The sequence below is a fragment of the Solanum verrucosum genome, unplaced genomic scaffold, assembly GCF_900185275.1.
Source record: "Solanum verrucosum unplaced genomic scaffold, falcon-dt-bn FXZP01000117.1, whole genome shotgun sequence".
Taxonomy (NCBI): domain Eukaryota; kingdom Viridiplantae; phylum Streptophyta; class Magnoliopsida; order Solanales; family Solanaceae; genus Solanum; species Solanum verrucosum.
The window spans coordinates 2,289,300-2,433,478 of NW_026020014.1; the positions used below are offsets into that span (position 1 = coordinate 2,289,300).

Sequence of the window (144,179 nt, forward strand, 5' to 3'; positions counted from 1 at the left end):
CAAATGCCTAATTTCTAATTATATATGGCCAAATGCCCACCAAATTCATGATTTATTTTTCGTTCTTTCTAATACTCGAATATTAAAATCATCAAAAAATATAATCAATTTTATTTTCAATATTTCTTTCAAACGTATAATCTAAATAGAAGAAATTATAAGATACATAAAAGTCTTTTTCAAAATTTAAGTTTTAAAATTCTAAATCAAAAGTTACATAAAACATTATCTATATTTTTAAAAAAAGTAAATATGAAAAAATATGTATAAAAATAGCTTGTTAGCAGACCTTAATAAAATAATGTTGATATTCATTTGGTGAGTAGGTATAAATATAATGGTATTCAATTTTTTTTAATCAACTTATGAAGTTTTTTTAAGCTTTCAAGATTCTTAAATGCATAAAGTAGTATTAAAAAGAAAATAATATGTTCAATCTATTTGAGTATTTATAGAAGGCTAACGGACAAGATATATATGCTTCATTAACGCTTAATTTTTTCCTTCCAATGACAATAGAAATATTAAATATCTTAATGAGTATGGAGCAATGAAAAAACATTTAAGTCTCACAAAATATAACTATTCTAACAATTCCTATAATCATGCTTAAATACCATGAAGGCATGAACGAAGGAAACTCATATGCATGAAATTCAATTTTTTTTTCTCAATTGAATTTTATATCGAACTATGATTCTTTTAGATATTTAATTAGTTGAAATGTGAGTGTCATAGATTTGTGGTGATTTTTTTTTTTCTTTTTCTTGTGTATATATTTTTTTATTTCTAATAATTAATATTCTTAAGCACTTTTAGTCTTTTAGTGAAATGTACTATATTGAATTAAGGAAATTATTTGCAGACAAACGATAAAATCTATAGGCAGACATTTCAAGTATTTTTCTTTTGGATATTTTTTGTGATTATATCATCTAATTTTTAAGAATTTAATTGAGAATTTTCATTCATTAAAATATACATAAAAATTAAATTACTTCTACAATTATATATTATAATAAAGCTAAAAATGCATAACAACTTAATTTCCTTTTGTGTCACTACATGATATTTTTGATTTATACTATACTAAAGCAAAAAATGTATAACACTGAGCGGTCATTTAGGGGTGTAGCTGGTGTGGAGAAAAGACCAATTCAAATTGAATGGATTCAACTGAACTTCCTTTTGTGTCACTGTATGATATTTTTGATTTATTTGAAGAATTTTATTCCTTAGATCGAATATGATAAACGTCAAACCTCAATGTTTGATTATTACACAAAGAGATCAATGAATATTGGAATGAAATTCTAAAAGTAAATATTATGAATAAAATATATAAAGAAGACAAAATATATCAAAAGATGGGAAGGTAGGCATACAAGTATCTTAAGATAGGCATACAAGTATCAATACATTTATTTTGGTGAAGATAAATACAATTAGATATAACATTTTATCTTTTCAAGAATGAAAAGATGTAGTAAACAAAACTAAAAAGAGTAATAATATAAGTGAGAAAATAGACAAGAAATGTAGAGAGACAACAAAGAATTTTTTTGTTGTTCCAAGTATATTCAAGTATTTTCTAATTCTTCAAGTGCATAACACATCCCCAAGACCTCTATTTATATTGTTATAAGAGGCATACAAAAAGATAGCAATAAACATGATATTAATTATTGAGAATGTGGGGAAGATTAAAGGGTGTGGAAGATAAATGAGGAGATGGTGGAGGTGTGAGTATTATTACACATAATGGTGATATTATATCTTGAAGTTATGGACATCCACATTAATCAACAAAACATTAATTATAAACAAATAATAATTATATTAAAAATGAGGAGAAAAATTAAAAAATGTCCAAAAAAAGGAGAAGAAAAAAAATAGAAATGGAGGCCATAGAGAGGTATCACATCACCTCATCTATGTTTCTCCTTTATATATATATATATATATATATATACTAGTTATGGAGACGTGCTTCGCACGTGAGTCCTCTGAACACATTATTACGATTTGAGTTATATATGTCAAAATCACATTGTAATGAGTATCACAAACTATTCAAAAAAAAAAACAATTTAAAATAGATGAACTATCAATCTATTCAAATAACATCTTTATTGTATGTCAAATGATTAGACAATCGATGAATCTACAAGATTTGGACAACACAACTTGATTGGGTAACTAAAATTAATACAGAGTTAAATTTTTATGATATTAGGTCCAAACATGCTATATATTAATATGAACAAAAATTAATATACAAAAATGATTAAATGATTCCGATTTGATTGCAGAAGGAAATTTCTACATACCATATACTCGATAGTTATCCTCTATTATATCATCCAATGACTTTTGAACTTTTAAAAATATATACAGGCAATGATTCATATAAGGGATATAAATGTTTGATATATATATAATGAATAGAACATGCAAAAGAGAACAACACTAAAACCCAATTATGTAGTCGGGGAAATAACTAAAACACTTACATAATATAATTTAGCTACATATATATCAAACATTTATATCCCTTATATGAATTTTTTTGTACATGATGTATTTAACACCTTGAGTTTTAAGGGAGACATGTAATGTCATACACCCCAAATTATGTGACAGTCTTGGCTAATCGAGAGTCAATTCGATTAATTTTACGAAGATAAGTTGGATCAAATTAACTCAATATTATAAAATAAAAAATACATATATTCAAAAAATTATACAAAAAGTATTGTAAATTGTAATTTTTAAAATATTAATTAAAATTTATATTTAAATTTCAAGAAATGAAAAATATCACACAAATTGAGACGGAGAAACTAACAATTTTGTATTTGATGTTGTAATACTCTTCTATTCTTCGTACCAAATTATTGCTAAAGCTCTTGTGAATCTTCTTCTGCAATCAAATAGGTTTTACAATTGTAATAAGAAGAAAACATGAATAATCATGAAATATGAAAAAACTAACGAAAATTATAAACCCAATATACATAAAATATGAGCTGTAGAGGAAAAATTCATTTATAAACTAATAGAGAAATAGTAACAGTTACTGGAAACTTTCACACTTCTTCCATAAAGTTTGTAACAATTGATTGTGGGTTCAGTTTTGTTTTGTTAGAAACTTTTAGTATTCTTCACTAAGGTGCTATTAAAATATATTTTTAACCGATGCAGTTCTTAAGTTGCAAGTCTTTTTGGGCATTTATACAAATAAGATAAAACAAAATAATAGGAAGAAGAATGAAAAAAAAGGATAAACTAAATAAATAACAATCCTAGCTTTTAAGAGTGTGTATTTATATTTTTGTCCATAAATATATAAGAATAGCGTTAATAGAATATAATAGTATTTATTTATAATTAATGTGTGCATTTTTGTTCATCAATATTATGACATTATAAGGACACTTTGGTAATTCAACTTCTGACTTGGAGGCTTCCCACTTATAATATAATATGATATATGATTCATTTGCATTGCGTGTCATTTGGCACCATTGTTAAACAAGAAAAAGAAAAGAAAGTGAACACCACACACCATTGTATGCTAGTTCGAGATATAATATTTTGATAAATAGTTGGTAAGTGACTTAGTTGGTTGATGCATGAATCCTCACTTTGATTTCCCACCACCCCCTATTTTAAAAAATAAAATAAAATCTAAGACGACACTTTTTTAAAAAAATGGGTAAGAAACTGATTCTTAAAAAGAACATTCGGTATATATATAGAAAAAAAGAAAAGAAATATATTCATATTTATACCAGATTGAAGCATAATTAAAATCACTTTCTTGAAACTACAGACGGTACACATAATTAAAGGCACCTGGAAGATTGTGTGTTTTCGATAATGATGAGTACACGTTGAGTTCTAGCTGCAGTTTTCTTGTAATGTAGTGCCTTTTAAATAGTCAAGTCTATAAATCCATTATCCATTGTGCGTGTAGAACTCAAAATCGTCAATTTATTCAACAATCTTCAGATTTTGGCTTAGCAATTGTGTTATATATATTCACACATCAATATTACAGATTTACATTTAGACCTTATTTTGTGGACGCAACAATATAATTTCCTCTCTCATCATCAACGCAGGCAGGGCATGTCCCAATAACAAAAGAAATTGCTATTCAATATGGTGAAGGGGAAGATGCTATAAACCATTATAGATCTCACAAACAAACTTATATATAAGTACATACAAGAGTACGTAACACTGTCATAATCCCATTTATATGTATGTTTCAAAGAGAACGTAACTGTAGACAAAAAGTTCCATTTGCAAGCTATATGACATTAAAATTTCTTCACATATATATGGATGGCATTCTTGAAACAAAAGTGTTACATACATTACAGCGAATGCTCACGGGGATGAACCAATTGAACTATGTGCTTCAATGTCCACATGCTTAATTCCAGGAACTATTTTCTGGATTTCCTTCTCTAGCCGATCAACTTCAGCCCCTAGTGCCGTCACAACTTCTTCACCTGCCAAGATATATATAGCACTAATAAATTATTCATGTATTTTGATTCTCTGTCAACAAGAAAAAGAATTGAACTTATTCATACCATAATGTGACATGACTTCCATGATCACTGCATCATCCTTGTGCTTTACAGCCCTTCGAAGCTATAAACTGTATATCAGAAAACTAATATACTAATCTTGTGATTTCATAGGAGATAAATCTGCTAATCAGTTACCTGTTTAGCTAGCCCACTGTTTGCGTCCAGCTCTGTTGAGATAATTTTGTACCAGCTTCACGCCGTTGAAGTCTGCAATATAAAGACACTAAATATTAACACATGTACTAAGAAACAAGCTGAATATGGATGCACCAGATTCAATCACCTATCTCAGCCTTAAACCTAAAGAAGCCAGGTCCAATCATCATGAACAGAATCAACAACCTGCAGTGTCAAGAATATTTTTCGGATACTTTAGTTAATTAATCAACCAGATTAGTAAAGAAGAGCGGTCCAGAAAGATCATTTTTCAAAAACTTCATAACTTTTTTCAAGTCTTTGTCATCAATTGCTCTACCAATTAAAGCATGTCGGTTCCTCTGAATTAAAAATACAGCAACCTGCAATTCATATTCCATTTGATGATGAGACTGAGTTTTAACTATATATTACATCTGAACAAGAGAATAGGTTCACATACCATTCCGAGAAGGTTGCCCACAATAATGGGATCATAAATTGGATTTCCTGTGATATTCACTGCAACTAATGATGCACCCGCAATGACCAGGCCTGCAACTGAAGCACCATCCTACAAATTGAATGCCAAATCATGCATCACTAATAACAACACGTACATTAAGTAGATAGCTAGCTAGGAAGTCCAAATAAAAAAAGACCATGTCTATCACCTCAGTCATGACAGCTACAGCTGTAGGATCATGACCACACTAAATATACTCTCTCACTTTCATTCCTTCTGAAACAGCACCTTTTCTCACAGATTGTATGGCCACTACAAGAGAAACACCTAAATAGATCCAGAACTCGAAATGAGACAAATAACACTATAGACTATTTGAGAAATCGTACTCTCTATAATTAAAGAGCCACCAATGACGACAGCTGCATATTCTAGATGTTCAGGGGACTGAAACAAATACAGAGAGAAAAATGTGATTCTTTTTAGGGACAACAGACAATGAAGTGCTTTATTTTATTGATGATAAATTACCTGAGAAGTCCATAGATTTTGAAATCCATTAACAATTGTAGCACCAGAACCAAGACAAAAGATGCCAACAGCAGATATTAACGACCATACAAACGTTCCCTAAAGTAACCATATCTGAAAATAAACAAATAAATAAAAGATTCACAAAATCATCTTTAATGAGATGTATTTCACCAGAAAAAATGGTGTGAATCCTATTTATTATTGTTGTTAAGCCCTAGTAAGATAATAATAATAATGCAGTGTGTATTAGAGGAATTAAGTGTGGTAAAATGATGTTGAGACTTTTGACTTACGGATGGGTAGAATCTGGTGCACGTTTAGAGCTATTTAAACCATAGGCAAGAAGGGCCTACAGTAGGTGTAGAAATGTTTGATCAATGGCATTAGAATTAATGTACAAAAGATGAATGAGTTAAAAGAAGGAACCTGATTTGCAATATCGGCAAGTGAATGTAGAGCTTCAGCGAGAATAACGTGACTGGATCGGAGCTGACAAGCCAAACCCCAAGCTTTAGGGAAAGAAGAAGAAAATTGCACCTTAAAGCTGTTGTGACGGCTCTCTGGCTATTAGGAAATAGGAATAATGGAAAGGTGAGGCAAAAGTGGAGGAATATAGGACAAGTGTGGAGTAATTATATATATATATATATATATATATATATAGGACATGCATGGGCGTTACCTATGATCATCAATCGTCCTACCGCCTTTGTCTTGTTAAATGACTTAGTGAATAGACCTGCAAAATGAAAATACATTACGACGGGAGGGAGGGAGTAGTGTATTTATTTATAGGTGGTTGGTTGGGTCTCAGTTCCCACTCACCACGGGGGAAAAGGAGGTGTTTTCTGGAAAGCCAAGAATTGATCAATGCGAGTGAAGAGGAGGAAGCTGCTCTCCTGCCTCCAATCAAATAATGTGAATTATTATGCTGCTCTTTGTCATTGTTATGGGAGAAGAGAGTCTTCGTCGATAACAACAACAACAACAATGGCGAAGCAAAGAAAGAAAACAAGCCATGGTATGGAAGATCAATAAACAAAAAAGAGTTAATAACTAGTATCATGTATATCATAGATAGAGTCAATGGAGGAAAGGGACAAAGCACATTCTTTCACGGTGGGTGAGCTATTCTTTCGCTCTTTTTACTACACCAACACAAGAATGCCGTTCCCTATTTCCTAGTATAAATATGACTTTTCACTTCAACCAACTCTAATTCTTGCTCCTCCTCTTTCCATTATTGAGATGATACATGAGGCAATAAACTGACTAAGAGAAATTTATTTACTTCCATTCCAGTGAATTCGAACAATGATCATTGGCATGCCAAAATATGAAATTCAACTAATTTTAATACTTTATACTCAGCAATACACTCTTAAGATAACTGAGAATTGTATGGCTTCTTGGTTAGAAAAATAAACCAAACCATACCATAGCCAAGCGTCATATCGTTTGAAAATGTCTAATTGATGAATCTAACTACAGAGATATGTAACTAACAAAAACGTATATATCGGATATATTTAGTGTCACAGAGATATTACATTCACAAATTCAGATACATATAAGAGATAAATCTCTAGGGAAAAGGATTGTGAGAGTAGCAAGTTGCTCATCGACCCCAAAAATGTAGAGCTGCCAGCCAAAAAGAAAAATTATCCTCTACGGTACACCCCAATTTAAGAGGCGAACCTAAATTTGCTATGCTACATACAACTACTGCTCCATGTTAGAGCATTTTATAAACTACAAAGTATAGCAATACATCCAGCCAATCTGGGAGTGCACATCCTTCCTTCACCTCAAATGCAAGATTAACATGGACTTTCTTGGTGAGTCGATCCCATTATAATTAATCAACAGCTCGATTAATGATGAACACGAAATCGACCTTCTTTCCTGGTTCGCAACTGCCTATCTGATTCTTGGCTTCCACCTGACCTTCCAGAATTCACTGCCCGATCATTCCGGGTAACAATTTTTATGGGGTGGGCTTCTGTATTGAAAACCCACTCATCAAGGGGGATAACTGACGAGGGAGAGAAAAGAAGATACAGATATTTAAGAGTCTCGGCAAGAAAGAAGCTTTGCATCATATTGTCTTTGACACCAGTGTTTACCTGGGGAAAACCGGCAAAAATGTGTTAAAACAATGATATATGAAATTAGAACCAAAGTTATTGATACCCTTTGAAAAACAGGAAAAGCAATCACCCTAATGATTGCAAGCACAAAACCCTGAGTTCAAGAGGTTCTCAATGACTTTTGACTGCTGACCATGAGCAGCAATAGAATTGGAAAAAAACAGAGCAGTAATAGAAATTGAAAAAAAACAGAGCAGTAATAGAGATTGAAAAACAGAACAGCAATAGAGATTGAAAAACAGAGTAGCAACAGAAATTGAAAAAAAAAAAAAAAAAGCAGCAATAAAAATATAGAAAAAAACACAGCAGCAACCAAAAATAGAAAAAAAACAGTAGCAGAGCAGTCGTAGCCTCGCAGAGAAGAAGAGAACTTACAGCAGTGGCAGCCTCGCAGCAATAAAAATATAGAAAAAAACACAGCAGCAACCAAAAATAGAAAAAAAAACAATCACAGAGCAGCCGCAGCCTCGCAGAGAAGAAGAGAACTTGCAGCAGTCCAAAGAAAATATTTGAAGTCGCGAAAGGAGGTATTGTGAAGTTGCGAAAGAAGATTTCAGAAATTAAAAAAAAAACCTTCAATTTTTTTCTAAGAAACCCTAATTAGCGCCTTTTTCAAATTAAGCGCGCCTTATCTCGCTTTTTCTTTTCTTGCGCTTATCGCTTCAACTGTAGAAGCGATTGCTTTTTGAATGTCGCCTCGCTTCCGGGAAGAAAAGCGCAGGGGCTGCGCTTCGCCTCGCCTTGCACTTTAAGCTCGCTTTTCCTCGCTTTTTATAACACTTATTGATCTACAAGGAATGGAGTCAAGTTCTAGCTGTGCCTGGACAAATTTAGCTTCAAATAGGAGAAAATGCAACGAAAATACTGAGATCATCTATAAAATATGGTAGCTTTGAATTTGAGCTTCAAGTGGGAGAAGATAAAGATCAGAGGCAGCAAGAAAACAAAAAGGGGTTCTCAGCTAGCTCATGTTGCTCTTTGCTTACAATTTACAATTGTGGATGGTGGACTGGCAAACGTAGACCTTTTCAAAGGTTACTTACTTCGTTCTTCATTAATATTATAGTTGCTCAAAAAATCAAATTTGAAGCCTGCATGTGATTAAAGTACAGTAGAAGTCGGATAATTTGTAAAAAAACACCAAGTTCAGAAGCGAGCTGGTGTTTACAAAAGAAAAGTATCAACTAGGAGCACCAGGTTTTCTATCAAACAATACAACATACCCAATAATCCCACAAGTGGGTTTACTATCAAACAATAGCATAAAAAATCACATGCACATATGTTCATCTCAATCATCAATATTAAAATCTAGGGAGAATCAAGACTTCAAATGGTCTTGGAAGCAAATCTGGAGAGTCAAAGTGCCACAAAAAGTGGCATGCTTCACCTGGCTGCTAGCCAATGAAGCAGTTCTGACATTGGACAATGTGGCCAAGAGAGGTATATCTCTATGCAACAGATGCTCCTTATGTGGTAAGGATACAGAGACAGTAAAACACCTCTTTCTACACTGCAATTTCACTGACCAACTGTGGCAGATTTTCCTTAATCTCAGAGGCATTTCCCGGAGTATGCCTAGCAAGATTGATGAGACTCTTTTCAGTTGGGAGGAGGCTGGAGTTGGGGCTACAAACAGAGAAAGATGGAGGATGATCCCTGCTTGTATATGGTGGACTATATGGAGAGAGAGAAATGATAGATGTTTTGAAAATAGGGACAACAACCTGCAGGAAGTCAAGCTTAAATGTATTTTGTTGTTCTGTTTTTGGTGTATAAATGTCTACTCCAATGAGACTGAGTCAATCATAGATGTTTTAGGGTCCATCTAGTTCCTGGTTTAGCATTGGAAAGACTAATCTTTTTCTTCTTTTTTGTAAAGTACTGACTGAAATACAAATGTTACTAATGTCAAAAATCATCAATATTAAAATCCAATAAAAAGAATGTAACTAATGAGGGGAGACGAGTTTTTGCAAAGACAACGAGAAATAGCAGCAGTTTCTTAATGTCCAGAAACAGAATAAAAAATGCAGTTTTTGAAGGCATTTAAAGGAAGAAGTAATGGAGGACTAGATACTAGCTCAAGTTAAAATTTAAAAGAATTGAGTTTGTGCTTACATCTTTAAGTCCAACATATCCAGACTCTACCCTTGAGTTCTTTTCAAATGCTTGAAATATGTTCCAACCCCACTCTTGGTATGTCTTGTTTCCTGTTAAACGCCAGAGGTAAAACAGTGACTCAACTGTCTCTGGCCTTAATATGTTCCATGATGTGCCCACACTCATATCCTGAAGAGTATTAAACAGGAAGAACAATTAAAGTAAACACTAATCAGTTATCACCATAAGCAAACAACAAAAACAAATATCATCCTGAACTAAACTGAAAACACTGACTTGGCCATCATTAAAAAAATAGTTCTCTCCTGCCAATTTTGTAGGTGTTGACTGGTAAAAGTTATAGCAAGTCCAAGCAAGCTGCAAGAGAACGTTAGGATATTCAGCAAAATAGAAAGCAATACTAGAACTTTCTGACAAAAAGAAACAGCACTGCAGTCATTAAAAGCTCCTATAGATTGAGCCCACCGATACTCTGGGCATTCCTATGATGTGAAAGGCAAGTTAAATCATAGAAAGCAAGCACACTTAAGAGTCGCTAACGTTTTGGTCTTATCTCGTACTTACCCTTCAGCACCCCCAGATAAATTTAACAGTCAATGAAAGTGAACATCCGATGGTATGCGAGCATTGCCCAGAGCCCACCATAGCTAATGCTCAAAGTTGAACTAAAACGTAAAACTTTTTCAACAGAGATCACCTCTCAAATCAATTAATCAGTTACTAAACCTCAAACACAAACTACTTCTTTTGAGAATGGTGACTTGTATATTACTACAAAAGAAATAAACAGCACTAGGGCCGTGCCAAGCCATATTTACAAGAAATCAAACCCAAACTAGTAAGAGTTGACTATGTGAATCCTCTGTATCCATTCCAATAATAAATAAGGGTTCACTAAACCTAGATGTGCTCTAGGTGATGCTCTGTAAGTTAACAATACCTCCTCAGCCAGTGATAAGAACTTCTGAGCCTCATCAGGGCTATAACCAGATGATCCTAAAGCTAACATTCCAGGAGCAAAGCATGCAAGTTCATCCATCTGCACAAAATCCAACGGGTAAATAAAACTATAAAACAGAGTCAAGAACTTAACACATCTCGGTCTCCCCAAATATATGCAAAAGCATGTACATCACCTTGTCATTTATGGAACTTCCCATCTTCTCACCAAGATATGCAAAAGACGAAGGGGTCGTCCTCCGGACCAAGCTTACAAGACCTTTCATTGATGTCTCCCACATTTTCCTGTTTGCAGAATTAGTGGAAGAATTATATTGAGGAACACAGAGGAATGAAAACTTTGTAGAAGAAATATAAGAAAGTTAAACAAAATCATATGAACAAGTATCAAATAATAAAATAAAATCATTTCATATTTCAAAACATATCAAGTCTCAAAAAGGCTGATATTTTTTTTATAAAGGTCTCAGAAAGGCTAATATGCATCAAACATTATTCTTTTCCGCATCAGAGGTCCCTCTTTGTTCTAGCTAAGCACTTATAATAGCACAATCTTCTCACTATAACCAATTTCATCTTCTGCATCCTAGCACCAGAAAAAGATAGGATTCAAGGAAAGACCAACCACCTAAAAACAAATTTCAGTAGTAACTAGTACTCAAAGCTCTTCAGATTAGACACTTAAAGTTCAAACTCCCGTAAAATTTACTTAAAACTTCCAATTAAACGAAGAGTCTAAGGAGCATAACAGAGTTTAATACTCCAGCTACCTCACTTTGACTACTGTAATGTGCTTGGAAAGGAACTTAATAAAAAGTTTTTGAAGCTTGCAACCAGTAAATAAATACATGTGAAAAAAAAGTATAAATCTGTAAAAGATCAAAACATTAATGTAAAGTAGCAAGATAAATTTTCTAAGCACTGTTACAATAGGTGAAGCCAAGCTCTTCAAGCGGTAGCTTTGACACTAAGTGAAAAGATCAGTTTTAGGAGAGTGATATAAAACTAGTACTCCCTCCGTTTCAATTTGGTTGTCTGGTTTTGACTTGGCATGACATTTAAGAAAGTAAAGAAGACTTTTGAATCTTGTGGTTTTAAACTAAAGATATGTAGCATATATCAAAATGTTCTTTAATCTTGTGGTCTTTAAACATGTCATGTGGAAAGTTGGAATTAAAGAGTTGTTGAAAGAGGCCTTCTTTTTTTTTTTTTTTTGGAAATTGGTAACTTAAAGAGGCATTCTTTTCAAAGCGGACTAAAAAGGAAAGTAAGACAAACAAATTGAAACGAAGGGAGCAGTAACTTTAATAACTAAAGTTATAATGATACGTATTTTGAGGCCATAGCTGGATAAAGCATTCTAATCCCCGGTTATCTAATGTGCTTCCATAAAATCTTGTAGAGTGATGGAAAAAACATTAATCATTTGTTCAGGTCTGACTGAAATATCATCAAAAGTCCCTGCTAACTTCAATTTAGGTGTATTTGCTGCTGTACTCAAGTCCGATATCATGTAATCACAACAATTATGTGGACTACTTGGAGAGAAAGAAATAAGAGAACTTTAATATAGAGAAGGACTATGTACATCTAAGGAATAGCTTTATATCCCTGATTTCCTTTTGGTGCACCCATGAGATCCCTGTAGGTATAGAAAACTGGATGCCGTTTCATATCTTTTTGTCAGATTTTCTGCTATTTGGTATACTCCTGGTATGCAGATGTTTAATGCCATTGTATTATAAAATTTTATTACTTGATCAACAAAAAAAACAAAGAAATCATGCATTCACTGAGACATCATATTTCATTTCTTTCAGTTTTAAATCCTCGTTACAAATTTTCTTGGGTTCCTTGCTCTTGGCTTTCCTACTTGAAAATCTATAAATGCTCCAAATATGTTAACATTGTCAAAGAATATTTATATGCATTTGCACAACGCATGATCAAAGATTTGATTTCAAACTGATGTTAAGTATTAAAACAGTAATATATGCACTTACACCTACAGGAACCATAAAGTGAAATACCGGATGGACTGAATTGAAAGCTTTAAAAGGACAACAATATCTGAAGTGAAAATAGACAGAAGTAAACTTAAGCTGCTTACCTATAATGACTCACAGCAGCAGTTCTGTTTCCTTGTATCCAGACCTTGAGTAAATATTCATAAAAGCTGAAACAAAAAAATTATTATATTACCTTTTTATGAAAAGAAAACATGGAGGATCTAAATGCCAATTCACAAATGTATAACGAAGGCTCTCCCCCATTTTATTTTTTTCTTTTGGGGAAAAATACTCCTACTCAATCAGGTTTTCACAGGGATCATTCTGGAATGGACAAACAAAGGTCATTTACCTGTCACCCATAGCGCCAAATGTTATAGCTGAGTATGATGTTGTGCCTTTATGTGGATTAATGTATATTGGAAGCAAACCATCATCTGGAAAAGTTTTGTTAAGTTCTAAGATGACATTCTCCACCTGAAACAGGAATATACACCTTTCATCACTGTTGATTATATAATTAAATAATAAAAGTGTGTTTTCTAACAGCTTAAGCTTTTAGATGATATGGTCACACACTTCAATATTGTACCATAACAGGCGGAGATCTAAGATCGAATCTCACCGTCACCCATTAGCAAAAAGAAATTCAACATGCTTGGACTATGGAAAAAAAAGAGCCAAGCCCGCACATGAAGGGTCATGTTGAGAATATAATTAAATAATAACAGTGTGCTCTTTCTAAAAGCTTTTAGATGAGATGGTCACATAAATTCAACAAAAACCACGAGGAGAGTGTCCAACAATCTGTAGCTTAATCAGTTAACGTGGTAGCAATTTTCTATCATAGTTCTTTGAGAACATGAATTAATTTGTATTTTAAGAAATTTTCTCAAGCATACCTTTTGTTGATATTTTCGGTCTCCTGTCCTCTGTGAAAGAGCAATAAACTCAAGCTGCTCAGTACCAGAATCCGCCAGGATACTATCACCCTGAGAGCAAAGAGCGAAATAATTTCAAAAAAAAAAAAACTAACAAACCACCCTCTGGAAAAATACATGTTTCCACAACTATAAGCAATATGTGACATCTGCCAACAGAAAGATCACTATAAGATCAGTCAATGTGCTTTGCACAAAGGGCAAGAATAGAAGTTCTTGAAAAGAAAGAGGAGAGGTGATGCAGGGAGAGAGTGGAAATACGAAGAGAAGCATACTAAATGTTCTTTGAGCATATAACAAGGGAACTTCAAGAGACTCCTTCGTTCAGGCACCTCCCAATAGATAGATACTCTTCTCCTATGACGGGTTCCTTCCACAATCTTCACGGAACATAAGAATCCGGAAAACCAAATCTTATAGCTTGCCACACAGTATTAATCACGCCCACCCTCAAATCTATTTTTGGGGATAACTAATCCCTCCATCCTCTTGCCAGAAGATATTGTTGTAATATCACAAGGGGAACTTAGGTGCAATATATTAAAGTTCAAACTTACCCCTGTCCACCCAGGGTTATGTGGATTCCCATGAGCCAAGTTGATAATGTTGTAAGGGATGCCAGATTCGGTATTCCATGCAGGCAACAATCTGTCAGCAATGTCTTGAGCCTTATCAAGGAAAAGCTTATCACCAGATAGATCATATGTACTAAGAAGCCCACCTACAACCCTGAGTGGTTGAAAAACATAATTAACCAACCGAGAATCAAAGTTCCATATTATTGAAGCTGCGAAAGGATAAGGACAACTACTTAAAAACTCATAGTAAACCTTATAAAGCAACCTTATGGTTGTCTCAAAAACACTTGCATCATAGTTCTTGTTGAAATCCAAGGAGTTTGCAACCCATCTGTCATCAGAAAATTATTAGCCACTGTTAGCCATGTGGAATAGTTCAACACAACATAACCAGTGTGTTACGTCGAACAATTCATTGGAAACAATTACATATGGAAGTTTATATACCTTACATACTGCCTAATATGCAAAACAATTCAATAAATTAAAGCACGTATGCTTAAGGAAAATGGAAGTGATGAAATTAGCTCTTCAAGATTTGGCAAAGGTCAAGATGCCAGGCATCAAATCCATAAATAAAAGGAAAAACAAGCAAAACGAGGGAAAGGGGATGGAATGGGAAGGTAAATGGAAAATTGAGAACTCTTGACCAATTGCAGATGCATTTTTACTTTAAAATAGTGACAACACACAGTACCTTGCTTTTGACAATCTTCACTATATTTTAGTTCAACATTAACAATTTTCACTTTTTTGGTGTTTGCCAAAACACCAAATAAAACCTGCCTTTTAATTATTAAATTAGGCCTTCTTAAGAAAAAAACAAAACGCAACGCCTTTGTCGCCTTGCCTCGCCTCGCCTCGCCTCGTCGCCACTCGCCTTTTTTATCTTGCCTTGCCTTGCCAGGAATAGGCGACAAGGCCTCACCTTGCCTTGCCTCTCACCAAAGGTGATAAGGTGCTCGCCTTTCACAACACTGTTCTGGTCTGATGATAAAACAACCCTCATGATAAGCACGAATACCTTATTCGTTTTCATTCCGGAAAATGGAGCGATGCTCAACGAAAGTATGCAACGGTAGCTCATGAAATGTTAACTATCGTTAAATGTGTTTTAAAATTTCAGGATGATCTATACAACCAGAAGTTTTTGATAAAAACAGACGCTCAATCAGTCAAGTATATGTTTGACAAAGACTTTAAACATGATGCGTCAAAATTAATGTTTGCAAGGTGGCAAGCACAATTGGCACCTTTTGATTTTGAGATTCTTTATAAGAAAGGAAGTGATAATTAGTAATACACAGAAAATTATCCTGCTTGTATGTACAGCGGGGCGGTCGCAGTAGAAGATGGTACCATTTTGGACAAGTAGCTGATAGTCACAATTGTACAACCAAGAACAATGTCAAAATTACAATATTCTTAAATCTGATATCCAGAGGTGATACTGGTTCCAAACTATATAGGAAAAGAAAGATGATTCTAGAGGAGACATGATAACAAACTCACTTTCTAGCTCTCTGAAACTGCTCATCCAAGCCCATGATATATAGTGTGTCAAGAGAATCTATCAAAGTTGCTCCAAGACCACCAAAACTGTCAACACCATTCTTTGTTTGCGGCTGGCATTAAATATTTTCAGCATATTAGTTAAGTAATTTTACAGAAGTGCAGTAAAGAAGTAGTGTAAGAAGTACGAAGCACATAGTAGAAACCAACTGCAGAATCAAGGCAAGTTTCCACTCCTAAATATATTCAATTATGAACATAATAATAAGGATATGTCCAACAGATTTCATGCAATCATTTCCTTTCTGATTTTCAATAAATTATAGTTCATGATCAAGAAGAGAAAAAGAGAGAGTAAACTATGATTGCATACAAGGCGATACTATTTCCTTCCATAGGTAAATATTTTTTTTGGTTAAATCATATCACCAAAGAAAGTGCTGATTATGCAAATTACAAAAGTCAGTTGCATCTTAGACTTCAAGGGAAGTAAGAGAAGTATCTATTTTCATATACATATAGTTCTTTTACGAACAATAATTCATACACATATAATTAAAAAAAGTAGCAGCAAAGCCGGGTAGAAAAAAATGTTTATCAATGTCCAAGTCTATCTTTTCATGAACAGCTAGATGACTTTATCGATAACAGACAGGTGCAGCATAAAGCAGACCTCTTTTGAGAGATATAACTTCACAGTTGGGTGAGAAGTATGTGGGAAGAAAAATGGGTGATATTTGATTGCATTATTTTGGGACCAGATGCATGGGGAGCATGAGGGGTAAGTACTTTGGGACCTCACATTCAAGAGAAATCTACAAACCAGAGACGGAAGAGTATCAAAGGTTGCTGGAGCTACTTTACATTTTTTTTTGAGAATTGGTAAACATTGAATTCTTCAGCATTAAGGATATGCTGGGGACCTTTAAAAAAATTCAGAAAAGAACAAAAAGCATAATAGTTACAAGGATCCTAAGAGTTCTAAAAGTTGATCTGAATCCTCTAATCCTATCTCTTTACACCAAAAATATAGAGATACAATGCAATTCCATTTAACATTGTGAATGGAATTGGATATATCTTCAAAATTCCTACTATTCCTCTCCTTCCACACTGTCCACCAAATGCAATGTGGAATCAAATTCCACCAGGTCTTCTGTCTCTTGCTACCTCCTCTCCTGATCCAACAACTAAGTAAATCAGTTGTATGTTCGGGCATAGTCCATTTCACTTCTAAATAGTTGAGAAACATGGACCATATTTCTGCTGTGAAAGTACAATGTAAGAATAGGTGACTGTTAGTTTCCCCCGTCTTTCCACATAAAGAGCACCACGGAAGTATGATCTTTCTTTTCTTCCTCAAGACTTCATGTGTCAAGCATGCCTTTCTAATGACCAGCCAAGTAAAGCATTTAACTTTTGTTGGTGCTGCAGTCCTCCAGATATTTTTCTGTGAACTCTGGTATCTGCTACTTTGCGAGTTGCAGTCCTTTTTATATCCCCTGCCAACTGTGAAGATCCCATCCTTACTGTGTGACCATCTAACAACATCATTGTCAGTATTGGTGCCTGCAAAATCCCCCACTTTCTCCAACAATTTGGCTACTCTCTCTGTTTCCCAATCATTTAGATGTCTTCTGAAATAGAGATTCCAACCTTGTACTGTCCAGCAATCACTGATCATTGCCTCAGAATTGGTGCACAAAATAAATAGATCAGGAAACAGGTCTTTTAGGGGGGTTTGTTTGATCCATACATCCCACCAGAATCTAGTTCTCCTTCCATCCCCCACCTTGATATGTAAATTTGCTTCTAACTTGGGCCATAAGTTTCTAATAGGTCTCCAAACCCCCGCTCCATAAGCATCCGTGCTTATGTTACTACACTAGAATCCATCCTCCCCATAATTACATTTAATCAAATCTTTCCACAAAGCTTGCCTCTCCTCAGTGTATCTCCACAACCATTTCATCAAAAGACTGTTGTTATGCTTCCTCAAATCTCTAATGCCCAAGCCACCTTTATCTTTTCTATGCAAAACTGTCGCCCACTTGACCAAATTGTATCCTTTATTCTCTTTGCAACCATGCCAAAGGAAATCTCTCCTAAGTTTGTCCAATTTCTTAACCACTTTTGCCGGTATAGTAAAAAGAGACATAACATATGTTGGGAGAGAGTCTAGAACAGACTTGATAAGAATGTGTCTGCCACCAAAAGAAATGTATTGAGCCTTCCATCTAGCTAGTCTCTTTTCAGTCTTCTCGACTATGTTGTCCCATATCTTCAAGTCTTTGTGTGTATTACCTAAAGGCATACCCAAATAAGTTGTGGGCAATTTCCCCACTCCGCAGCCCAAAATGTCAGCTAGACTTTGGAAGTTTGTCACATCCTTAATAGGATATAAACTGCTCTTTCCCCGGTTAACTTTCAAACCTGTACAAACTTCAAAAAACAACAAAATTAATTTGATGAATCTAAACTGCTCCTCCCGTGGCTCACAGAAAATCACGGTGTCATCTGTATAAACTAGATGGCAAATCTCTTTAATATCACCATTGTTTCCACTAATCTGGAAACCTCTGATCCACCTGTTTTGAGTAGCAGTCCTTATCAAGCTATCAAATCCCTCCATTACCAGGATAAATAAAAAGGGTGAAAGAGGATCACCTTGTCTGATTCCCCTTCGTCAGAAAAAACCCACCGGTTCTCCATTTACAAGAATGGAGAATCTCACAGTGCTTATGCAAAATTTTATCCAGGCCACCCATCTTTCTCCAAAACCCATTTGTCTCAAGGTGTTTAGTAGGAAACCCCAATTTACATGATCGTATGCTTTTTCAATGTCCAGCTTGCACATTACCCCTGGAGTGTTTCCTTTCAATTTGGAGTCCACACACTCACTTGCAATAAGAGTTGCATCCATTATTTGTCTTCCTTTAATGAATGTCATTTGGTTTTTGTTGACAAGCTTATCAATCACTCTTTTCAGCCTTTCTGCCAGTAGTTTTGCTATCACCTTGTAAACTCAAGTAATCAGACTTATTGGTCTGAAGTCTTTAAGTTCAGCAGCACCGGCTTTCTTGGGGATGAGTGCTACAAAAGTAGCATTAAAGCTCTTCTCAGTAATCTGTCTAGCCTGGAATTCTTGTATAGCCTTTATAATATTCTCTTTTAGGATCTCCCAGAAAGACAAGTAAAAGGACATGGGGAAACCATCAGGTCCAGGTGCTTTCTCCATAGCACAAAGCTTTAAGCAGCCTAAGATCTCTTCCTCCTCAAAAGGACCCTCTAGTTCTATCTGCTCCTCCACACTAATGGTTGTGATCCCTTGTAATTGTAGCTCAGGCCACCACTCCTCTGGTTCTGTGTACAAATTTTGGTAGAAGCTTTTGATGGTCTCTTTAATGAGAGAGGGATCATTAGTATTGCATCCATCCACCAGTAGAGACTCAATGAAATTATACCTCTTCTAAGAAGTTGCTACTCTGTGAAAAAACTTAGTATTTTTATCCCCCTGCTTTAGCCACTGGATTCTTGATCTTTGCCTCCATCTTATTTCTTCATTCTTAGCTACTTGCTCCTAAGTGCTAGCCAAATTTGTTTTTTGCTGGATCTCCTCCTCTGTGAGCACTCTTTGTTCCTGTACAGCTTCCCATTTGGCAGCTCCTCCATAATCTCCTCCTTTTGTGCTTTACAATTTTTTCTATTATTCTTACTCCATTCCTTCATCTTTCCTTTCAAAAGTTTCAGCTTTTCTGCCAAAACAAAACCTGGGGTTCCAGTTACTACAAAAGATTGCCACCATAATTTCACCTCTTCCTTGAATCCTTCCACTCTCATCCACCAATTTTCGAATTTGAAGTAGGACTTCTTGAAATTCAGATTCCCACATGTCAGTAGAATTGGGTTGTGGTCAGATCCCAACTTTGGCATTGTGGATTGCTTGATAAAAGTGAACTGCTCCTCCCATTGTGAGCTATAGAGAAATCTATCAATTCTGGAAGCTGTTTGGTGCCCTTCCCCTCTTCTCCAAGTGTAAGACCCTCCAAATAAAGGAGGGTCTACTAATTCCAATTCCTCAATGCATTCAGAAAATTCAGTCATAGCACCATTAATCCTAGAGCAATTGGATCTTTCTACCGGGTATCTAATAACATTGAAGTCCCCCCTACTACCCAAGGACCTTCACACAGACTTCTCATAGCACCCAACTCACCCCACAGTTCTCTCCTCTCTATTTTCTTGCACTTAGCATAAACTGCTGTCAAAAACCAGGAAAATTCTTGATTTTGGTTTGAAAATTTACAAGAAATGCATTGTGATCCTGCTTCCAGCAGAACCCCCTCCCATATTCTTTTATCCCACATAATTAAAATACCTCCACTAGAGTATCAAAGGTTGCTGGAGCTACTTTACATTCAAATCAGGTTCAACCTTTTTTACTCATGAAGGTGGGCATTTGAGAAGCAATGGTATGTTCATGGTCAAATCTCTCCATCAGAGCTTGCTTGTGAAAGAGGAGACACTTTCCACATCTTTCAATTTGGATTCATGGGGCGCCTAGAAAGGTGTTTTTCTTAATACAGATTGCAGTAAGGAGAGCGATTCTAACAGCCGAAATTTGAGGAAGAGAAATATCACTTCTGTTAGTTGGTGTTATATGTGCAAGTGCTCAGGTGAAGAAGTTGATCATCTCTTGGTGCATTGTTGTTTTTTTTTTTGAGAAAGTTAACATTTTATGGACAACAATACACCAATGGTGTATTTCAATAGTAATTACATTAGGAGTATACAGTAAGCAAAACCAAGAGATCTATCATTTATACCCCTCCTAAACTATCTAAAATGTGAGTAATAGCCTCCACCTCTTTGGGGAGGACATGATTACACCAAAAATAAGGGGTTGTAAGACAGTTCAACTTCAAACTCTGGAAAGGGATGCTCTTGTTTTCGAAGCATCTCTGGTTCCTTTCCTTCCAAATTGTCCACCAGATGCAAGCAGGGACAATCTTCCATCTCTCCTTGTGACCTGATGTATTCCCTTCTCTATTCCAGCATGCTAGAAAATCTGAGGTGTGTCTTGGCATGGACCAGCTGATTCCCCTTAAATTCAAAAAGACCTGCCACAATTTCTCTGTGACTCTGCAATGGAGGAAGAGATGGTTTATTGTCTCTGTTTCTATTTCACAAAAAAAAAAACACTTGGAGCATAAATGTCTTCCCCTTTTCATTATATTGTCCTGAGTTAGTACTGCTTCCCTAGCTACCAACCAGGTGAAACAAGCCACCTTGTGAGGTACATATTAATTTTCCATATCATCTTCCAAGGCCATGGTAACAACATTTCAGCTGGCCTGGTCTATAAGTTGATTTTATTGTGAACTTCCCATTGTTGGCCCTCAACCATTGTAAACTGTCCTCCTTTGTGTCAAGGTTATTTGCCTGCTCCAAAGACTTGTAAAAATCTACTAATTTGTCTATTTCTCAGTCATTCAACCTTCTCCTAAAAGATAGACTTGTAAAAATCTACTAATTTGTCTATTTCTCAGTCATTCAACCTTCTCCTAAAAGATAGGTTCCATCATTGGTTGTCTTTGACTTCTGCTACTGTTGCTTCCTTCTGTTGGTTCAAATTATAAATCTCAGGATGCAACTGTTTCAGAGAGTTTTGTCCAACCCACACATCATTCCAAAAGAATGTCTTCCTTCCATTTCCTATATCAATTTTTGAATGTCTCCATATTTTAGGCCACAAATTCCTGATTGTTCTCCATAAACCAACCCCATAAGGGCTTCTAACTTCCTTTGTAGTCCATGAGTCCTCCATTGCATATCTGGAGATTATAACATCTTTCCACAAACCTTGTTCTACAGAAGCAAATCTCCACAACCACTTCAAAAGGAGACTCTGGTTTTGAACTTTGAGACTCTTTGTGCCCATTCCCCCCTTTTTTTTTAATTACCACTTCCCATTTCACCAGGTGATATTTCTTTCCCCCTCTCCATTTCCTTGCCATAAAAAGTTTCTCCTAATGGATTCTAACTTCTTTAAAACACTCCCTGGCATAAGGTAGGGAATAAAGACATCATGTAGGTTGGCATAGCATCAAGCACACTATTACTTAGTGTCAATCTTCCACCCAAGTATAGGTATTGACTTCTCCAATTTACTAGCTTTTTTTCACACTTTTCCACCATTGCATTCCATATGTTCTTTGATTTACTGTTTGCACCTAGAGGCATCCCTAAGTAAGTGGTAGGCATTTCTCCCACTTTACCTCCTAAGATGCCAGCCAATCTGTTGATTTCTGGGACTTCATTCACTGGGTAGACAAAACTTTTGCTCCAGTTTATATGTAGTCCAAAAACAGCTTCAAACAATATAAATATGATTCTTAGATGCTTTGGTTGATCTTCCTCTGCACCACAAAACACTAGTGTCATCAACATACTGCAAATGGGAGATAGATAAACCCCTGGTGTCACTATCATTCGTCTAGAAACCTCTGATCATGTTGTTTGATTGTGTTGTTTTCAACATGTCACTTAGTCCTCCCATAGCTAGGATAAAAAGGAAGAGGGAGAGGGGATCCCCTTGCCTTAATCCTCTTTCAGAGGGAAAGAAACCAGATGGGGTACTATTTATTAGAACTGAGAATTTGACTGTTCTCACACAATACTTCAAACAATTTATCCACCTATTTCCAAAGCCTATCCTCCCTAGTGTGTACCACATAAAGTCCCAGTTGAGGTGATCATAGGCCTTTTCTATGTCCAACTTACATAGAATCCCAGGAATTTTAGTTATTTTCCTCACATCTACACATTCATTGGCTATAAGTATGGCATCCATGATCTGCCTGCCCTTAATGAATGCCAATTGATGTGTATCCACCAGCTTTGACATCACTTTCTTGAGTCTTTCTGTTAGGATCTTGGATATGATCTTGTAGACACTGCTAATCAGGTTGATGGGCCTGAAGTCCTTCAATTTTGTTGCCCCCATCTTTTTTGGGATCAAAGCTATAAATGTAGCATTGAAATTTTTTTCAAAATAGCCTTGACTATGGAAGTTCTGAATGGCTGCTATCACCTCTACCTTCACCACATCCCAACAATGTATGAAAAAAGCCATGGTAAAACCATCTGGAACAGGAGCCTTGTCTCCTGCACAATAAAAAATGCATTCTTTAATTTCTTGTTCTCCAAATTGACTTTGAAGAAAGAGGTTGTCTTCTTCATTGAGCACAACTTGTTCTCTGGGGCTGAATTGGGACCTCCACTGTTCATTTGGTAGAAACCTTTGATCTCCTCCCTAATTATTGTTGAGTCTGTGACATTAGTTCCATTAATCAGAAGAATGTCAATGTTGTTGTATCTCTTGCGACTGTTTGCTGTTCTGTGGAAAAACTTTTGTGTTTTTGTCACCCTCTTTCAACCATATATCCCTGGAACTTTGCCTCCAGGCTACTTTTTCTCTTTTTGCCACTTCCTCAAACTCTACTGACAGGACAACCTGCAAATATGATTCATCTTCAGACAAGCACCTTTGTTCCTGGATTATATCTAACTCATAAAGCTGACTTAAGATGTTCTGTTTCTGTACCATGCCAATCTCTTGTTCTCCAAGTAAAGCTGCCACCTATGAGTGGTGGATCTACTAATTCCGTGTCCTCAATGAAATCTGAAAAATCTTCCATGGCTTTGGTGATTCTGTTACAATTCTTCTTCTCAGAAGGGAACCTCACAACATTGAAATCCCCTGCAATCACCCAAGGGCCATTAAATAGACTCCTTACTGCTCCTAGTCACCCCCAAAACCTCTTCCCTTTCCTCTCTGTTGTTTGGAGCATAGACACCTGAAAGGTGCCAGCTGAAATTTTGTGTTTTCCCCTAAATCTTATAGTAATACAGCAAGCCCCTACCTCACAAACTTCTCCCTCCCATATGTTGTTGTCCCATAGAATGATAATCTCCTCTTTGGTACCTCTGCTTCCAATTGTGTGTGATTTACCCCTCTATTCGCCCATAGTTCTTTAATTGTCTCCCTTATATCACCTCTTAATTTAGATTCCTGAAAACAATAGACATCTGCCCTCCATTTGTGTACCATGTTCTTGATCATCAGCCTTTTCCCAGGATCATTGAGGCCTCTCACATTCCATGACACTATGTTAATGAAATTGTTGCTTGGTTCCAGGTTTTTAAGCTCCTCTGAAATCTTTTCTTTTGGAGTCATTGGCACTATTGCCCCTGATATCTCATCTATTACTTGTCTTTTGCCATCGATTTTCATTTACAATTACAAAGCCGCCTCCTCACAGCCTTGAAAGTGGACTCCAAATTCCTTACTCAGTTCAATTATATTATGTGGGTTAACATGGGAATCGCTTTCTCAGATTCTGTTGTGCCTTCACCCACTGTTGAGTTTAGAGGTAAAATATCCTCTACTGTGTCATCCTTCTCTTCCTTCTCTTCCAACTGTAAATTCTCCCTTGCTTGTGTAGCGAAGTTCTCCTTGTCGTCCATCTGGATTATAGACATCACATCATCATCACTTTGCTCTTCGGCCAGGTTGAGACCATTGTAAGCCTCTTCGATGGTTCCTGGGTTGTTTACTAACTCATCTTCCAAATCCATTGACAATAGATTATTAACTTCTATCTCAATTTGGGCTTGGGTCTGAAGTTTTTGTTACATTAGGCCCAACCCTGTTGTTGTAATTTCTGCTGAATGGGTCCAGGCCCAACCTTTCTTTGTCCTTTGTTTGATTTTTAAGTGGAAAGTCACGTGTTAGGGTTAGTGTTTCAAAAAAAATTGAACAACCCACGTGTTCCTCTGTTTGTAACGTTGTTTCCAGTACGGATAAAGACTTTTCAGAGCCCAGTATTATCCGTTGGTTTGAAGACTTGGCCACTGGATTAGTTCCGGCGATCTCCTTCTTTTCTCCGGCATAAAATCTCACCGGCGCCTCATTCCAGATTTGGATGAAGTACCTAGTTCCTTCGAAATCGATTCTCACTTCCTTCGGGATGCTATTTCCCAAACCCTTCACTAGAATTCTTGCCCATTATAAATGATTCCGAAGTTGTCTCCTCCTCCGTACTTATCCACCCTCCGCAAAAATCCCCTACTGCCTTAAAAATCTTTTCTGACCACAAGTGTAGAGGCAAACCTACCAGTCTGATCCATGTTTGTTTGATGACTGCTTTATATTGGACATCACCTACCGTTGGAGTCCACCATTGGAGTTGCAGGGTCTGTTTCTTCCAAAACCATCTACCGCTTAGAGCATGTTCTGTCTCTTTCATAGAGGCGAACTCGAAGAGGAAACAATTTTTACCCATGTCGTAAATGTTCAGACCATGGGCTTGATTCCAGTTCAAGTTAGCCCATCTGCGAATCTCCGAGAGAGTCGGGATTTCAGACCCATTGGTTAAAACCTGACCATAGAGGCTCCTTCTCAAAGGTACATTGAGCGATAGCTTAGATTCAGCCTCAACGCGGATTACATCTCCCTCTTGCTTTGTGGTCGCAGCATTTATCCCTCTGGAAGTCCATTTACTTTTCCTGATTGTTTCAGCATAAGGGATCCCCTTATCAATCAATGTGGAAATTCTATTAGTTGTCTTTGTAGCTTTGTCATAAATGAACCTCTCTATTTTATTAGCCACATCCCACCAACCTACATTGAATGTTGTTTCTGGGACAACTAATACTGCTCTATTTCTGCCTTGTACACTGATTATACTTATATATCTCCCCCCCATTGTTGAAGTTTCTTGCACAGAATAGCTGCGTAGATAGTTCCTGTCGTTTCCATCTGCATACACTATTGCCTTTGCCCTTTGAAGCTTCTTTGAGAGTCCTACACAGCCATTCCATTGTTCTCTGGCTAAAACTTGCCATGCTCATCCTCTTACTTCCATGTTTAGTCCAGTCGTACTAGCTTTCTCCTTGAGAGGAACTTCTCGAGATGTCAAAAGATTTGAATCCCATCGTAAAATAGATTATGTCACTTTACACGGTAGAGATCGAAGAGAGAGAAAGAAAAGGGTGTTAGTTTACACGTAAGGTGGTAACCAGGGTGAAGAAAGAAATCTTTTCCGGTGCCGAGGCCACCGGAAGGGGTGGTTCTACCCTCCTAGTAAGTAGGAGAGAGAACTATCTTGGTCTTCGTGCATTGTGAAGTCGCATCGAACTTGTGGAGGGTGGTCTTGAATTATTTTGGTGTGCAATGGGTTATGTCAAGTATTGTTAGAAATGTGCTACACAGTTGGGCTGGAAGACAAAAGGCATGGAATATTGCTCCACTAGACCTCATATAGGTCGTATGGAGAGAGAAATAGGAGAGCTTTTGAGGGAATCAAAAATGATTTTGCACAGTTAAAGAATAGCCTTTTTTACTCTGATTGCTTTTCGGTGTACCCTATTCTTTCCTACTTGTATAGAGGATTGGGTGGTTTTGTAGAGAATCATGTTTTGATGAAGTTTCTCTACTTTTGGTATACCTGTTGTATGCAGGAATTTTTTTGCCCACTATTAAAAACAGTATTTAACCTTGCCAAAAAAAAAATGTTAATAAGTAAAGGTCATTTTGGTAAGTTGTACATACTCATATTGCGTGTAAAAAGTCTTCCCTGATTTCATAAATTCTGTGTTCAGCAGTCACATAAAATGGGATGGAATGAGTAAAAACATAATAAATACAAAAAACTAAATCTGTATGATAGTAGGAACGGTAGAGAATCGCTACTGTTAGAAGGCCTCAAATTATCAAAGGTTGAAGTGTAAGGAGCCCAAATAGAGCAACGCATATCATGATAATTCATATTTTTGAGGTGTAGTTGTTGCTTTCGTAAACTAACCTACAGAATATTGTAATTGAAAAACTAGGAGTCACACAAATATCTAGTCAACAAAAGGTATAGCACTTTGGAAGCTCAAATAACAGAGAAAAGAAGGAATGGAAAACATCAATCAACAGCTATAGTTTTGAAGAATTTCCTTTCTCAGACCCGCACATAGCGAGAGCATAGTGCACCGGCTACCTTATTTTATGCCTCCACCAATGATCTGATTATGAAATCACAACATGCAACAAAACAAAGGCAATATTAACAACTTAAAAAACAACTTATTAGAAGTAACATCCAAACCTGTAGTTCATCATGGCCCCATGCATATTTTTCATAAGAGCTCCAAGCATGAAGCATAGCATCTTTTACTTTCTCTCTTCGCTGAGCATCGAGGATATTATCTGGTGAGTCCATATTCTTCACTGCCTGACCACCTTCACCACTATATTTCTTTTTTTCAACTGACATGTCTGCACCATTCTTCAATTCTTCCAGCTAAAAAGTATCCAGAATAAATACAAACAAGTTGAGTGTATAAAATCAAAAGCTTGAAGGCTTCACTGCAAATAATAGAAGATAGACAGACTGAGAAGCAAGCATACATGAAAATAACACTGGCATAACTGGTTATATATTTTTGATAGTGAAATGTAATTAGTTATCTTCAGTCTTTGTATCTTTTTCCAGAAAAAGTAAGCCGAACCATCAAACTTTTAGACAAAACAAGGAGCAGAAGAAAAGAAGTACATAGCACATAGATATTTTTGTGAAGTTGCATCGAACAGAGACACACATATGTGTGTTATGTGAGTGTGTTATTCTGGAACATCATTTTAAGCCGTTGGTGTTGGTAGTCTTAAGTCTTCTTGCATACTGCTCCAGTCCTCCTCAAAGCCAAAGGGAAAGCCACTCCCCATGCCTCGTCTAGACCCTTTTTCCACCTAATGTCATACTTCCCTTTTAATGCTAAGGGAATAGCACAAAAGGCACAGATTTGTGGTGCACCATAGGTGAGTTGTAATAGCTCGACTCAAACTCACATCCATCATATCTTGCTTGGTCAGTACTTCATCTGCAAATCTTTTCATCCTGCTTAGAGCTCAGTCAATGTATCACCTTCTTTAGACTAATTTACTTGATTTCCGTTTCTGTTTTCTGGATCCTAACTCTATTTTTTCTGCTTTTATTCATTTCCTATAATATCTAAACTTGGTAGGATGGTCCTAAGCTTTAGTCACAATATTTTAAATTCCAAGCCAATTCAGAGGTAGTACAACGACTATCTTCACTAAGCTAACCAAATTAAGTGTTGGGCACTGGAAGTACAGCCCTGAACGAACTTAAGCAAATTGAGGAATTAAGTTCAGTGAAAAGGTGGTAGATGGAAACTCTTCGCTAAGAAAACCAAATTCAGGCATCATAATCAAACTGGTCATATAAATCCCTCTAGGCATTAATATTTTCCTACATTAACACAGATGTTAAATCTATCATGAAAGTTTATCCGACTATTCCATTATAAGTAGTTAACCAGATTCTCAACCACATTCAATTTGAAGAAGGAAGCAAAGGAGGTAGCTCGTGTAATTGCAGCTTGTACTGGCATGTATTAACAGACGCTCTATGATACCAATTCCCAACAAGGCAAGGAAAAGGAAGGCAGCCACAAAAGAACCAAAATAGTAGGCTGATTATTTAACTTTAAAATCCCACAGCTACAGAAAACTCAACTAAAAAAGTTAAAACTACTTACCAGATTCCGCAGGTGTATCACTTCTTCATTCAACTTAGAGATCTCTTCCTGAAAAAGAAAAAAAAGGTTCTGGTCACTTCACCGAAAGAATTTTTTTCAGAATGTTCAAGAAAAAGAGTAGACATATTGTGACTCATATCCTGACAGCTGATCACTTGGTCCCCCAACAGAGTGGGAAAATGGCAATCAAGAGAACTTCTGAAATATCCAGGCAATAAGTCGACCAATACAACAGAATGCCGGTAGAGGCTAACTTCTTCTTTGGTTCCTTTTAGCAGATTTTTAAAGTAATAAAAGATAACATTCAGACAGGTTAAAACAAGCAAATAAATAGTTTACAAAAGAAGAATGGAAAAGGGAAAAAAAAATAGGCCCACTGAACTGAACTCCAGCAGCTCATTTAGAAACTTGAAATTCCCTAAATCACATTTATCCACACTGATCTTCAATAATCAAGCAAAGATCTCTATTTCTGTTTTCCAAGGAATGTGAAAACTAATCAGACCAGAAGAGACAAAAAGTTCACACCGTACGTTGTGTGCCTCTAAAATCTGGCAACTTAACATCCAGAGTACATGAAAATGAGGCAGAAATGAGAAACCTAGTGATGAATTCCATTTTAACCACCACCTCAATCAAACCATCAACAGAATCTGAAAGACCACTTTAACTAAAACACACATGAGAACTTTCCTAAGATGAACTTAAACCCAAGCGTGAAGGATGGATACTTGATTGGATAAAGGGACTTGCTAAAGACTTGTCGTACCTGCTGCGTCTTTTCCGTATTAACAACAACAACCAATCTCAATCTCAAAAATCCCAAACAGTATCAACAGTGAGGGGGGAAGGGAAAATAAATACTTAAAACAGACAAAAGAAGACGTCAAAAAGGGGAACATAATAGATGTTTTGATGAGGGCATCGACTCCCATTCATTGCTATGATATTTTAAACCTTTTTAGTTGGCATAATATAATTCTTAACACTTGGTACTTGGATGCCATCAATTGGATCATAGGAAGATAAAAAAAATCTGCAAGTACATAATTGTATCATAACTAAAGATGGGTTATTTAGAGATTCTTGAACCAAAATTAAAGATAATGAGAAAATTCGAAAATAAAATAAGAGGAACCTCGTGATCACGGAGTAAAGTTTGTCGATCCCAAAAGAAGAAGGTTGCAAAAACGAAAACAATGAAGAGCAAGGCAAGGCGCTTAGGTCGTTTCAAATAGTAAGCCGGATTTATGTAACGCCATACAGTGGAAGACGATCTACTCCTCGCCATTCCACAGTAAATCAAAGTGCAGATCGATCGATGCAGACCGAATCGATTGGGTTTTGGGGGAGAAGACGAACGAACGAACGAACAACAAGACCAAGTCACTGGACTTCTACGGAATAAATAGAACACCAAAAACTCACCTAATCACTACAACAATACGTTAAAGGGTCCTTTGTAACCCGCATTAGAAGAAATAGTCCATATATTGTAAAGTATTATTTAGTACCATGTTTGGTAGAAATTTGTGTCTATGTATAACTAATTCATGGATTAGTAATACCTCTTACATGGTATTATAGGATGTATTATTAATACCTTTCATTTTGAGGTATTAGTAATACATATGATATAATACCATGGGATAAGTCTATGTAAAGATAAAAATATTCCTCAAATCATTTTAATTTATTTTATTTATTTTCTTGATTTTATGATTTATATTTGCACCAGTAAATTTATTTAAATAAATTAGCATACAAATTATTTAGAGAGAGTTGTTTGTTACTAAATAAATCTAATACAAATTTGAAATGTGAGTTGTTTATTTGTGTATGACGTTTGTGATTTTACATATATATATATATATTTCTAATTATTTGTATTTTGAACAATTTAAAAAATGCATACACATTATAACTACCACTCGCAATTTTTATGTGTAAATGTAGATGGTTTATTCAATTTTGCCATTGTTGAACGTTTTTCCGATTTTAAAAGTAGATGGTTTATCTTTTTTAAATTGAAAAATGATTTTGTGAGTGATTAATTTATTAAGATGACAATTATTTATCATCAAATAATTCAAGTGAAAAAATAGCAAATATCACAACAAAATTGTTCTTGTCATAGCTAGTTAGAATGTTATAAAAAAAATATTGTCCGACAATTATCTACATTGACCCAATTACATAATAAATCAAGGATATAATTGGAAAGAATTTTTTTATAGAATTTTAATCCAAACACAAGATGAGGTTGGAAAAAATGAACCAAACACTTGATAAAAATAAACACTACATTACTAATCTCTGCATGCATTACTAATCCCTGCGTTATTAATTTTTGTACCAAACAACCCCTAATAAGGTAATGGCATGTTTGGCCAAGTTCTTTTTTCTAATTAAAAGAGATTATATATTTTATACAGTCAAAAAAAATTACTTAAACACATGTCATGTATGTATTTAGCGGAATAGTGAGAGTTTAAAAAAATCAACATACATAATGAGAGTTTGAATTTTATTTTGTATTTGTTTGCTTGGAGTTATATTTATTCATTCGGTATTACTTCATTATGATACAGAAAAATTATACAAAGCGAACAAATACAAACCGATACATAGTATACCACTAGTTTTAAAAATAAACTATTGACTAGTTCGGCATGGGTGGAGCTAGTAGGCCCACATATAGGGTGTGTTTGTTATGAGGGAAAATATTTTTCAATTTTTCCATGTTTGGTTGGCCTATATGTTTTGGAAAATATTTTTCAAATCAACTCATTTTCCTCAGATTTAAGGAAAATGACTTCTCTTCAAAACTTAAGAAAAACATTTTTCAAAACTCTACTTCATCCTTCAATAATTTTTTCTTACCCTACCTTGTACCCCATCCTACCCATCCAACAACAAAAATTAATTTTTTTTATTTTTTATTTTAATTTTTTAATTTGAAATATATTTTTACCCCTATCCCAAACCAAGCCCAGCCTCCCCACCCCCCTCCCCGCAAATAAAAAAAAGAAATAAAAAAATTTAAAAAATATTTTTGAAAATTGTTTCAAATTTAAAAAAAAAAATTACTTCACCAAACCCCTACCCCCTTCCCTCACAATTAAAAAATTGTTTTGGAAAAATATTTTAAATTTTTAAATATTCATTTTTTTAATCCACCACATACCCTGACACTCTCCCCAGTCAACTTTTTTTTTAAAAAATGTTTTTGAAAAATATTTCAAATTTAAAATTTTCATTTTTTACGCCAAGCCTCCCCCCACCTCCTCCCACGCACACCAAGGCCAACCCCGTCAATTATTTTTAAAAAAAATATTTTAAAAAAATATTTCAAATTTTAATAAAAAGAAATCATTTTTTACGCAATCCTTCATCCCGACCCCATCCCTACTCACGCCACTCATGTCAAAAAAATAAATTGGAAAATATTTCAAATTTAAAAAAAAAAAATCATTTTTTACGATACCCCCCCCCCCCCCCCGGCCATCCTCATTAAAAAATGTTTTTGGAAATCAAACTTTTCATCTTTTACACCCCCTCCCCGGTGCATCCCCACCCAGGCTATTCCTATCAATTTTTATTTTATTTTTAAAAAATGTTTTTGAAAATATTTCAAATTTAAGAATTTTCATTTTTATGCCACCTCCACCTTTCCCCCCTACCGCCGCCCCCATCAATTTATTTTTTAAAAAAAAAAATTGTTTTTGAATTATTTTTTTTGTGTCAGGACCTGCATCAGATCTCAGGGTCGAATTCTGAAACGATAATCAGGGTCTTGTCCTAGTTCGAGTGTCAAGGTCAGGTCCTAGATCAATTATTGGGGTTAATTTTTGAATCTGAAATAATTTTTCAAAAGAGTATTTTCTAGTCTCAAACCAAAAATAAAAGATAGTTTCTGGAAAATATTTTTCATTGACCAACCAAACATTAAAAAATATTTTCCAGAAAATATTTTCTACTCACTAACTAAATATGAGAAAGTAAGTTAGAAATTTTGTTTTCCAAGAAAATATTTTCTAGGAAAACATTTTCTTTCATACCAAACACACCTATAGAGTCAAGTCAAACTCAAAGGATTCTATTTATTACTAAACTCATTAAATATGTATAATTATTAAATTTAGAACTCAATTATTATCATTTAAAAAAAATCAAAACCCTTCAAGAAATCCTAGCGTCGTCTTTGACGTTTGATAATTAGTCAAACTATTGTCACGATTGATAACTTGTGCTAAAAGTATTGTACTTTCATAAACAAAATCTTAGCTTAATTACCCAATATACAAATGAAAATACAAACTTAAAAATTGAATCGGAAGTGTATTACTGAAATATTTTATTAGAAATTGTGGATTCATGAGTTAATTTAAATACTTTAATAAAATATGGTGACAAATTTAAGGAGCTAGCCACGTATTAGGCCTAATTAATTTGTCTATTATACTCCATCATTATACCTTTGGCTAGGGGTGTACATGACCTGGTTCGTTCATTTTTAAAAAAATATCAAATCAAACTATTTGTGTCAAATATTTAAATTTATAAATCAAATCAAACTTATAAAATTAGTTTTTTTTTTAGTTTTCAAATACCAAATCAAACCATTTGTATCGAATTTTTAAATCAAACCAAACTATAAACCTCAAATCTTTTCGGGTTTTTGGATTTTTTCAGTAAAGTATTCATACAAACATATAGAGCTGTCAAAAAGGGCCGGCCCAGCCCTACCCGACCCAAGCCTCGCGGGGTCAAGGAATTTGAAGGGCTAGGGTGGGGGGCCTTCATTCAGAAGGGCCTGAAAATGCTCAACCCAACCCAACCCTAGAAGGACTGAGGGCTGGGGCGGGCTAGCCCTTTTTTTCATTTTTTTTCTTTTTAAACTTATTATTCTATAACATCAAGAAAATTTTCAAATCAAATATGGCAAACAATAGTGTTGTTTTAATAACACTAACAAAAAGTCTAATGTAATTAACATGTATCTCGCATATCAGATACGTGAGCGAGAAAAGTGAGTGAAAAGCAAAATTGGAGGGAGGCGAGGGCGCGAGATTTATTTATGTATCCTAGATACATTCGAATCTACTTGGATAGAATAGATTAACCTAATTTTGAGTCCATAGATGCTGAGATACATGTATCTGGACGTACCAAAATCTGGTAAGATTCATAATACTACAACATAGCGTGTATTTAAGTAATTAGATTATATACTAGTGAGATTTTTGTAAGTTACCCTTAAATAAAAAGTTTTGGCCCATGGGCCGACCCTGATCAAGCCTCCAGGGTCAAGGGTTATTATGGATCTTTTCGACTTTTTCTCTCTAATTTTGCTTGTGCTTCCACCCAGGCTTTTCATTCTGTTTTACAGAGACCCAAGGAAATTATATATAATAATAAATGTAGAAAGGTGGGGGTGAGGTACTTTCCCCGGCATACGGAAAGAAAATCCAGGATGACGGCTTTCAAAAGACAGGTTATGGACGGGGAGAGGGCGACTTAAAAGGAGTCTCGACCTACAGGGAGGCCGGACTTATAAGCCCTAGTTTTAAATGGGCTTGAAAAATTCTATCCCAACATTACCCCAATAACGAGTTGGGTTGGGCCGGCCTCATGGGCTAAGCCCATTTTGACGGCTCTAGAAACATATAATTAATTGGACAAATTATTTAACTACACTCTTTTACTTACCTTAATATCCATTTATCCCTACTTATTTCAAAAAATTTAAAAATCCCTTATTTCTCCCAATTAATAAAATCTGTAAAATCCCACCTTTTTTATAGCCAATACTCACGTTTCCCATTACAAATTTCACTCATTTTTTTCACCCAGCACACACATTTCCCATTAACAATTAAACTCTTCCATTCCATCCCTAAAATCTCTCCACTTCTTAACAAATTTCAAATCAATTTGATTTTCAGTAAGAGTATCCTCAACTATACCGATTTCTAAGTTTCTCCATTGTTGTCTTCTTCGTACTTTTTACTGATACATATGGAACAGGGTCTATCTGATAGTGTTGGTGTTTCTGGTGATGAAAAATTGGCTAAGAACAAATCTAAGCGATTGCATGACCCATTAGCAATGAAGGACAAGATTGTTGTCAAACCAAAAAAAAGGTTGGAGAAACCCTCCCAAAAAAAGGAAGAAAAGTGACATATGTTGTTTCCAGACCCACACTTCCTAAGGTATGTGTTTAAACAAACTTTTATATTTTTATAGTTTTGTTATGGTGTTGGTTGTGTTTGGACTGAAATTGTTAAAATTCAATTACACTGAAGATACATTACTTATCAATTCAATGTTTTCATAGTATGTTAGAACAATATCGATTTGTAATCGGTTAATTAGTGTTTTGCTGATACATTAATACCCTAGTTTTACATTGATGCATGTGGTTTGTGAAATCGAATTAAGAGTCATTTAACAATGAAGACAAATTCACTAATTTTATCATTCATGTATCTTCAATCATGTTAATTTCAAATTCAATAAAAACATCATGTGTTGTACAGTTTTGAAGGTGTATCAGTTCATGATTTTGTTTGTTAATGCATATGATGTATCTGATACATTCATATAATTCCTTAAAAAATGAATGCCTGATACATATATGTATTGAAATTCATGTACAATATACTGTTAGCGTTCTTTATAGTTTGTTCCTTAAAATAATTCAAGTATTTGGTTGGTTGGGCTGATGTTAATTACTCATGTATCTTATGCATTTCAAGGTGTATGAGTTCATGATTTTGTTTGTTCATGTATATGATGTATCTGATACATTCATATAATTCCTTAAAAAATAGTATATTATTAGTGTCATTTACAGTTTGTTCTTGAAAATAATTCATGTATTTTGTTGGTTGGGCTGATGTTAATTACTCATGTATTTTATGTATTTGACGACGTGTTTGATATGATATCATTATAAAACTATAATGTATTTACTGAATTTACAGATTATCTTCAATGTATCATTCTCTCTTAATTACATCATTTGTTTGAGATTAGACAAGTACAATTATATATATATATATATATATTTTTGTATAAACAGGGCATGAATTATGTTATCAAAAAAATACCAGCACATCCATTGAGATTTGGAGCAACGTTGAATTTTGATTTTGTGAATGAAATAAAAAAGTCCACAAATGAAGAAGGCGTTGAAATGTTCAAGAATACAATCTTTGGACCATATTTGAACATTCCGAAATGTAATTTCCAGGGCCAGATTACTAAGTGCTTGTTGTTGTTAGAGGTGCAACATGATAACAAAGATGTATTGCATGTTTGACATGCTAACGGGACTGTATTGCAGTTTGGTATAAAAGGAATTTACCATTGTAACTGGCCTTAAATGCAAAGGAAATGTGGCAAATTTTTCATATCCAAAATCCACTCTGAGCCGATTACTACAAAGGTATTTCCCTGATTCAACTGCAGGTATAACCAAGAGTCGCTTGATACAATGTTTTATAATGGATAATTGGAATACCACACAGGACACCGTTCAGATGGCAATCTTATACTTCATTCGATAAGCTAATTACATCACTCAGGCAAGACTTCAACCAAAGCAAACAAATGTATCGCTTATTTGGTATGCCTTATGCACTCAATGTATGGACTTATGAATATGCATCTAGTTTAAATCCAGTTATTGTTGTTAAAGTAGCGAATGGTATTCCCAGGATTTGTAATTGGACTGCCGTGGCTTTAAAGCCAAAATATGAAAATTATATGTCCAACATTTTCTCCGAGGTAACATTACTTTTAAATTTGCAATTATCTGTTTTTCAATAAGCTTTCTAATTTTTTTTGTAAATAACAATTTTTGTATGATAGTATAACATTCAACCATTTTAAAATACAGAATGCATGTTCAAACATTGTACCAACACAAGATGAAGTTGAGGCCCTTGATTTACCCGATATTCAAGATGCTCATACTCCTGAACCATCCACAACAGCAGTGCTGCCAAACAAAGTGCAAACAAGGAATTCCACTTCAGGTTTTGAGGATTTCTCAACAAGCCCTCCTGATCATTTATTGAGAAAATCATCACGTGTGTCTGGTACATCATCTCCACCACCACCAAAAGGAGAAAGAAAATTGATACACCTAAAATAAAGGTGTCGGAACCTGAATTGTCAGAGCAGTTAAGGCCACAATTAAACCAGTCATTCTCAATGTCGGATGAAGTACCTACCCACCTGCTAATGTATCTTTTGCCCATGTATCTCCACAAGTCCAAAAAGATAAGTCTGTATATCCCAATATTGAAGAACTGAAACAACATATGAAGGAATACGTAAGTAATGATATTAATTTATATTTTTTTGCTTATTCATAAATATAAAATTGAATGTTAATTTTTTTTGAATAGATTGACAGTAAATTTGAGTATCTTGTGAATTTGATAAAGGCAAACCACTCTAAGATGATGAATTCAAGGAATAGGGAGGACGACAAACAACCAAAGGTATTGTGTTGTATATCTGTTTTGTTTGTGTGTTTTAACTTTCATAGCTCATTTTGTTAAAAAATTAATTCATGAAGAATTTGGGCAGCAAGTCTACGTCGTGCATTGTTGAAGTTTTCGATAAAAAAGGCAATGATGAATATCAAACAAGTACCTCCAAGTTTGATCAACAACCAACCTCACTGATACAGATGGATTTTGCCATTAATGACCAAGACATTGATGTATCTGATTTTGATGTTGAAGATCAGGTTTATTTTACTTTATTCATTGCGGATATCTAATTAAACAATTTATTAGTAACATATTTTGTTTGAAAAAAACTTGTTTAAAAAAATACAAATTGAAGATACATTGAAGAATCATCAAGAAATGAAGGAAGTTTCAGAACTTCAATCATCAGATGCAAATGTTCATCATACTCCAGAAGCAACTGAGCATAAGAAGGTACTATTGTCATCGTAAATTGATTATTAGTATACATCAACTTTGTAGTGATACATCAAAATGTGCCATTATAATACATTGCAGTTTACTTGTGTGATTATGATACATACAATTTTTGTGTGTATGATACTTTACATTTTTAATTATGTGTGTCTATGATACATTCCATTACAAGATACATATCAGTGTGATTATGATTCATTGCAGTTTATTTGTGTGATTTGTTTACATCAAAAATTTTGTGTGTACGATACTTTACATTTTTAATTATATGTTTATATGATACATTCCATTGCAAGATACATATCAGTGTACCTAAATAAAATTGATTGTCTACTATATATAATATGTCTTGATACATTAACAGTTATTTGTATATGCTACATATGTTTTTTAATGTATCTTAAATTGTACAATATGTTGTTATTCAGGATGATCCAACAACACAAATGCCTCAACAGTTCTTCGAAGAAACAATGAACGAAGATGATTCATATAAAGTTCAACGTAACACTAATCAGTCTATGCCAGATACTGCTACATTTGATACATCGATTTTATGCTTTATGTATCATTTATATATCATATGATTTATCAAATTTTATTTAATTATCAATTTGAATCATATAGGATTCTACTCTGGTATAATATCATCTGAAACTCGAGAAGTCATGCATACACTTATTGTTAATCTAAGAAGATTGCATATTCTTGTTAAACCAGTTAGTGCGGCAAATCCACAAGAGCTAACCAACAACCAAAGTTTGCTTTCGGACAGTCAATTACCTACTGATATTTCAATCACAGAGATTGTTGTCCGAAGCGATACAAATACTCCTCTTGCACGTATCAGGATGCCTTCAAAAATTTGCAAATCTCCTTATTTGACTTCATCTGGGTCAAGTGAAAAAGTAAAAGATGTCAAAGAGGATGTAATTCTCGTTCAAATTTTTCATTTGAAGGTTGTGAGATCACAAACCAAGCCCCGTCATATCTGATTGATGAATTTATTGAGTGGGTTACTACATGTCTTCTCAAAACACATGTCAAAAAGTAAGTTTTATACGTTTTACTACATTTGTTCAATTTTGAAATTACAAATCTTGTTGTACTTTTAAATAACATCTTTTCTTTACACTTTATAAAACAGGAAACCAACAGAGGATAGGTACAGAGCAAAAGCCTCTTCATTGGGTTTTGAAATGATGGATTATGTTGTTGCATATCCGTCCAATAAAAATTGGTTCTATGCCATGTCACAGCCTAAAAATTATTGGATTGATCAGGTAAATATGACATGTATATGTAAATTTCATGTTGCTGCTACATTAAATGAAAATGTATCATATATAGTTATATTGATGTATATGATAAACTTATTTAATAGGTGTTATATAAATATTAATTCAATATCTAACATTTTATTTTCATTATTTTTCTTTTTAAATGTATAATTATGTTTATAATGTTTTGTGTAGCACATCGATGTTGTTTTTAACTACCTTCGTAAAAAATCAAAACTTCACAGCATGAATCAATACAGATACACAACAGTTAATTGTTTGTTCAGTTCACATATCAACAATACCCATGAAAGGTATTATAACAATATGGCTGATGATGATATTAGTACCCAGGAACACATTGATCGTGCGGTAGCTGTATCTGTACATGAGAGGTTAATAACCAACGTCATGAAAGGATTTTCAATACCAGCTTCATTATCATGGCATCTTATGGACGATGTTTACATTCTGGTTAATTGTGATGGACAGTTCCATTGGATGTTAGCTGTTGTTGAATTTAATCGGAGGTTGATACGCGTGTATGACTCTTCTATAGGCATAAGGAAACAAGTACATTATGAGGAGATAAAAAAGTTGTCAAGGATGCTACCTTCTTATCTTCTTGACAGTGGTTTCTTTGAAAAAACTGAGCGGACAATCTGGCCAGAACTTGATGCATATAAGGACAAACAAACTGGTACACTTTTGGAATCACATATTCCTTTCAATATTGAATACGTTCAAGGCATCATGCAACAAGAAGATGATAGCATATAAGTATTTAAATTCTTGACTACAATTATATGTGTACGTTTTTTTTACAAATTTTTATTCTGCATTTTGTTGTAGGGACTGCGGGTTATATGTAGCTACATTTGCAGAGTTTTTGAGTGACCAACTTGTTATACCACCTGATACTGATGGCCATCTAGCAAATTATCTTCGCAATCGATATGCAGCATTGTTGTGGAGATACAGCTGCAACAAGTTCAAGGGTGGATACATAAGTGAGAATGACGATCCACCAAAGCCTAAGGGTCAATTCACAACACCAACTGAACAAGATTTCGTTAACATAGATTAGTACTTAATAGGGATTGCATGAACAATTTTTCATGTTGTTTTGTTTTGAAGACAAATTCACTTTTTTTATGTGTTTCTCTAAAAACTTAGTACAATATTTTGTTATTTATTAAAATTATGTGTTTTCACTATATTGCTTTAGATACATTTGTTGCTTTATAACGTTAAGCCCCACAATCATCACTGTTTGACTTTAAGTAATCTGATAGTTTATTTACGAAATGATGTATATGATACATAAGTCGTAATGTATATTATGCATGAATTTTATTCACATATATCAAGTACATTTATGTATAAGCCACTTGAATTATACGAATGTGTATGATACATCATGTTAATCAACAAACATAACACAACAAACTATTAAATTGAACTGCAACACTGCTAAGGTAAAATATATCAAAATTATAACTATATCAAATACAGTTTTAAGAGTTTTAATGTGTGCTTCATTAATAGTCTTCAGTGTACATGATACAACATAATGTGATATATATGATACATATACTACACGTTTGCAAAAGTAAATTTTGGGACACTTAATTTTGTTTAAATCATTATCATGGTATTGAACCAATATTTCATTCATTTACACAATAATTTTTCTCACAGTTTATACATTCAGTGCAAGAATAATTTTATATTTAATATAAGATTGACACACTGTTATGAACAAATGCATTTAGTTGAACAACAAAATAAATTGTTTAAACAATACACTTTATTTAATCCAAATACTAAAGAGAAAAATACATATAATTGTAATTTATTAACCACGAACACGAATATCTTATTTTAAAATATTATTTCAATTCTCTTTTGGGAAGAAAGTACAAGTCCTCTTGTTGTGACCTTCTTGTCCACATCGCCCGCAAGAATGTTTGTTCACTATTATCTTCTCATCCGCATTTTTCTTTCTTCAATTCCTTGGTCGTCCAGCCAATCTTCTGCACCTAGGTGGCAAGACAATTTCATCTAAAACATAGTCTGGAATGGTCTAATCCTTCTTATCTGGCATTGGAACCATTGCAACCTCGTAGGTTTTTTCTAATGCATCCGGCTTGTAGTAATCAGAGCAATATGAATGCATATCCGTAACATTCTTGTGTTTCAAATCTGCAATTGCGTGTTCGCAAGGTATCTCATCATGTTGAAATCTTCCACACGTACATATTTTCCGCTCAAGGCATACAATGTATCTTCTTCCGGCTTCATAAACTGAAAAAATATATTCAGACGATGGAACAACCTGAAAATAATTAGAATTTACTAATATATTACATAATATAACTTACATATCATTTCTCAAACAATGCAAATCAGTGAAATCATCAGAGCTTTTGATACATCAAACAGAAAGATAGGGATATTGATAAATATCTTCATCTTTGAACTCTTAGATGCATTTACAATCAATACCTCCTCAAATCTTCGGCCCAATGTGTCCTTTGTATATGACGCTATTTCTCTATTTTTACAGTTTCAACTACCAAATAGAAGTCTAGCTTCCTCCAAGAAGTCTATTATAGTTAACCGACATGCATCAACAAGACAACCATTTATACACTCTGCGATGTTCGAAGTCATCATTCTACCTTTGTTTACTATTAAATGAACTATTGACCACTTCTCAGACCTAGCATCCTTAAGGTAATTCTTCACCCTATGATCAACTTTCACCACTTTAGCCATTAATTTATCAAAATCTTCATTTCTGTATGCCTTTGCCATTGAGTAAAATATATCACTTAGTGTGGTTTTACTCTTTTTGAAGTTTGAATATACATTCTTCCAAAGATGTCATATGCATGCACAATGAGGTACATTTGGGAACATAATGCTTACACTTTCATAATACTTTCATTTCTATCTGATACAATACACATGTTTTTACGCTCGCCAACTGCATTTTTGAATTGTTCGAAGAACTATGTCCACGAACAGTCATTTTCAGTGTCTACAACACCATATGCCAACGACAATATGCAGCCTATTTACAAAGCAACACACATTTAACTATACGATACATAACTGTTACACTAAGATACAGTGATTATACACTGAAACAAATTTCAAAATTACATCAGTATTACAATAGTCATACCTGTACCATCGAGTGTGCTCGCTGATAGAAAAGTACCTTTATAATCCCCGCCAAGATGTGCAACATCCACTACAACTGCTGGTCTGCAATAGTCCAACTCTCTTATCAATGGCCTCAGTGCTATGAAAAGATACATGAATTGATTATTTTACATCTTTTGCATTCTTATATATGAATTTGGATACACATTATTTAGCATCCATATGTATTTTGGCATTTGCTTATATCCTTCTGATGGTTTACCCTTTAACATTTTCAGTGCACGTTCCTTAGCACGCCATGTTTGCTGGTATGATATTTCAACCCCATATATTGCTCGAATATCTTCAATTACATCTTGCGGCGTATGAATTCGTTTATGATTAAACAACTTGGGGGCAGTCACACCACTAATAAATCCAACTGTTGCTTGTACTTTTGTAAGTATCCTATCCCACATCGGACACGTATGTTCACTGTTAAAGTACCTCACTTTGAATACATCAGATTTCTTTCTGCACGAAGACCTTAAAGTCCACCCACATTCATCACTGAAGCAAACTAACACATAGTTGTACAAATTTTTTCATTAGATTAAGTCATATAACAAAAGCACTGTTAAAGTTTTCCACAACTAATGTATCTGTCATAATAAAGCACACAACAATTTGAATACAAATTTATTATGCATCACATAATAAAGTTTATCAATACACACCTAAATCAATTGTCAATAATAACAATCATAATACTTACCAATTTGTTTAAATCATCAAACACCAACGAACTTATCAATACAATACATATACTAATTAGACTAATGTATCAAACGCAATAGAAACTAGAATTGTACTAATTATATGCATAAACTGAAGAAAAACAAATCAAATTAGAGCTAAAATAGTCCAATACCTTTTTTTATCCGATCTTTTCACTCTAAAATTGAAGTTGTTCTTTATTTTATATTTCACCATTACATCGATGAGTGTTCCTTTATCCTTATACAACTGGCCCGTCTTCACATTAGTACTATTGGAATCAATTATGTAATTTGTAGCATTCAATTCTGGAATATAATCTAAATCACAAATTCTCGATTTGACCGGAGCAAAAGCTTCAATATCTCTTTTTGTACCTTCCACGCATATGATTTCCCCGGATGACCAATCAAAGTTATGTATCTCCCCAACCATTTTCTCAGTTGTATCAATACGTAACGGATACATTCCGATTCCACGCTCATTTCTTCTTACTTCCAAATAAAGTTTCACACCCATGTCGTTCCTGATTTTCAATGGACATGTGTTTCCGTCTACGATATATCAAATTTTAATATCTTTTCTAACACTGTTGATCTCCAACTCTACTAAAATCAACGCTTTCAAATTCATAAATTAAATTGATTCTCCAACGACAATTCCATCAACCTTGTAACCTTCATAATTAACATCGCTTACCCAAATTCCAGAATGCCGTAACAAAATTGTGATATTCATCGTCTAAAGTTTTTTTTTGGAGTTCTTAGAATGTAGATCCACTTTATCACGATAAATTTGGTTAGCTAAAGGAGCTCTAATTTGAAATTTGAATTTATCAATCAATTACGTAATGGAATTGAAGGTTTACAATCTTTCAGGCGTGAATTATGGGATTTATAGTTATTAAATCAAATCTACATTATTATTTCCTTCTGAAACGCAACAACTATTAATTGGAATTAGAGCCGTCAAAAAGGGATTAACCCATGGGGCTGGCCCGACCCAACCCGTTATTGGGGTAGGGTTGGGATAGTATTTTACAAGCCCGTTTAAAATCGAGGCTTATAAGCCCAACCCTTTTAGGCCCTTAGCCCTTGAGGCTTGATCGGGGCCGGGCCGGGGTCGGCCCATGGGCCAAATTATTTAATTTTAATTAAAATAAATATTAAAAAAATAAGAATAAAAAACTAGAAAACCTAAGTAAGTGTTTGTGGAGTTTTTCTAAGGAGCTTACCTCATGAATTTCTTTATTATTTAGTTTTGAATATAAGACTTGGATAGTAAACACTATTTATATTATATGTGATAGAATGTTTTATGGCTTGAACAATTAATTAGTTTCTTGATTACATTTAAAAAAATATTTTAAGTAATTATATATTGCTAACTATAGTTTTAATCAGAAGTGTTCTTTAGTTTACTAGTTTGTTTTTCAGATATTATTTTTTTTCTTTAAATATTTATTGCTAGATTTTATTTAGAACTATTGAAACAATGTTACTGTTTATGACATTGATTTGACATAAAAAAAAAGGGCCAGCCCGCCCCAGCTCTTGACCCTTTTGGGGTTGGGCCGGGTTGACCATTTTACAGCCCTTTGAAATGAAGGGCCGGCCCGCCCCAGCCTATCAAATTCTTTGGCCCGCGAGGCATGGTTGGGGTAGGGCTGGGCTGGCACATTTTGACAGCTCTAACTAGAATGTATCAAACTGTATGTATCCCGTCCACAATGTTATGTATCCCGCAAACAACATTTTTAAGGGATTTTTGGTAAAAAGAAAACTAGAAGGGATATGATGTTATTTAGTACTTATAATATGTGGTTCCTATAATTTATGCTAATTAATTTGTGCTCCAAATATTTCTTTAGTCCAATCAAAATACAACAATATGAGGTGTTCTTTAGAAAATAACAAAAAATATGAGATGAGTGATGAAACTAAAATATTCAATAAAAAATAATAATGAAATCGTATAAAATAAATATTGCAAATTGATAAGTCATAATGAAAATGATCATAATTTAAAAGTACTAAATCATGCTAAAATAAGTCTAATAAGTATTAATTACAAGATTAAACATTAAAGAAAAATTAAAATTTGGTTATGTATTTTAAATGTCTTAACCAATGTAAAACTAAAGAACAAATATTCAACATTATTGTCATTCTTAGTATTGAATTAATTTTTTTTTATTAGCATTAGTATTGATTTGATTTTGAGTTGAGCTTTATTAGAGCTGCTAATATCTAAGAAATTATAACCTTTATTGGACCATTTAAAATTAAGTCTCTAAAAATTTGAAAAATTATGTTAAAAGATAAAAATTATGAAAACATATAAGTAATATTTAGAAATTATATCATACTTTTATGTATAAAATAAAATTTAAAAATTATATATATATAATGTGGGGTTGGTTTGATCTCGGATTGACTTTTTTTATGTTAAAACCAAATCAACCCAAATATAATCGGATTTTTTTTATCAATACCAAACCAAACCATTAGTCGAATTATTTTATTTCATTTAATTTGATTTTCGGTTCGATTTTATATGGGCCTACCTTTGGCATAACTTTTTAGTTTCCAAAGAAAGATCCGTAAAGAATGAAGAATAAATGCTTACCAAGCATGTGTTGTCGGACTTTTCCATTTAAGACCAAGAATCCCACCTTACCTAGGACTAAGGATACGAAGCCATTCCTCTATGTCTTCCTATATTTGTTAATTATCTTTTCCTTGATTGAAATATCATAACTTGGAGCATTTTCTTATAGTAACAAATATTCTTAGAATAGTAAGAAAGAAGGTAAAAATAAGTTTAATTTTGGAAGTTGGAAGACAGTCCTTCAATTACAATGAATTGAAATGTGGTCTAGTTTGAAAATTTTACAAAGCCTAAGTTAGAAACAAGACTGAAGTGAATTCGAGAAAGTAAAACTATAAATTTAATTGCTTAATGCTCGTAAATTAGGCATCTCCATATTCATATTCATGTATTTTGAATTGTCAACTTAGAAATCAGTTCAAGTGTAAACTATATATCTGTACTTGATAAACATCTCCTTGCGACTCTTATTTCTTTGCTAAGTCACTTTCAAGTTTCAAAAATCAAACAGACGAATAACAAGTAAAAAGGGATAATTATTTATTATTATAAAAATATATTATCAATGTCGGAAGGGGAAAAAAATGAATTGAAGAGTAAAGCATTTCTTCAGTTACTTGCAACCCTAAAATTGAATCTAAAAGCACACTCTCCACTAGGTAATTTGTTCCCTAAATGAGGCTGGACCAAAATAAATTGCATGGAAAGAAAGAAAAAAGAGAAGAATAACAAACAATCAAACAAAACTTGCATTAATTTACACTATAACATTTCTATATTTGGCAGAATTTTAGGTAAAACTATGAGCTCACAACAACTTTAGTTTAGTTCTCCACATCTCTCCAATGACCTTCCTTGGTGATGGATCATCTGGTCCTTTGTCTCTTTGTCCTGATGTGAAGTACAGCCATCCGTTCCAGAATCCAACAAGAGTTGTTTTAACACGGTAAGGAAGTTTGCCTAAAACTTTCCATGTCTGCATTGGATCAAAAACAAGCTCGTAAGAACTATCTTAAATTACCTCCACTTTTGACCTGACACAATTATAAAGTGGATTCTATGTGAGAAAGAAATGTGGAATTGGAAGCCACATTCAGGCATATCTTTGATGAGCTACAAGTCTATCCCGAGGAAAGAAAGGGCTAAAGTATGATTTTTAACTGCTACACCACATTTTGAACAGATGCCCTCCAATAGACCTATAGAAGACTGGTGGGGTAGGTAGCAACAAGATCCTAATAAGACATTCTAGATCCTTTGTGTACCTTTTGTAAAGAGTGAACATAAATTCAAATTGAACGGATAAGCCTAAGCAAATCACGCAGTTTGATGTGTCTACTAAGCTAAAAACTGATGAAAGCGCCAGGCTACAAGTCAGCACTAAATCTAAGACAAAGTGAACACCATTAGTTTGTTGAAGATTAGAAACAATACCTGTGTATCGAATTGAAATTGGAGTATTTCTCCAACGAGGGTCATCTTTTTGGTATTTGGGTGCTTCTCAGTAGTTCCTCCAACAATCACAAGAGACCTGTTGACAATAGCCCACGCAAACTCTATATGGGAATCTGGCTTTGGCATGGGAGGCAACACTTTCCATGTCATATCATCATCTAACATGTAAACATCATCATATACAACCTGTAAAGTCAGGCTCCATAGTCATATTAAGCCAAAACGACATTAAAGTAAAATAATGTCTTCTTTCTTTAAGTAAAAGTATGCCAAAAAAGCAAAAATGACCTTCCATTTGGCAAATTTCATCTAATGGTACTATCTGTTGACACCCAAAATGAGAAAAAAACATGCTGGCCAATTTTTTTTCACACACAATAAAATCAAATCCCATAAAAGGAGTTATTAATGTCCAAAGCTTAATTGGAACACAACGTTTTAAAATTCAATAACCAATATACGACTTACAGAGTGGTTGAAGAGGAACAAGAGATACTTTGAAGGTCAAGAAAAATTATTCTTCTTTTATAAATATAAGATGCCTACAGAACTTATAGTTTTGGTGCACGAGTACCATGATATAAAATTAGTCTCACTATTTTGATTTTTAGGAAATTTTGGGTATATAACTGGAACAGCAATGTCACATTCCCTTGTTTGTATTTTTATAGTACATCCTTGGTACTTTGCTTAATGAAATTTTCTCAACGTATACAAAACCGCCAAGTCACAGTTCAATTACCTCATTTCTACGTGAGCATTTGAAAATGGGTGATCCAGGTTTAGCCATAAAATCACCCTCTTGACCACCAAGGACATAAAGTCGGTCATCAAACACAACACAGGCCCTGCATGAAAGTTCAAGGAAGATCCAGTTACTTATCTCCACGTGAGAAATAAAAATCCTATTCCTATTCCTCTTCTAACAGACCCCAGCACAGATATTTTTCTCCTCTATTCCTCTATTCCCCTCCTCTGCCTTAACGATTCGCAGACATCTATTCCTGCTCAAAGCACAAAAAGGGTATCTCACAAGCATCTAACAAAAACCAGACAAGAACAGGTTGGTTTACTTTGAGAGAGGCTTTTGTGTGTTGGAGTTCCTGGAAAGTAGGGAAGTCCATCAAAAAAATCTGGTCTTTGGTTCCCGCTTGTATTTTGTGGTGTTTATAGATAGAAAGGAACAAAAGATGTTTTGATGGCATCCCACTCCCATTTCCTCTCTTAAGGCTAGTTGTTTGATTAGTCTTTTTAGTTGGGTAAACCACTCCTCTGTAATTACTGTTGAATCTTTCCTAGAATTTATTAGCTCCATAGATGTATGTTGATAGTTGTGATAGCCTTTTTGCCTTCCTGGGAGCTGATAATCTCTTTGTAATGCTCGCATCTTCTTGATGCTTTTTGCTAATGATATCCTTCTTATTTCATCAAAAAAAAAGAAAAGACAAGAACAGCTAGATACACGAAAGAGTTCTCCAGAATACCAGACTAGTTTATACCAATTCCAACAAAGAAGCATCATTTAGTTAAAACTGAAAGGATAAGCTGGAGAACAAAAACAACACAAACTATCAACATCACAATGGGCACAATATCTCCCTCAATAGAAAAGAAAATGTGGCATTTAACTTCCCTCCTTATCCCATGTTATCCCACAAGTAACTGCACTGTTGTGAATTTCAAACCAACTAAGCAGAGAAAGTATCACTAAACTGCCAAAGTTCTCATCACCTTACAAAGATTAGTATAGTAGGAAAAACTCATTCTCATTATGGATTTAGAGCTCCTAGAACCCAGTTACTATTCATTAGCTGCTCTATGCTGAAAAATTGTATTATCCAAAGTATTGTTGTTTTCAGGTGTAACATTCATTCTCTCTAAGAAGAACCCTTCACACTGCCCATCAAGATTTCCCTTTCCCTCCTTTTCCTTCTGAGGGTGCCTTGTGTAATCGACTGCATATATTATATTATGCTTAAGATAATATTTGCATGAAATCGGCCAAATACCTGTGAGGTCCACCACGAGGAATAGGTATCTCAGTCCGCCACTCCGTTTCTAAAGCTTTGCCATCTTTAACAGCAATACTCCAATGCTCTAATCCTGGGGTATGCCGATTCTCTTTGCTCCCACCCATTACATGAAGCCTGCCTCTCCAGAGCTGTGTTGCAGGCGCATACCTGAGAATCAAGCTCATTAACAAGGATATTACAATTTTACATAAAACTTAAACATAATACAGTAGTCCTATCTAGTATGTTCAGTCACTGCGCCTTCTAGAAGTAGCAGAAACTCCACCGTGACTTAGAATTCAAACTTAACATGAAGCTTTGGAAAGATCAAGAAAAATAAGGACTTTGAGGAACCAGGCAATAGTTTCTTTCCACTGTGCATTGTCAAGCAAAAGTAGTGGTAATAAGAAGAATAGCTGTTTACAGAAATCAAATATAATGTAGGCAAACGGTAGTTTCTGAACCAGGCCTCTCTTACATACGAGCAATTTTCTGAACAACCATCTGAGGTAGTTATAATCTTACATTCATACAGAATTTAACATAGTAACGGCAATTAGTACCAAGTGTTCCAAAAGAAATGGTTTAAAGTAGCAATGGCACCAGTCATGCAATACATACAACAAGTCATCTGAAAATCAATTTCCTGATTTTAAAACTTAAAACCAAAATCTAGGTTCCCAGTTTGATGATTCTTCCAGACAACAAACAAGTTGGTAGAGAAGATAATATTTACCGGTTGGGATAAGTAGAAAAAAACAATGAAGCATCCATTAGTGGTAGTAATTATACAAGTGGTACCTTGGGACTGGTAAAGGAGGCAAGTCCTGCCATTGCTTGGTTTTGGTGTCAAGAACAAAATTGCGGGCAGTAGGACCCCGGCACTGGGGACCGTATTGTCCAGTAACAACATAAATGTATCTCCCATCCGTTACCATACCCAAGTGTGAATGAGCCATTTCTTTGGGCATATCAAATGTTCCTCCCCATGAGTTGGCGGTGAAATTGTAAATATCGACATGCGAGTGAACCTGATAGAAAAATAAAAATCAAAGGGCGTTGCCTGATATGAAAGAGGAAAAAAAAAAAGGAGAGATGGAGAAAGGAATAACTGACATGATCAATGGTTCCATAACCAGCAAAGACGAAAAGAAGGTCGTTGATCTGTAGAGCAGCGCCATCGAGACGAGGCACAGGTGATGTTGCCATCTTCTCCCAGTTCAATAGTGGGGCAGGCAAATCGGCAAAGGTAGCTGATAAAATCCTCTGTGGAGCGGCATCTCCTTTTTTGTTAGTTAGCGGTAGCGTGTTATTAGGAAAGAAGAGAAGATTGGATGGTGGGAGTGGCCAATTGAAGGAGGACGAGGAAGAAGATGAAGCCCAGAGCAGATCTACAAGGAGAAAGGTTCCCAAGAGAGACACACAAAGAAAGACCAACTTGGTGGTGCTGCTACTAGTGCCTTTCCCTATTCTCATCTCATTCTCCAGATCTGTCGCTGCAATCTCTACTTTATTTTACTCCTCCAATTGCCACTCGAATTTCAATTCTATGGTTGCTACCAAATAAGGAATATGAAATTTTTAATTTTTTTTTACTTTTGTGGTACATTATTTTAGTCATATGTATTTCTTTTAACAAAAGAAATTCAAAATATCTAGTCTACAATAATTTGGTAGAACATAAATCATAATTATATGATGAGTAACTTAAATCCATCTTCGCTTGTGTGGTTAGGCTTTTGTCAAAATGATGAAGCAAAAGTTCCTATTGACCCTATGCAAAAGGTATCGTTTTTCACCACAAAAAGAGAAATAGCCAAACTAAAAGATAATTGACACTTTTCGTCTTGTCATTTCCGTACATGGATTGCATATTAGAAATACAAGTATACTCACAACGGCCCAAACATTTCATCTAACCATTCTCTCTATTACAACATGTCATATAAAGTTTAAACAACACATAGTAACCTAACTACTATACAGGAAATGAAACACAAACTATTTTCAGATACCTCTCCACAATAAACATTCTTAACCTAACATCACATACCATCTTAAGTATGCTGAACATAACCTATCATACTGGTATAGCATCAACTTTTGACGCATCTTCACATCTTAACACAATGCCCTCAAGGCTAGCAGGAAATATGCATTTCAGCCACTGGCACCCTGTTGTAAATGGCTCAGGAGGTGGGACAATCATAAGAACGTTCTCATTCCTCTGAACCACTCCAATCACACTCACTGTGCTTCCTTCTTTTATATACCTATCAGAAAGACCAAATACACATCTTAATTAGCATCTCCAACCACCTAGTCAGACATTTGCAGGATACAGCATACAAAATTCAGCAAATGGTACTAAGACATTTAGGTAACTCTTCTGCAACTGTTGCCAGAACGTAAAGAAATAGTTTAGGTCAGCAAGCTACAGTGGCATCAAACTTTAGTAAAATATTCTTAAATCCTATATGATGTACTGGCAGTGCACTAGTAAGAACAAGCAGAGAATGAGAGGGGGGAAATCCTACCCTTCCTTCAGTCGCATTATACGATCATCACTTGAAAGGCTTCTTTCTCTCAACCACCTGATAAATTCTGGAGATAACTCACTATTTAAAGGATCCACATCAACAACTACTGACTCATCTACATAAGGAGTCACCTTTGCACCATAGCCAGTCTTAACCAATGCTCTTAACCCTGACTGAAAATCAGAGATATAAAAGTCGACCACATGCCTCTGCAAAACAGTACAGACAATGAGTTCAAGTCAGCAAAGTAAAATCTCAAAAATATTTTAAAATTTCATACATCATCCAAACAATGAGATATCTATAACCCAAGGTCCTAAGACTGAATCCAGCATCATCATGAGAAGCTTCAACTTTGGATTAGGATCCAGCAGATCATCCCTTTCAATATGTAACAATTACAGGTATTTGAGGAACCTAAACAGGATAACAAGATTAGGGTATCTGTCTAGCAACTCACCTCTGAAGACCTGAGGCCCCATGTAAAACGCCGGTGAGTAGGATTTGCAGCTTTTGAATCCCATCCTCGATACTCGTATAAACTTGTAGAAGTATAGACACACCTAGGAACTTTTTGGAAGGATGACTCAAGAGGCACATTTCCACAAGTCACCACCTTAACGTAAATAGAGTGTTATGATAATTATAGTACGGACAGATGTCAATCAACAACAGGAAAAGTAAGTGTTGAACAGAAGAATCTCAATGTTCATATGTTAAAATATAACTTTGGACTAAATAGCAATAATAATTTTATTCCATAAAGAGACAACCAATATCCCGCGGTTCTAAACTAGCAACTTCACATAATATAAGAGTTTCACCTATTCCAAAAATTTGTTCAAGAATTATAGTCGATCACAGAACAGGCCATTGCAGAGCTGATAAGAAATGATGGAACCAAAATCAATTATCTACTAGGATGATAGATATAGAAGATTAGAAATGCACACACTTGAAAGTTGAAATACAGTTATGACAACTTAAGAATGACTATGACTTGTATGATGAGGGATGACGGATACTTGGAGAATACCTGCTACTTATTGTTAGAGTGGGTTAGAGTCCTACATTGGTTAGGGAATGGACTGGTGGTCTGATTATATGGACTTGGGCAATCTTCCCCTCATAAGCTAACTTTTGGGTTTGAGTTAGGTTCATGTGTCATATCTTTTCACTTATAACAAATTAGTTGGTGCAAAAGGCATTAGATTTGATGCAAAAAAGTGATGGACTTAAAAAAAAAAAAAAGGCAACAAGGGAAGCTTAGATGGGGGTTAGCTGGCAAAGCTTGTATTCCAGGTAGATGTAGGCTACAAACTAGTCCTGTTAACAAGAAGCTAACGAAGCAAAGCTGCTGGAAAAAACTAGTTCCGGTTATGGATACAATAATGGTGCAACTACACTAAACTTCGACACCATGCACCAGATCCCAAGGATGATATTCTATCCATTTGCTTACAAATAGCACGCATGAGTGAGAAGGGTGCACACTGCCATGCTGTTTTCTGATTAGATTTTTTTCATGCAAATGAGAGCTTGAGCATCAACAATAATACATCAAACTTTCATATAACAACAAATGGTTGAATACAAAGTCACCCACAAAAAAGGAAATAGGTCCTTAATGCTATATCTTCCTATTTCAAACTTTGTAGCATCAAATGAATTGTTAGTGTTAAATTAGGTCTTAGGCCTAACTCACACCCCAAAAGCTAGCTCAAATGGAGGAGGATTGCCCAAACCTTATAAGGAATCCACCCATCTCATTAACCATCATTAACCACCAATGTGGGACTTTTTGTCATTCTTTAACACCCCACCTCACGCCCAGTGCTTAGCATCTGGTGCGTGGGCAATTTTTGATTTTGGGGCCCCCAACATCAGGTGAGATGGGCCCTGCTCTGATACCATGTTAAATTAGGTCTTAGGCCTAACTCACATCCCAAAAGTTGCTTGACTTATCTTCATCACCAGACTGCACTCTCTTTTTCCCAATGTTAATGCAATGACACTGCATCAACCTTATTTTTGGCGTGGAGGCCATCAAAAATTGTTGGGATCGAAAGCGATTAGGGCGTCATGCGGAAGCTTATAATTTGCAAATCATATGACGATAAATTAGATGACAAATAAAACTATACTAAAAGACATAATATTATAATATGATAGGACCAATTGACCTACCTAATTTAAAACTAATAAAAAGAAAATATCAAAACTGTTGAGAGAAAAAATCTCCCCATAAACAAAACTCTCTAAACGACTACATTGTGGATTCTATTGTGTTATGCTATGAGAATAGGGATCTTCAATTTATAGATCTCTAATTTTTTCCTCTAAAGAAATAATAAACCAAATATAGAAGAAAATTATATTTTCCTTTCAGAAAAAGTTTAAGCATTTATGGTAATACTTTGACTTTTCTTTAAGGAAAAAAATAAAGTTCAAATAAGAAAAGAAAATCAGGGCAAAACCCTAACAAATCTCCCCTTTTGGTTGGATTTTTCTTGACAAAACTTGATCCACCTTCTTCACATGCATGATAATCTTCGTTTTTCACATAGTCTTCATTACTGCTGCTTGTCATGGTTAAAAATAAATTTAAAATATAAGGGTTAAAAATAGTTTTAAAATATTTTATCTTTATTTTCAAAGATGCAGCAACATGAATGTTGAAAATATGGTTTAAATCTATTCTCCACATGTAGCTAGACAAAAATCATCATTATCATCAAATTTGTTGCAAATTGATTTGAAACCGTGTTGACCCTGTCTTCAACCTCGTTCCATTGGATCATTGAACCATGTGCTCTGATACCATGTTAAATTGGGTCTTAGGCTTAACTCACACCCCAAAAGCTAGCTCAAAGGGAGAAGGATTGCCCAAGCCTTATAAGGAGTTCACCCATCTCATTCACCACCAATGTGAGACTTTTGTCATTCTTTTAACACCCCACCTCATGCTCAGTGCTTAGCATTTGGTGCATGGACAATTTTGATTTTGGGAGCCCCAACATCGGGTGAGACGGGCCCTGCTCTGATACCATGTTAAATTAGGTCTTAGGCCTAACTCACACCTCAAAAGTTAGCTCAAAGGAAGGAGGATTGCCAAGCCTTATAAGGAGTCCACCCATCTTATTAACCATCAATGTGAGACTTTTTGTCATTCTTTAACAGTTAGTAAGGAAAACCATTGGTTCAACGGTTACACCAGTGCCAACATTAAGCAATCCATCAACTGTAACATAAAGTCGATCCTTTGCATTTAACGATATTCCAGAGATAAGTGATGCTTATTTTAATTGATACCTACAATTTTGTTTCCCGTAACTCTTCCTGATATTTTGGATTCATGAAAAGACCAGAACAACTCAATAATCCTAGAGACCAAAAGCCATTCAACAATTTAACTAGCATGTGCCACATAAATTACCCACAAAGAAAGAGGCTACAAATCCTTTTTTTTTTGTGTGCTTAACTGATCTATCCTTGTAAAGCTTGCATCTTCTTGATGCCTTGAAATGAATCTACTTACTTCATCAAAAAAAAAAAAAAATTACCCACAAAGAAAACCAACTCCAACACCATGATCCGAGCAGCATACCACCTGATTGCAACGCTCACCAGCTTTCACCCATGTCCTCGCTAATAACCCTCACCACTTGAGACTCTTCCATAGTGCACAATTACCATAGCATACATTATATCAGCCACTAAAATAACAGCTGCTGCCCGTGAGCAACCCATATGCAAATACCAAATAAACTCTTTCCAGAAGAGGAAAAGAAAATAACTACCGAAAGTGCTGCTAACACCATCACGCAGCAGTCATGTGCTACTTCTCACATACCAACAAAACCCATCTATACTCTCCAAGTTGTAGTTCTCCTAACTTCAACAGGCCACGCTATTGCAGCCATCATGTCCCTCAAAAAGGAAGGAAATGGCCAAATCTAATTGCACCAGAGTAACAACCACATTGATTTGAATATGAAGAAAAAGCATTTGGGAAGGTGAATAGGGTGAAGTTGCCTTTTGAAGAACGCATATCAAGTGTTATCTCTCAATAGATTTTCTTATCTATTTGGGTGCAGCACACCATATAGGTAACTAAACTGCAGAAGAGATGGCCTAGAGTAAAGGACCCACCACCTTCAAATCACCAAGGGCACAAATGGAAAGGAACATGATTGACTCCTAAGAGGGAGGGTTTGGGTGGATGGTGTTACCATATCAAAAAGAAAATTAAGTAACTGGACTAGTTGAGGACTTCTACTGGAAACTTCATAAAGATCATTCAGACTGAAACTGGGAATTTGTAAGTGGTAGAAATGGATTTGCATCTTGCAAGATAAATATGAAAACAAGTTCCAGGAAGAAAATTTAAGTGTCCAAAAGAAAAATCTATAATAAGGTAATTCAAAATGATAGCACAACTAAGAGATTAATCAAAATAACTCTAACAAGAAAGAACATAAAAATATTCAAACATGGTCACCAAATTAGGACCACAACCACTGGGAACTACAACAACTACACCTCAGAGCCCCAAACAAGTCGTGACCACCAATAAAAATACTCACTAAAAATCATGATTCTTCAATTAAGCGCATCTCAAGCAACCACGGGAAATACAATGTGGAAGAAATACTTCTTAAAGCCTTCTAAATATTAGAGCCAAGCTTTAAAGATAGCCTTGTTACCTACTAACTACCAATATGACAACAATATAAAAGGCCAAAAATATCTAGAATCTTAAACAGACCACTAATATACACTTTATGCATTAAATCCTATATTTTAAGAAGCGGAAGGCGTAAACAACAGCAAGACTATAAAAGTTAAAGTTTAAAACAATGAAAGACTTTTGGGGCACATTTCTTCGGAATGAAGCACACAATTTACAAAAAAAATGGGATTCTTCAAATGCATGATTGTAGTATGACATCAGATTACATTTAAAATTACTAATTTCAGCATCCAGTAAACAATGACATCGTTATTAATCCAATAACTCATACAAGAAGAAGAATGAATCATTATTTAACCCAAAAAACAAAAAAAATAAAAAATCAAGATACCATCTCAAAAAAGAAAAAGTAAATCAAGAAGGACAGATAAACAGAAGTAGTAGAAGTTGAGTAATTACAAACTTGAGAAGAAGAAGAGGATGACGACAAAGAAACCCTTAAGCGATCGTGGAAAGGAGTCTTAGCATTCAGTTAGCAAATGTACCTGTCTTTTCTCTCTTCCTCTTTTTAAAACAAAAAAACAAAAAAAACTGTTGAAGTTACACTCAACTAATCAAATCTGTCTTGCTAGTTGCTTGGATCACATTGCACCTTATGGTGTGAAGCATACGCTTCTTACACGGACATCACTTTGTCCATGAAACCTATCCTTAACATCGCAGCATTTCATTTAGTTAAAAGCAACGAAACCATGGCTACATAAAATGATGGTATTTCATTTACCCCTCAATTTTAAAATGAGAAGCGAGATATCTTCTTAGACTTTCGATAGGGACAAAACACCCCATTGTTCATGCATCTTTTGGATAGTTTGAGAATATTCTGATGAGGGTTGAATAAAAAGACAAAAAGCCCTCACAATGAAGGGGAATTTATTTTTGATGAAGCAAAATAAAATTGACTTGACAAAGCACAAAATTTATTTATATAATGAATAAAAGATAAACAAAAAGGCTGTTGTCTAGTGGAAAATATATTTCATGAAACAAAGACCAAAAAGAGAAAATTATTATCATAAAAGCAATTCTTTGTTTATTTTTCCTGCATTGTCTACTTTGTAATATCAATCAACTATGCTTCAATCTGTATGTAAACCAAAGAAAGAGAGAAGGGTTGGCAATTGCAATTCCTTTTTTGTGCAACTTGATAGTTGGCTCCAATTACTCAAAAGAATTGCATTTTGTGATTCTAAATGTAAGTGGGATGAGATTTTAATCTTCCGTTCTGTGTGCGACGACACAGAGGAGAAAAGCGAATGCAGTGAGATGGGAGTAATTAGTTTCTTTTTGGAAAAAAAATGCAAACATCATGTTTATTTTCTCTCCCCGAATACTATTGATTGATAGAGATCATTTATAGAAGAATTCAACTTTAAAATCAATTTATAAAAACTAGATGGATTTGTAATGCCATAAATGACCTATTGTGTCGTTAGTTACAATCTACTAAGAAGAAGCTTTACTAATTTTACTTAATCACTCAGTAAAGCATCCCCGAACTCGACAGAAGATGCATAGAGTGGAAGTGGCCTATACCTATCAACGGTTTGTACCATCTTGTTCCTCTCACAAAATTTTCACGGGGTGAATTGAAACTAACCTGGAATGATTGCAAGATCCTAATGTAACAAATTAAGATATGAACTAGGTTTATTATTATATAGCTATCATCAAAGCTAAGAATAGACATATACGACAAGTGGACATCTCTAATTGGCATACTATAAGTTTTTAAGGAGAAACAAAATTAAAAGAACCCATAATCAATGGCTCTAATTCCCAATCAAGCACCAGACTGCGCAAAGTTAAATGGTAAGAAGTAAGATATCATCATATTAGGGAGAAAATACATACCCCAGAAACCTTGACATATTCGCCATTTTTGGCTGTTCTTAGTTCAGAATCTGGATAGCGGGTAATAAAACCAACTATAGCACTTCCACCCCAGCAAGAGTTCCATACGAACAATGCAGCAACAATGCCAAATAGAACCACAACAACAATCACCAGAATAGCATTGTGCACAGCTGCAAGAATAAATCCCCCGGCAATAAAACCCATGACAAATAACAAAATCATTGCCCACAGGATAGGTTTAGGGAAGCTCCTCTTGAAGGAATACACATCATTTTGACTGAGAGTGGTGACGGCCTGGCTGTTAACAAGAGAAGGGCCATGAATCTTGGCTGAACCAATTGAATCCAACGGACCTGAGACCTTTCTTGGGGCCCCAGAGGAATTCAGAGGCCCAGAAGTAATAAGACCTGTTGCAGGGAGAAGTGGTGGTTGAGGACCTGAGTTTTGGCGGCCAGTTGGTGTCACTCCTCCAGATTGAGGACCGGATGACTTTTTTATAGGCTCACCATGTTTGCTAAGTGGGCCAGAATTTGATTTCTTTGTAGAAACTGAAGCAGGCATCCCTGAGGATGATATGGGACCTGAGGTTGAGTAGGTAGTCCTAGCAGCAGCATTAGAATTGATAGGTCCTGAATGTGATGTATATAGTCCAGTTCTGGAAGGTGCACTTGTTATGGGTCCGGATTTCCTGGATTTGGAGCCATCGACAGGGATATCAAACATTTTCCCAAGCTCTCCTGACTTCTTAATGTCACCGCCAGTATAAGGCATGGGAGCAGAAGTGATTGTTGGTGTTCTTTCTTTGGGCTGCTCTGGGCGGCCAGAGACGTAAAGGCCATTGCTGAGCTGGTGAGATGGGAATCTAGAACCCATTAAATCGTTTTCCCAAGTCTGGCAGTGAGTTTAAATTTCCATTCATTTAGTAGTCATGCACAAATAACAATGTGATATGCAGGAAAAAGGAGAATTAAAGTAGAAAAAAGAGTTGAAATGTAAGGATTAGGATACAAGAGCTCAAAGTGAGAGCATGAAATAGGTAGGAGGAGTAAGAAAAAGAGATAAGGGTGGGTGAGGAAGAAGAAGAAGTTGGGATTGGGGAGGAAAACAAGTACCTGAGTGAGCGAGAAAAGGAGTTGCAGACCGTACTAGTCGGTCATCACTGAAAGCATAAGCATCACCATAGCCATCAACATCTCCTTCCTTGTCGTCGTCGGCAAATTCAGTAGTAAATAATGAGACTTCAACCACGGCGTACACCTAAAGTAATGGAGCGTAACACCGACGGGATACACTATTTTCACCTAAATAAATTCAGCCCTTCTCTTTTTTACCCTTTTTCTTTTTCTTTTTCTAAATATAAATATATAAATAAATACTCGTATTTATTCATCAATGTACAACTGACCAATTAATTTACCACAATCATTAAAACAAATGCCCACATTCAAAATCACTCACCTCTTTTTCTACCTACAATACAATGCAGTCTCTTGCAATTTTCTTAACATCAATTTCATAACTATGATTAAATGTTTCCTCCACTTACCCTCATTATTCATTTTTCAACTTATATTTAATAAAGATAATTTGGTAAAGTTATCCCTATTATTTTCTATTTCTTAATGCCCTGTGTCAAGTGGAAATTATTGTTGCACACAAGAATAATAAACAAAAAATATATATTTTTATTTAATTTTAATTTAAGTGTGACTTTCGTAAATCACACATAATTATAAAAGATCATAAATTTTAAATTCGCGAATCTCAATAAAATCTAGCATTAGAATATATCGTGACATATTCATTTTTTTTCGTGTATTAAAATTGTATCTTAGTGTGTTAATAATGATCTTCACAAAGTAGCCTGACATAATTGCAAAAAACAAAATAAAACTGAAAAGGAAAGAGAAAGTAACCTATGAACAAAGTGACAAAAAGAACTAGCTCATCACCAAATTGGAACCAAACAAAAATGTATATTTCAAAAAAACAAACACATACAATCTATTTGCTTGTGTTTTCAATTTGAGTGATATTCAAATATAGGTAGATTAAATATCAAAACTGATGAGTGTACAAAACATTCGTAATTAGTTTGATACTAGATTAAAACAAATTAATTTTAGAAAAAACTACCTAACCATAAATACATTACTATCATATATACTATATTTACCTCTAGTTTAAAATAATTATACATATTACTACTTTTAATACTTATATCATATATTTTAAAAGATTTAATAAGATACACAAATCTCTTAAATATGGTATTGAATAATTATCTTAAATTTAAACTCCTTAATTAATGGTCATTAACAAGTTAAATTTTTTCTATTCACATCTGCCCCCGGCCATTCCCCACCCCCATGTCCAGCAGGACAGTTTCTTTCTTCTTCTTCTTCTCCCTCTTTAATTTATTCCTTTATTCTCTCAATACATATTTGCATGTTCAAATCAGTATTTTACATATATGTTTGTTTTTATTGTTTTATTATTCTCATGTATCTTGGTTTTGTATTTGAGTTAAAATTCATAATGTTCTTAAATTCAGTTTTAAAAAGTTTTACAAATTAGGTTTTATATTTTTTGATTTTGTTGTTTCTCAAACACTTTAATGAAGGACCATTCTCAAAATCGGATGATTCTTATTAAAGGTACTACACATTAACAATATTATACTAAATCAGACAACTTTTATTTGTTTAATTTTACTCATGAATTTCTCATTGCAGGGACTGACTCTTCATCCATCCACATTCAAGGTGAGAATAGATATAAATATAGGAACGACTCAATCAAGATTGGAAGAATTACATCAAGTTTTAATTAACAGAACAAATACACCATTAGATAGGCAACAATGTTGGATACAAATCACGTGTACATGTGTCTAGTTAAAAGTTAATGAATCTACCTTTAAATTATATGTATCTATGAGGAAAAAAATCAAATGCTAAAAAGGGAAGAATTTTGAAAATATTACTAATTTTTTTTATAGTTATTAAATTTTAATTTAGTGTAGGGACAAAATAAAAATGTTTATTCCATATTACTGAATATAAAATTTATATTTTGTAAATGATAAATTTTAAATGATTCATATATATTCACATATTTTCACATTTGTTGTGAGTTTTTAAAAGAACTCGAAATAGTTTAAAATAATATATTTTGAAGTTAGAAGATCTTGTTAACTTGATAATACTTTCGTGACATATATAATACTTTAATTTAAATACAAATACCTACCCAAATACATACATACATACACATATATATGTATGTATGTATGTATAGATTTGCATTAATGGAAATATTTATCTCATAAAAATTAAACTAATACAAACTTCAACTGGCGTTATTACAAGTCATATGAACTTTTCTTCGTCTAAAATATCAAAATATTAAGAAATAGTAAATAAGTAGAACAAAAGGGCAATGTTTATATAGTAATAACTATTTTGAAGCAAATTTCCTGACAATCTAAATCACATAAGTAGCATTGATAAATAAAGTCTTTTTTTTGTCTTGAGCATCAAAAAAACAAATCGTTACAATTCTGACTCTTGAGAAGTTAAATAATTTTGGAAAAAGATATTCGATAGCATATATCTACATCACAAGAGAAACTGTTAACAAAATAAATGAATTTAGACTACATCATGTTAACTTTATTTATTGGAACATTACATACTAATGTATATATTAAGCAAACAAATAATTATTATATCATCAAAATTATTTTCCTAAAGTAATCGAGGTTATGGAATATACCCTCTTAGGACAGAGCGATTTACTTCATCAGAATAGACAATAGTGATACCTCATATTCCGCTAAACTTCGAACTCACTCAATGACAATAAATCACACGAAATTTTTGAAAATGGAAGAAGAAGAAAAGTAGAAGATTAAAAAAATTTGTGGCTGAAAAATGAGAGGAACCCCTCTATTTATAGTTAACAAATGGTAGTATGAACAAGTGTTTTTTGTGTCTTATTTGAAAAGTCATGACCTTTTGCAAAAGGTCACAACCCTTTGGAAAAGCCACAACTTATTGAAAAAGTCACAACTCTTTAGAAAGTCACAAATCATCGAAAAATCACAACCTTTTGAAAAAAGTCACAACTTTATCGGAAAAGACATAACTTATCGAAAAAAACCACAACCTAAGTTAGGGATATTATAATAATTTTTAACATTCAAGTTAGAAGTTCATGTTTTTAAGGTAATATAGATATAAATATAGATTATATTAATTTCATCTTTCAAGCAGACAAATCAAACACGAGTACTTGATGAAGTGGGTTATTTTATCATCAATCAAGTCTACAATTTTGAAGAAATTGAGGGGGGGGAGCATATTTGGCAACCACTTGTACATCAATAGATATTTTTTGGACATATGGGCAGTCACAAAGATTGTCATTTGTCACACTTGACGCATTCCTCATGTTTAGCTTTTCATCAGTAAGACTTGTAGTGTTGTGTTTAATTGTCTCCATATTACAATGAAGTCTGCCCATGATTCAATATTACAATTAAGGACCTTAGCTTCTAAATCCACTAGCTGAAATATGTATGTATGTTTAACATAAATATCAAATTTCAATTAAAATTGTATAAGGCGCTACCTCTAGGTCAATTCATCAATAAGAATGAAAGAATAATTTCAAACGATGAATTATGAAAATACCTAGAAAAGTCAATGTTTAGCGTGTTGTTTGTGTACAAGGTGACGAAAGGGTAAGAGAAAATCATGCCTCTGAAGCAGACGTGATAGATGAGATTAACGGAACTGGTTTGGATGTACTTAGCACAGTAATTGTCCAATCCCCTCTTCACAACACTCTTGGCATAATCCATAGACATCATTAGGTAATTTTGAGAGACAATAATCCTTGTTCGGACAAATGCTACAAAACCCTCAAATTCTTATGTAAATCCCCCATCTTACCATAACCTTATCAGATGATACATAATAATCTTCTACTTTTGACATTTACAACTTAAAGTTTGTGAGAGTCATATAACTCCACACTTAGTTAAAATAGAATTATTATCTCCTAAGTTGTTAAAACAAATTCCAGTTACTTAACTTATCACTTTTACATTTACTCTTTTTTTTTTTTGGTGGGTGGGGGATACAACGAGGTTAAAAACTCTATTATTCCAATGAAGGTTTGCACAATTCTCCAATTAAGCTACACTTTATGTATCTTTTACATTCAAATTGCTTTTTAAATTGTGTTACTTATTATTTCTTTCTTTAAAAAAAATGTAATTCTCTATAATTGGTGACGAGTTAATAATCTTTCTAATATAGATTCATACCATGATATAGAAATAATTGGTTTCAAATGTTTTTTCATACCGTATAACTTATTGGATTGTTGCGAGCAATACAAATGAGGGGCGTTTTGAAAAAAAGCAGTCAGTTACCAAGTCATCTTATTGAAAAAGAGCATTTTCAATACTCAAAAAGATTCGATGGTAAAAGCCCATAACTTAACTATGATAAGAAAGAGTGAAATAAATGGGTTGAGCCCAATTGAGGTTGATAATCCAAAGTGGATGTAGAGCCTTAACCCTAACCCTAAGGCGGCAGCCTCGTTTTTCTCTCTCTCTCTCTCTCTCTTTCACTATATATACATTGTTCTGCGCTTTCATTGAATCTATCTCCCACTGCCCGCTTCACCGGCCAACCCTAAATCATAATCCCTCCGCCTCCATTCACGCTTGTAAATGGTTTACTATTAGATTTGGGTATGATGATCAAAGGAATTATACAGTTATCCCTGTCTGATTTATTCAGTGCTGAAAGTTTTCCTTTCATTTCTGACCCATGCCCATACTTCCTTTTTTTTTTTTTTTTTGTCAAGTTTTTACATTTTGTGAAGAAATTATTGCCTATGATGACATCTATATAGCCACGGAGATGCTAGTTTTATGACTAGTTTCAATGTTGATTATGGCATTGACTAGGACGGTCTGAGGCTTACTGCGTATTTGTTTTTATTTTTTGCCATTATTTGATTTCGGAGAGGCAGATGATGTGTTTTTCGGAGATGAATACTCATAATTCAATTTTTGAGTATTATGATCCTCATCTGAATAGGAAGATCTGATGCTTCTTCTCCAGTTGTATGTTTGTTTTCATCCAACTAGTTTCATGACTTGTTCATGCTTCCTTTTGACCTTTTCCCTTTTTTAGAGACATCTAACATGACTTTTTGTCTAGTATTTCCATGACCTTTTTCAAAGTCCTTTTTAAGTTATGGATGATGAGATAAGCTATTCACAGTTATCCCTGTCTGATACATTATGATGAATGCTTGTGATCTGACATGTGCATAAATCTCTCCATGAGGTGTTGATTATGAAATCATTGTTTAATTCAGGGCTTAATTCTTCTCTATGAAATTAAAAAAAATAACAAATAGCCATTATATCAGATACATAGTGGTTAATTATTGCTTTAATCATATCAAGTCATGCTAAATACTTCTGCTTGCAGATTTACAAAACTACGTCATTTCACGTTTGAAATGGAGTACTATTTAATTGTTACATTTCTGGATCTGTTTGGCCATAGATTTCTCAAGTAAAAAAAATGGTGGAAAATTTGGCAAATAGTTTTTGTTGTACAATTTGCCATTATTTGATAAATATTTTTGGCAAATAATCCAAATTTTCAAATACCGGAAAAAACTAGTATTTAGCCCAATTTTTATTATTTTGGGAGCTTTAAAGAATTCAAATCCTAGATCATTTTTACGTTTACAATGATGAAAATATGATTGTTGATAAAAATGATGATTATTCGGTTTAGGGTAATAAAGTCATGTGCGTCGTCTACTTTACGATGTATGGAAAGTTGCTTGATGCACTCATTTTGAACTATCACATTGCTTCACTGTCATGTACACTACTCGTTATTTGTTGCAATGAAGATTCAATTGACACTTCTCGTTATGTTCACATTTCTACCTTGCTATGTAATACAAATCTTTGATTTGTTTCTAAATTTATGAATATAAATCATATTATTGAACAAATGTCAAACACATGGTGAATTGTAAATCCAAATAATATTTGCCATTAATATTTGAGAATTTATGGCCAAATGTTAGCCTCTTCGGAGTTGCATTTCAGTGTACAACTTTTTTATTAAATCTTTGTAAATGAAACAAATCAGAAAGTGTTTTTCATAATTTCTGGTATATTTCCCTCAGGGAACTTTACAAACATCAAATTCATGACAGCTTTGAATAATATACAAAGAGATCAAATCCAAATCTAGAGGGGAGTAGGGAAAATATATTATAAGTAGCTAAGTTTTAATTAGTATAACAAATCGACAAGCATTGCTTAGTGTTTAGCCAGACGCAGTCCTCATGAGTCGTGTGAAATGATAAACCGGAAGCCTGCATATAAAATGAGTTAAATTAACATCACATAATCCATATCAGCTTTAAAAGTATTTGCCGCAACTTCACATTTCTGAGTAGAGCCTAATAATCCTGAATGTTATCCTGTTGGCAACATGTTTATGCGGCAAAAATAAGCTCACAATGTTTCCAAAATAATGCACAAAATACATCAATACCTCATTTTTTAAACAGAAATTGAAACTTTGGTCATAAAAGTATCTCATTTTTGGGTGAACCCTAAACATAAGAAAGAAAGAAAGTGCATACATGCACCAATTATTATAACATAAAAAGAAATCCTCTAGCATAGCCACCACTGCTATAACATAATCTCAACCATTTGCTATCTCCAAACACTATCAAATCAATGGCTACGCAAAATTTCTTCCATTTTTTCCGATGGTTAATTTTCTTTTTCTCTACTCTACTTTTAATTTTTGCTCAAAATCAAAATGTGTTATATCTGGTAAGACTGAAATTCTCTCTGACTCAAATGGTGTATTTTCTACTTGATCCCGACGATTCTTTCTCTGTCGTCGCCGCCGCCGTCAATATCTCCGGCACATCTGTCGTTTGTCCTTTTCAATCTTTCTCCACCACCTCACTCCGCTTTCATCTCTCTTTCCAACAATCTCATTAAATTCGATCTCCCTCATCTAAATACAAATCTGAATTTGCTTTGAAATCTCTGTTTTCCGGTTAAAAGAAAGGAGAACGAACGAACTGAAAACATATACTAATAAAATAAATAGATAAAAAGAAAATTAACATTTTAAATTAAACAAAATGCTAAACAAGTAAATATTGTTTCTCCTCTCAGCGAGTGAAATATACTCTATGTGCCACGTAGGATTATAAGGGTGTAATAAATTCACTCTTGACAAGAATGATATCTTTACAAAGTTTCAATATCTTTTTTTTAAAAAAAAGTGTTAAAGTTTGTTTGGTAAACTGTGAAAAACTTATACCCTTCGGGGTGGCCCAGTGGTTTGAGTTTGGGACTTCCATGTTGGAGGTCTCAAGTTCGAAACCCCTTGCCAGCAAAAGCAAGGGATTTGCCTTCTGGGTTGAGCTCGTCGCACCAGGCTTGCCTAGTGTGGGTTACCTCTCCTATGTGGTTTGCGAGCTATTGCATAGGAGCGGGAGTTTTACCCTGTGCGCACCTAAAGGGTAGCAGCTACGGGTTTCCCTTGTCATAAAAAAAAAAAAAAAAAAAAAACTGTGAAAAACTTATCATAATCAACAAAGTAACAATCCACACTAAAGAGCACCAAACAATCAATACCACCTTCTAGGAAGGGTGTAAAGGATAGAGAGGCCTCAATAAAATCAAGTAAACTAATTACTAGTTAATTTATATATGTATCCTCGACATCTATGAGCTTTGCTAGACAACTTAAGAAGGTCTAATCTCTCTACAATTTGTGGGGAAAATACATCATTACCCTCTTTAACTTTAACTAGGATAGCTAGTAAGGGGACAAGACAAAGCACTCCACCTACTAGAAGATAGGGATGTCAAAAGAATATGAAAAATCGATCGAATCTATCCGAACTTATTTATGCTATTTTTTTTATAAAATCAGTGGACTTTTATTTAAATGTATAAATGTCCCGAATAATTGGGATGGTCTTTTTTATTTATGAAAAAATCAAAAAATTCCCAAACCAAACCGAATAACCTTACATATGTGTAAATATATTTTATATATTAACAAAATTTTAAATTTAATATAAATATATTTTATAACATTTATCAATATTAATATAACTTAGGTCCTAGGCTTCTAGTGACTAGACGACTTTAGGTCTTTGCTCTTTAATTAGCCTTTACTTAATTAGGTTTAAAATTAAAAGATACTGTAATAGATGCTCTATAAAACAATACAACAAAACCTATCCAAACACTCCTATTAAATATTTAAGATCAAACAATACGGCAACAAGGTTTTACATTCTTGTCTTTTTGGTGAAGAATTAAAGTGCTTCTTAAAGAACATAATTGTCAAAGAAATATATTACTAAAAGTATATTTTGAGGTAATATTATAAAAGTAAAAAAAATGAAAATTAACTAAACCGTACCGATACAGAAGAGAAACCAATATGATTTGGATGATTTTAAAAAGTCTAATTTTGGTTATACATTATAAAATACCCAAAAAATTGAGATGGTATAATTTTTAAAAAATAATCGACCGAACCGTACCATTGACACCCCTACTAGAAGGTACACACTCTTACATACTAACTTTCTATCTTAATTTGTGTCCTCCACACTTTTCTATTTAAGGTCAGTAAATTATATATAAATTCAAATTTACCAAACCATCAAAACGATACATCTATAGATAATATAAGTTCATTTTAAAAATAATTTGATACACTTCTAAAAATTAGACACACACAAATTACCACTATAATATCACTCTTTCAGTTTTAATGTTTGTCTTAGTTGGATTAACTTGAATTTTGAGGTCTTGAACAAAAGTAGTCTCTTATAGAAAGTGTCATTGTTTTTGAAACAGACTAAAAAGAAAACAAAGTAAAAAAAGCCCTTCTCAAGTAAATTGGCCAAACACTAACTCAATAACCGAAACTCTTTTTGGCATGCAGCACTTTCCAAAATAAACCAATTCTGAAAGTTTCACCTAAAACAGATGTTTGGGTGGTTTAAAAATTATAAAAAGCATCTGCACCCCTCCAAAAAGCCCTGTTTGGGTTAGTACACTCTACTGGCTTCAATATCTTTTGGCAGCACAACCATATCCTTCCGCTTAAACTATAGCTATATATAATCCAGTGAGGGTGAGGTAATTGCTGCATTGGATACAAAAATCAAAACTATTCAAATAGTACCAATAATACAAGTAAAACACGAAAACATTTTTAAAATATAGAATAGAACTCAAGAAATGAGGATGTGCAATTATGATATGCCATCTGTTTTCTCACAACTATGTAACATCTATGTTTTTTTGATGAAGTATGTAACATTATGTGAGATATATTAGTTTCAAAATAACAGTAAATAACTCTTAGTGTAATGACATAACACTTGCAATATTATCTTGGTTGTACCCCTTCTCTAATTTACAAAACACTTCGTCTAAACATAACATTTCCTATATTGGGATTCCAAATCACTTAAAAACTTTTAGGGAACTAGTATCAAACCTCTCGATAATAACCTTCCCTATATTTTTTTGGAATTTTATAGCAACCGACTCAAAGCACTATCCCGTTTTGATGGAGTTGCACCAAGAATCAATCCTCAACCCGTTTTTATTTTGCCTTGGAGATGGATGTTTTGATGCGACATAGTCTAGGTGAGGAGCCATGATGTATGTTATTTGCGGATGACTTAATCTTGTTTGACGAGACTCGTGATGGAGTTAATGCTAAGTTGGAGATTCGAGGACAGACCTGAAGTCTAGAGGGTACAAGTTGAGTAGGCTCAAGACCGGATACCTTAAGTGCAAGTTCAGTGATGTGACACATGAGACTAATGTGAAAGTGAGTCATGATATATGTGGCATCTAAAAGAGAGGCGATTTTAAGTCTCTTGGGTCGATTATCCAGGGAAATGGAGAGATTGATGAGGATGTCACTGTATTAATGCAGGGTGAATGAAATGGAGGCTCGCTTCCGGAGTCTTATGCGATAAGAACGTACCACCTTCACTTAAAAGCAAGTTCTACAAAGTGGTAATTAAACCAACTGTGTTGTATTGGGGAGAGTGTTGACCAGTCAAGAACTTTTAGATTCAAAAGATGAAAGTGACAAATAGATGGATGTGTATGTGGGTATGCTAGGAGAGATATGATTAAAAATGAGGATATCCAAGACAAGGAGGGAGTGACTTCAGTGGAAGACAAGATGCGAAAAGCGAGTTTGAGATGGTTCGGGCATTGTGATGAGAAGATGCATGTATGCCTAGTGCGGAGGTGCGGAGGTGCGGAGGTGCGGAGGTGCGGAGGTGTAAGAGGTTGGTTGTGGATGAATTCAGGAGAGCTAGAGATAGACCAAAGAAGTATTAGAGAGAGGTAATTAGATAGGACATGGTGTAGTTGCAACTCACTCAGGACATGACCTTAGATACAAAAGTGTGGATGACATAAATTTGGGTAGAAAGTTAATAAGTAGGAGTGCTTTGTCTTGTTGCTCTTATTAGTAGTCGTAGGACTACTCTTGTAGTTTCTTGTTTTTCGATTTCTGTTACTATCTATTATCTGATGTAGTTCATTTGTTGTAGTATTGCTCTATTTTTGACTAACCAACACTCTACCATATAAAACAATGTCAATCCAACCACCACTCTATAGAATTTACCTTTTGTCCATGGAAGTTTCTTTGGAAGACTAATGCTCCTACGAAGGTTATGCATTTCACCTGGTTGGTAGCTAGAAAGACAAATTTGACTCGAGAAAGATTGAGAAGAAGAGGATTTCATTTACGTTCCACATGTTTGTTATGTGAGTCTAACACATAGATTAATAGCCATTTGTTTCTTCATTGTTCTTTAACTTATCAATTGTGAATGCCAGTAAACACTGTGGATCTTCTCAAGAGCTGAAATAGTTTGAGAGGTATAGTTAGACAGAAGAAATGACGGAAATTGGTTTCTGCCTTTATATGGTTGACAGTTTCGAAAGAGAGAAACTTGACCTCCACACTCTCCTATCAAGTGTTATGTCCTTGGTAAGCTGAGATTGCTTCATGTCCTGCCTAATCACTTCTCCCTGAGACTTTTTAGCCCTACCTCTCCCTCTCCTCATGGCCACCACAGTCAACTCTCACGCCTCTTCACTTGGGCCTCTGTGTATCTCTTCTTTACATGTTCGAACCATCTCAACTTCCCTTCCCACATCTTGTCCACCACGGGGCCACACCCTCCATGGATAATGCCAAAAACTATGAAAGACTTGTTGTTGAGTTGTAAGAGTGAGAAGAAAGAGAAGAACGTGGTTCCACTTACATTAATGTGGGTAGTTTGGAGAGAGATTTTGAAGGAGTAAAGTTGAGTTTCTTTCAGATGAGGAGTAGTCGTCGTTCCCTTATTTTCTTTTGGTGCACACAAAAAGTTCCTTTTGGTTCTTCATAGATGATTGAATGGAGTTTGTAGAGAATCATTTCTTTATAGATTCTTTACCTTTTGGTATACCCTTGCAAATACGACCTGTTTGATCTTGTTTATGAATGAAAGATTTTATTTGATAGAAAAAGAGATATAATTTTTAAGTTAACAAATAATAGGTCCAAGTTCCAACATTTTGACCAAATATTTTTCGATACATACTATGGTGATTAAAAACTTTTTCATTGAAAGATTAGTAATGCATTCATCACTTAAAAGTTTATAATGCATTTTTGCAAGGTGATTTACATGATGAAGTTTATATGCAATTGCCTGAGGGATTTCCTAGTCAGGGGGAGTCAGTTGTGTGTAGACTAGTAAAGTCCCTATATGGTCTTAAGCAAGCAAGTAGGCAATGGAATTTGAAGCTATGTGAGACACTTTTTCATTCAGGTTTTATTCAAAGTAGTTTGGATCATTCTTTATTCATCAAGAGACAAGGTTCAGATATAGTGGTGATATTGGTTTATGTGGATGACATGCTGGTCACAGGAAGTAACATGGCTCTCATTGAACAAACAAAAGCTTCTTTACACAAGGCTTTTAAGATCAAAGACATTGGTGAGTTGAAATTCTTTCTTGGAATGGAGTTACGCAGATCAAAAAAAGGGTTTCTGATTTATCAGAGAAAATATACACTAGAAATCATCTCACACTTGGAGCTAGGAAGTGCTAAACCAGCTTGGACACCACTTGAGGCAAACATGAGACTTACAACACAAGAATTGGATGACTCAATAGGAAGAGCAGATGATGAGTTTTTTTGAAAACATAGAACAATATCAAAGCTTGGTAGGAAAAATGCTATATCTCACATTAACTAGACCAGATATAGCTTTTTCAGTTCAAACACTTAGTCAGTTCCTACATCAGCCAAAAAAATCACACTGGGAGGCGGCAATCAGGGCGATGAGATATGTTAAAAGAGAACCAGGACTTGAGATCTTGTTGAGCAGCCATAAAACAAACAAGTTGAGTGTTTTTTGTGATGCAGACTGGGCATCATGCCCTAACACAAGGAGTCTCAGGTTTTTTAGTCAAGCATGGTGATTCCTTGATATCATGGAAATCCAAGAAGCAAAATGTGGTCTCCAGAAGCTTAGCAAAGGCAGAGTATAGGAGTATGGCAAATGCAGTGTCAGTGGTAGTATGGGTGATTGTATTGATGAAAGAGTTGGGGAGTGAAATAACTGATCCAGTCATGATCTTTAGTGATAACAAAGCAGCATTACAGATAGCAGCCAATCCAGTGTTTCATGAGAGGACAAAACACATAGAAATTGATTGTCATTTCATAAGGGAGAAAATACAAGAAGGTATGGTGAGGTCAGTGCATGTGACCTCTAAGGAACAACTTGCAGATATATTTTTTTTGACAAAGGTAACAGTTTTGTGTATTAATATTTAGCATTAAAGGCTGGGATCCCAAACTTACATCATGGAGCTACATACAATAGCGTGTACTTAAAACAAAACTAAACTAGATCCTACTTCATCTTACAAAGGACCTAGGATATCTCTAACCGCTATAGGATCATCTACATACTCCGAACTACACCAATAGCAAAAAGTGATTATGCAGTTCATTTTAATTCTGTGTAAAGGACTACTAGTTCTCTCAAAGCATCTCATATTTCTCTCCTTCCATATGGTCCACCAAATCACTGCTGGGACAATCCTCCATCTGCTTTGGTCTGTACTGCCACTGCCTTCATTGTTCCAGCTTTCTATAGCCTGACTTGCCCTTTGTGGCATGGTCCAGTTTGTGCCCCTGAAGCTGAATATTTGGTTGGCAAGCTAGGTGTGTTGAATGTTTTTGCACCCACTAGCTTGAGGGGGAGTAATGAAATAGGGATAACTTGATGATGATGATGTGTAAGAAGGGTATTTGAGTAATTAGCAAGCTGAGTTTGTTAGTATAGTTAGTAAGAAATACAGTTAGAAAATGTCAAGTTCACTGGTGTATATATATGCATCAGATTCATTGTATTGAGTCAGTTTTTTCTATTCCAATAATAAGATCAAACACATTTCTTCTTTCTTCTTCACTGTCTATCCTTCAATGGAGGTTGTGTAAATTTGACAATTAGGGCATATTTGTATTCCATTAGCCAAAAGTTTTCCATCTTTTAAGGGTCAAAATTTACTATTATTAAAGTCGAGACCCGGTTAGAACAATGGAAGGTGACTTGGAACACTTTCCAGTCATGATGGGGTTTGCACCAATGATCAACCTTTAATTTGTTACTATTTGCCTAAGTAATGGACGAATTGAGACGACACATTCAAAGGCAGGTGCCGTAATGTATGCTATTCACATATGACATAGTACAAATTGATGAGAAACAAGTTGGAGTTAACGATAAGTTGGAAGTTTAGCGACATGCTCTAGAGTCAAAAGGTTTCAGGTTAAGCAGAACTAAAATAGAGCACCTGAAGTTCAAGTTCAGTGACGTGATGCATTAGACAGAGGTGGAAGTGAAGAACGATACCCGATTCATACCATGAAAAGAAGCTTCAAGTATCTTGAGTCCATAATCTAGGGAGATGGGGAGATTGATGATGATGTCGCACATCGTATTGGAGCAGGGTGGGTGAAATAAAGGCTCGCATCCGAGGTGTTGTGCGATAAGAATGTATCGCCAAGGCTTAGTGGTAAAAAAAAATTGGTACATAGGTATTGAAAACACTAGGGATGTGCTGCAACTATATTTGTAGAGAAAAATCACCACAACCAAACAAAAGCCTAGAACTAATTCATGGTGTCCTATCAAATCCAATAAAGAAAATTCCTCCTCTAAAAAACATTCTTTATACTATAAGTGGAACAAAAGTAAGCACTTTATCTTAATATCCTGCTACTTCTTACTTTTCATCTCTTCTTGAGAAGAGGGTCTAACTGAAACAGTCCCTACCTTGTGGGATTATACTGGGTATGTTGTTGATTGTTGCTATTATAGGTAAAAAGTTGTTATAGAGGTAAAATATAACATAAAAGATAGGTTCCTAGAAAAAATTGGCTTTTATAGTGAAGTGTTGTTATATAAGGATGATGTTATAGAGAGGTCTGTTCTCTAATCTAATATGAGTTAAATTACTTCGACTTCACATTCTTATAACAATTTGAACTAAAACATTGAAACTGATAATTAAACAAGCTCAGCATCACTTCAGAATTTTTCTTTTTCAGATTAGCCTTCTGTCCCCGTTCCTGATACTGTGAAAGGGTGGAGTAGCATAATTGTGTGCAACCAAACATGTCAATATGACCAAAATTAATGTGCAACTTCAGCGTATAAATATCAGATGTCATTGTAGCTAGAGTACCTACCTAGATTGCCATGAATCTCAATAGAGCCCCAACATTCTTAGCTCTGTAACGTGATTAGGATCAAGTTCTGGGACATCTTTCGTTAACCTTTCCCGATCTTCTACCACATATTCCTGTCAATACAACAATAAAAGTGTAAGCAAATTAAACATGTGGGTGGGTGGTGGGGGTCCTTTGGTTTTGCAATATATGAACATTTGATCTCCATATAAAATTCCATATCAATTAAACAACATTTGGTTTCTGATGTAAAATCTATACAACATTTAGTACCGGAAACCAAATATTATATCAGTACATATATTATATGAGCTATGCAGCATGCAGAATTTGAAACCAGAAATCAAACAAATGTATACAAATTTCGGTTTAACTTACACAAGAATCTATGAATATAGAATGTAGGATATGAAAACCTGTATAAGCATACATGGATATGAGCATCTAACTACATTAACAATCCATGTATCTATATTCATCGCATTCCTACTTTATTATTCACCCCATCAATCCTTGCATAGTTATTCACCGTATAATTAATCTCGGACCATAATTCTCGTATAACTAGGCCATAAACCAAACAACCCCATTACTATTAAAGGTGAAAGGGACGGGGCATAAACAAAATAATGCCAAAGTCCATGATGCATAAGCATGTCTGTGTCTTAGCAGTAGATGCAACACCTTCGTGAGTTCTTTTTTGGCAAGGACATGATAATGGCGTTCACTGATTCTCTGTCCACAAATTATTGCTATGAAGAAACCATAAAGCAAACCCACCAGTACAATTGCCAAAACTGCAATCAAAGAAGACATATTAGTTGGCAAGTTAATGAGGGTAAAGGCTCACAAATCATTTTGAAGGGCACAATAAATCACAGGAACACATCTAATCCACCAAACATTATTAGAATGGCTGCATTAGACCGCACACATTTTCCTTTGTCGGTCTTCTCTTCTTGATAAACATCCCATACTATCAATTGGATCTCAAATGATTAAGAAAAATAAGAGAGCATTATATCTTGATTGCTTACGATCACTTAAAGATACAGGAGGTACTGCACCCAACCATAGAACAGTAACATTACTGTAAAACTTTCCATAGATTCAACTCTAGTGAATAAGAAAGAAATACGAGAACCATAAGACCTACATCTCAGAATTGTTTTTTCCTCTTGTTCCTGTATTCTCTTGAACTAGTTGACCAAAACATTTCATCTCATGATCACCTCACATAATGGTTAAATTTTAAAATATTGTATATTGCAATCAATGTATCCAAGTGTCTCCATACCATTAAGGAAGGGCATAGGAGATATATGTTTACCTTTTTCATGTATATATCCATTAGTAAAGGAAAGAATTTCTATGTTAGGGTTTTCTTGACAGATAACCATCATTAATGGCAAATCATCATGGAAAAAAACAAGACCTCACTAAAAACAGAGACAATGATGATATCCCTAAATGCATCTACAAGTTCCACATTTTAATCATATGAAGATAACAGTTTATTTAGAAGTAAATAAGAAAATGTATAAACAGGTCTTTGTGATAAAAGGTCTAAAATAAAGGAAACTTGAAACTAGAGGATTGACTAAGTAGACATGTTGTATTCATCACCTAACTTTTCTCAAGGAGCCAACAACTTTGATATAGTACTAAGGATCATAACTTCCACCATGCATTTGAATAATGCATTTAGTATGGTAGTCGGTAGACATGGTCTCTTTGCCCCACTTGCTTCAACTACAAAAAGGGACAAGTAAAGATGATAACTCATGAGTACACTTTCAACCAGTTTGAGCTCCACTAAGGTTCAAGTGGTCCTTCCTTATTTTGAGCAAATCAACCACAACATACCCAGTGAGATTCTCGTCGGGTCTGGGGAGGGTGGGTGTACGCAGACCTTACCCCTACCTTGTGTGAGGTAGAGAGGTTGTTTTCGATAGACCCTCGACTCAAGAAAAGCGTTTTCAAAAGAACAGATTTAACAAATACAAGAATAAAAGCTACGATGAAAATAATGCAGAAAAGAAAACTACTGACAACAAAAATACTAAAGATAACCCCAAGTAAAAGAAACAACAACAATAATATCATTGGAGAATAAGATAATAATAGACTAATAATAATGTACTTATAAGTAGAAGAGGGAGCACAATGTGCTCTAAGCTAGAACCATGCTCACCCACCGGAAAGGGCAAAATTGCTTGACTACCTACTCTAACCCTCGACCCTATCCTCAGCCTCCCTGCTTTCCTATCTAGGACACGTCTTCCATGAGCAAAGATGTGTCATGTCTAATCATTTGAACATCTAACTAATTGTTACATATCAGGTTGTTTTAAGTGAACATAAACAATAAGTTTTTGTCAATGCATGAAATAAGAACAACACCTCCATCACAAACAAGTAGGATCAGGTATGAAGCCTCTATACTCATTTCCAATTTTCAATAGTTTGTCTTTTAAGACAAATTAGGGATTCCTTGAACCTGGAGATTTTTCTACATCTGACACTTATCCTTACAATGGTATATATATATCTAATCAAATCAAAAGATCCCTTACTGGGCACCAGCTGAAAGGAGATTGTGCTCTCTGCTATTTCTGTCTAACCTCTCGGCCTTTGAATATGGTGAGCGTTCCTAATACATAGAAAACTTACTGCAAGTCCAAGGAGTGTAAAAAGCACACCTTGCATAAGGTCACACAATACAAGAAGGGGAAAGACAGCTTGGCTGCTCGGGGTAAGCATCGTTATAACAGGAAGCAGTCTGGTTATGGTGGTCAGACAAAGCCCATCTTCCACCAAAAAATGCTAAGACCACAAAGAAGATCGTGATGAGGTTGCAATGCCAAGGCTGCAAACATGTTTCACAGCACCCAAGCAAGAGGTGCAAGCATTTTGTAATTGGTGAGGACAAGAAAGGAAAGGGAACCTCTCTTTTCTAGATTGCCTGTGAAGTCACCAAGAACTTCCCTTTTTTTGCCTTCTCTTATGTTGCAATGTTGAACTTTGGTTATTTTGGATGTTGGTTTTTTTATGTTACATTGTCTTGCAATAGATGGTTTTCCGTTATGATAGTTATATGAAGATCCTATCCAAAAAAAAAAATTTTGCAAAGACTATACCAAATATAACTAAGAATGTGGAAACTTATGCACGGGATGGAGACCTTGAGCTGGGAACAAAACTAAGAACAGTCCATCAAATTAAACAGCTCAATAATCTGCTGAAGGACTTATTGTGGAATTAATATTTTTTTTGAGATAAGGGTAACTGACTTATAGTGGAATTAATTTGATTCCAACAAAATGGCATTACCTATATGGCTCCCTAATTTCCTCTGTGATTTGTTCTTCATGAAGTCCACAATGAAATTATGTATTAAACTGTTGAAAAGGCAACACTTCTCTTTTCATTGTGCAATAGGTGATTAGTATTTTTATATCCAATTTGTTGCCATCATGTTGATTATTTTTTTTATCAAAGTGGTGTCACAATTTCACATAGTTTTGATAATTAACATCTCAAATGATAATCATAAAAAAGTTAACATCTCAAATGATAGCAGGTGGGGACAACAGTTCATGACTTCTGATCAACAAGGTTATTAACAAGACAGCAACTAGGCATCACCTATCAAATTCACCACTGTAGAAGTATTCTCATTGATCAGTTCATGGTAAACCTTTCCTCTCTCCTGGAGGCAGGAATCCGTTTTATATATCTTTGTGTTGAATGCGGCAAAGTAAGGCCAGCTTTCTTGAAAGCAAAACAAAGAACTAAAACTAACAACTGAAAAGCTGCCAGCACCTTTTCCTATCGACCGACATTGTAATTCCACCCTATTCCCCAAAACTGAATTATTGTTCTTCCCCCAGTGTATTCTTTCCAAAAATACATTCAATAGTATCTGTTGGGTTTTAAAAGGTGTGAATGGAAAATGAAGAGTTGCGACTTTTATGAAGAGTTGTGACTTTGATGAAAAGTTGCGACTATTATGAAGAGTTGTGACTTTTATCAAAAGTTGTGACTTTTATGAAAGGTGGTGACCTTTCCGAAAGATTGTGACTTTTCAAAGGTTTGTGACCTTTCCGGTAAGGCACAATAAGAACCTTGTCACACTACCCTCTGCTTTCTATAAATTGATGGATTTCCTCTCATTTTAAAAGAACCAATTTCTGGACTTACTAAATCTAGTATTTTAAGTGTACTTTACTGCCGTTGAGTGGCTCGCTGACATCAGCGTTTTGGGTATCAATACACTGGTGATTGAGATCATTCTATCCTGGGAGGACATATTCCAAATCAAACCTCGGATACTAGAGGGGAATAATTTCCTTAAGGGGACACTGTGCATTCAGTGAGCTTGATCTTCTTTCTGTTTTTCTAGATTCTGGTATATGTTACAGATTTTAGATTTGTGAATTAATTTATGTTCTTCTGTTCTTCACTGGTTCATTAAACTTTGGTAACTTCGTGTTTCTGCAAAGTTTGTTGGAATCAGTAAGATTCTTTAAACACAGATTGACAACAATCTTCTTTAAGAAATTCTAATCTGTTTCTGATTCTAGTTTCTCTACTAGTTTTAATTTTCTAGTTGTGAAAATGTTCTTAAACTTTATTGTGTCTTACCAAGTTCTTCAAAGTTTTGTTCTACGTATCTTAGGAATACAAGATGAACAACAATCTTAAGGAAATTATTATACTGTTGGTATTTCTTGTATTCTACTGATTGAGAGAAACAGATCATGGAAGTAGAAGATTAATGCATTACTTCTCCAGAATTCGGTGCTTTGTTTAGCAAGGTCGAAGTGAGAATGTATAGAAAAGGTGGTGGTATTCCGGTTAAAGATTACACCAGGTAACCTTCTTATTATTTTGTCTAAGGAGGAAAATAGATTCTAAGAGTTAACAACTTTGATTTTTTATCATGTGTATCTTTGGAAAAAGATCTGCAAACCATATATTGTGGAATGAATTTTGCTTGGCAAATAGTGTTGCCTTTAAAATTCTTTAGTTTGCAAAATGAGAGATGCATATTTTTATTTGATAAAATAGTATGTCAAAATGTTATAGTTGGAAGGCTATTGAAAATAAAAACATTTCTATGTGATAAAGAATATGTTTAATTTTGCTTGGAGATGAAAAAAACTTTTGTAGTTTTGTACTCCATGTGAAATTTGATTGTGTCTGATTTTTGTAGACTAAAAACTTCTGTAGTTTCTACTCTGGATAAATCAGACTATGCAATTGGTTTGAAAAACATGAAAGCTTCACATAATAAGTCAATGTGGTACTTTTGACTTTCTATAAACTTCACTGTTATATAAAAACAAATTGTACAAAAAAAAAATTGTCTTTATTGTTAGTATTCTAAATACAAAGTGGTATGTCTATTTGTGATAGAGGGAAAAATACCAGTGACTTAGAGTTTGTGATTTTGTGCCTCTATGGAATGAACTTTGACACTATGTAAAGATTGTCAAAGAGAATTGAAGCAATATAATTCTTTTTTGAGAATAATATTTCCAAAAGAGGTTTCATACTGCCAATGACATTTTGATAGTTTGGGAAAATATGTGGAAAAACTATTTTCAAATACTTGAAAAATATTTTTGAGATCACATTTAAAGTATGGGGGTTCTTTGCTTATGATAAAGATAAAATTAGACTTGGTGTCTAATTTAATTTTGGAGCAAAAAATATGAAATTCAATGATACTTTTGTATTATGTTAGACCCACAAAATTCTTGGAGTATATTCGGTATTGTGGTTGTTGAGTTTCTCTATTACTAGTATATGATGTGACTAGTATGAAACTACCAAATTATATATATATACTTGTTCAAAATAATTGTGTTCTTTTATGAAAAAGTGTCACTTAAAATGTTGTGATTTTTCATAAAAAGATATGTCTATTATAATAAAAGTATTTGCATAGACATGAATATTGGTGAATAGTTATTCGTTATGTTTTGTAAAAGAAACATTTGGACTATATTGCCTTTATTGGACCTGATTAAACTTTGTTCATGGGTAGTTCTATAACAATCAAATTGAAAGTTACGGAAAGGTCCTGCTGAAAAGGACATTTGACAAGGTGATGACTTTAAACAATGTTTGTGTCATACAAAATTGTAAGAAATAGGAACAAATATCTGTGAGAAAAAGGTACCTTGCGGAGAGCTTTTCAAACTCAATATTTTTATTTGTTCTTACTTGCTTTAGTCAAACTGTTTGTGACATGAACACTTGGGACATGTCAATTACAAAACCTTGTAAGGAAAACTGATCAACTTAGAAGTTTTGTCTAACTTTGAGTGCAATAAATAAAAAATGTCAAGTTTGTGTGAAATCTAAGTATGCTGAGCATTCTTATAAATCTGTTGAAAGAAATTATAATCCCTTAGAATTGATTTACACTGACATTTGTGATATGAAGTCAACACCATCTCGTGGTGGAAAAAAGTATTTTGTAACTTTCATTGACAATTGCATTAGAAACGACTATGTCTATTTGCTGAATGGTAAGGATGAAGCAATAGAAACGTCTAGACAATATAATATTGAAGTTGAAAATCAGTTGGGAAAAAGATAAGAAGTGATAGGGATGGAGAGTATAAATCTCATTTTTCAGAAATATGTTTGAAAAGTGGAATTATCCATCAAATTGCTGCCCTATTCACCTCAATCTAATGGGAAAAAAAAACTGAACTTTGAAGGAAATGATCAATACATTACTTATAAGTTCTGGTTTACCACAAAACTTGTGTGGAGGACCTATCCTTACTGCAAAAGGGAACAACAAAAAGTTTTGCCTTTTCATAAAGAAAGCAATAAATTTTTTTTGTTTTTCCAGGACACATTCTATTCCATATGAGAAATGGAAATGAAGGAAATCCAACTTGAAATATTTCAAAGTGTGGGGGTGTCTAGCCAAAGTCCAAATTCCTATTCCTAAAAGGATTAAAATAGGACCTAAGACAGTGGACTGTAATATTAGACTTGAGTAGTCTAGTGAAAGGTCTAAACGACCTTGGAAAGAACAAAAGAAGAATGTACTTAATAAAGAGATTTCGAGGTGTAGTAAATGTCAAAGGACATCTACTTTCCTTTAATATGATTTTGTAACATTTCTTGTGTCTTCTGTAGACTCATCCTTTTGGACAAATGGTGTTAATAGTGAGATTGGTTCAATCTTGAGCAATCCTATTGGAAGTTGGTTGATCTTCCCCCAGGAAATAAACTTTTGGGTTAAAAGTGAATCCTCAAGGTTCAAGTCCCACACCATGCAAAGCGAAGCCCGGTATTTAAGTGGAGAAGGGTAGAGGGGCGGGCCCATTATCCACCGAGTTTAGAAGGATGTGATTAGTTCAAAGGGCGGGTCACAGACGAATTTCTCGGTTATCAAAAAAAAAAGTGAATCCTCAAAAGGAAAATGAAAGTTGATGGAACTGTTGACAGATATAAAGCAAGACAAAAACAAGGTCTTGATCTATTCGACACATACTCGCCAGTAACTAGAATTACATTCATTTGGATGTTAATTGTGTTAGATGTGGTATATAACCTCCAAATTCATCAAATGAATGTGAAAACAACTCTCTTAAATGGAGAATTGGAGGAAGAAATTTACATGGAACAACCCGAGGGTTTTGTGGTTCCTGGTAAAGAAAAGAAAGTGTGCGAACTTGTTAAGTCACTTTATGGACTAAAACAAGCGCCCAAACAATGACATAAGATATTTGACCAAACTATGTTGGTAAATGGATGTAAAAATGATGGAAGTGAAAAATGTGTTTACATTAAAATCACTAGGTCATTGTTTGTTTGTATAATTGGTGATATGTTGATCATTAATAGAGACACTAATGACATAAATGCTACTAAACGTATGCTAGAAAGCAAGTTCAGAATGAAAAATCTTGGAGTTGTTGATGCGATCTTAGGTATAAGAATCCTTAGAACTCCATAATGTTTAGCATATTCGCGTTCTCATTGCATTGAAACGGTACTTGACTAGTTCAAATATTTGGATTTCAATATTGTCAAGTCTCCAATAAATGTGAGCTTTGCATTTCAAAAGAGTGAAGGCAAAAGTGACGCACAATTGGATTGTGCTAGAGTATTGGGAAGTATGATGTATATCACGAAGTGTACGCGATCAGATATAGAATTGGCTATTAATGAACTAAGTCGGTTCACGAGTGATCCCAATTGAACTCATTATATGACAATGAAAAGAGTTTTGGAGTATTTAAGAAATACATAAAACTATGTCTTGCATTATAACAATATCCAGCAGTATTGAAAGGATATAGTGATGCGAATTGGATCACCGGACAAATTAAGTGAAATCCACGAGTGGATATGTATTTACTCTTGGTAGAGGAGCAGTCTCTTGGAAATATTCCAAAAAATAAAAAAAACATGTATCGTTAGCTCTACAGTGATCTCTGAGCTAGGTGCTCTAGATAAGGTCGGTGAATAAGGTGAAAGACTCCGGAATTTCTTGATAGATATTTTTTTTTAGCCCAAACCATTGGCATTAGTATGCATACACTTTGATAGTCAAGATGCAATAGGTAGGGCATGGAGAATGATGTATAACGGAAAGTCTCGTCATATAGGACATAAACAAGATACCGTTAGAAAGCTACTCTCTAGTGGAATTATCAGAATTGACTATGTAAAGTCAAAGGATAATGTGTCGGATACACTTACAAAAAGGCCTAACTAGAGAGAAAGTTTAAAGATCATCTAAGGGAATGGGTTTACGGCTTAGGACAAGTCATCATGGCGGTAACTCTATCTAGCAGACTGGAGATCCCAAGAGCTAGATTCAAGGAGAAAAACAAAGTTGTGACTGACGGTTCGGCATTGTCAACAAACTCAATCCATTCTCATGATGAAGGCAATGCTCAGGAACAAAGATACAACATTAAGGCTTGTTAATGAGTTACTAAATCTTAATGTTTTTAATGATTTGCTAAGTTTGGCAGATTTGACCAAATAGTGTATCTACGCGATAACACGGTTAGAAATCACCTATGTGGGTGTAAAGTGTAAGCCGCTTCAAAGAGAATTATTGTCAAAAGCCTATTCTCTATACACTCACGAAACCAGAAGGTGTTCATAGTTGAAACAAACACAATCGTAAGAACCATAAACGGTAAAGGGTTAATTGTGTGACATATGGTTGTCTAGGTATACACCAAAGCTCGACGATTCAAAGATATCGCATCTACCGATTGACCGAGTATATCCGACATATGTTCACTATGGAAAGTCCAAGGGGAAACCTACTTATCCAGATGCAATTAATTCTTGCTTGTAAAGTACACATACTTGTCAGTTTCTTTGTCTTGGAGTCATTCCCCATTCATGCGGGGGATTGTTGGATTTTAAAAGGTGTGAATAGAAAATGAAGAGTTGCGACTTTTATGAAGAGTTGTGACTTTGATGAAAAGTTGCGACTATTATGAAGAGTTGTGACTTTTATCAAAAGTTGTGACTTTTATGAAAGGTGGTGACCTTTTCGAAAGATTGTGACTTTTCAAAGGTTTGTGACCTTTCCGGTAAGGCACAATAAGAACCTTGTCACACTACCCTCTGCTTTCTATAAATTGATGGATTTCCTCTTATTTTAAAAGAACCAATTTCTGGACTTACTAAATCTAGTATTCTAAGTGTACTTTATTGCCGTTGAGTGGTTCGCTGACATCAGCGTTTTGGGTATCAATACACTGGTGATTGAGATCATTCTATCCTGGGAGGACATATTCCAAATCAAACCTCGGATATTAGAGGGGAATAATTTCCTTAAGGGGACACTGTGCATTCAGTGAGCTTGATCTTCTTTCTGTTTTTCTAGATTCTGGTATGTGTTACAGATTTTAGATTTGTGAATTAATTTATGTTCTTCTGTTCTTCACTGGTTCATTAAACTTTGGTAACTTCGTGTTTCTACAAAGTTTGTTGAAATCAGTAAGATTCTTTAAACACAGATTGACAACAATCTTCTTTAAGAAATTCTAATTTGTTTCTGATTCTAGTTTCTCTACTAGTTTTAATTTTCTAGTTGTGAAAATGTTCTTAAACTTTATTGTGTCTTACCAAGTTCTTCAAAGTTTTGTTCTAAGTATCTTAGGAATACAAGATGAACAATAGTATCTAAAGATGTTTAGTCAGTTTATTCTCCTAAACACAAATCAAGGCATTTACAACTTTTTCCAGAAAGAAGAAACTGAAATTGAAACAAATTCTCCCACAACCAAACGGTTTCTAAACCAAGCAAACCTAGGACGAATCTAAGAAGCCGTTTGATGGCACATAAATCTTCACATCAACAAGGACTATACAGCTAAAGTTTTTATAAAGGTCAATGATCAAAACTTCATATATTATTACATTTTTTGACAAAATGACGATGTAACCAAAAGGTGATTTGTAAACCAACAAGCATAGCATTAAATGGTCCACAAGTTCTAACGAAGGTTAATCTGATGGATCAAGTCAGAAAATACCTGCCATTGTATAAAAGCCATATGGATGCTCTCGGTAGCCAAACATTTCCCTTAGCTCCTCTCCATAGAATTTGTATACAAGTATACCTAAGAATGCTACAATCTGTGATAATTGTTCATTCAACAATCAGCAGGGACAGTTACTGGAAACAATTGATATGCATGGAAACAGTTATATCATTATACAATATCAATAAGTTGCAATCATACAGAAAAAAAACTCCAAGAGTTATATATATCTCATTGGCTCCTAGGTTTAGCTTTCCTGCCTAGGTTTTGTACATTCTATGCTCAACGCAGATTCACTTCCAAGCTTCTTGGCATAAATAACTTTGGAAACTCTTTGACGTTATAATAGGAAAGACTAGAAGAAGGGCATGCCTGGTCCACGATAAAGATGAAAGAATTGCACAATGCTTTTTGCCCAACCAAGAGGTCTAACCTTATGGAAGATCTCTGAAAGGAAAAGCACGGTCTAGCTCTAACAATAAACTGTATAAGGGCATGGGAAGAACTAAGGGGGTGCAAAAGGGTTCATCTGAAGTCCAAACCCCATACAAGGTCAAACTTATTTTTTTAATTTATATAGTAGATGATGAATCCCCTGGATTTTTCATGCATTTACTTATTTCACTTTTTAATCTCTTAGTAAATCATGACTTCGCCACTGAATAAGCGGGCATATATTTCTTAACAAAATGGACAACTTTGTAAAAATGACTTCATAGGAATTGGAGGGCCAAGTGACCTAGTATTACACAATGTATTTGCCAAATTAGCTATGTTTCATTTACCTACATTAGAGAGGCTTGAAATATTGAACAGATGAGAGAAACCAGAAAAAAAAATGTAAGAAATTTCAAGGTCTTTAACCTTTTAAACCTACTTATAACAAACAAACTTCACCTATGCAGCAAAACTGATCCAATATCAAACCTGGATAAAAGCAGGACTGCAGTCGGTTGACCAACATAAAAGACAGTCTAACTGTAATGCATCTTATAAGTTTGATGGATGCAAAGAATCATATAACTGATCCTAGCTAATTTGGATTGAAGCATAATCGAGTGATTGCAGGTGAAGAATCTTTCGAATCTTGGGCACACTATTTCTCCATGAAATGAATCCCATGCCCTTTTAAATGAAATTTTGTTAACATACCATAATAGCTAAAGGAAAAGGCTATGGTGATAGACCCCAAAGAAGATACTCTTGCTCACACCTTAGCCGAAAACCATTAATAAAGAATTAATTCTAAACAAAATGCTAGTACATGCCATTATTTTACTTTATCAAAAAAAAAAAAAAAAACCAGTAGATGTCAGGCCTCTGCTTTTCTTTACATTAATGAAATTGTCCAGTCTGGAAAATCTTTAGTAACCACAATTAAATAAGAACAACAATGAAATGGCTCTAGGCTTCACAAACTTAACTCATTAACACTCCCAAAGCTCCGTTTTGAAGCAAAAAAAGAAAAAGGTGCAAACATTCAAGATAATCTTGTGCTTGGCAGTAAGTGTGAAGCTCTTCTAATTTGAGAAACTTATGGGGGCTCTTGTTGACGGCCCTCAATGTCTTCTTGTTCATTACGGTAAAACCACCATCACAAGCATAGTAATTTACTGATGGCAGTACAGAAGAAACATATCCTGTCGGCATTGCAAATCTAGCTTTGGACTATTTTGAGAATTATCTAGCTTTGGACTATTGAATTAAGGTTTTAAACAAGTGGTAAATAAATATAAAGCAAGAAGAGCATAAACGAGAAGTACAGCTATATCCAACTTCTGTACCATAAACTATACACCACCTTTTAACTACAATACTGGTAGGAACATAAGGCAGAATGGAAAATCTGGCGAAAAGAAATTATGTCCATACCAACTGGACAACGAGAAAAATGAATGCATGGTCTCTTGCCACAAGGAACTGAAATTTTAATCTCAACCACCAGCGATCAGGTGGGACATTTGCCCGTAATATGAACTTTGCCCTGCATTCGGTACAGTGAGCAAAAGCAAATCCCTCCTAGAAAATGGAGCCACAAACACATTAACAACATTACAAAACCAAGAAGATGACAACATGTCTTATACAAAGTACAACCATTAATGAAAATTTCAATGTATGTTATCTCTTTATCTTCAAAGAACGGTTGTTAATGCCAAAAACTTCCAAACTCAATGAACTAATGAGATGTCAATTGATAGCTAATAATATTGATCCCAAATTACTGCGATGAGAAAGCAAGTAAGCAACCTGATTAAAAAAAAAATACATCACCCAAAGACTCAAAATAGTTCAATAAAGGATAGTTTCGAATTCTAACTATCTCCACAGATACATGGAGGGAATCTTAAATATGAGGGAATAATTTATAAGACAGAAGAAAAGGAAAAAGAAATAGAGTATAGCAACCTAAAAATAAAAATAAAGAAAATAACACTCTCATTGCATCTGGTAAAACTGAAAGGATCTCACAAACATGGAATTAACACTTCATGAGATTGTTTATCACTTCCTTCAATGGTATAAGGGCTAACAAGCATAAAGTACCTTGTTTAGGTTCAAGGGTTACATAGATAAATATAAACAGCAGATGCGCTATGAGCACAGGGTATTTTATGACATACTAGTTCTTCATAATGGATAACTTTGTATATGCTTTCCAGATACTCTGACTTCCAATGTAAAGTACTCTATGCATTTCTTGGTGATCTTTTGATGTAAACTAATTATACAGCAGTCTGAGTTTGATGAGAATAAAATTTAAGTTCTCAAACAGAATCTAATTTTCTGGCTACTTCTAGGACATGCCACTGACCATTTGTAGATAACATGTATATAAGTTAATTCACCTTAGTTGATCTCCAGTTATCGAGACATGATCTATGGACATACTTTTGTGTTCCTTTACAATGGCAGGGTGCAATCAGATCTTCTCCTGAAAAAAAATTACCAAATTCCAGCTGTTAGTGCAGTAACAAAGAATAATTCCGAGGATATATGTAATTCCAATCATGTAGCTGAAAAAAACAAATTCTCATCATTATCTTCCTTAATGGTTTACACAAAACTAAGTGCATAATCAACACCTTCATTGTCCAAGCATATGCGACACTGGAACAGTTCAGCATGTGACAAAGATTGAATTTCGTAGACTCCAACACTTGGCAGGTCACCAGCAGTCTCCAAACAATCCTCAGTAATTTCAGTTGAATGTGAAGTGTCCTCAGATTCCTCAACAACCGCAATCTGCGATAAGATGGGCTCTGTTTCTGATCTATCCACTACCAGGCTATCATTTGACACTATTCGCATCGCGAGAAATCTTGACTCCAGATTATGCTGTAAATCTCATCACTGGGGCGATTGTCCCTACAGACCATTTCAGTAGAGACAGGAAAAACTGCAAACAGTAAAATAACTGAGAAGATCAGGAATTTGAAGCCCACTTATAAAGCAACTGCTTAGGTTTGACTGCTCAGGAACAGCAGCTGATTGAATAATATGCACAGCACCAACAACACTCTATTACATGTGGATGCTACGATCACTGCTAAAATACCATCTAGTTATTGCTGGAAATGCTTCATGGGCATTATATTTGTGCGAGATGATCTGTTCTCCTAAAATACATTGTCATCATTGAAATAAGCATTACAAAACCATTACGATACAAATGACCTTGTAGCAGCATAAATTTTGACTATATTATAATTTATAAGCCTATTAAAGAACCCTGTGATGATGAAGGAAATCTCTCTCAGAAAGGTACACCGCATCTGATAAGAGTACATACATTTTCAGCAAGAATTTCATTTTTCTATAAACTTTTTGACCACCAGAGTGTTTCATATGTAGAATTATGCAAGGCCAGCCTATGTGATGATATGACTTTGTCTAGATGAATATAGATATCTTGTGACAGACATTATATTGCGTCAATGGAATTCATTCTTTGCTTGTAAGAAGAGATATATCAATGACGGAAGAGAACAATTTTTAATTTACAACAAATTCATTTATTTTTTCACCTTATTCTCTGAGGGTGAACATATCTTAGAGGGTAATTTGTGAATTTGTTGTACAAGACTCAGGGCAAAGTACAAAAGAAGCAAAGATGATGCGAGTAGTCTAAGCACACTCAATGCCTCAAAACAACAGCTGAGTGGTAGCAGGTGACTAGTGTCTTTCCGGATAAATGGCACATCAACTACAGGAAAAGGTAACAACCCAATGTGGTGAATTGCTTGACCTCGTCATGGTGATATTAACTCTTTGTAACCATTATGTGCAGTGATTAATAGCAGGCCAGTTTAATGGTGAGAGTAAGAAATGACGAGGGACATTGTGAAAAAATCGGTATAAGCTAATTAAATTAAAAAAACTGTTAAGTAGCAAACCAAAAGGCCTAGGTAGGGGTTGAGATAATAGAACAAGCAATAAGTTATCCAGAAATTGAGTCCAACTCCGAAGGAATCAAATGGAATCTTGTATTAAGCAGTTTTAAGCTAAGAAACAAAATGAATCCAAACTAAAGAACAAAGCTCGGTGGTGTAGAGGGATAAGACTAACCTGATATATGTTCAGGAGTAGTTGTTGATCGGGAGATGCTTCGACGAAGACATTGGCCAAGTTAACAATGGAAATGAAGCGAATAACAATCTGATAATAGCCGGAGGGCGGCGGCGGAGCTTGGAACTTTTGCCGGCACAAGGAGATCGGCACCAAAAGGGGCCTGGAATTTGGAATTGGAACTCGCAAACGACAGGACACGACGGGACTTTTCCAATTATTGTTTTTTCATTATTAGTTTTTTAAAGTTAAATTATATTATATTAATTTGATATCATATATATTATCATATATATATATATATAAAAGAGAACCTTAGGCTTACCTACGTAGCGCCACCACAAATCAGAATTCACTTTTAATTTGTTTATTTTCAAAACTATCCTTCCGCTTTCATAAAAAGTTGTGATTTTTATAAAAAGTTGTGACTTTAATAAAAGGTTGTGACCTTTCTGAAGGATTGCAATTTTTCCAAATAGTTGTAACATTTCCGATAAGGCACAATAAATATTTGTTCACACTACCATTTGTTGTCTATAAATAGAGGGATTTCCTCTCATTTTAAAACAACGAAAATTTTAAACCTCTTCTTCCTCTTCACAATTAAATATAAATATTTGTGTACTTTACTCATGTTGAGTGATTTAGTGACACCATTGGTTATGTTACAGATCCTGATATGTATTTTTACAGTCATTAATTTATGTTTTTGTTATTAAGGATAAATGATAAGATGTAATAATTTTCATTTTCCTTTACATTATTAATCTTTTATGTATGATAATTAGTGTTTTAGTTTTAGTAACTGATAGGTTTTAAGTATTATTTTATATATTTTGTGATATTAAATTTCCGCACGAAGCGCAAGTAATTTTACTAGTATATAAATATAAGAGAACCTTAGGTCCGCCTACGTGGCGCCACCACAAATCAGATTTCCCTGTTAATTTATTTATTTCCAAAACTAGTCTTCCCCTTTCATGAAAAAATGTGACTTTTATGAAAAGTTGTGACTTTAATGAACAGTTGCGATTTTTATGAAAAGTTGCGACTTTTATGAAAAGTTGCGACTTTAAGGAAGAGTTGCGACTTTAACGAAGAGTTGCGACTTTAACGAAGAGTTGCGACTTTTATGAAAAGTTGTGACTTTTATGAAAGGTTGTGACCTTTCTAATAAGGCACAATAAACATTTGTTCATACTACCCTTTGTTGTCTATAAATAGAAAGATTTCCTCTCATTTTAAAATAACGAAAACTCTGAACCTCTTCTATTTCTTCTTCCTTTTGTTCACAATTAAATATTTGTGTACTCTGCTCATGTTGAGTGGGTCACGGATAACATTGCTTATGTTACAGATCCTAGTATATATTTTTACAATCATTAATTTATGCTTATGTTATTAAGGATAAATGATAAGATGTAATAATTTCCATCTTCCTTTACATTATTAATATTTGTTACTGTAATCTTATATGTAAGATAATATAGTGTTTTAGTTTTAATGTTTGATAGATTTTAAGTATTATTTTATAAATTCTGTGACATTAAATTCCCGCGCGAAGCGCGGGTAATTTTATTAGTTTTAAATAAAAAATTTAGATATTTAAAAATTATTTTAAAAATACTATAAATTACATTTTTTTGCATATCAATATGATAAAAAAATACATTGTAAAATGTTAGTTAGAGTTCTTATAGTTTGACTCTAAAAAAAGATATCATGACAATTAAAAATAGACGAGGAGTATAAAGTATAAATGTTACATCGTGTTTTTTTTTTTTGGTTTTGTTTTTTTAATAAATACGACCATATATGTGTACCACTAATATATTTGCTTTATTTGTTATCATAAAATAGCCTTTTAAAAAACATAATTAATGCATGATTTTTTTGAGCTTTTGTACGACGCTCATTTTTGCAAATTGATCGCTATTTAAGAGTTTTTTAAAATTAAATTTGATAAAATTTTACATGAATTAATGTTAATGTTTAATAGGAAACTAACTCTTTTTTTACTAGATATAGGACCCCGTGCCAGCACGGGGCCCAAATATATATATATATATATATTTTTTAATTTATGTCATATTATGGAATTTGAAAAGTTATTGAAATTTTTATCTGATTTTAAAAATATTTTAAATTTTTAGCTATTGTGATTTGTAGTACTTTTTTTTTACATAATTTAGAAAAAAATATTTATTACTCTGTTTGTTCTAATTTATGTGGCACACGCAGAATTTTAAATATTAAGCATTTTTTATATGTCTCTTTAATATATTAAGTTGTTAATTATTGTATTTTATTTTATATTTTGAACCTAAATTTTTAATAATATATGTTATTTGCCATGTCCCAATTTATGTGACATTAATTGACAGATTTGTTGGAGTCGAGAGATTTATTTTGTTAATTATTGTAATTTATATTTTTTTTTTCCGTCAATTTCAAACAATATACGTTGTTAATTGATAGAATACTTTTAATGTAATTTTTTAAAAAAAATATGTGTGACTCTCCATGTCCCAATTTATGTGGCACATGTAAAGTTTTGACAATTAACCAAAATTTTAATACATTTAAAAAAATATTTTTAAGTCGTTAAATTTTAAGTAATAAGTAATTTAAATTGTTGTATTATTTATTACAATTTATAATACTTTTAAAGTAGTTAAAATATTGTACAATTTATTATGATTTATAACACTTTTTTTTTTAAATTTATGTCATATTATGGAATTTGAGAAGTTATTGAAATTTTTATATGATTTTAAAAATATTTTAAATTGTTAGCTATTGTGATTTGTAGTACTTTTTTTAACATAATTTTGAAAATAATATTTATTAATCTATTTGTTCTAATTTATGTGGCACATGCAGAATTTCAAATATTAACCCTTTTTTATATGTCTCTTTAATATATTAAGTTGTTAATTATTGTATTTTATAGTACATTTTGAACCTAATTTTTTAATAATATATGTTATTTGCCATGTCCCAATTTATGTGGCATTAATTGATAGATTTGTTGGAGTCGAGATATTTATTTTGTTAATTATTGTAATTTATAATTTGTTTTTCGTCAATTTGGTTGACTATTTTTTTTTATTAATTATTGTAATTTATTGTTTCTTTTTCGTCAATTTCAAACAATATATGTTTATCATATAATCAATTTTATGTGGTACCAATAGAATTTAGAGAGTCAATTAAATTTTGTATATAAGTTTTAAATAATTAAGCTGTTAATTATTGTAATGTATAGTATTACTTATAGTATTTTTAAATATATTTAAATATTATATGTTAGGTTTTTTATCCTAATTTATATGGCATTGATAGAATTTAAAGTGTCAAATAATTGTTAATTATTGTAATAGATAATATGGAGTATTTAAGTCATTTATAGTATAGTATAATTAATATATAATATGTAGTATTTAAGTGTTATATTATGGAATTTGAGAAGTTATTGAAATTTTTATATGATTTTAAAAATATTTTAAATTGTTAGCTATTGTGATTTGTAGTGTTTTTTTTTTATATAATTTTGAAAATAATATTTATTACTGTATTTGTTCTAATTTATGTGTCACATGCAGAATTTCAAATATTAACCATTTTTTATATGTCTCTTTAATATATTAAGTTGTTAATTATTGTATTTTATAGTACATTTTGAACCTAATTTTGTAATAATATATGTTATTTGCCATGTCCCAATTTATGTGGCATTAATTGATAGATTTGTTGGAGTCAAGAGATTTATTTTGTTAATTATTGTAATTTATAGTTTCTTTTTCGTCAATTTCAAACAATATATGTTGTTAAATTGATAGGTTTTTTGGAGTGGAATATTTTTTTTATTAATTATTGTAATTTATTGTTTCTTTTTTGTCAATTTCAAACAATATATGTTTATTATATAATCTATTTTATGTGGTACCAATAGAATTTAGAGACTCAATTAAATTTTTTATATAAGTTTTAAATAATTAAGCTGTTAATTATTGTAATGTATAGTATTGCTTATATTATTTTTAAATATATTTAAATATTATATGTTAGGTTTTTTATCCTAATTTATATGGCATTGATAGAATTTAAAGTGTCAAATAATTGTTAATTATTGTAATAGATAATATGGAGTATTTAAGTCATTTATAGTATAGTAATTAATATATAATATGTAGTATTTAAGTGTTATATTATGGAATTTGAGAAGTTATTGAAATTTTTATATGATTTTAAAAATATTTTAAATTCATAACTATATATTTCAATGTACAAGATTTTGATAAAATAAAATCTTTAAAGTTAAATTATAATGTTTTTGAAATTTAAATTATTAAAACATATATAATGATTTTATAGAAAAAATAATATCATATAAAATTAAATGAAAAGGATAATAAATTCAACTTTTACCATGATAAGGTTGAAAAATATTATTTAAGTGGAAGGAGATGGGGCCCACTTTTGGTAGTAAATCCTAGACTCTTCTTATTTAAGTGTTATATTATGGAATTTGAGAAGTTATTGAAATTTTTATATGATTTTAAAAATATTTTAAATTCATAACTATATATTTCAATGTACAAGATTTTGATAAAATAAAATCTTTAAAGTTAAATTATAATGTTTTTGAAATTTAAATTATTAAAACATATATAATGATTTTATAGAAAAAATAATATCATATAAAATTAAATGAAAAGGATAATAAATTCAACTTTTACCATGATAAGGTTGAAAAATATTATTTAAGTGGAGGGAGATGGGGCCCACTTTTGGTAGTAAATCCTAGACTCTTCTAATATATAGTAATTTGAAATATTAAGGAGAAAAAAATGTATATAATTTTTGGCAATTATCAAATGATTTCATAAGTTGAAGTTTGATATTTACATACATAGTGATATTATTAATAATTCAATAGGAAGAATTTATTCCCATAAATAAGCAATTTCTTTATATTCATTTATAATCTCATTTGTTTCTTCTTCAAAGATTTTTGAGTATTTTCTTACCTCTTACAGTATTTCACTTATATTTTTTGGACATGAAACAAAATTTGGTTGATTGTGTCTATGGACTCGATAGAAAAAATAATAATTTATTGAACCTTGTGATTTTTTATTTTCTTTTTTAGTATTGTCTCATTTACTGACTATTATTTACATTTAAATATAGTAATTGTGATTTAATCACTCTATTTATATTTCGTTTATGCAATATTTCTTCTTCGAATCAAACCAAAACAAAAATATAACACTCCAATAAATATATCAACATTATTACTTCAAAATACGTGATGGAATGATAGTCTTGGGAAGAATCTTACGAAATAATAAATGAATTGAAACATCTAATGCTCATATTTTTTTGGCAACAAAATCTTAGAATGTACTTCATTTATAAGATTATAATATAAATCATAGAATATCAAGTAATGTCATGATCATGATTGTAATTTATTCTACAATTATAATAATAAAAAATCAGAAGAGTAACAAAAACAAAAGACATTAATTTTTTGTATTAGAATATAAATGAATGATTTAATGATATATTCATTTTGTACATAATATTATAATAAAAACTGAAAAAATGACAAACAATAAGAAAAAATAAATTAGGATTCCTGGAAAAAAAAAGTTTCATATAAAGTGTTGTATCAATTCTTCTATTAGCTTTGTATTGTATAGAAGTTTATTCTTGTATAATATTAAGAAATGAATTAATAAGGTAAATTGTCAAAAAATAATCAAGGAAAGAAAAAAAGTTATTGATAAAAGTGACGTGTCATTTCACTCTTTTTTGTCGATTTAGAAGCTACTATTTAATAGGTGTTTGATCATTAAAATTAAATATTGTATACTTTATTTGTCATTTTTAAGATAAAATTGAATATGAGAGTTTTGAGCTAAAATCAGTCATACAATATCAAACTTTAGATACATCATTATTTTATAAGAAAACATTTTCCTTTATACCAAACACACCCTAAATTTGGACATAAATAAGGAAAATTGTACTTAAGAGAGAGAAAAAAAAAGATACTTAAAAATACATGAACACTGCGGCCTGTTTAGAGTATAACCATTAGTTGGTAATATCCAGATGGAGAGAAACTTTAAACTTGAAACATGGATGTATGAGAATAACAAAATTACGATAGAATATGGAGGTTTAGGGAAAATGTGTTTGACACATATATTTATTTTAGCGGTTAGTTCTTTAATTTTTAGCTGTTAGATTTTTTTTTAAAAGTTAATAAAAGTATATTTATTGCAAAATTTGAAATAGTTAAATGATGTTTTTTGTTCATAATTATAGCATAAGGATGTATTCTAAATTTGAGTTATACTTGAGGGATGATTTTAGTCCATCTTGAATATGGACTTGTGGTTGTTTAATTTTTTTAAGGATTATTTAATTGTTTGAATATAATTTTTCTAATAGAAGAAACGTGAAATATAGTTTATGTCCCTAATTTTAAAAAAATAGGAAATAGAGTGCTACGTCTTTTCTTTTCTGGGTTGGAAGAAAAAAAAGAGAATTCAACTACTCAAACATTTTTTTTTTGGAAGCTTGCATAAATATACTACATTAAAAAAATATTTATTAAACAATTTATTTACACACTTTAATACACTTATAATACATTTTGACAATATATTATCAAACAAATGAAATATATTTTTAAGCACTCATAATACACTTTTATTGCATACATAATTTATTTTTAATAGATAGTAAATTTCTTATAGTATTCTATGTATATTATTATAAATGATATTAAATAAAAAGTAAAGCTAAAATTAATAAATATTATTCAACTAAGTAATTTTTCCTTTTTTTTTTTTTTTTTTATTCTGGCGTTTAGACTTTAGAGTGCATCGAAAAATCAAAGTTTATAGATAATCGAGTTTAGGGGGGTAATTATTAGAATTAGTAAAAATTTAGGTTTGTATATGCTGAATAATAAAAATATTATTGAGATGAGATAATTATTAATTAATAATAATAAAAAGAAGAAAGGAGTAATGCCTAATGAAAATTGCAGTTCAAGAGGGTTGGCGACCATGGAAGGAGTAGTGGCAGCTCAAGATCAGCAACAGCAACAGCCACCCAGGGTGGTGGAGGGTCTGAACCCCGCTGTTCAACAGCAACTGAACCTCGAATCCGTTAAAACTCGAGCCGTTAGTTTGTTCAAGGCCATTTCTCGCATCCTCGAAGACTTCGACGCCATCGCGCGCACCAATGCTGTCCCCAAATGGTTCTCTTTCTCTTTAATTCATTTCTTCTATTTTAAATGTGTAGCAGCAAATACAAATACATTGGAGTAGTTAAGTTAACTAATACTAGTATCCACGATAAGATTTTGCGAGACAAGCTGTATTAGCCCCCAAAATGAAGGTTAGTGAGACTAGACGATATTGTTCTATCCCGCAGAACTAAGAGTTTAGAGTCAATTTTGTTAATAACCCTCAATTTGTTTTACCAAGCACCTCCTCTCTGGTTGGGATACACTATGATTTTATTGGGTAATTTTGGCTAATACAACTATCAAATGCAGGAAGTTAACTAGTTTGTCATTTAGGGATTGTTTATTGACTGATAGATTGTTATTGACGACACCAAAATGCATTTTGTGGGTTCTCCAGCCAAATGAGTTTCCGTTACTGTGTCTTCACAGGCTGGGATCCCCCTGCTAAACTTTTAATGTATCCATCTTTATTCTTTGTCAATTTAGGCTGTGGGATTTTTTTCTCATTAGGTAGGTTAGGATGTTGTGTATTTGGAGATGTAATTACTGAATTAAGTATATGTAACAAGTTTGGGATTGCATGCTACAAAATACTAGTTCAACTTTGATGCCTCAATAGTGCAGTTAATATCCTTGCATGAGCCTAGACTCACCAGGCAAGATTACCTTTTGGTTCGATGAACATTGCTACATTGGGCATCACATTCTCAACCACAAATCATCTTCAGACAATTCCCTGGACACATCTTGGTTAGTAGGAGGTTATGCAGTCTCTTCACCAACTTTCTTATACAGTTTGGGCTTGGATCTGCATATCCTTGTCCCGAAGTTTAGAGTAGTAATAAAGATCTGTGTGAAAAAGAGAAGCGCCTTATTGATGCATGTGGATTATCACAGTTGAACTCAATATTCTCATTATCTCCCTTAACAAATGAGTGTAGACCTTCACTCTCTAGCATTTATATATTATTCAACCCCCCTTATAATAAAAAATCCAACCTAAGATATACTTGCACATTGGTTTTGTAGAAGGGAATGATATATAAGAAGATCGACTTACACATTTAATATTGATTTCTTTTTGGTATTTTATTATACTGCTGATTTTTTTCTTTTTCATATTTTTTTTTGTAAAATGAAATCCGAATCTTCAGCATCATACATAATACCCTTTTCACAAGAAATCTGATCTGCCTCACTCTTTTTTTTTTCTTTCTATAGACACCATTTAACTTATTTGGATCTCATTGGGAGTTGAGATGAAGTGTTTTACAGTTGATACTTGATGATTATTCTTAAGAGTACTGAAAAAAAAGATGGTATATCTTTATGAGGAATATATACTCAGGCATGGTTTTCCAACTCATTCCTCATATATGTTAACATTTAGTTTTAATAATTCTTTTTGCCAGGCAAGATGTTTTGGGGCAATTTTCTATGGTGAATCTTGAGCTTTATAACATTGTTGAAGATATTAAGAAGGTTTCCAAGGCTTTTGTTGTTCACCCCAAGAATGTAAATGCTGAGAATGCTGCAAGTATGGACTTCTTCACTCACGCTTGGTAAATTTGTGAAGTTGGACTGTTATTATCCTTTCTTAATTACACATGCGAACCACTGACATTTATCGTTGCATATAAGCAAGTATATAGGTAGTGTATAGGAAAGTGAATCACCGAGAAGGTTGGTGTCTTTTTTTTTGAGGAACACCGAGAAGGTTGGTGTCTTAATTCTTCTCTCCTCTCGGATGCTACCTAAGGGTATATACATATTTAGTTCGACTGTTAAGTTGCTCTTTATCTAACAGTTTTACTTCTTGCTGACTTGCTGAGGTTAGCTTGATATACATGTATGCATAACTAGATAGCACGACAGTCAGTTACTATTGCTTGCAATTCTATTTTCATGTGGTGAAATTGTTTGAGCATAATCAATCAATCAATCAACCACGCCCAATCCCAAATTAGTTATGGTATTGTTTAAGCATCAAATCTTTGCCAAATTTCTGATAAGGTTAATGAAAGAAATAAGCATGCATTTTTTGGGCTGTGGGGTATAATTGTGTTGACAGAAAATCCGAAAGATACTTTCTGTTAGTTGTTACTTACAAATACTTTTCGATGCAGTTCTACCTGTTATGCTGTCATCAAAGCTGCTGCCAGAGATGGAAGTCGAAGATAATGCCAAAAGGGAGCAATTATTACACAGCATGCAAAACCTATCGGTAGCATCCCAAATTGAGAAGTTGAAGGTGGAAAGCTCTGCAGATGCTATTTCTTCTGTTTCTGTATCCGTGTGGCATTCTAATATTCCTATAACACACAGGGTAGAATTGATATGATTGGAGCAGCATGTGAAAGTGCTGAGAAAGTCATAGCTGATACCCGCAAGGCCTACTTTGGAACCAGACAAGGGCCAACACTGCTTCCAACTATTGACAAGGCACAAGCAGCAAAAATTCAGGAACAAGAAAATTTACTTCGCACTGCAGTAAATCATGGCGAAGGTGATAATTTTTATGTTCTGAGTTTTTTCCCAGAAACATCTTTTCTCCTTCTCATAGTTCGTTGAATTTTTTGCATGCACAAGACATTGAGGCTAAAGATACTTGGACCCCAATGGTCCCTATGTTGATATTTAATTTAAACTAAAAGAAAGAGAGAAGGATTCTTGCAAACTATCAGATCCATCGAATGCCTTGTTAATCAGAAAATTGCACATATTTTCTGATGACGAAGAAGGTGCAATTGCAAGTCAGATGCTTCAATGTGCTTCTGCTATGCATCACAATATATATGTACAATAAACCTGACACGTGTCTAGTGTGTGTAGCATCTCTTTGGTGGTGTTTGGCGGTACGCTCGTTTATGATTTGTTTTAACATGTATGCTCACAGATTTCATGAAAATGGTACTTATGCAGGGTTACGTGTACCTGGAGACCAAAGACATATTACTTCTGCACTTCCTGGTCATTTGGTAGATGTGCTTACGGTGGCTGATGGCCCCCAGTCTTTCACTGATTCATCCGGTAGCCTATCATCTATTGTTGTCCTACTGTTTCCACTTTATTTCATGAACATCTGACTAGAGAAATTGATGCTGTGTTCAAGTAGGGACTTATCTGAAGAATACTCCTCCCTTTCCATCGAGCAATGCTAATAGTCAGGGAGCTTTGTTACAGGTCAGATTTCTTATAATTTGCCTTGTAAATATGCCTTTTGCTTAAGGGATGAAGATCAATTTGAAACACATGATTTTACTTCCACCCTCCGGCCTCCTGTAATTTTGTTATTCAAAGGAGTTATGAACAAAGGGACAAGTAGTTATCTTCTTAAGGAGTGAATATGAATTTGAAACACATGAATTTTGCTTCCACCACCCATAATTTTGTTACTAAAAGGAGTTATGAATAAAGGGTCAAGTAGTTATCACACAATTATGCTATGCTATCTTTATCATTTAAAAAATTATGCTATGGTATCTTTCTGTTTCGAAAAAAGGCGCGTTGACAAAGATAAGAGGTATGCCGTGTGACCAGGGGGTCACAGGTTTAGCCATGTGTAGGTCTCTCGCAAAAATGTGAAGTAAGGTCTGCGCCTTCTCTAGTCCCAGGTCATAGAGGGAGCCTAGTGAATTGGGCTACCTTTTTGTTGTCTTCTGTATGGTTCTACTATCTCTTTTCCTGTTCTCGGGGAGGGAATTTATTTTTTTGCATGCCTTTTCATTCCCGGTTCACTCTAGGTTTACAGACCTCTTTTTAGGTCAGGCAACCTGATTATTTTCACAAGTATGTTCCATAGCACCAAATGGATACCAAAAACTGCACATCTTAGAATGGGTTTAGATCAATTAGTTACTGAAGGAGTTTACTAGGTCCACTATAGTATTTAATAATCATATACATGTTCTATGTTACACCAAATACACTACCCTGATTGTAATTAATATCAAATACTGCATGTTCATTGTATACTTACATCCTTGGTTACACATCAACGTCTCGTGCAAGTGTAACGCCTTTTTTTTTTGTTGGGGTGAAAGAGGTGTGAGAATTATTTCCCTCATTTATTTGAATTTATTGGAGGATGGGAGATTAAGTAGAGTTTCCTATAAAATACTTATGTAAGAGTTCGGAAAGGAGATGCAAATCTCCTTCTATTCATGGCGCTAATCAGCATTATGGAAACAATAAATGATTAATCTGCTGGAAGTATACTGATCATATCCTTTTTCCTTTCTTTCTCCTTAACTAAACACTACATTAAATCAATGTTCCCCAAGTTATTTTAATGTATTGAGTCCATATTGTCTTTGAAGTTCTTCAGTTCTAATATGTATGTATTGCTCTTGGAGTAGGCTTCTGGAGCACTTCGGGCTGCAGCTTCTCCTTCTGGGACCACTTCCTTTGATACTACAACAGCATCACCCTTGCAACATGTCAACTCACCTAGGTCTAGTGCTAACATGATGAATACACCATCTCCTCAGCAACAGACCCATCAGCAACAGCAGCAACAACAGCAGCAGCAGCAGCAGCAGTTGCAGCAGCATCAGCTCCAACAGAGGCAGAAAATGATGCAGTTACCTCAGCATCAGCAGCAAATTCTTGCGCAACAGCAGCTTAGGCAAGCCTCAATGCCTGGACTGGGGCAGGTACAGTTTGTACAAAAATCTTGATTGGTTTAAGGTATCTCTTTGTGAATTTGCACGAGGTATAGTGTGCTTAGTATGGGCTACTTTACCATTCCCCTTTGCACATAAAGAACAGGCATATATCTTCTTTTGTTTCCTCCAATTGTCAGCTATGAGAATTGAATCCCTAGCAGTTCTCCTCACAAAAAGGCCACTTTTTTTGGCCTTTAATAACGAACTAGTTCCATTAGGGAATTCACTGACTCCTTTATGACAACCCATAAATAGATTTAGCGGTGAGAGGGCTGATGAATCACCATCCAACTGCGAACACCTCTCATCTTGCAAAATTACAAAAGTTGAAGGCAAAAATTGTTTACCTCATTCAACTCTGAGTCATTATGATTCATTTGAAGGTCCAGAAAACAGTTCTCTCATGCCTCGGCCACATCCCATGTTGACTTTAACAAATTGGGAGAAGTCCTCCTAGTTGTGTGGTATCCCCATCCTAGGTGATCTTTGGTAAGGACTGGTGACTTGTCATCCCCATTTCCTTTCCATGTGTACTCCTCTGACCATGCTCCAGTGGAATCTTTATCAACCCTTGACCTCCAATTAGGGATGTTCATGGTTCGGTTTGGGTCAGTATTGGTTAAAACCAAAACCAAATACATATCCATCGGTTTGGTTGTTGTTGATTTGGTTCGGTTCGGTTTTAAAGATACCTAATGATATTTCTCTCTTCAATTTTTTCCCCTTACAATTAAGAAGGATTTCCCCATCCTTTTTCATATTATAATTAGTTATTACCCTTTTTATTGTGCTGGCTATAATTTTCTTGGATTATGGACAAAACTTTAATCAACTGGATAAAATTTGAGCAAGATACAAAAAAAAAAAAAAATTCTAGGTAAATCTCATAATTGTTTCTTTGAATAAATGAGTCAAGATTCGTGGATTTCTTTTAAGAAATGGACTTGGGGTTTAAAGTTCATTAGCCTATTAGAGATAAATAATTTTATTTTTGTAATGAAAAAGTATACAAAGTATTTAAAATTATTTATAAAAAATAATATATTGTATACATACATAAAAATAGTGTATATAGTTTGTCGGTTTGGTTCGGTTTTTTCTTCTGATTTGTTTCTAGTAAAACTACATCAAATAATATCGGTTTTTCATAAGTTAACACGAAACGAAACCAAATCCAATCATTTTGGTTCTGTTTTCGGTTTGCATTGGTTATTAACCAAACCGTGAACACCCCTACCTCCAATCCATTTGCCCAATAAGGTTCTATTGAAAACTTTTAAATCCCCTCACCCAGGGCCATCTTCCTGTAAATGAAATATCTGTTTGTCCCAACAAATATGAAATTTTTCACCTTCCTTACCATGGAATGCCCCTCTGCAGCTGCCCAATATATGCAATTCTAATGAGAACATAGAATAAGTAGGTACCTTGGAAAGTAGATAAGTTGGAAAGTTACTTATTAAGTTTGGAAAGAAAAAAGAACTAATCTGCCACCTTTTGACAGGTATGTTCTCCACTGATATTTTTTTTAATCTTTGTGATGTCTTCCATTCAAAATACTTTATTGCTAACTATGGGTAATCAGTGATTTTTTTTTGAAATATTCGTTGTTTCGACAATAATGGAGTATTTGCATCTCAAAATCCAAATAATATTCATTACCGGAAGTGGTTCTTTTGATCATTCATCTAAAGAGGATTCTGGGTTTCTTTTATCCAAAGCGAATGCTTAGCCTATTTTGTGTTCTTTTTACAGTCAAAGACTAACATAAAATAACAAAGAAAATAGATTCATAAATTGGATACCTTGTATGAATTCCACATGTTGGCACTGTTTTGATATGCTTAATGGTAAACCTTAGTATGTGAGGACAGGTTTCTAGTTTTAGAGCCAAGCACCTGATCAACCTATAGGATTCCCAACTTCTCCAATAGGAAGGAATTTTATCTCATTTCTCCATCTACCAAGGAGAATTAAGTCCATTTTACCAATTAAAAAAGAAAATTGGGACCATTTCCCCGTTCATTGAAGAGCAAAAAGTGCACTGCTTGCACTGATCTCTTTAAACTTGTTATGGTTCATCTGTCCTTATTTAGCATTCAGACAATTCATGAGGAGGAAGAAGCTCAGAGTAGTTAGTAACACATGTACACTGGCTGTTTGTATATACACCATGCATAAATATCTAATTCAAATTCTTTTCAAAGGGCACTGTTTGTTTATTTTCTTACCTAGATAATTGTTTACTCCAGGATTGCGCATATTTTCCAAAGAGTAAGAACTTGTTAATCTTTTAAACAAAATGAGGACAATTATTGATTTTCTGCTACTTTTTTGGGTTTCATATTTGGTGTTGAAACAGCTTTGTAGATGACACAGAATCTTTACTTGACACAATTGATACCTTGTAAGATAAAAGAGTTGATTTTCTGAATTGTAAATATGGCTGCAGCACAGCCTTTATGCTGTGATATTAATACAACGTTACAGTTATCAAAATAAATAAATATTGATTTTCAGCACTTTCAATATGCTTACCTTACCATGAATGACTTCTTCAAACATGAACATAATTATTATTCTATTTGGTGTATAATATATTAGTTTCTGATTGGAGAGTAAGTAATAACTAATGAACCTGCTTTTATCAAACGGTGACCAATAAACCTGTTTATTAGCTGCACGGTCAGCCTCAGATGCAGTTCTCTCAGCCACTGGGAGCACAGCAGTTTCAAGGTAGGCAGCTACCATCTGGTGCCCTTCATCATGGTATGGGTCAAAGTCAGCTCAACCAAGGAAATCAGCTGAATCGACATTTAAACCAGTTTTCTAGTCCTATGAATACTGCACTATTCAATTCTGCCCAAAGCACACCTAGCTCTCAGATGGTGAGTATTTCAGTTTTTATGTTATTTCCTTCTTCATTTCAGCCTATCCACAATGACTTACTCATTTTGCCCGAGAATTTTAAGTTCAAAATCTCTAGTTCTGCTGTTTTCTGCCTCTATAAATTAATTTGGGATATTCTGGTTTTCTTACCGTGGCAAGTCGCATCTGAAGAATGCAAGTTGTTTATCACATGCATTGAACTGATATTTCACATACTGAAGAAAACCCTGAGGGGTAGCTCAGCTGGTAAAGGCCTGGGACAAAGTCCTTTAGGTCGCCGGTTCGAGCCCCAGCAGGGCCACTGGAGGCATTACAAACCGGCCGCGTCTCCAGGGCCCCGTGGAACTAACCGTGGTGGACCCGCCTTGAAACAGCGGGACCCGGTGGGTACAGCTAGTCGGGTTCGCAAAGCGACGCCCGGAAACCACGGTAAAAAAAAAAAAAAAAAAAAAAAAAAACATACTGAAGATTTCTGGGATCTTTGAAGCTGATGGTTCTAACTAAATGTTTGTTGCATCGTATGTACTGAACCAGTTAGAACCAAAAGTTCTAGAAAATTTTCATCTCTATTTGGTTCCAACTCATAGTTTGTCAATTAGTTTATTTTCCCCTGAAGGTACTCAATGTTGTATAGCACAGGATATGAAGTCATAGATCACTTGGCGTGCTGTGTATGTAGTCCTCCCCTATGACATAGACATAACTACCTTGGTTTACATGTTAATGCAATGCTCATCTGGTCACAAAAATGGTCGTTTCTGTGTCAACAACAACATAACCTAGTGTAAACCCATAAGTGGGGTCTGGAGAGGGTGGTGTGTAAGCAGTCGTACCCTTACCTTGGGAAGGTAGAGAGACTGTTTCCGATAGACCCTAAGCTAAAATAAAGCATATCTGGTCTTTTCTGTGTCAAGCTTCATTATGTCTTTTGATTATTAGCTGTTTATTGTTTTATTATATGTTATATTTACAAATTTCCTTATTACTTGTTCTGCCATTGAAATATGCGCATCATAATTTCTAAATTTATCGAGCATTCTTTGCTTGAACTTAAAATTCCAAATGTCCAGTCTGCTTCGAATTATGTTAAACTTATTCTATATGGCAGATTTCAAATATGTCAGCAATGATGCCATCACAAACTCTTCTGCCACGAATGCAGGTGTGTCAAATTGTATTTCCTATTGTTGTTGTCATGCATGCTGGAGTTACTATTCGGTCAATAATTATAATTCACGCAAGGTGAACTGAGTGCCTTCTCTGGAGTGGAGAGAGTGATCCGATGTCTTTATTTAGCTACAAAGGGAGGGAGTTCATTTTGTTCTGTTTGACAGTTGATTGAAATTTTCTATTTTATTGGCATTATACACATCAAATATTTTCTGTTTTGAGATCTGTCTTGACTGTGAATTTGGTTTAAATTGATGGGAGGCTATAGCTATATGTGTGAACATGCGGACACAACTTACATGTGGTCCTTGAACATGTGGACACAACTTACATGTAGTCCTTGAACATGTGGACATACACGCTTAAACATAATTAGTAACCAAGGAATTTGGTTCAACTTACATTTCTTGAAGTTTACTAATTATGTTTAAGCGTGTATGTCCACATGTTCAAGGACATTTTTACGTCCAATATGAAAATTCTGTTTTTTTCAAAAGTCATTTGCATGGGAATAACCTAATTTTGCAAGTTTTCATTTATATTATGTTGCCAATTGTTTTATGGCCTCATATGACTGCTTTCAGTTTGGAATGTCTGGTGGAACTCGGAATCTTGCTGCTGCAAACCTGAGTGATCAAAGTAAAAGCACCTCCCTATACTTATCTTTTATATAGTTCTGTCCATAAGGATTTTTCTTCATTTCTTAGCCCGAAGAGAGAATGCCGTAAACCAAATAAAAGTGCGCCTTGTTTCTAGTTGCAAAACATTTGTTCCTAAACAGAGATGGTGCTTTCTCTGCAGTGTTCAATATGGGAGGAAACAATCCTGGTATGATGTCAATCCAACAACAGCAGCAGCATGGCACATTTGGAAACATGTCACAAAATACACAGAATCTGCTGCAGGGTATGATGCCTCTTCAGAACGCACCTCAGACGCACCCTTCCTTTCAGCAACAAAGACCACAAGGCCAACAGTGAAGTGTCTAAGATTAGAAGGAAGAGGAAGGATATGTATACCAAACCTCAACATTTCCTAACTTTGTTTGATCTTGAAAAAAGTACGCAAAGGCCAGATTCTTGCAGGAAATTTTTGTTGGAACATTACATTTGTTAAAAGAAGATTGTAAAATTACGTGCCTTGTACATTATTCAGTACTAAATGTAATCAGAAGATGATGCCATCAGCATTTGTTTGCTATTCCACATCTTTTTTTTTTTACAGATTCTTTTATATGCTCTAGTTGGTGTCTCAATTTGAGACTATAAGAAGGGATCCAAATGAAAGAGTAACATAGGGTGTTTCTTAAAATGCATATACTGAGGATCATGGGTCCGTTGACTCCTGCAGGGTCTCTCATGTAGTGAGTCTTTTTCTGGTTGAAAAAGAAGTGCAGCATCTGTGAAGGAACCATCTCAACCTGCGTGTGGGACAGAGCAGGCAAAAACAATAATTTTAGGTTTTAAAGGAAAGTACATGGTAAATGTGGGTGGGGAAAAAGAAGTAAGAGGAGGTTGCTTACAAGTGTAAAAGGCAGGAGGAGCATCTATGATAATGATGATGAGGTTGGAGTTGGAGTTGGTGATGTAGTGAAAATGGGGTGACGAGGATGTCTGGATGAGGGGAAGAGGGTGGTGAGAATGGTGGGGAAGGAGATGAAGAGAAATAGTAATGGTGATGTGCAGGCCCGACACTCACCGGAAGTGGGGATCGGGGAGTTGGGGGTGACGACGACGGACTTGCATAACCAGTGACCATTCTGAGTTATCTAGCTTCCTTCCCCCATCCCCATGAGTGAGATAGATGATGTTAACATTTAAAGAGATGGAGCTCTGAATTTTGTAGGTAAACCAAACGGTCATTCATCTATCTATCTATCTGTACGTTTCAACAACCAATCTATGTATAACAATTCTTCTGTGTATACAAGGCTAAACGTCCATTCTATTGGATGCCAATAGGAAAGCATACAATATTGTAACTGCATTTTGTGGCCGGTAGGTACTCTGTTTCAGCGTCCTAAAATGAAACGAGGAGGCAATCTATATGACTATGATTTGTAGATTAGCTTTGATATTCAAGAATAGGCTATATGACTGAGTAGTATAGTTGACCCATTGTATATTAGTATTTTTTTGGGCCGGGACTCTATAAATAAAAGGAATTGAGCTAATCCAACAAACAAAACCTAGATATATAAAATCAAATCAAAATCGCCCTAAATATGGCGTTTTCTATTTAAGATGAATGAAAATATAGCTTTCCAAATGTAAAGTCGATTGATTCCGGTAAATAGTTACTTAAGTAGAAACATCGGTAGAGTGAAAAGGCAGAAAGAAGTTAAAAAGCGAAAATGAAAGGGGGGAAAGGGCATATATGTTGTTGCTTGTTCACTCTACAAACCACCATTGTTTGATTAGCTATCAATCAAACAGGTCATGTCAAACCAAGAGAAGAACAACCATCTCCCTCTCTCTTCTGCTTTTGCCAAGCTTCCAGATCATCTCCTTATTGAAATTTTCATTCGCCTCCGTATCTCTGACTGGGGAACTCTCTCTTGTGTTAACAAGCAATGGGCTCATCTCTTTCGCCAAGACTTGCTCTGGAATGCTGCTCTTCTCACCACTTTTCCTCTCGCTGCTCCTCCCCACCTTAACAGAAACACATGGCCAGGCCCTATTCCTCAAGGCTTGACCAAAAGGTACCTCTTTTACACTATTTTTTGCCTTTATATGTATATCCAAAACACAATATAGAAGATCAATTTAAGCTTCAAACCTACACCTGTGCACTGAACTCTCAAGTAAATTTGATAAATCAATCTTTGACTTACGAATGACATTTTCAGGAGATATACTGCATTGTATGTCAGCAAACACATCTTTTCACTTGGTGAAAATTTGGATGACGAGATTGTTGGTCACGTTTATTTATTTCTCAAAGAGCAGCTTGAAATTTCAAAAATGCCCCCTTTGTCTGGAGTACTTCATGGAACCATCATAGGTGCCTGCCTTTCTGCTATTCCTCTTTTCTCTGGTTGTTTCTTATATAATAACAAATCCTAATAGATACTTCAGATGTGATCAGTATGACAAACTTGGCCTGCCTTTCTTATTTCCTCAAGTTTTAGCACTTCCATGTACAAATTAATGTTCACTGTTGTTTTATTTCTCATTCATAACATGATACGTAATTGCAAAAAATGTTATATTTGGTAAGATGAACTAGGTAGAAAATCAGCGTAATCTTTTTCTGGCAATGGAAACATGAAGAACCATTGTGCTAAAGAATAAAAGCAAAAAGAGTTAGCCTTAAAGATACACCAATGTCTTTAGTTCCAACAGGCAGGACTATGCACTAACCCTACTAGGTATAATTTTCCAGGTTTTCACTTTTCATGACTCAATAAAAGGTTAATATATCAATCAAAATTTTGAAGTACAAAATAAATTGTTTCTGAAACATGGTGGGTTACACCACTAATTCTAAAGGGTGGGCAAAGGTAATTGGAGAATGAAGATACAAAAGATTCCTATTTCTTTTGGCGAGAGGCTGTTGCGTTTACCACCATGAGGACTAGGGTGTTTGTTACTTACAGAATGTTGCAAGATCCAACTAGCTGCATTTACTCTGCTATTTGATTCTGTATATAATAGTGAGTGGAGCCCTTAGCTGATAATTGCAGGAAATCTTGTTATAGTCTAATCAAGACTCAAGTAGATCCTTCTCTTAGGGAGTGGAGCACTCTTCTTTGTTTTGTTCCTTTTTAATAAAAGCTTGGTATGTGTTCTGAGCGAGCCTTCATGTGAGGTGAACGGTACCTATGAAGTGGAATCCATGCTAAGAGTAACTAGACTTCTTAGAAGAAGATGCCATTTGTTTGATGAGAAATAAAAAGGAATATCGAAAATTCGAGTGGCTGAAGCTGAAACAACTACTTTCTATGTTCCTTACTGTAGTCTTGGTCCATAGTTTAAGACTCCGTTCCTTACACACAGCTGATGTGACTCTGTATTGATGCCTTTCCCTTTGTAGTTTGTATGGTATACGGTTAGGTGACTTTGTAACCTCAACCGACTTTTTTTGCTTATTGTTGTATAGGCATAGCAACTTCAGATGGTTGGTCTCTTTAAAGTGTGTCTTGGTAAGTTTCTTTGGATTTCCTTGAGTTTTGACATGGAAACCTGCCCAACCATTAATGACTCTGCTGGTAGAGGTTTAAAGCCGCTTTTTTGTTGAGCTCGAAACTTTATAATGCGAGATTTTATATTTTGCTTGATATCATTTGACTTCATTTTCTCTTTTTAAGAGTGGGGAGTTGGGAAAGAGATACAACATTGGATGTCCTCTCTAAGATGGGTATGTAGAACTAAAAACCATGAAAAAATTTACATAAGCTCCTGACAAACACCAAACAAATGTATAATATGCTACATTTGGAATTTGGAGGATCCACTACAACCATTCAGTCTGTTCCACAAGACCCTTCCAGAAATGAATACTGAAAGATATAAGGCAGAGAAGGGATAATTGGAAGAAAAATATGATTGTGCTCGATTCTTGTGGGAAAAAAAAATATGATTGTGCTAGATTCTTGTGGAACTAGTGAGACTGGAAGAAACTATGTACACAGAGCCCAGGAGGAGCTACTTACTTGAAACATTATGGTTTTAACTGATTGATGCTGCTATACATAGAATACCGGCTTATCGGGTGCCTTGTAGATCACTATGACTAGCCCGATAATGAAGTTGTACCACCGTCCTTGGCTTGTGAAGGAAAAGTGGGGAATTAAATAATGTACCTTTGAGAAAGAAAAGAGACACAATGAGAGACTAGAGATCATGCCATAATAGAGGCCATTTCTCAATAACTTCAGATGACAATGCGGCAAAAAGAGGTCACTCTACCATATTCTTGTTTTATCGTCTCTGGAGAGGTTAACTAGTAAATAGACCTCCTCTTCCTCTGTATTCCTTTACCTTTTTTAAAAAATCTTCTGTAGAACTGTCCTAACCTCTATATGGCTGCTAAAAGTCTAAAACTGTATGCTTATTACCCATTCCCTCTCCCTTCCTTAACCCCAGGTTTAAAACTACATTGTGATAATTGATGAAACTACTGGCTAGTGTTTTCTTTTAAAAAATGTAGTTCTGCTCTGCAACATACATGAGACTTGTCAGTGAGATCTGGTATCAGTTCACAACCTTAGGGCTTAAAAAGCTAATGATGTGGCTTTCTTATCACAATCCTTGAGGAATATTTGGAATGTTGACATTTATTTAGATACTAGTTTCTGGACACGCGCATTGCGCGTGAACCCTATGTCAATAAGTATACAATTTTAAAAAAAAGTTACATCGATTGATAACATATTAGTGTTATAAAACAAAATAAAAGTTTGTTATACTTTTTATATCCACAAACATGATGTTCGATCGCAAAGTTGTAAAAAACAGAGAACGACAATGTTAAATTATAAAGCTTATTAAATTGAAGGACCTTGAATACATTTTTCAAAATATTTTAATTTATACAACAACAAAAACAACGATATATCTATATAGTACTATAAAGTGGTATGATTTTATTATGTTAAAGTGTTTGGATAAATATTTAGTGTAGTCCAACAAAGTGATTTAATAAATACATTTAAAATAGTATTTTAAATAAATAAAATTATATTTCTTTTCGCATATTACAAATGTTACTTATACTGTATATGTATAAATAGCATTCAAAGAGCTAACTTTACAAATGTGAATGTTTCTCAATGCAAATTCATTGTGAATTCTTATATAATAGTAAGATTTAATCCCAAAGATATACTATAACTTTCTTTAATGAATTAAGTTCATATGAATGGTTCTCATATTTGTATTCTTTTAAGTTCAACTTTTTAAATCTTTGTTAGAACGAATATTGATATTTTAGCATAAAAGATTATAGTTAGATCAGTGTTTAACTAACATTTAAAAAATCTTTCAATATTTTTGTGGTTTTTTAGTATGCAGTTCAACTTTATAAGTAAGAATTTCCCACTTTTAAAACCACCGATGTGAGAATAAAATGCATAACTCATGAATATTGTCAAATTAGGAAGAAAACTTCTAACATGAAGAACCCAATGGCAATAATGGTAACTTATCTTACTTATATAACGTGGGAATATGTAAGGCCACTTTTATGTAGGATATCTAGTAGTAGTATTTATCATAGTAAATGTTCCCTAATTGCATTATATTGATTACAACATATATTCATAATTGGATACTTTTGAGATTATGTAAATTCTCTAGCATTTTATTCCTACATAACTACTATTTTGTAGTATTAAATATCCAAATATAATTACTAATTAGAAAGTATATTAAGAGATTCTTGAATCGGGAAAAATCTAATCCTAAAATCAAAATTAAAAATTCACGGTAACTTGATCCAAAAGGGAATGAATTATATATCGGTAAATAAAGAGTATAAAGAGTGCATGTTATTGTTTTGTAAATAATATTTATTTATTATTGCAAAGAGTATTCATACTACCTATGTTTAAAGAGTTGAGAAATTTAAAAGAAACGTACCTGATAAATGGAAAAAGGCAAATATGAAAAAAATAAGTTTCATGTTATAAGAACTCAAACGTTTTCACCAAAAAAACAAAAATGAAAAAAAAAGAAAAAAAAGAGAGGCAATCTTAAAATTAAAACAACAATTACCTGAAGATTCAAAATGGAAGAAAGAATATGATCATAATAATCATGAACTTCACAGTAGCCGTATACAACAACCTTGCTCGACATCAAAATTAAATCATCACTGTTAGACAAGAAATATAGATATCAAAAGATATGTTCATCACGTTTTTTGTACACAAAAAAATAATTTATTTGGAGAAATAAAATATTCATAAAAATTTCAATACAAACTATGAAATTATTTTACCTCATGTGATCTTCAATTTGATATAAAAAAAAGTATTTCATGTGCACAACAAATCTAATCTTCTTTGCGCTTGTGTACACCAATCCCTTCATACGATTGGAAAACCAATTCCTTCAAATATCCTCTAACCTCTGTTTGTAGTACTCATATTTTCCAACAATTTCATATCAAAACTGAATATATATACATTTGTAAATACCTAAAACTCTTGTGAAAAGTTTAAAAAAAAAAGTTCTTAATAGAGAAATTTTAAGAACAAAGCTCGAAGAATTGAACAAAACATTAAAAAGAAGTTTAAACTCAAAATAAGACTCACCATTTTGGCTTAGAAAAGACTGTAAGATCAATTGTGATCTTTGAACTTCTGTTTATAAGATGTTACCCACATGACATGGACTTTTGGACTTCTTATTAAATAAAATGAAAAGAATTAGTGAAAAAAGATAACTAAAAGTGGGAAAATCAGATTTTTTTACTCTTAAAAATGGTAATAGAGTCATTTAATTTTACAGGGGCATTTGGTATTTCAACTTTTCATTTGTGATGTTCCCACTTATAATAATATATATATATGATATATGATGATATGATATGATATGATGTACTTGTATAGACCCAGAAGAGCATGTTTGATTTTATAAGGTTTGATCACTCTTTTTCTGTGTAGATGCACACCTAAAAATTTAGGTGTCAATATGGTCCCATAGCCCCATACTAAGCATGGATCTATTTAGTGTTTAACAATCTCTGCACTAATAGCACCTTGATAGTAACCTATTATTTAACTTTTCCTCTTCAACCCTATAATCTTGTTCTATTTTCTTTCTTCTCCAGATCAGTTTATTGCCTGTGGTAAGTCGAGGGACATGGCTCATGAGCTTGCTTCAATAATCTGGCTGGCTGTGGTTGACAATTTGGAGGAGAATGAACAAACATTTAATTTGCTAAAGCGTCTTGCATCAGAAGGGGATGTAAGCAAAATTGGAGAGCCTTCTATTCCTTGTTGTGCCTATTACTGTGTCTTTCTTGTATTGATGGCCTTGTTATGATGGGCATCATTTAATTACTACATGACATAGTTATTAAATCAAACTGTTGTGATAGTTTCTTTGTGTTTGTTAAATCTGCTAGTTTATATTTGTTTTGTGGTAAGGGGCTTGGTTGTAAGAGGCTATCCGAAAAAAAGAAGAAGATGGAGGGTAAGGGCATAAAAACAAGGGAATGGCACGTGAAAGATTTCGACCTTATTCTCAAGTGTTTTGATTCAATTATCTTCAGACAGTTTTCATGTTTTCTGTAGTAACATAGTGCTTTGTGTGTCATTCAATGTATTTTGCAGGTGATCTTACCTTTCCCATATTCAAGGTCTTATAAAGTCCAATGGAGAGTGTTTGAAAGGCTTTTCACAGACTTCCGCGACTGCTTGAATCATGAGGAGTACTGTGATCTATTGGCATGTGCCAAGCAAAAGTTTCAACAAGTACCATCTGTTTGGTTGGGCTACTAGCATAGAGTTACAAATGTAAACAAGTTCAAGTGTGTGTTTTCCTCCTTTTTATAAGAATAATGTAATTTTGCAAGACATATAAAAAGGAACATGACGGACAAGGTTATGAATTGTAAAGACTAATGTTTGAAATGAATGTCCTTAGTTTCAACCTCTCAAATGCACATTAATTGTAGTTAGCATTTAGAAAGAGAAGTTAGCAAATCTTACATATAACATTATAATAAACTGATGCTCTATGCTGTTGTTGCACGTCCAACAATTAACTACAAGGTTAAAAGACTATAAGTCAAACATAATACTACGTCACTTGTATATTTTATTGCAAGTAGTTAATCGAACCATCTACCTCACTTGCGAATCATCAGAATTTGGATTTAGAGATCTACTTGTGTAAAAAAAAAATACGGTTAAAATTCTATTATTTCTTGTAAGTCATACAACGAACACGTGTTGCTGTTAAAATATTTATGCTAAATAGTAATATGTGATTAAATTTATTACCTTTATTTTGTATTTCTCATATGTGCTGCTATATCGTGTATATATATAAATTAATAATGTTAAGAGTATGTTGATATTTCTACAATTTCAAAAGAAAGTATTAAATTTGATCATAATTTATCCTTTTGTATTAGGTCAAGTTGAATTAAAGAAAAAAATAATCCAACACCATTCAACTAGTGTAGTAAATAGTAAGAGAGGAGGGAGCAAGTAGAGAGGGCGGGTTATTTTAGTTTGTTTTTGGACAAATTGGTACATACATACATAGAATAAAGAAAGAGATGAATGAGTATTTCAAACGCCGTGGTGGGGTTTAAGGAGCGACATTTGTAATAATCTTCTAATAAATAAATATAGTAAGTAGTAGAGTAGATGTAATTTAAAACAAACAAGAAAACTCTCTCTTCTTCTTCTTCTTCTTCTTTTCTTCTGCTCCTCCTCTCTCTCTCTCTCTATATATATGTAGGATATATAGTTCTGCGCTGCGTTTAGGAATTGATCATCACATCACACCACACCACACCATCGGGGAGTTATGTAGCAGACCTCTCTCTCTCTCTCTCTCTCTATCTCCTTATCATTAGAGCAGGTAAGTAATCACTTTCCTTTCCTTTTCATCTGCTGTTGTACTAGGGTTCTTATGTTACACTTTGACTCTCTTCTTCTTCTCTCTTCTTACCATGCGATTCTACCAAAATACCTGTTGTCAATTTTAATTACTCCATTTCTCTTCTGATGACCCTGGTCTCTGTTTGTCCCTTTTCAGTGCATCCCTCTGTGTTGATCACCACTCCGATTCTGATAACAGATTTCACATGGCCATTACTACATACAACCCGTTTTACAAGCAGGAATTCCGAATCCTGCACTTTTTCCTATTTATACACCCTATCATACAAAAATTAAAACTTCTATTTGGACAATCAAACCATTCAGCTTCTTTGAATCATTAAAAGTTTTGTTTTTCTGAATTTCAAAACTAAACTAGGGTTGTTTAACCTATTACTTCTTTTGCTGACCACTCTTGACCAGTTATTCATTTTTTCATTTATATAATCACGCTTAACTGCTGGACATACAATGCTCAATTTAATCTTCAATCATTGTCCCCTCTGGTCGTGGGGTTGATTGTGACTACATGAAAAATAATTTGATTGGGCCTCTAGCAAGTAAATGTTATGGTAGCTAAATAAATATTTCTGCTCATCCCTATTTACAACAAGTCTCACTGCATCATTAATTGTTTCCTCTTCTTTTTAGTTGACAAAAACATTTTCTGTTCCTTGTTGGTTATGATCTGAATCTTCCATTGCAGTTGCCCCAGATTATATGTAGTCACCACAGCTTAGTATCTTTTGTTTCTAGAATCTCTTGATGTGATGTTGATGAAAAGCTTCGGTTGAAATGTCTCCACCTTTGGCTTAGTTGATTTGAAAACTCTTGTAGTTAAAGTATGCTTGCTTACTCTTGAGCAACATGGCAACTGAGAGCCCTATGAGAATACTCCAAGACAGTAGAAAAGAAAAGTGGGTTTCTACCAAGGACACGGTCACCTTCGCATCACCTATGAATGAAGTGGCAGCTGATGAACTGGGATTGCTTCTTAAAGGTCATAAGATTCATGGGCATAATAGAAATAAGGTTCCAAATCGTAGTGGTAGTGCGCCTCCAAGTATGGAGGGCTCATTTTCAGCCTTCGGTAACCTTGTCTATGATCAAAGCTCCGGCCGGAAGTTGAGTTTGGCAAGCTTAGACAATGCCATGCAGAACTGGCAGTCTGAAGAGCAGATGCGTGCTGATCCCTCGTATTTTGCATACTACAACTCTAATGTCAACTTGAATCCTAGGCTTCCTCCTCCTATTATTTCTAGGGAGAACAGACACCTGGCACACCATTTTGCAGATCTGGGTGATAGCTGCCAGTTAAACTCTTCTGAGAATAGTAAAGATGGATCCTTGCATGTGACTAGAAGTTCTCTCTCAACTCATGATGAGGAGCCGGAAGATGAAAATTTACCACAGAGTGCTTCAGATGATCTGCCCCAAAGTTGTGCTTCAGGACAGCACTTGGCCTCCTTTGCAGGTCAACATAAAAGTTTGGTTGACCTAATACAGGTATTGAAGTTCAAGAATATTTCTTCCATTCTGTGTAATATTTCCTTTTTTTCAGTTTCTCTTTGCATGTGCCCAACTTTTCAACATCTAAGAAGTTCTGCTTAATTTTCTGAAGCATGCCTGTGGTACATTGTGCTAATGAATGAGAAGATAGTATCATTTAGATTTCTGGAGTGCTATCTTTTTCATGTTCCATGCTGCCTGCTTATACTGGTGCCTAAATTTGATCACAGGAGGACTTCCCTCGCACTCCATCACCAGTTTACAATCAATCTCGGTCCTCTGGTCATGTTACTGCAGAGGAACCAACTGATTCTGATATTCAATCTCTTACATTGGACGGTCTCTCCCTTGATATTTCAAATAAACACGGTGCAGATGCTTGTGCGGATGTCTCAGGTGACCATGATATCACTGCCTCTGATCAGCCTTTGGCCATTACACTTGAAAAAGAATCTTGTTTTGACAGTCTTGGGAAGTCTCATTCCTCTCAGAAGGGTGAATTACCAGGTAATGATGCACATCTGGTGAATGAACTCTTAGTCGGTGATGAGATAGCATCAGGTATTTCAAAGAATGTTCAGGCTCCAGAGGCTAGTAAGAACAAGGATGAACAGTATTTTCACAGCAGGATTGCAGTAGAACAGCAACAACAGCAGCAGTACCACTCCCAGCGAAGCACGACTTACCAAGTTAATGGCCCACAAGTTCAAGCAAATACACTTGGGACTAATACACTACAAAGTAGCCTAGCAAGAGGTTATGGTCATAGCTGGTTCTCTTCAGTTGAAGTACAAGCAGCTCCTCAAGGTTCTGGCCTCACACCTCCTCTATATGCAACAGCTGCAGCCTATATGGCTTCTGGTAATCCGTACTATTCTAACTTGAGTCCATCTGGTGGATATGCCCCTCAATACAATATAGGGGGATATGCTTTGAGTTCGCCTTCTCTTTCTCCATTTTTAGCTGGATATCCGTCTATGCATATTAATGCTGGTTCTGGACGAAGCATCAGTGGTCAAAGTGTTGCACCAAGGGAAAACATTCCACAAGTTGGTGATCTGCATCATTTAACCAAGTTTTATGGGCATCATGGATTAATGATGCATCCTTCTTTCCCAGATCCTTTTCATATGCAGTACTTTCATCATCCTCATCCTGTTGATGATTCACACACTTCTCCTAGTCAGTATATGCAGTTTCCTTCGCCTGGTGTGTTTGGGCTTGAAGTTGATGCTTATGCCTCACAGAAGGAGCCAAATCTCCCTTCTTATATTGCTGAACAGAATTTTCTTCGTCCACCAATTGGAAGTCTGAACTTACCAAGTCCTGGAAAAATGATAATTCCTGGTAATAATTATTTTGGGAGTCCATCGGGCCTGGGATTCACGCAACAGTTTCCAGCCTCACCTCTTGGTAGTCCTGTACTGCCAGGATCCCCTGTTGGAAGAAGGAATGAAATTAAACCTGCCCCTGGTTCAGGTAGAAATAATGGATTGTATTCTGGATGGACTGCACAAAGGGGTTCTGGTAGCTTGAATGACTCTAAAAGACATTCATTTCTCGAAGAACTGAAACAAAGCAATGCTCGAAGAATTGACCTCTCTGATATTACAGGTCGTGTTGTTGAATTCAGGTAGTATATATGTACCAACTGTGTATCTTCTGCAGTAAACTCTCTGTATAATCCCAAAGATGTGAAGTTAATTTAATGGTTCTTTAACCTCAGTGTTGATCAGCATGGAAGTCGGTTTATACAGCAGAAATTGGAAAATTGTAGTATTGAAGAGAAGGCATCTGTTTTCAAAGAAATTCTTCCACATGCTTCAAAGCTAATAACAGATGTTTTTGGGAACTATGTCATTCAAAAGGTAAACATTGTGGTTTTCTGTATTTTCACATCTCTCTGGACATTTTCAGTTTTTTAAACCCTTGAGCCTTTAACCTTCCAGCATGTTTTGCATATCTGAATTATGTGTCCAGTTCTTTGAGCATGGAAGTCATGAGCAAAGAAAGATGCTGGCATGTCAATTAGCAGGGCAGATGCTGCCTTTAAGTTTGCAAATGTATGGCTGTCGTGTTATTCAAAAGGTATATCTTATTTCAAGTATATAAATATATTTTTATGATTGGATTCATATGGAAGTTGTTATTCTTGCATGACGAACAACTTGTATATGGGGACTTCACCAATAAATAATATCATTGTCTTACAAAAAAACAATTGCCTTTCAAGCCATGGCCCTTGATTTTGAAGAGTCGGAGTCACATTTACGTATCCTCACAGTCATCAACATTTTCCCCATGTACATGTCAGTGTTGCTCAATCCTTCTCTTGAATCAGGTCATGTTTGCATAACTGTACGAAACAAGGATTTTTGGTTGCTAATATACATTTAAGAGAATTTATTGAAAAATTCCCCCTCCCTCTCCATTTCTTTTAAGTGTTGAATTAGCGGCTGAAATTTAAAGAGTTTCTCGATATAGGATCCTTGATTTGACATGGTGAATAGCTGATCAATTTTAAAGAATTTCTTGATATACATGCTCATTGCTCTCTAAGAAATATCATCATTATCAATAGTGGTAAAGATTTAAATTGTTAATGTTTACCATTTTCACTTCATTAGGGTTTTGATGATCCATATTTCGATTGATGGGCTTCTCCAACCAATTTGGCTCTCTAAATTGGGCATAATAAGTAGTTGCAAATACGGGAATTTAGTATTAGACCTTTAAGTGAAATATTGGTTTGCGCGTACAAATCTTCAACTTCTTTTTTCAAATCAAGTTCACGTCCATAGACAACTGCAACTTCCACGAATGTCTTTCAACTTCTTTTTTTTTTTTTTTTTTTTTTTGATAACCGAGAAATCCGTCTGTGACCCGCCCTTTGGACCAATCACAGCCTTCTAAACTCGGTGGATAATGGGCCTGCCCCTCTACCCTTCTCCATTTAAATACCGGGCTTCACTTTGCATGGTGTGGGGCTTGAACCTGCGACCTAAGCCACAAATCCTCCACCTTTTGCCACTTGAGCTAGGCCTTGGGGGCAATGTCTTTCAACTTCAACAACACTTTTTGTCAATTTCTCAAAGAGTGTCCAAGTGCCTACTAATATTGCTAACTAATTGGATCTCTTAAAGGGTAGAGCTGAAAGCAGATTGTAAGGTCCCTTCTATAGGTTATAAACAATGGTCGACGACTGTGCTAAGCACACTTTGAGGCCATACAGTTATTATCATATTGCATAGCGCACATTTATTATGCTAATTTTTTGTACTCTGGTACAGTAGTTTTCTTTTTTCCGTTTTCATCCAAGCAATTCAGTAAGTTGTGCAAATAAAGATGTCATTGTCTTGCTGTTGATGTTCTTTGTAGGCCCTGGAAGTTATCGATCTTGATCAGAAAACAGAACTTGTCCATGAACTCAATGGGCATGTATTGAAGTGCGTACGAGATCAAAATGGGAACCATGTAATCCAAAAATGCATTGAGTGCATACCTACTGAAAAAATTAACTTCATTATCTCCTCATTCCAAGGCCAAGTAGCTATATTGTCTACTCATCCTTATGGTTGTCGTGTAATCCAGGTACTATTAAACTATGTTGTACCATGAGATATAGTTGCTTTTTTTATATTTCAACTGACTCCCATCTCATTTCATATGAATTTTCCAAAGAGAGTATTGGAACATTGTTCAGAAAACTCTCAAAGTCAGAGTATAGTGCATGAAATCTTGGAATCTGCTTATCCTCTTGCTCAAGATCAGTATGGGAACTATGTCACCCAGGTTTGTATCTTTTTTTTCTCCGTTTGATATACGAAAACTTTCTTTCCTATTGTCAAGTTCCGTAACTTCCTGATCACTATATGTGACTTCTTCTCTTCCAACCCTAACAAAAAAGCATCTATTGTGCAAATTAAAAGAAGGATAATTAGTGTGGTGTGATGGGGACATTACTGGCTTATTTTAAGTGTTCTGTAAATTCCTTCCTTTCAATTAGACATCGATGTCATTCAATAAGATGTAAAATGTAAAATTATACAATTCTCAGAAAAATAGATATATAATATTATACAATTCTCAGAAAAATAAATCATAAAATTATACCTTTCATTAGATAAGGATGTGCACTAGATGAATAGATTGGAGAAAGTTCCCCTTGGTTTCCTGTGTGTCTGTGCTATTATTGCTGTGTGCATGCACCCAACTGCTCCCCCCCCCAAAAAAAAAAAAGTGAAGAGGGAAAAACTAAATGGCTCTAAATTGTGTGCTCAACTGGAAAATAAAACAGTTTGTTTGGGGACAGTGATGGACTAAGGGGCACCAGTAGTATTAACATAAGAATTTAGTGCATGTGCAATTGCTATGCAAAACTGAATTTATGGCTGCAGCATGTTCTGGAGAGGGGAAGACCACATGAAAGAAGTCGAATTATCGGAAAGTTGACCGGAAATGTTGTACAGTTAAGCCAACACAAATATGCCTCAAACGTTGTTGAGAAGTGTCTGGAATATGGTGATTCTGCTGAGAGAGAGTTCTTGATCGAGGAGATTCTTGCAGAGTCAGAGGGAAATGACTGTTTGCTGGTAAGGCAATCTGAATTCTTGTTTACTATTCTTACGTTTTCCTTCACAGCTGTAATTCAGTAATCAACTATTTCACATAGCAATTTCTGTGAAACCTCTTTGTAAAGGACGATAGGAAGACCATGTGCCTAAACTGAGTTAAGTCAACTTCTCTTTGCTTTCCCAATCACTGATATGGTCATTTGGCAAAGAAACTAAAATGTGTGCCATTCCTTGTGTAGTTGTCTAATTACTTTCTCAAACAGGCTTCAGTGAGATATAAAACCTAGAATTCTTCCATCAGAGGATCGTTTTTGAAAAATGCAAATAGGAGTCGTATATCAACAATTTGCTCTTTGGAATTATGCCCTAGCTCTTTCTCTAGCCTCATCAGCTTGCTACCTTTTTATCGTCCTGTTTCACTTCAAGATAACTTTTCCAATTTAGACTTTGCGAGAACCTTTTAGGAGAAGTTATCAGTGTAATTTAACATGTTGAAGATTTTTTATTTTATTTTCCATTCTACAAATTTCACTTATTATGTGTAATTACTTCTAATTTTTAAAGTGACCTAATAGTGCAAACAAATTTAACCCTGCATTCTTTTCCATTTTTCTTTTATTATTATGTAGTGGAATTAACTATAAATGTTCAACAGATTGTAATAGGGGGGAAGATGATGTCCTAATTCTTAGATTGCAAGGTTAGCTGATGGATTTTTGAAATGATGGGAAATATTGAAATTGTTTTTATAAGAATTTGATGCCAGCTGCAAAAGATCTATTTTTGGATGGTAGACATTTTTGTTAAATTGTCCAAAGGATTCTGCCTAGGGAAGAAAGGGTCTCTGCATGTGGAAGGAGAAAGTTCATTTATATAACAGATTCTAATGTGCACCTTAGATATTTGACCGAGTAATTTTCCTAGATAGTCACCCATGTTTGAGAAATTACCTAGTAATATCATTTATGTTTGTTTTAGGACTACAATATCACCCAACTTTACATATTTTCCTCAAAATATACTTGACAAAAAAAAAACTTTATTCTCTCTCCTATTGAGATGCCATGTCACATTATTCATTTTATATTTAAAAAATTAACATTTTAAAATAACTCATATGTTATATTCATTAAAAAAAAACTAAAAAAATAATTCTTGATTATTTATCATTTTTAGTTTTTTACTTTGGAATATTAAGAGATAGACATTTTTTATTTTATTATTACATTTAACATTAATTATTTTCTAAAATCATTTCTCAATTCATTCATTCATTAATTTCTTAAAGAATATGCAAAGTGCACACTTTAATAGGAATGTCATATCATATTATTCTTTTTTTTTAACTGGGAAATTTAGTTTCTACTCCTTCCGTCCATATTTACATCTTTACTTGTTCAGTATTAATTTGACATATTTCTTAAGGAATAATAAAGATAATTTTACTATATAATCTTCGAAAATAATAAATTTTATATTTTAAAAAGGGCATTGGCAAATGACTATAATTAATAATAACAGTGAATTAAGAATTAAGTAATAAATTATCACTTGATTTTCTAAAATAAACAAGTAACAAATGAATGATTATTTATAGTGTAATGAATAAATAAAAATGGACAGAGGGAATAGTTGCTAGAAAAAAATCCGTAAAAAGAGTTAGTCGATATAATACTTTTGATTTTTTATGAGTACGTGAAAATTGTTCTCTAACATCACTTTTTTTTCGTTCACTTTTACTTATTTTTAAAGTCCACATTCTATAAGAACTTAAAGAACGAATGATTTGAAAAATGATTTTGAATAAATAATTAGTATTAATCATAATAACATAAAATAAACATGAGTTTGTTTTAAAATGTTCACTTTGCGTAATGTAATTATTATTTTTACCAAGTATATCATATAGGTTGATTTAAAAAGTTTTTATTGCCTTTTAATTATTAGTAAAAAGAGAATAATATGACACGGCATTCATTAGGAGAGATAAAGATGTTTTTTTTGTGTCAAGTATATTTTGAGGAAAATATGCAAAGTTGGGTGAGATTATAGTCCTAAAAAAACAAACAAAAGTGATATTATTAGGTAATTTCCCAAACATGGGTGACTATCTAGGGAAATTACTCTATTTGATATGGGTCAGTGGAATAATACTATTTGGTGTTTGACCTTTTATTGGATGGGACACTGCAAGATCTGGGTCACTGCAAAACATGTTATCAGTGAATTAGTGTACTGACTGAGTAGATCCTAATTAGGACCCTATAGTGACCTAAAAGAAGGGAAAAAGAAGTACTTGCTACCTTATTAAAAAAAAGAAGGGAAACGAAGTATAATAGATATAAGCCAAAGAATAAGAGTGTAGGAATGAAAAGGACAGCACAAATAAATTGTTAGTTGAAAAGGGAAAAGACCTTTTCTCAGTATGTTGAGGATTTTATGCATCAATTGTTACAATACTTCTTTTTGTTTTCAAAAGGAAAGGATTCTGGTTTTGGTTTTCTTAAAGCCCTGGTATGAAGCAGTGGTATACTAGCTATGCCCGCCGGTCTTTATGTTGTGGGATGAGTTTAATTCACAGCTCTTAGTTTTGTCCACTATCTCATCATCTAACAGTTTCATTCACACACACACACTCTCTTGCTCTACCTATTTGTAGTAGTTGTATGCCTACCCTACCCACCCACCCTCTCTCTCTCTCTCTCTCTCTCTCTCTCTCTCTCTCTCTCGTAGGCATCACCAATCTTCATTTGCCGATCATTTTCCTTTTTTAATGCACATGTAATAATAGTCTATGCAAGAGAGATGAGTTAGGATGCATTCCTTGATTGTTTTCGTACATGCATTGTTTTAACATGGTATATTCTGTTCTCTATTTTTTTTATTTTATTTTTTTTGGGGGAGGGGGGGGGGGGGGGAGTATGATCAACAAGCTTTTGAATGCAGGGTTACTTGATCCTGAAGTCTTGGGATTAATATGGGGGTTGGGATAAATTTTCTTGTCCTATCAATTACTGAAAAAAAGAAATTATTATCCTATTACATGTTTTTGGTAAGGTATTGCATGAATGGTGTTTCTCTTTTCTTCCAATTGATATAAAACGCAAGTACAATCTATCCGCCATGGGAAGAGGTGGTTTACAATGGTGAAGCTAATAGCTATGAAAGTAGTTTGGAAAAGATTATGGAACTATGCAACTAACTACGCTTCCAGGAAGGCAGAAGCTTTAGACTCTTAAGGGGCTTACCCTTGTCACTTGGGCTAGTCCACCTAGACTGACATAGTAATGTATTTAATTGACCCTAAGTCTAATTGGTAGGAAGTGTGGTCTCAGCTGTATGTCTAGAATTTTGTGTAGAACTAATGTCATTTTTCTCACTTTCCTATTTGGTGAATGTGAAGTGCTTATTTTTTTCGAAGCAATGACAAATGTGTTTTTGCCTAAATTGACTTATTCACGGGGCAATTTTGGCTCTCATGGTAGACAATGATGAAGGACCAATTTGCAAATTATGTGGTCCAGAAGATTCTCGAGATTAGCAACAATAAGCACCGGGAAATTCTGCTAAGCCGAATCAGAGTTCATCTTCATGCTTTGAAGAAATACACCTATGGAAAACACATAGTGGCTCGATTTGAACAGCTGTGTGATGAAGGTGTGTAGAGGTTAAGTGCTCTGCTTTATTTGTGCAACTGCTATTATTTGTTGCTGCCGTTGTCTGATTATTTGTGACATGTTTTGGGGGATTTTAGTGCTTTGATCTATCCATACATGTTTTGCACATTCTACCATTTGTCATGCAGATATTGGAACATGTGAACCCTAGATCGTTGAACAAAGAGTTTTCTACTCATTCGGTGGACGGTGGGATTGTTTGCAGGCAGGCAAACTGTTGATTGTTCAGTAAGCAGCAGTATGCAAAGTACCTGTATGTCCCTTAGGTGGTTACTGTTTAAGCTCATTGATTCTCCAGTCATGAAGAGAGAGAGTGGTGTTGTTTTATTTGCCGACTATATCCAAGATTGTTGATATTTTGAATAATCGAAGCATGTATTATGGGAGAAAATATTTAAGTGCATACTAAATTAGTAAGATTTGCTTGCTTTGGACGTGGCTTTCTACAAATATGCTCAAAAGCAATTCAGGGAAACATCTCCGACTGTTCCATGCCATAAGGTTGTTTTTTTTTCTTCTCTGGAAAGGTGGTTGCAGGGGAATCAGGGTATTGCGGTTGCAAGTTAGATGTTAGAGCAGGGCCCTTTTATATAGTACCACAAAATTACAAGAACACTCCCTAGTTTTTCCAACAGTCATGTTAGTCTCATTTTTGAGTTAAAAGGATCATAACTGAAAAACTAAAGAGGAAATCTAATAGAAAGAAATGACAAACTCACTCATTTACCACCCAAGTGGGATGATTGAGATCTCTTTTACGAAAGCTTTTAGAACCAAATCCGGAGCATTTTGCTCCCACTGACTTGGCGCTAATACAAATTTGTTGGAATTCATTAGCATCATGTCTGTTGAAATTATATTTTTCTTCTAAAATTCTCTTCGCACTAAAACTCAATTACACAATGGTGGTGCCCTTTTCTATTGATGTTTAAGTTGCTGGAAAATTAAAGATTATTGTGGACTCGTCAGGGAAGAAACTAAAGACTTGCCTTAAAAGTTAGAATGAGTAAGAATACAATATTGTCTATTCCATACATCTAAGGATCATTTGAGGCCGACTCATCAGAGGGTCTTTATTTTCTGAAAAATGACTTAAGGGTTTGCTCAATGATGTTTTTAAAGGAAGAATAATACTGAAACCAGTAAAGGTAAGGTACACTGTAAATAAAGATTAAAGGGAAAGGGAGAGCAAAACTGACTCTGTCAAGTTTCATGACCTCTCACAATCACCATAACAGAACTTTTTTCATCATCATGCAACTTATGGGAGCAATTTAGAACATCAAACATGTGACATCTGAAGACAACCAAAAATTGGCAGGTATCCCACCTTTCCCTAAGCATATCGTACCAGAGGCTGCGATGCAAAAAAAAAGAAGACAGAAAAGAAGAATAAAAAAACATGTTCACTCCAGTGCACCGAAATCAAGAGCCCCCTTGCTCCCATTTCTAACATGTAGGAAAATTGAAAAAACCTGGCCCATTTGCTTCTCAAAGCCTCACTGCCTCTGCCCATGCTATGCTTAGAGTTTAATCTAGTCACACCAAGTAGTACACAACAATGACCCCTGAGAAACAGTACTTGAAGAAATTCCCAAGGCAAAAGCTTGTAATTCTTGCAATAATCATAAATGCATATTCTGTCGTTTACAGAAATGTTAAAGAAATTTCTTTGTGCCCACGGAAGAGCAGGGAAGATGGGAAGCAAAATTTGTGGATGCGCATCAATAACAAATCTCATGATGACAGATACCACGTTTAACTCTTACCATCACCAGCTTCTAGCTTGAGCGCATAATAATAAGATTTCATTTCCTGTGCTACTATTTGTCTGCTGTTACACATGACGTCTATCAACAAGCAATATATCTTTCCAAGCTTCATAGAAAGTCCAAGTAATGCCTGATGATGGCATTACTTTTAGGCAACTTGCACCCCAGCCCCTATAAAGGCCTAACAAACCCTCCTCCCTAATAACTTCTGAAAGTGCTGCGACCATGTGAGGTGGACATTTACCTTGTAAAGCACCCACCATTAGCCGCTTTCTCGCCACCTCCAATGGATAACTAATAGTGCTAGCTGTTAAACCTGATCAACAATAACATTAACTCTTTAGATCACATGGTAATCTTGTAATCTGTCTACAAAAGGTGGCAGGTCAAAACATAAGAGTCTCATCAGGGTTAAAAGCAACAGCAGATATTCCCCAGTAGTACCATATCCCTATTTGCAGTTAAAGGATCTTCAAAAGTGGACAATACTTTACCTCAAAGAATAGAACATTATACTAACATATAGAAGCTTGAGATTAACAATGAAGAATTCCTTTGACTTGCCTCGCAAAGTCCAAATTTCTACTTTATTTTAGGAAATCAAATATATGAAGATTTACACTGTCACCCCTTGTTTGTTTGTTTTAGAAAGACTGTCTCCTTGTTTAGTACTCCCTCCGTTCTTTTTATATGTCAACCCTTCCTATAAATAGTTAGACCATAATACTTGTCATTTCATAAAATCAATGCATAAATTACCATATTCTTCCTATTATACCCTTGATAGAGTAGTTAATTAGCCTTGAAAATATATACTTTGATCAACCTAGAAAAACTAATAAGTAATTATATTCATTGGAGTACTTCAATTACTCTCTCCATTCACTACTCTATAAAATCTGATTTTGAAAATAAACTCAAAAAATTTAAATAGTCATCCAAATGTATTTTAATTTTTGAAATCTAGCATATTCATCATTTATTGAAAAGTTGACTTAAGAAAACATGAAATAAGGGTAGAAGGGTAAAGTTACTTAATTTCTTAATGCAAGTGCAATCTAAAAATGTGACATATAAAAAGGAACGGAGGGTGTATATGATATCTATCAGAACTGATTCTCCTCCTCCATTGAAATAGAAACCCACTCCAATAACAAGATCGCACTCTTTATATCTATTGGCGTCATCCTACAGAAATTTTCTGATTTACTTCTCTTGTTCTATGCTGACCACTATCAGTGTGATTATATCAAAGGAATGGGAATTTAACATTTAAGGAGAGAACATCATGTTGTTATCTCCTTGTATTAGCCAAATGCTCATAGTTTTTTTACACCAAATTATTTCTTGCTAGGATTTTCATAAAGATCCCATTGTATCCTGCTCTCAGGACCATCTCTGCATCAGAGAGGGTACATGATTCAGCGACATTATTGCAATTAGACTTAAAATCAATTGTTCAGCACATTAGAACTAATTGCTCTAGTATTTGTCTCCCCCCAGCAAAAGAATTCTGCATGTAAGTTCAACCATATCCCTTCTTAGTCACCTTGCTAGCACCTCTGTTATAATCTTATAGCTACTACACACCATAATGATTGGTCAAAAATATACTTAAATGTACGATGCTCCTTTTTCCGGAGTCTGTACAATGAATGTCCTTTCTCCTCTCTGCAGCGATGTTAAATCTAGTCCTGGTATTGTTCTTTTGACCTCGTGCATCGGGGGAGAAAAGCATCACAGGCTTGTTTCTGTCTTTACTATTTTTCTTCCAGTATTCTACAGCAACCTTACATCTTTGTTCTGGTCCTGTTCTTTTGACCTGCCCAACCAGTGGCATACATAGGAAGGGCCTTAAAAGGTTAAATCCAGTAATTGGGATAAGGAATTATCAAATCAAAGCATAACAGTGCTGTAATCTGTGCTAACGAAGTCCAGTGGACTAACTCTAGTATAATCTTGAACTGCCACTGGAGGAGTTCAACAGGCACCTGTAATGCTAATTTCCAAGTCAGCACTTCCAGATTTTGTGTTGATCGTGATACACAAATCTTCCCGGAAGTAAGGACTTGGACTAGGAATAAGGTGTTTCTTAAGCAATGATATAAATGTACCAGTCAAGAATGCACACCTACAAAAGATGAAGGTGCCACAAATGAAGATGCTCAGATGGATGTGTGGGCATACTAGTAGAGATAGGATTAGGAACGAAGTTACACAAGACAAGGTGGGAGTGGCCTCTGTGGCAGACAAGATGAGGAAAGTGACACTTAGATGATTCGGGGCATGGCATGTGAACAGAAGGTGCACGGATGCACCAATAAGGAGGTGTGAGAGGGGATGGCTATAGCAGGTCCTAGGATAGGTAGAGGTAGGCTGAAGAAGAATTTGGGGGAGAGGATTAGACAGGACATGGCACATTTTCAGCTTACTGAAAACATAGACCCTAAATAGGAAGGTATGAAGGTCGAAGATTAACGTAGAAAGGTAGTAGGTAGCCGAGTGCTGTGTACTTGTATGTGGGAGAGGCAGGGGCCTCTGCTCATCTTTTCCATAGCTAATAAGAATAAGAAATGTGACAAAGGATCTCCTTGTCTGAAACTCCCTTTGTGATTTAAGAAACCTCATTGTTGATATGCAGAACTGTTCATATCAATCCTCTTTACCACAAATAGCAGATCACTATGAAGTTCAAGAAAATTTGAACCAAGGAGAGAGTGTGTCTGATTCAAGATTCTTACCTGAGAAAGCTCCAACTAGAAGCATCTCCGCACGACTTAGAGATTCTTTCTTTTGTGCACGGCAGTATGATTTCTTAATTGTCTCGTACATGAAATAGTAGCAAGTGCTATATGGGAGCATGCCAATCAATGTTGGCCCAAGTCCAGCATACAAGCCTGCAATTCCACCCTCCTTGTAAATCTTGTGAACTGCAATGCGTAGGCTGGGGTAGACCTCAGGACTCACCGTCAACCGATCCTGTGAAGCACGTTGAATCAGCACTTAAAAATGTGAGATAATTTCTCCTTGCCACAAGCACAATAACTTAATGATATAACTATGAAGATAGTCATCAACATTTTGAAAAGCAAAGCTATTGTTTTCCCACAACAAAACTCTCGAGTCAAAATACCTTCAGCACTTCCAGCGGATGACATGCAAGTGTGCTTACAACTCCAGCAGCAGCACCAGCAACAGCAACTGGCGATAGCCATGAGAGAGAAAAGCTCAGGCTAGCATTACCAATCTGCAGCTTGGGGCTACCAGTATCCATCCATTTCTCTTGTGCCGAAGTCATTGCTCGCTTGACACACTCAAATGTCCCGAGTTCAATTGCTTGTGTGGGAATTATCCGTAGCATGTTAATTGTGTTACCTGCCCACAGCCCTTGCCAACCCTGCTGTTCAATAACCTGAACAAAACTTGTACCAATGTTTCTGGACCCAACACCAACTACCATTCTTGTCCTGCATATTTTAAATACCAAAATTAGGTAACATAACCAAATGAATTGTAAGCCAATTTAAAGCAAATAAAAATTCCTGCAAGTCAAATTTCATATCCTATATGAGGAGCTTCACTAACAGCTATATTATTTATTTATTTATTTTAAAAAAAAGGTAACATGGTAGCTACTATAGATGAACAGTAACACTATGCGAGTGCTACAGAAGATCACACATGGCATGTCCACCAAAGTAGTTGCATCATTTATAAAAGACTGCATGGACCAAAAATATAGCAAAAGAATAGGCCTATATTTAAAAATTATGTGATACCTTTCTAACCAAGCTGTACAACAAATGACAGCAATTTGTTGACAGAAGTTAATATTTAGCGCTCTAATACCCTATGTTTGTGTAAAATTTTCTAGCCGATGTATTATTTTATTTTATTTATAAAAAAAAAAGACTCAATGCACTTATTAACATGTTGTTTTACCAACCTGATGGTTTCAAGAGGAGCTAGAATGGCCTTGGTCATCGCCCCAGCCAAAGCCCCACTGAAAAATTCACCAACTTCTCGAGTCCTGATAAAATCCTGCAGCGATAAAATAAAAGCAACATTTGAGCTACAAATCTGTGATAAACTCAAAATAGTAGGTGATGAAGTTACATTAAAGACTCGTCCGACATCAGGGAAGTTGAGTTGAAGGTTAATTTGACGGTCCTTGGTAGGAGAGAGGTCGAAGTCCTTGGGTATAATCATGATATCTCCGACGACACAGTAAGTCTTCTTCTGCGATTGGGATTCCGCAGCCATAGAGACAACGAAGAGATTAGTAGTTGAGGTGTGCCGCATTCACAATAATACTTCAAAAAACCTAAAGACTAACGCCGGTGAGACAAGAGTAAACATGGAAAATGGAGAAAACGTTTTTCCTGACACCTTTGGCAGATGGAGGGAGATTTTTCTTTTTTGACTCAAATTTCCGATATTACTAGGGTTTTCTTCTCCAAAGATATTTTCCGCTATAATCATTCTTTAAAGATATTTCTCCTTATATTTTTTATTCACATATACCCCTGTTATTTTACTTCCCATCCAACCTTATTATAATTTTCATACAGATTTACTCTTAATTAAGTTCAAAATTAAGTATTAGAAACTCACCTGTTTAACACACATTTACTTTTCTTTTCGTCATTATCTTCTTTCTTGTTGTAACTAAATTAAGTTTGAATTTTGAATAATTAAAAATTAATGTAATTTGTATCATGATACAAATAATAGGCTAATAGCAATATATCTTTCAAGCCCTCAATGATATTATTGAATTGATTAAATCAAAAACAAATACATGTAGCAATTTGACTTGTTTCTAGTATAAAATTGTTCGTAAAATAATTGAGGCTATTAATTAATAGGACAATAGAAAGTTATTAACAGTTGATTTTGCATATGTAAATTAGTATTTTATAGAAAATAGATATATAGAATAGGATTGGTCATTTGACTTTGAGCTTGTCACGTGTCTCTTTGTTATTAATGATATGATTTATGTCAAAGTATGATAAAATTGATATATTTGGACTTGAGGTAGATACATATAATTAATGAAAATGACATATTTATATGGTTAGCTTAATTATCTAACAAAAGAATGAAAATATGCACATTTTTTTCTTCAAAATTGAATTAGAAGTATCCAATTAAATTTTTTATAAATATTCTGACAAGTTTAAAGAGTTGACTGTGCATTGAGCCTAAAAATGATTATGCTCTTTTCAATTTGTTTTTCTAAACTAGCGTTTACCAATGGATTTTGTGATATTTGGAGGAGAAAAGTTTTAAAAGTTATTGAAAAATTATGAAATTTGAAGTTATGTTTAGACACAAGCATTTCACTTGGAAAAGAAACATAAATTTGTCGGGGGGTGAAAGAGAGATGATGAATTTCAAAAGCTAATAATTAATCTTTGATAGTTTGAATAACCATAGAATAAAAAATATTTAAAAATTTTATGATCTTGAATCAAAGATATACATAATGTATAAAATGTTATTTGATTTTATGATCTTAAATATGTCATGTGAGATCTAATTGTTGAAATTAGAAGAAAAAAAATCTAAACATATTAAAAATGGTAAGATATAAATTGGACAAAATATTTTTAAATTAACCTAGATGTTATTATATTATTCTTCTTATAATTCACATGGTCCTCACATATTACATCTCACTTTAGTTAATAGGAATCAAATTAAATAAGTCAATTCATAATATTAATATGTTTTCGTGAATTAAAAGATTTATCCATGAATTCAAACTCTTAACACAATACATACCAAAACGAGGACTCAAGAGTCAAGAGTCAAGGAAGGAGACCTTGAGTTGGTTATATATATATATATATATTTATTTATTTATTTTTTTAATTATTTTTTCTCTAGTTTTTTGAAGTAGATTAAGATTTAAGATTATATTTCGAGTTCATGATTTTACAATTGAGAACTCACGTATTTGATTATTGAGTTTGAATTTTAGCACATTGTGTTGCACTTTAAGCTAATAGTATTTTATTATCTCTATCTCAAAAAGATAATTATTTCGTAATTATATAAAAATAGAAATTAAATATCTATAAATAGTCTTAAAACTAGTTATTCCTCCTAATTTTTATATCATTTACTAGATAACTTTTGTCCGTGCGCGCACGGGCTTAATAGTATTTAAGTAATATTAACCACACTTCATGACTCAAGTGTGTTATTAGAAACTGTAACGGAAGTTGCAGTAACTATGAAAATATCTGACATGAGTATACATATGAAATGATGGATGTGTAAGCTCCACAAAGCTTCTTTCTCAACAATTATGATCACTGCGATTCTTGTATAACTGATATCTGTTGGACCTATAATAGCATTTAGATCTGCCATTCAACCATTAAATTTTTTCACTTCACTTTCGATTATTGAAACTCACAGATAAAAATAGATGAGAATGGATCAATTTATATGCTAAACTTGTCTATACACTTGCGCTTCAATTAGTCATAAAAAATCAAAAACAACTCCAATATATATTCATGACCAAACACAATTCAAAATTTCATATATCATTTTTCACTTTGAAAACAAAAACTATTTTTTTTTTCAAATTTCACAATGAAACATTACCAGATAGCCAATAACTTTCTAAACAATGTTGCTTTCACTAACTCCCTAGTATGAGCATGCTGAGGACTTATGGCCTTCTGTTCTCTGTTTGGAAGATCCTCTAATTTCTTTTTCGCCATATAAACTCCCGCAGCTAATGTCATTCTAAAAACTTCAGCATGTAAACTCTTGTCTTTGAAGTTTGTAATTTTCTAATTCATCCCACTTCCATTCTTGAGCTTGTCTTTGAATTTGCAGCTATATTAGCATGGTATTCCAGACTTGCACTAAATAAGGGCACATAAAAAAGAGATGTTCAGCATACTCATTATCCTTGATGTGTAGTGCACACTTCTCATCCTCCAAGCATCTTCATCTGGCTAACCTTCTCTTTGTAAACAACTTGCTATATAGGATAAGTTGGCCATTTAGGAGGGTATATTTTGTTGTAAATCAGCCTTGTCCAATTAACCTTCTGGTAAGCTCTTTTTAGCTGAAGAGTTTGCTGATAGTAAACTTATCTGATCTTAGTACATCCATTTCTCACCTACCAGCTTCCTCAAAATATTTGTGAACTTTGATGATAACAGATAAAAATATATGAAAATGGTCAATTTGTAGTCCAACGAAAAGAATCACTCTTTTCGCCTCCAAACAGTTCATTAATTTTGGCAAAACTATGATACTATACTTTGTCCCCAATTAAAATTATGAGTCGGATGAATTTCAACGATTAGCTAGTGATCCATCAAGACATTTGACTAAAAATTCAACATGCAACTCAAAAGACTGAACCATTCTAATCTACATATTCATCAGCTAACGAAACAATCAGGCATCAAAATTTAAAGATATTTGAAAGTGTTATCTGAGTTAAAAATACCATTTTTTATAATCTACAATATTTACCAACAAAAAAACTTAGGCTCCAATAATTTGAAGGAACAACTAATCAGAAAGGCAAAACAACAACCTGAGTAGAACAATCTGGGAAAGAGAATAACAATGTGCATTCTTTAGGAGCTTATTTCCATCCCTGAGTTCTTCTTTGCGGGAGATTCTAAAATAGAGCTCAGATTTTTCAATCTTTCCTGCTGAATCTCACTCGGGGACCTGTAAACACTATCTATTATACTGAAGTTTGGTTCATTTTTTTATTTGTGATGGATATGATCAAGCACATAATCCTACATCTTCAAATACACCATGTCATCAATACATTATGTCAGTACATATTTAAAATTTTACCAACAAATATAGAATAATATTAACCCTATCAATTGAAGGTTTAATGACATAATATGTTCACCATGAACTTGTGCAGTTAGAAATAAAATATTTAAATATTATTGCTCGTTGTTCTTATCGATGAATCGGTCATTTACTTCAAAGAATATGCAATTATTGTCTTGTGCGGGAAATTATATTACTTTTCTTTCCTTTTAAATTATCCAAAATTAATCATATTAGTCACTAATATGTTCTCCTTAAATAGTTTTGAGATTTGCAGTAAAAAAAATCTCGAGTGACTTTTACGCATGCCACATCATAAATTTATAAAGCTAAGATTAAATGGAACATGTGAATGAGGGTTAGAACTTAGAAGATTCACCACCAACCAAATGAGATATAGTGAATAAAGTTTTCAAGAATCAACTTCAATATCTTATGCTTGTCGATCCTTATTCACCAATGAAAATATTAAAATTCCTACATAAGAGATCAATTTATTTTAATAATTTTTAGCAAATCAAAATTAAAGACAATTTAAGCATAATAGATTTCAACTATCTAAAAAAACATACTACACTAAATGTGTTCCTTGAAACTTAACTTCATTTACCTCAGCATGGCTGATATCATTATATACTACTTGTAAGGCATTCTACAAATGGCTTCCGGACAATTGGGATAGAAACCACTCCATCCAATATAAATTATATTCAAAGTTAGTAAAACGAGGTCTGGTTCAATCAAGGTATAGATTAACGGAATGAAAGAGAATTAGTGTATTAAGCAAGTACGAAAAAGCAGAAAAAAGGACTTCAGACGTTGTTCTCAAGTCTAGTTAACGAAAGCCCCAAGTCACCAATAACATTGAGCAAAACTCTTTGTTGAAGCAACTCACTCCAAATGAACAAATTGTCAGTCATATCATCAAACAATTAGGGTGCATATTCCACTTCAATAGATTTAACTATTGGATAGTGATTTAACTTTCAACATTCAATTACTCCAGATTCAAACTTCATCAACCCATGGAACTGAATCTAAAATCAAAACTTTACAAATCTATTCGGACAAACGTAGAAATCAAAGAAAAATTGAAGCTCAAAAGAAAATCAACGAAAAATAGAGAGACAACAAGAATTACCTCAAAATTGCAGTAATACTTGGAGACGATTTGAATATGAAAAGCCAATACTTATGGGAGATGAAAAACTTCATAAAAATATAGTGCTTGGAGAATCGGGAAGTTTTCCAATTTTTCGTCTAGGAAACTCTGCAAGATGAAGAACCTATGGTGAATGAGAGAATGTGATGAAGTATCGATAGATGGACAACACAACAAAATGGTGGCCACACAACACGTGGAATAAGATGAAAGCAGGAAAACGAATTGTAATGACTAAAGTACCCTAGCTAATAAAAAATTACCATACAAGCAAACATGTTGATACCAAGGAGCTTTCCACTCTTCTAATATTGTAGAAAAAAGAAAAAATAAATAACATGTTTGACCAAAATTTTATTTAGACCATGATTCATTTTTTTTAATCAAAAAAGCAATTTTTTTGTTATGTATTAGAACTATTATTTTTGGCTAGTGAACTAGCTTTTTTAAGAGAATTGTTTTTTTACTCACAAACTTCAACTTGTTTGCAAATGAAACGTATGTTTACACATAACTTTAAATATTGTTATTTTGGTAAAGTTTTAATCAAATTTATATTCAAACGTTCATGGTTCGGTTTGGATCACTTATTGGCTAAAATCAAAATCAAATTAATTTAGTCGATTTTTAAATTCCTAAAATCAAACCAAACCAAATGAAAAAAATAACCGTCGGTTTAGTTGTTGTAAGTTTGGTTCAAATTTTTCGGTTTGGAAGTAATAAATTAAGTTTGTTGAGAATATATGCATCTTGATAGACACAAACACCTAATACTTGAACAATAGAAAGTTATTATGGATTTAATTAAGCAATACTAAATTTATTATTACACAAATAAAGTGATTCAATCGAGAGAAAGTGTGACTATCTAATGTGACGTAGGGTAGGTAAAGATTAAAGTAATAGATTTTGATAGACTTGGTCTTAGGATTTTAATAGTCAGGCTAACATTCAAGTGTCGGGCCTGAGAAAATGGTAAAGTTAATATTTAAGTTAAATAAAATTTAACAAAATATTTATATTTTATTTATGAATAATATATAAATAATTATAATATAAATATATATATATATATATATAAAATATTTCTCGGTCCGATTTGGTTGTTTTTGCGGTTTGTTTTTAGTAAAATCAAATTCAAACCAAATAGTACCGATTTTTAAAATTTAAAATCAAACCTAACCAAACCACACCAACTATCAATTTTTTTAATTGGTTTGGTTCGAATTGCGATTTGGTTTTCTAACCATAACCATGAACAACCCTACAAACAACTATGAAATCTTTTTCTTTTTAATTTTTGGAAGCTTTTTCCGACAAGTAATAAATTTTATTTTGAGAATAGTACGAATTGCATATGTTTTGTGTGGAATTCGATAATTTTTGACAAATTTTAATAGAGGGATAGAAGTTGTTAAGTTTTGAATACTTGAATGATTTTTTTGTTAAGAAACATAATTTATGGATGTAGTTTAAAGAGGAATTTTCACATATAGCTACTCAAAAATAGCTTAATTACTCTCCGTAGCTATAGTTTGATAAATACAATTCTTATCTACATGTCATAGGGAGAAGAAAGGAGAGCGAGACTGGAGAGAGAGGAGAGAGTCGAGCGAGAGAGGGCAAAGTGTGGGAGAGAGGTAAATTGTATATGTATATCAGTCAGATAATTGTATATTATACATATGTATTTGTATATATGGCAAGCGAGAGTGGGAGAGGGAGGAGAGAGGCGAGCGAGATTAGGAGAGGGAGGAAAGAGGCAGCGAGATTGAGAGAGGAAGGAGAGAGGCGAGCGAGAGAACCAAGAGAGTGGGAGAGAGGTGAATTGTATATGTATGTCAGTTAGATAATTGTATATTATACATATGCATTTGTATATATGGCAAGCGAGATTGGGAAAGGGAGGAGAGAAGCGAGCGAGATTGGGAGAAAAAGGAGAGATGAGAGTGAAAAAGGGCAGAGAGGTTACTTGTATATGTATATCTGTTAGATAATTGTATATAATATATATGTATTTGTATATTCTGGCGAATTATATATATACAAACGTGACTAATTATACAAACTCGAAGTTAGCCCACGTAATTAATGTATAATGCTAGTCGCGAGTGGTAATTATAGCAAACTACAACTATGATTTTTCTAGTTTAAATCTCATATATATATATATATGTGTGTGTGTGTGTGTGTGTGTGTTATTACCCTTATTTATAAGTGAACAAGAAAAAGACTATCACGGCATCAATCAATTGTACCAAAAGTAAAGTAAATTGTACTACAAATTTGGCCGATTTTGTTTCTTCACATTCTTTCTCAATCACGTGTATGAATTTAATTTCACCATCTCCCTTTTCCTTTTGACACGTATTACATCTTTGTCATTGTGAAAGACATTTGGTATCCACCCAAAACACAATTTCATCTTTTTTACTTCTCTCTTTTCTCTCACTATGTTATATGTTTTTCATGTAGAATTGATGTATTTCATCACTTCAAATCGGTTCTTCTTCAACATTGGTCGGATAGCTCTTCATCATTATCTTTGTACATATTTGATTTTTCCATTTTAATTAGTTGATTTTTTCGAAAAATTTATGGGTCTTTTATATTGAGAAAGATTGAATCAGGGTAATGTGCATAAACTTCCATAGCTTATTTTGTATTACTAATTTAGTACTTCTCTCATTGATTTGTATCCATAGTTTGCACATCATTTGTCATGCATGTCTCTTTATTATAGTTTAAAGTTTTTCAACTTTATATTTGTCAGGAGACATGGGATTGTGAAATAGCTATTGCAAATTACTGCAAGTGAGTGTTTCGATAATTCTTGCTCAAATTTTATTCAAAAATTTCTGAAAGTTGGACGCAACAAATTTATGTTGTAAGTCACTGTAACCCACATTGAGTGCTAGACCTAGCATTGCAGGGGAAATAGTTGCTTCTAAACTCATAAATCCCCATTTTGTTGTGTATTAAGGTTGAGGTCTCATGTTGGAGTAGAGATTGCACTGTTGAGTTTTCTTGCTTGAAGTTCTTTTGATTTATTTTCCTATCGTGGATATAGATAAGTAACTTTCAAGCTTCATATCGGAAAGTATTCGAACTAATAATAATAATTATTGTTCAACAAATATTCAATGGAACTTTGAGTGCACTGTCATTGTGTATTGCATCTAATGAAAATGAATAGAAAAATTATGATATTTATATGTAGTTAGCTTTTTGTGAAGAGGCATATCACAAATAGTCTAATGAGAAAGCATATGTTTACATTCATAGTTGCAAACAAGATCGACTTGGCCTGAGTCTTAAACGAACAATAAATTTTTTAACATAAAAACAAGCAAGTTCTAAAGATTGTTGTTTTATAATTTTAATATATATTGATATCTGCTTACATTTTACATTTCACCTTAGTAATTGATGCAAACAAGTATACATATAGGAAGTTTTTTTTTATTTAGATGGCCCAATAACTCTTACCTTTTCACTAATAACTTCTCTCGCACTATGTAGCTGTAATATTCAATTTTGTTTTGAACCATATTCCCTCCTAATGATGATGATATTTTAATAGGCTGAGTTGCTTTTAAAGTTGTTATGAATATGTTATGCATGATTTACAAATTGTGATTAGAATAGTTTCAGTTACAAGGACTGAAAAATGTTAAAGTTTCTCCCCATAATCATTGCTTCTTCCTTTTGAAATTAATCGTCATAGAAATATAATAACTACGTTTGCAATCTCTCCGTCCAAAGTTAATTCGAAATCTTAGTAAGTTCAAAATCTTAGAAAGTGAGGTAATTGTTATAATATTTAGTTTCATATTTTAGCCTGAGCTTTACATTTCAAGTCGGGACTCTTTCTATGCTTCTATCGTGTCACAGAATTTTCCAAGCAAGAAAACTTTTAACTTTTGGTGTTTTAACTTACTCCATGTAATGTTTTTTGTCTTCTCATTCGAGTCTGGCGTTGTACTTGTGCACAAAAATTATAGTTGTGATTATACCATCTGAATCTTCTTTTATTTCTGGCTGCTCCTTCATTTGCATGCTATTTGGAAAAGATCATGGTAAATTTTGAATGTGTGCTTGATCGAAATATATATCACCAATTATTTCACTATTACTGTTTCACTAGCCTTTGGTGAAGTGCAAGAATTTATTTGGGAGATTTATATTAATTTCAGAGTTTCCTTGATGTTATCTTTTTAATTATAAGCATCCTTCGATTTAATTTATTGTTCAAAGATTTGAATACATGTTCTCCTATGTAATTGAAAATTCAGGTTGATTACTCGAGCAAGTATTTGGCAGAAGAATAGTTTTAACATTTTGTTTCAGTATCTTGGTCATTATGCTACTATATTTTCTAGATTCTTCTTTCTTCTTTCAAAATGTTAGATTAGTTGACTGATAGTTCCATGTTTTTCCAAGATACTTCAGGATCCCCTTATGCACAACTCCAGCACAACACTGTGGCTGTTGAATTAAGATATGCCTATGATGAACTTGAAGATATGAGCAATCATGATTTGAGTATGTTATGTCTATTGAAGAAGGGTATAATGAGAATGTCGCATTCGGTGTTGAGGATTTGATGCACAACAACCTTGCAATGAAAAAGAGACGTATCATTCAAGGTTAATTTTCGTTTGTTGTTGGTCATTGCACTTCCTGATTTTTAAAGTATTTTTCCAGTTTCATATTAAGTGTTGCATATAGCAGTTGCTTGCACTACTGCAACATTGTCACGAGAGGGGTATTTTGCACCAAGATTTTATGGTATCTGCTTTGTTGATTGACAAATATAGGATGCTAAAAATCGTTGGTTCTAGGTTCGCAAATTCATTTAATTCTGAAAAAGACCATCATATGTCAAGTCAAGTTGTCACATTTTGGTAAAGAGCTTCAGAACTCCTACTAAGTGCTACAAATTATGAAATATATATTGATTTTTGGAGTGCAGACCGCCTCATGGCTGAAATGTTTGCAGGCAAAAAACACTCATCCATGAATTCGACTTACATTGTTGGGGAAGTTAGATGGACTATGACTGGAGTTCAAGTGCAGTAAAGGAAAAAACTGAGAAAATATTCATTAGTGAGTGGAACGCAATATATATTTTTATATTCATTTTTTGTATAAGGTTATATCATGTGTTTCAAGTATTTTGTTTACTTATAATTTAGGACTTTGTATACATCTTTTGATTGTAAATAATAACTTTCTTTACTTTTTGTGTATTTGATGTATACTTATTCGAAAGAGAGTTCATATATTTTTAAGAAGAGACTCAACTGGACCATGTGCCGTCGTATTTTTCATTGCTTAGGAGAAAACGAAATATTCTTATTATATTTCTAGGAAAAGCACAACTGATTGGTTGTGACCTTATAAGATGTTGTTCTTGATAATTTTGAGAAGACATAGGATATATTTGTATCTGGCGTAAAACACTTTCACATTGTCTTGCATTGTATGTGTCATGTCCCTTCTTAATTTGGAGGAAAGATGAGAATGTGTGGCATCTCTACTTGAACTATTTGCTATAAATAGTGGAACACTTCTCTTGATATGATATATGTAAAAAATGTATCGTGTTCTAATTTCCTATTTTTAATAATTGGGAGCATCTGAATGTTGAACTAATTTTTCAAACAACATTTTTTGTTATTTTGTAAATAGAAGGGGACATTTAACCATTTTGGATCATATTGAAGAAAATGTTCATGTGTTGTGACGAAGAATCACTGCTAAAATTAAATATTATTACTGATGAAAGAGTAGCAGCTCGGACAAGCTAATGTCCGCTGAAAATCGATAGATGTATGCGAGGAAAGAACTAAAACAAAACTAGCAACTCTATCGCAGAATTAAATTTCACTTATGAAAGAAAAATCATTTCTCATTCACCTTGGAAAACACTTCATCTTTTCCATTTGGATATACAGTTGGATTCTAATGTTCATTAATATGTGGAAATTTTGATTCAAAATCTTTGTTAATTTTTGGATTTCTGATTAATTTTTTACTTGCATGTTCGTAATGGAGTTTGAGATGCCTTGAATTGAATTTATGAGTTTCATGACTTTGGATATGGTAATCCCCGTTGTCCACCCCCCATCATTTTTTTATTTTTTTCTCGACTGATTTTATACCCATTAGTTCTGCTTTTGCAGGAGTTACTCAGTTGTTCTGTTATTCAAGTCAGATATGATCCATTTATCATGTTTCCATGGATTAATTTTTTAGCGTCTCTACATTTTGAGGTTGTGATTGCACAACTAATCAATTTTGGTTTATGTTTGATTATCAATGAAGAGTCAATTATTAGTAGATCAAAACCTAATTTTTTTTATGAAGTTATTAGCTCTATTGTAGGCATCAAGTAGATGCATAATAGTTAAAAAAGCTTAGTAGCAAAAGGTCAACTCTCATTTACATTGTTAATTAAGAGTCAGGGAGCTGACAAAGTTCAGAAATGAATCAGGGGAATCTAGAGGGGATAAATAAACCCAACTATACAAAAACATGAGGCAGTTAGCTTTTAAGGATTGGTAGGTAGTTGATATTCCATCAAAGCATCTTCTATTTCTTTCGTTCCAAATACTTCAAAAAATGGCTGCAAATATCATCTTCCAGATTCTCTTAATGGTGCTATCAACTTTCCAGCAACTCCAGCTTATCACAACATCCCTGATATTTTGAGGCATGACCCATGTGAGGCGAAAAAAAGTTAAAAACATACTCCACAAGTCTGTTGCTATTTGACATTGTAGAAATAGGTGGTTGTGTGTTTCTGCTTCCTTCAAAACCTAATTTATGCGTGTAGAAGGTGAATATCACTCTGTACTGCTGCTACTAAACTATGGTGCTGCTTTCATTTGGTAGTTTTGTTTTTATTTAAGAGATCAAACAATGTAGTGAATTTGATTGTCCAATTGAATCTTTATGTGGCCTTCTTCTGTAGTATGAGAATTGAAAGTGTAGTCAATGAGAAAGCTGGCAGATCAGCAGGACTACACGGTGGTATGTGCTAACACAAAAACAGACTCAAGATCGCATATTGGATTGCTGACACTTCTGCAACAATGGTTGCTGCTTCTATTTTATTTCGTGGAACTGATAATTCCTATTCCCATAGAGTTCTCAATAAATCCAAATAGGTACTAATCCCATCCTCATTGTCTAATATTTATTCCACTTGGCCAAACTCCTAAATGTATCCTTATAGTGTTTTCTTGGTTTGTGACTCAACTTTTCCAATTCGACAAAAGCCATAAAGCAATGTAACTAATGGGGAATGTCCATTCTATATTAATTTCTCAAATAGTCATTCATCTAATAGTTACTATCCCTTCAAAGGCTGAATTGCTAATTATGAAAGTCGGAGTCTCATGTTCTCTTTGTGAATAAATAGTTATCTGATGGACTTTTCATTGTTGAAAAGGTAATGGATGTGCCAGATATACAAGATGATAGCAGTTGAAGAAATTATTGACAGTAGCATATGTTGTCATCTGCTTTGAGTCCTAAGTGTTAGATATTCGCAGGTTAATCTTTTACTAGAGAAAGTTCAACTATTTCATTCTCAGATGTTCATCACCACATGTATTGCAAATATATTTAATTTTCCAACTCTTTTAAGTTTGTAAAAGTGAAGTGGGATCATATAAAATATCTTTATTTTGTATATGTTGCTATGATTCAATGACACTTATAACGTAATTAGTTCTATTTTCCTTTCAGTTTTCAGAAATCTTGTGAACGTTTGGCCCTCTTTCTTTAATTGATTTTGCAAATACATGTACTCATTATTGTTTTATCTCAATTTCTTAGGTGTAAGATTCTATCAAGAAGAATTCAATGACGATACAAAAAGACTTTGTGAGCGAAATTGATGTACTCATCCTGCAATGACTTTACATATAATTTAATGATACCTATGACATTGTTATTTTATGGCGTGCAACGGTTCTATCAACGCTCTATACAAACAGGTCATTGTTGGGCCCGTGCTCAGCACGGGCTTAAGCCCTCTAGTATATATATAAAAATAAAGAGAACCCTATGCTCGCCTACGTGGCGCCACCACAAATTATAATTCCCTTTTAATTTATTTATTTTCAAAACTACCCTTCCCTTTCATGAAAAATTGTGACTTTTATGAAGAGTTGTGACTTTAATAAAGAGTTGCGACTTTTATGAAAAATTGTGACTTTTATGAAGTGTTGCGACTTCAATGAAGAGTTGCGACTTTTATAAAAAGTTGGGACTGTAATAAAGAGTTGCGGCTTTTATGAAAAATTGTGACTTTTATGAAAGGTTGTGACCTTTTTGAAGGGTTGCAACTTTTCCAAATAGTTGTAACTTTTCCGATAAGGCACAATATACATTTGTTCACACTACCCTTTGTTGTCTATAAATAGAGAGATTTATTCTCATTTTAAAATAACAAAAAATCTGAACCTCTTCTTCTTCTTCTTCACAATTAAATATTTATGTACTTTGCTCATGTTGAGTGACTCATTGACACCATTGCTTATGTTACAGATCCTGATATGTATTTTTACAGTAATTAATTGATGCTTATTTTATTAAGGATAAATGATAAGATGTAATAATTTTCATTTTTCCTTTACATTATTAATGTTTGTTACTACGTAATCTTGTATGTAAGATAATATTGTATTTTAGTTTTAATAGTTGGAGATATAGTTTAAAAATGATTTTGAGCAACTTTCACATATAACAAACACAAAAATCATATTTGTATGCTATAACTATAATTTGCATAATTGCGCTTCATAACAAACATAAATATGTATATTTTGCTATACATATACAAAAAAAGCAGTTCTATATAATCTGTTTTGTAACACCCCATATCTGAAACAAACCAAAAATGTAGATTTTGAGAAGTTGCATGTGCAACCCACTATTGCCATCCATGAACCGTAGGTCAGACCACGGCCCGTGCTGGTGGTCCGTGGTTCACCACTACAACCCCTCCCTAGCTAAGCTC

At 34.0% G+C, this 144,179-nt stretch overlaps 10 protein-coding genes, 3 non-coding genes and 3 pseudogenes across 16 annotated transcripts in view; 9 read left to right on the plus strand and 7 right to left on the minus strand.

The window, feature by feature from the left end:
* Nucleotides 1–4,398: 4,398 nt before the first annotated feature.
* On the minus strand, nucleotides 4,399–7,195 carry LOC125820848 (metal tolerance protein C4-like; annotated as a pseudogene).
* Nucleotides 7,196–7,244: 49 nt separating this feature from the next.
* On the minus strand, nucleotides 7,245–30,057 carry LOC125820595 (mannosyl-oligosaccharide 1,2-alpha-mannosidase MNS1-like). The gene is made up of 14 exons (XM_049500000.1): nucleotides 29,767–30,057; nucleotides 28,629–28,676; nucleotides 27,176–27,370; nucleotides 16,017–16,129; nucleotides 14,770–14,835; nucleotides 14,484–14,655; nucleotides 13,888–13,977; nucleotides 13,338–13,462; nucleotides 13,087–13,152; nucleotides 11,153–11,261; nucleotides 10,957–11,055; nucleotides 10,293–10,373; nucleotides 10,014–10,184; nucleotides 7,245–7,868 (listed from the first exon to the last, which is right to left on the minus strand). Exons 1-14 carry the CDS (start codon nucleotides 29,917–29,919, stop codon nucleotides 7,617–7,619), a joined length of 1,740 nt encoding a protein of 579 aa, XP_049355957.1. The 5' UTR covers nucleotides 29,920–30,057; the 3' UTR covers nucleotides 7,245–7,616.
* Nucleotides 30,058–38,793: 8,736 nt separating this feature from the next.
* On the plus strand, nucleotides 38,794–39,961 carry LOC125820849 (uncharacterized). Its single transcript, XM_049500285.1, has 3 exons — nucleotides 38,794–38,877; nucleotides 39,070–39,650; nucleotides 39,727–39,961. The coding sequence occupies exons 1-3, from the start codon at nucleotides 38,794–38,796 to the stop codon at nucleotides 39,959–39,961; spliced, it is 900 nt and encodes a 299-aa protein (XP_049356242.1).
* Nucleotides 39,962–41,891: 1,930 nt separating this feature from the next.
* On the minus strand, nucleotides 41,892–43,542 carry LOC125820850 (uncharacterized; annotated as a pseudogene).
* Nucleotides 43,543–46,141: 2,599 nt separating this feature from the next.
* LOC125820739 (kelch repeat-containing protein At3g27220-like) lies at nucleotides 46,142–50,537 on the minus strand. Its single transcript, XM_049500163.1, has 6 exons — nucleotides 49,998–50,537; nucleotides 49,683–49,912; nucleotides 48,879–49,049; nucleotides 47,612–47,717; nucleotides 46,849–47,055; nucleotides 46,142–46,390 (listed from the first exon to the last, which is right to left on the minus strand). Exons 1-6 carry the CDS (start codon nucleotides 50,355–50,357, stop codon nucleotides 46,223–46,225), a joined length of 1,242 nt encoding a protein of 413 aa, XP_049356120.1. The 5' UTR covers nucleotides 50,358–50,537; the 3' UTR covers nucleotides 46,142–46,222.
* Nucleotides 50,538–50,726: 189 nt separating this feature from the next.
* LOC125820756 (uncharacterized membrane protein At1g16860) lies at nucleotides 50,727–58,928 on the minus strand. Its single transcript, XM_049500183.1, has 4 exons — nucleotides 58,029–58,928; nucleotides 51,882–52,037; nucleotides 51,419–51,630; nucleotides 50,727–51,154 (listed from the first exon to the last, which is right to left on the minus strand). Exons 1-4 carry the CDS (start codon nucleotides 58,902–58,904, stop codon nucleotides 50,962–50,964), a joined length of 1,437 nt encoding a protein of 478 aa, XP_049356140.1. The 5' UTR covers nucleotides 58,905–58,928; the 3' UTR covers nucleotides 50,727–50,961.
* A 4,864-nt stretch (nucleotides 58,929–63,792) lies between these two features.
* On the plus strand, nucleotides 63,793–63,881 carry LOC125820859 (small nucleolar RNA R38). The gene has a single exon (XR_007442549.1). It is a non-coding gene; the product is annotated as a small nucleolar RNA R38 (small nucleolar RNA).
* A 206-nt stretch (nucleotides 63,882–64,087) lies between these two features.
* On the plus strand, nucleotides 64,088–64,163 carry LOC125820860 (small nucleolar RNA snoR64a). The gene has a single exon (XR_007442550.1). It is a non-coding gene; the product is annotated as a small nucleolar RNA snoR64a (small nucleolar RNA).
* Nucleotides 64,164–64,305: 142 nt separating this feature from the next.
* Nucleotides 64,306–64,385, plus strand: LOC125820858 (small nucleolar RNA R38). Its single transcript, XR_007442548.1, has one exon. It is a non-coding gene; the product is annotated as a small nucleolar RNA R38 (small nucleolar RNA).
* Nucleotides 64,386–67,895: 3,510 nt separating this feature from the next.
* On the minus strand, nucleotides 67,896–89,260 carry LOC125820697 (uncharacterized). 2 transcript variants are annotated; one of them, XM_049500118.1, is made up of 8 exons: nucleotides 89,052–89,255; nucleotides 87,569–87,882; nucleotides 87,332–87,417; nucleotides 86,355–86,501; nucleotides 84,474–84,576; nucleotides 74,617–74,729; nucleotides 73,933–74,045; nucleotides 67,896–68,284 (listed from the first exon to the last, which is right to left on the minus strand). In XM_049500118.1, exons 2-7 carry the CDS (start codon nucleotides 87,792–87,794, stop codon nucleotides 73,950–73,952), a joined length of 771 nt encoding a protein of 256 aa, XP_049356075.1. In that variant the 5' UTR covers nucleotides 87,795–87,882; nucleotides 89,052–89,255; the 3' UTR covers nucleotides 67,896–68,284; nucleotides 73,933–73,949. The 2 variants fall into 2 exon arrangements, with proteins under 2 accessions (XP_049356075.1, XP_049356076.1); XM_049500119.1 differs by lacking the exon at nucleotides 67,896–68,284 and adding an exon at nucleotides 73,800–73,818 and having other exon boundaries at nucleotides 89,052–89,260.
* LOC125820699 (60S ribosomal protein L44-like) lies at nucleotides 76,450–77,048 on the plus strand (annotated as a pseudogene).
* Nucleotides 89,261–96,117: 6,857 nt separating the features above from the next.
* LOC125820657 (mediator of RNA polymerase II transcription subunit 8) lies at nucleotides 96,118–106,220 on the plus strand. 3 transcript variants are annotated; one of them, XM_049500072.1, is made up of 11 exons: nucleotides 96,118–96,336; nucleotides 97,740–97,864; nucleotides 98,454–98,578; nucleotides 98,653–98,833; nucleotides 99,250–99,357; nucleotides 99,440–99,510; nucleotides 100,686–100,982; nucleotides 103,673–103,882; nucleotides 104,992–105,045; nucleotides 105,638–105,692; nucleotides 105,855–106,220. In XM_049500072.1, the coding sequence occupies exons 1-11, from the start codon at nucleotides 96,143–96,145 to the stop codon at nucleotides 106,031–106,033; spliced, it is 1,599 nt and encodes a 532-aa protein (XP_049356029.1). In that variant the 5' UTR covers nucleotides 96,118–96,142; the 3' UTR covers nucleotides 106,034–106,220. The 3 variants fall into 3 exon arrangements, with proteins under 3 accessions (XP_049356029.1, XP_049356030.1, XP_049356031.1); XM_049500073.1 differs by having other exon boundaries at nucleotides 99,443–99,510; XM_049500074.1 differs by having other exon boundaries at nucleotides 96,127–96,336; nucleotides 97,740–97,889.
* Nucleotides 106,221–107,472: 1,252 nt separating this feature from the next.
* On the plus strand, nucleotides 107,473–113,502 carry LOC125820727 (uncharacterized). The gene is made up of 4 exons (XM_049500151.1): nucleotides 107,473–107,754; nucleotides 107,902–108,056; nucleotides 112,830–112,966; nucleotides 113,335–113,502. The coding sequence occupies exons 1-4, from the start codon at nucleotides 107,492–107,494 to the stop codon at nucleotides 113,500–113,502; spliced, it is 723 nt and encodes a 240-aa protein (XP_049356108.1). The 5' UTR covers nucleotides 107,473–107,491.
* Nucleotides 113,503–114,465: 963 nt separating this feature from the next.
* LOC125820589 (pumilio homolog 5) lies at nucleotides 114,466–124,794 on the plus strand. Its single transcript, XM_049499993.1, has 9 exons — nucleotides 114,466–114,595; nucleotides 115,322–116,121; nucleotides 116,355–117,757; nucleotides 117,851–117,992; nucleotides 118,105–118,212; nucleotides 119,503–119,715; nucleotides 119,806–119,916; nucleotides 120,522–120,716; nucleotides 124,184–124,794. The coding sequence occupies exons 2-9, from the start codon at nucleotides 115,483–115,485 to the stop codon at nucleotides 124,361–124,363; spliced, it is 2,991 nt and encodes a 996-aa protein (XP_049355950.1). The 5' UTR covers nucleotides 114,466–114,595; nucleotides 115,322–115,482; the 3' UTR covers nucleotides 124,364–124,794.
* A 1,167-nt stretch (nucleotides 124,795–125,961) lies between these two features.
* On the minus strand, nucleotides 125,962–130,580 carry LOC125820742 (probable mitochondrial adenine nucleotide transporter BTL1). Its single transcript, XM_049500167.1, has 5 exons — nucleotides 130,264–130,580; nucleotides 130,094–130,188; nucleotides 129,281–129,614; nucleotides 128,889–129,126; nucleotides 125,962–126,463 (listed from the first exon to the last, which is right to left on the minus strand). Exons 1-5 carry the CDS (start codon nucleotides 130,447–130,449, stop codon nucleotides 126,213–126,215), a joined length of 1,104 nt encoding a protein of 367 aa, XP_049356124.1. The 5' UTR covers nucleotides 130,450–130,580; the 3' UTR covers nucleotides 125,962–126,212.
* Nucleotides 130,581–142,147: 11,567 nt separating this feature from the next.
* Nucleotides 142,148–144,179, plus strand: part of LOC125820852 (uncharacterized) — a gene marked incomplete at its 3' end in the record, with an annotated part of 32,650 nt that continues 30,618 nt past the window's right edge. The window contains exon 1 of the mRNA XM_049500286.1: nucleotides 142,148–142,183. Coding sequence (XP_049356243.1) covers nucleotides 142,148–142,183 — 36 coding nt within the window. The remainder of the gene's footprint in view (nucleotides 142,184–144,179) is intronic.

Coding starts and splice junctions, on each gene's coding strand:
- LOC125820739 (XM_049500163.1), bottom strand. CDS start 50,357: ATGAGAATAGGGAAAGGCACTAGTAGCAGCACCACCAAGTTGGTCTTT. Junction 49,913..49,997: donor GTTATGGAACCATTGATCAT/GTCAGTTATTCC, acceptor TTTTTCTATCAG/GTTCACTCGCATGTCGATAT. Junction 47,718..48,878: donor CCTCGTGGTGGACCTCACAG/GTATTTGGCCGA, acceptor ACTTTCATGCAG/GGCCTGTGTTGTGTTTGATG.
- LOC125820742 (XM_049500167.1), bottom strand. CDS start 130,449: ATGCGGCACACCTCAACTACTAATCTCTTCGTTGTCTCTATGGCTGCG. Junction 130,189..130,263: donor ATGTCGGACGAGTCTTTAAT/GTAACTTCATCA, acceptor TTATCGCTGCAG/GATTTTATCAGGACTCGAGA. Junction 126,464..128,888: donor TCTAGTTGGAGCTTTCTCAG/GTAAGAATCTTG, acceptor ATTGTTGATCAG/GTTTAACAGCTAGCACTATT.
- LOC125820589 (XM_049499993.1), top strand. CDS start 115,483: ATGGCAACTGAGAGCCCTATGAGAATACTCCAAGACAGTAGAAAAGAA. Junction 116,122..116,354: donor GTTTGGTTGACCTAATACAG/GTATTGAAGTTC, acceptor ATTTGATCACAG/GAGGACTTCCCTCGCACTCC. Junction 120,717..124,183: donor AGGGAAATGACTGTTTGCTG/GTAAGGCAATCT, acceptor CTCTCATGGTAG/ACAATGATGAAGGACCAATT.
- LOC125820756 (XM_049500183.1), bottom strand. CDS start 58,904: ATGGGTTCTAGATTCCCATCTCACCAGCTCAGCAATGGCCTTTACGTC. Junction 52,038..58,028: donor AATATGTCAAGGTTTCTGGG/GTATGTATTTTC, acceptor ATTTACGTTAAG/GTGGTGACTTGTGGAAATGT. Junction 51,631..51,881: donor GGGGCCTCAGGTCTTCAGAG/GTGAGTTGCTAG, acceptor ACTGTTTTGCAG/AGGCATGTGGTCGACTTTTA.
- LOC125820697 (XM_049500118.1), bottom strand. CDS start 87,794: ATGCGAATAGTGTCAAATGATAGCCTGGTAGTGGATAGATCAGAAACA. Junction 86,502..87,331: donor ATAACTGGAGATCAACTAAG/GTGAATTAACTT, acceptor TCCATTTTCTAG/GAGGGATTTGCTTTTGCTCA. Junction 74,046..74,616: donor CCAAAAAAGAACTCACGAAG/GTGTTGCATCTA, acceptor TTGTATTGACAG/GAATATGTGGTAGAAGATCG.
- LOC125820595 (XM_049500000.1), bottom strand. CDS start 29,919: ATGGCGAGGAGTAGATCGTCTTCCACTGTATGGCGTTACATAAATCCG. Junction 16,130..27,175: donor GGGGCCATGATGAACTACAG/GTTTGGATGTTA, acceptor ATTTAATGCCAG/CCGCAAACAAAGAATGGTGT. Junction 13,153..13,337: donor TTTGGCGCTATGGGTGACAG/GTAAATGACCTT, acceptor TTTTTGTTTCAG/CTTTTATGAATATTTACTCA.
- LOC125820849 (XM_049500285.1), top strand. CDS start 38,794: ATGATGGATTATGTTGTTGCATATCCGTCCAATAAAAATTGGTTCTAT. Junction 38,878..39,069: donor AAAATTATTGGATTGATCAG/GTAAATATGACA, acceptor TGTTTTGTGTAG/CACATCGATGTTGTTTTTAA. Junction 39,651..39,726: donor CAACAAGAAGATGATAGCAT/ATAAGTATTTAA, acceptor ATTTTGTTGTAG/GGACTGCGGGTTATATGTAG.
- LOC125820727 (XM_049500151.1), top strand. CDS start 107,492: ATGTCAAACCAAGAGAAGAACAACCATCTCCCTCTCTCTTCTGCTTTT. Junction 108,057..112,829: donor ACTTCATGGAACCATCATAG/GTGCCTGCCTTT, acceptor TTTCTTCTCCAG/ATCAGTTTATTGCCTGTGGT. Junction 112,967..113,334: donor GTCTTGCATCAGAAGGGGAT/GTAAGCAAAATT, acceptor TGTATTTTGCAG/GTGATCTTACCTTTCCCATA.
- LOC125820657 (XM_049500072.1), top strand. CDS start 96,143: ATGGAAGGAGTAGTGGCAGCTCAAGATCAGCAACAGCAACAGCCACCC. Junction 99,358..99,439: donor GTCTTTCACTGATTCATCCG/GTAGCCTATCAT, acceptor GCTGTGTTCAAG/TAGGGACTTATCTGAAGAAT. Junction 105,693..105,854: donor TGCAAACCTGAGTGATCAAA/GTAAAAGCACCT, acceptor CTTTCTCTGCAG/TGTTCAATATGGGAGGAAAC.